Here is a 144,179-nt window from a genome sequence, read left to right as displayed (position 1 = left end):
GTCACATTGATTTTGTGGATGTTGAACTTTTCTGCATCCCTAGAATAAATTCCACTTGATATAGTGTTTGATCCTTTTAATGTGCCTTTTAATTTGGTTTGCTAATATTTAATGTGCTCTTTAATTTGGTTTGCTAATATTTTTGTTCAGGATGTTTCCATCTATGTTCATCAAGGTTATTGGCCTGTAATCTTTTCTTAAAGTGTCCTTGTCTGGTTTTGGTATCAGTGTAATGCTCTCTCATAAAGTAAATTTAGAAGTGTTCCTTCTTCAAATTTTTGGAACAATTTGAGAAGAAATGGTACTAATCCTTCATCAGTGTTTGGTAGAATTCACCTCTCTGGTCCTGGATTTTGTTTGTTAGGAGTTTTGTTTACTGATTCAATTTCCCTAGTAATCAGTCTGTACATATTTCTATTCATGATTCAGTCTTGCTAGGTTGTATGTCTCTAGGATTGTATCCATTTCTTCTAGGTTGTCCAGTTTGTTGATATATAATTTTTCATAGTAATCCAAGCAACCTATTTTACTTTTAATGACTCCCAGTACTTGAGAGTATGCTGACACCTGTCAGTGTTCCCAAGGAAGAATCATAGTCAGCACCTAGTTTCAGGCTGATGAAAGACCTAAAGCCGCAGCTTTAAAGTGTTTTACTGTATGTAGTTGTGTGAGACCATAAGCCTCAATCCTACTGGCCACCAAAGCTAGACAATCTAGAGGTGTCCAATTGGTGGGAGTTGTAAAAATCAGGGCCCAAATGATGGTATAAGTTCCTTTCTGGGAGACAATGGTAAGCGGAATAAGGCAGAAGGAGAGCATAGAGATGGTTTCCACCAACCTCTATCCCTGGAGTGTGCCTAAGAGCCATAATGGTGTGCCAGACCAGATGTCTGTCCTCAGGAGTAATTCCCAGGACAAATAAATAAGTATTCTCTATATAGAGACTGGGAATGTGTTTCAGTCTTCTATCTATGGAGTTCTTTGGGGGTGGAAGTCTGCCAGGAATGGTCTCTCTTTTGGTTATAGTCCCCTGGGACCCAGGAAAACAAGCTCCATAGGACACCAAAGCCAGCAGTCGAGGGCATCAGCTTGGTTGCTGCCATAAAAATAGGGCACCAGATACAAAAACCTGAGCATCAGATACATGTACAGGCTCTCTTTCAGGAAATACTGGCTCTGTGGAGCATAGCATAGGAAAAGCACAAAGATAGCCTCGGCTTCCGAGTTCTCTGGAAGGATTACAGTGGGTTCTTTGATGTGTATTTAATTAGAAGCCAGTCTTTCTTACCACAGCAGTGAAGATAAGCTAATATACCTCTTTCATAGAAGGACTGAACCTTGGGGGGTAGTGGCCAGTTAAGAACTCTTTTTTTTTTTTGTAGTCCTGTGGGACCCACAAGTTTAGGTCCCAATGGCAACCAGAGCCACACAACCTAGAGACATCATACCTTTGATGATAGTCATAAAAATCAGAGTCCCAGGTGACTGTATAAGTTCTTTTCTGGGAGATCCCAGCAAGCTGGACCAAGATAGAGGGAGAGTGGAAGATGGGATCCACCCACCCCTGTCTCCAGAGGGCACTTCTGAAAATTTCTAGATCTGTGCCAAATCAGAGCCCTGTCCCTCAGGCAGCTCCAGGTCAAATAAGCCTATTTCACAGAAAGACTGGGGTGTGTTTTAGTCTGCTGTCTATGCAGTTCCCTGAGGGTGACAATGGCCTAGAATCGTCTCTCTGATTGTTTTAGTACGGTGGGACCCAGAAACACAAGCTCTGCTGGCCACCAGAGCTCGCCTGTCAAGGGGTATTTCCTAGGTGGCAGCCAGAAAACTGGGCATCCATTCTTTTCCATGAAGTACCAGAAAGCTAGAACAATGCAGAGCTAGAGCACAAAGATGAGTTCTATAGGCTCCTGATGGGATCAGGCTCTAGATGTGTGCTAAATTATATGCCTGACCCATCCAGACCCTTTAAGACAAGAAAATAAGCCTCTTTCACATAAAGTTTTTAAGTCTCACAGTGCTTCTGCACCAGTACCTGGGTCAGATGAGTCTGAGCCTGTGAGCCCTTTAGACCCATTTTTTTAGCTCACTATAGCCTTCTGGGTCTCATGGATAAGATCTCTGTTGATTTCCGGGCACCTGAGGGGCTCAGTCAGTTAAATGTCTGCCTTCAGCTCAGGTCATGATCCTGGGGTCCTGGGATCGAGTCCCACATTGGGCTCTCTGCTCACCAGGGAGTCTGTTTCTCTCTCTACTCCTCTTTCTTGCTCTGCTTACTCTGTCTTTCTCTCAAATAAATAAATAAAATCTTAAAAAACAACAAAAAAAGCTCTTTTGGTTTTCAAAGCTAGATGTTTGGGGGCTCATCTCTCAGGTGCAGGTCTTAAAAGTTGGAGTGCCCAATATAGGGTTTAAACCTTTAGCTCCTCAGGGGAAAGCTCCAGATTTCGAGTCCCCTCTTGACTGTGGGTCACAATTCCATGGGTAACATTTATGGTGAAATTGTGTCTCAGCTTCACCAACCCACTTTAATGTGGATTTTTTTTCTTATTTGTCTGAGATGCAGGAGTTGCTTAGCTAACTATTTAGATTTTTTTCAGAGAAAACTTTTCCATTTGTAGTTATCTGTGGGAGGAGGTGAGTTCAGGGTCTCCCTATGTTGCAATCTTAAACCAGAACATCCAGACCTAAAGATTAAAATTTCATTTCTTTCCCCCTTCCCCTCAGCTGTATTTCCTACTTTACCAAGATAACTAAAATAAATAGAGGTTCTCATGCAAAGTAAGCCTATAGCTCTCTACACATGCTAAGATCTAGCATAGATCTTATCTAGCATAGAACAACTATTTCTTTCACATTACGCACATTTTTACATTGGATATATAAAATTAAACACTTAGTTGAAGCTAGCCCTATGGAAGAAATCACAAAATCCCCATCCTTAGAGAATTTTTCAAAAATAATATTAAGTCCCATAAAGTCTTACTGAAGACTAAGATGGGAACGAACATTGCAAAACTTCCACTGAGTGCCAGATAATGTGTTAGGAAGATTTATATTTATTTCACTCATTTAAGCATCACTTTGGAGTTTCCCAGCCAAATATTAGCTTATAAAGAAACAGATTCTGAGAGTCAGCGTAGCTAAACCAGGATTCATATCATTTTTGTCTCTCTTCAAAATTTAGGCTCTTTGTACTGCGAAACAGTGTTTGTTCTTTCCAGAATTGGTGTGAGAGCTGGAAATAGCACATGTATATCTGGCACATAGGATCCTGAAATAAATGGTAGCAATTATTATTACTGTTATTTCACACTTCTCCCTAATGGCTTAGTACAGATCCTGTGCTACTTTTTACAGAAGTAATTTTACTGAACGCCTGCCTTCCATTTTCATATCGTACTCTGGCAACTTACTTTTGGACAAAATAAAGAGATGACCGAATTTGCTAGGGCCTTCCAAGAAAGTTTCCTCTCCAGAGAACAACAGTCCTGACCCACTCCTTGCAGGTGTATACCAAGAGTCCTATAAACTGTGGGTGGGTCTCCCGGTCAGACTTGATATTGAACTTGACCCTTTCTGTTATTCAAGTTTATTCAATATTGGGGAAGTGCCAGGAAGAAGTCGGTGTAAGAAAGGCTCATTTAGCTGTTTGGGAGAATGAAATGCCAGTGATTACCATGGTGTAAACTAGAATCTGCTTACAACCCCCTGGGGGTTCCTGAATAAACAGCCAATAGAGGGCCGAAAAGTGCCCTTGGGATTCTCTTTGATTCAGGCCATTTGGAAAGGGGCTTGGTGAGGTTGAAAGGCGTGACTATTACATAGGGGACATTCCCTCTTTCTTTACCTTGTCCCTCCTATACCGGACTGGCCACTATGACAGGCTATCACTCACCACAATGTATTAGTCTGTTCTTTAACTTTGTGAGTTTTTATACAAGCTCCTTCTTTTACAGAAGACCAGAGGCCCTACTTGCATAGGAGACTCAAAGAAATAGCTACATTTTAATTAAATTTACACAGCTTTTATGACACCAGTGGGTAGCCTTCGCTACTACCCAGAGAAACCCCAGAGCCCATCAGACGGACTTCACATGTAATTAATCTCTAATGCTCGACTTTGTAAGATATGTAATAATACTGCCTGGTTAGAAATGAGAGCTTCAGAGAAGAGTCATATTAAAGATGAAGAGAGAAGCTTTAGGAAGAATTGGTTTTCAAGAGAGCAACTAAGTGTGAACTTTATTAAAAGGAAAAGAATAATGGGAATATCTTGCATTAAGTAAAAATGCTTGACATCTTCAATTTTTCAGTTTCTTTTATTTTGCCCCAGACAAATGTTTCAGGGTTTGTTTTTATAATGCATACCATATGGAAGGTTATGTTTGTAGCCTCATAGATTTAATATTTGGGAAAGGGACGATTTGCTGTATTCAGAAATTGAAAGAGAGAGAGAGAGAGAGGAAGAAAACCCCCAACTGTGACTAAATCCTTTAATGGAATTTAAATCTCTTTCCCTGAAAATATTTTGAGAAATTACTTTCAATCAAGAGTTTTTATTTTTAATTATGAAGCTAGCAACATGTTCAAGTGCATCCAAATCACTTACACTGTATTTCTTGCTTGGCCTCAAATTGCATCATGTCACTTTGATCCTCACACACAGTAAGAGGAAGGAAGAGAAAGCATCATTACTCCTAGTTCACAAGTTATGAAACAAACAACTGTAGGGATCAACTTGTTTGTTGAACCACTTGTTTTTTGCCAATCAGGTGGTTAATGGAGACTATGGCTTCTGATTTATAGTCTACTGCTATTTTCATTCTACCATTCTGATCCCAGTGTCATTTCCAGATTTTGAAAATTTTTTACACACACACACCCACACACACACATATATATATATATATATATATATATATATATATATATATACACACACACACCAGTATAAACCTCATCTAATATTAAACCCATTATAATGATTGCTGCCTATTGTTAGGGAAAATTACCTGGAAGTGATCATTGCATTTTTTCTCTAAAAAAACAAAACAAAACAAAACTCAGTTGTAGCCATGTAACATTTATGATGCAAGACCCCCTGATTGTACCCCATTTCCTGGCTTCACCTTTGTCTTGGATTCTTCATGTGGGCTATCATTATCTCTCCCTGTACCGTAGGCTCTGCTAGGAGCATCAGCATTATTTTTGACTCCTCTCATCATCCTATTCTGTTACCATGTTCTTTGGTTTTACCTTCAAAATGTCTTTGATCCCAAATAACTTTTATTCTCATTTCCATTGCTACTATTCTGATTTGAACTTTTGTCTCTTTTCTGAAGTACATCCATTAAGCCCTCATTCTAATTTCTCCTCATTTTATCCTCCTTGCTCTAATCAGAATTAGTGTTGAAAATCTCTGATTCAGTCATGATTCTTCCCCACTTACGAACCTTTATGGATCCCCTCTCCACTTACAAGGTAATATCCAGATATATTAACATGTTATACAAGGCTTTCCACACCTATACCCAACATCTTCTCATTTCCTTCCTCTCATTTACTCTGTTCTATACCCGCAGGGTTAGGGGTGCTACCCCCCGACCTCAACCCCAGGTCCTGTGCCATTACTAAATCCAATATAACTAAATATAACTTACTGTTATAGTAGGCTTACTGTGGACCAGAAGCTTTACTAATAATAGTTAATTAACACTTATTTTATATGTATTCTTAAAGTAAATTGGAGAAAGACAACGATACTAAGAAAATCATAGGGAAGAGCACCCGGGTGGCTCAGTTGGTTGAGTGTCTGCCTTTGACTCAGATCATGATCTTAGGGTCCTGGGATCAAGCCCTGCTTTGGGCTCACTGCTCAGGGGGAGTCGTCTTCTCCCTCAGCCCCCTCCCCCCTCATGCTCACATGTGCTTTCTCTCTCAAATGGATAAAATCTTTTTAAAAAAATCATAGGGAGAGAAAACACATTTAGAGTATTGTACTGTATTCATTTAAAAAAAAAATCATGTAAAGTAGACCCATGCAATTCAAATCTGTGTTGTGCAAGGGTCAGCTGTATGGGCAAACTCCTGGGCTCTGGGGGAAGTGTCAGGTCCCCCTAAATTAACTGTGAATTATTTGATTAGCTATAATTAGAAGAAAAGATCACAAAGCCTGTACTTGGAATTAGTAATATTTAGACTTCTTTCCCCATCTTTCAAAAAATATTTTCCAAGCCTCTAGGAGAGAGGTCGCCAACCATACAATAACAATCCAAAAAATCACAATTTGATAAAACCACTGAGGAAAAATGTCAGTACATTTTAAAAACATGTACACACAGACACACATACAAACACAAATGGAAGGTGTTAATAATGTGACAGTATTCTTCATTATAAACTTGAACTTTTTTGTACCACAGAAACAGCCTATTCTTGGACATAGAATAGTTTTAGATCGCTCCTCCTATGCCACCAGATAAAAATTAGGCCTTCGAGGATTCTATGAATTTAGCTTAATATACACCACCAAGCCATGATGGGAGACAGTTTAAGTTTAACCCCTTCCTTGATTTTTCCAACCTCATAGTCTTATAACGATGACACAGACAAAGCCATGTCATACTTTGGACTTCAAAAAATAATTAAAACTTCAAGGTATCTGTGTCTTATTCCTAAGTCAGAATGATTTATGCTACTTATTATTTAACAACTGGTGCTTTGACATCCTCACTGCATTGCTGTGATAGAAAATATGATCACACCGTGACATTTATAGTTGGAGGGGAACATTTTTGTTTTTATACTTTGTATTTAATTCATTCAACATCCTTTTCACTTCATTGCTCCCTCTCCTCCCTGGCAAGAATAAACTCATGCACTGAGCTTAGATCCGCTGTCAGTATCCGTGAGCTCTGAGAGGGTCCTAAATTTGGCAGAATACCCTCCCCTTCGTGGGAGATATTCCAAATGAACAAACTGAGTGCTGGGCTTTCCTCCCCTTGCTACCCAAATTTTTCAAAAGTCTGTAAACTCCTTCCTTATCCCTGAAACTCTCAAGAGGGATTGCACTGATAAGGTTTCTGTTCATCAAAAGAGTGGAATGGCAGTGGCTCTGCTATTTCCTGGACACCTCCTTCTGGAAAAGGGCGGCTTCTCCCCTGAGAAGCTATTATAAAGAATAGGAGTTCTCCAGCTCCCGTCATGAATGCATCACTCCACTTCAGTTATTGTTTCTGTGGATTCCTTCTCCTCCTGTCTCTCTCCCCCACCCTCAAGCAGTTTTTAAAATCCATTACCTAGGGAGTTTCAAATTGTGTCTGACCTATTGATTCCATGAGATGGCCGTGTCCAATGGGCATACAATACAATACACAACCCGGAGCCCCGAATTTGGTGATGCGCGGATGAGACAAGGAATACACAACAGCGAGCCACAATTTGGAGTTTCTAGGGAGATGAGATACTGCTTTGATTTGGGGTTGGAAAATGAGATGTATGTGAAGAAGCTATGGGAAGCACAAGGCATCACGCAGATAGAAGCTATTGCCTTTGTTAAAAATAATTGAAAAATCGCTCTCAATCGGTTGGGGCTGAAAATGTCATGGATGTTTTTCATGCACATCTCTATTCTAGATTTCAGGATGCTTTGTTGCTGACGTACACCTGTAAGCAGAGGGTATTTTAAGGGGGGGAGATATTAAAACCTGTCCATTTTCACCCTTTTTGCAGTCACAGGTAAAGGTTTGGTGGGAGGTTACAGAAAACACCTCTGAAGGAAACCTGACTTTTAAACCAACCTGTGATGAGGGGCATCTGTCAAAGAAGAGCCTTCTGGAAAGCTCTATCTTTTGTATTTTGCTCTGGATAGGAATGTCTGGCCTAAGATAGTAGCTATGCTGTGGATCAAGATATTGGATAATTTAATTCTGTTTAATTCAACAAAATCTTTATTTTGTGCTAACCTATGACACAATCGCTATATTAGTCTCTCTGGGGATATTAAAAATATGTAAGACATGGCCCATAACCTCAAGGAGTTAAGGATATAATTGAAGCAGCTTACAAAAATAGTTGATTTTTTAAAAAAGGTAGTGGAGGAAAGGTATTAGAAATTGTTATAAGAACTCATTCTTCATCTTACTGCCTTTAACATTTTAGCCTGGACATCTGAGAAATCGTCATACTTTGGAGGGAAAATGAATACGTACAAATAAAATGGAGACCCAGGCTTTTATATTGTGCCTCAAGCAACAAAGCCTCCTTGTTCTGTTTTTCTGCAGAGTAAGTGAAGAGACCTACAGGATTAGATATATAATGTGTGGCCACTCTTCAGTAACCACTATTGAACTTCAAAATGAGTTTAGTCATTAGCTTTGACAAATGAGGAGCCTGTTATTGATTTTTACACATGTCTATCATGGGATCTATTTAAAAAGAACAGTCAATTCCAAGAAAGATTATGTTAATCTTATTGGTTTGATTTCCTAATGGGAGGAGGCAGAACAGGGAATAAAAGGACAGGTCCAGAAACTGGCAATATCTGTATCATTTTCTTAAATCAATTCGAAAAACAATTTGGGGGGAAAAATCAAGTGCATCTGTCTTTTCTAAGAAAGCTAAGACTATATTGATAAATCATTCCAGACAATGTTAACCAACAGCTTGAGAAGTTCACGCAAAAGGACATTGACAGGAGAGATACAATTACTAATTTATTTGTCTTTTTATGGTTCAGTTAAGAGTATCTTAGGTAGTCGAGCACATGGCAGCTCGTCAGACTTCACAGGGTAGCTGTCAGAGTTTTGACTGATGTACAAGCACGACTTGCTCACGTTTGCCCTTCCTTTCAATGGAGTGCACACAGGTAAGACAGCTTGTTGGTAATATTTATTTAACACTCCCAGGATCTGTGGCTGCACTTTCATTGAAAGTTCTGACAATAAAATTCCACTCCCTGAAATTTCCAAGGTTTCTGCTGCAAGCACTTCTCCATTTAAACAAGATCTTCCTTTGGGATTACACAACTCTTTAGGGTCTTTTCTGATGCTTTCTGATCTCGGAGACAGCTGTTTAGTATGTTGGAGGCCGTTGTATTTTGTTTTTTGTTTTTTTGTGAGCTCCACTGGAAAGGCATCTGAAGGAAAAATACAATACAAGGAATTAGCACTGCAAAGTCACAGTGGGGCTCCAAGGAGACCTTCGTCAATCTGAATAGGCAAATGCCCACTTGTACCTGGTTTGACAATTTCAGCGTTCCCCTCATTCCCTCTCTCCATTCCAGCCCACTCATGTCTGTCTTTGATGTCAGTTCTAGAATTTATTTTTTGAGAAACTGAGTCTCCCGAATCTTCTTTCAAAGAGGCTTGAGTCCTAGACTGGTTGGTGTTAGATCAGAAAAATTTCACTGAGGACAAGAATCATAGACAAGTTTTCCCACCACTTCACCTACCGGGGTAATGTCTGAGCACGGTAAATTGTAGTATGGCCTTGAATGTCTCACGTGGTGAAGGGAGCTGCTTAGCACACCTCATCCAGGAACTTCATCCATCCATATGAGACTATATCAGTGGCACATTCAGAGACCAGTCATAGTATTCCAAAGGTCATGCAAAGCCATTATGACTTGGTTCCCAGCGTGAAACCCAAAACTTGATGTGTGCTGTCATATAGAAGGTCTGATGTGCTAGGACATAAGGCTTGATGAGCAAATCTTTTGAAGGCATACTCTTGCAATTTTTAGGATTATTTTTCCCCAAAGCATAGCAGTCATGTGGTACATTCTCACTGTATTCATGTAACTTCATGTTTTGGAATTCTACCTCTGAGAGCATCATAATCATTTCATAAAAGAATAATTTATCACAGCATAAGAAGCTAGGAAGAATATAAACTCAGAATGAAATCCAGTTCTTTATACGGAGCAAGTGTAGCTTTATGAAAAAACAAATCTCATTGTTTTATCGGGAAAGATAAGCTTGATGATTCTGCAGGGAAAAAAAAAATTATTCAGGGCATGTAAAACAAAAAAATGCATTCCTTGTTCAACCTACTTGTACACTGGGGCTCTTTTGAGGGGTGACTACGTCCTTGAACAATGTGAAAAGCATTGACGGAGAGCTGGGCAACTTACATGCTGAAACCAAACTTTTTTGCATAGATGATATACCTTTTATCCATATTTTTTTATTGTTTAAAACACACCTCACAGCTCAACCCGGCACAAGAGGTCAGAAGTGTATCATACACTTGCGTGAAGTGGCTCTGGGTGTTACTGGATATTATCTAGTCCACATTTTAATTGTAAGGAAGCCCTAGTGATTTATTTTTTCATATTTGCATCCTAAACACCCATCATGCCGTCTGATCCAGAGTATTATTTAGTAATTATATCAGGACTTAAACTCAGCTGTTTTGTTCTTCTCACCCCCCCCCAGCCCACCCCCACTCCCAAAGCCTGTTCCTACAGCACTCTGATACTTTAAAGCATGCACAGTATTTACAAAGAAGCCTGGGGCCACCAGCGCTCCCAGATCTTTGTCCTTTTTGTCTCAGAACAATCCCACAAGATAATTATGTCTGGTGTTTTTATCTTGATTTTTGGATTGAAGAAAACCAAGGCAGAGGGGAACGTGGCTCCCCTAAGGTGCTATAATAAGTGGTAGACCAAGAGCTCAAATTGAGGCTCCTGCCTGAATCCCCAGATCCTAACTGAGTTGGCAGGTAATGTGTGGCTCGGAAGCACCAATGAAAGCACAAGGGCCCTTTTGACACCCATTGCCCAGTGTCAGTTTCAAGTTCAGTTACCATCATCAAACGTTTGCCTTGTGAGGAGCTTTTCATCAAGTTTCGATTCACTCTGAACAGAAAATCCTGCCCTTGGTGTCTGCAAACCTGTTGAGTCAGTCCTTTGCCCTGACATGTCTCCAGTGACTTCCCTGGCAAGCAGAGAATTACCTGCCACAGTGGGGAAATGCTAAAGCCCACATCAAACCTGCAGACATGGCCCAAGCTTCCCTTATGTTGCAAGCTTGTAACTTCAGTGTAGGTCAAGGCGACGCAGAAGTGGGAAGCTGCTTCTAGAATTGCCCAACAAAATCTGACGGCAAACTTGCTCTGGGATTTACTTAATAAGATTGGGTTTTTCAATATCCGGATCATATTGATTTTTCATGTTTTAATAATTGATTTTTCTTTACTGTACAAGCTTTATTTTCTTGTCCCTGCCTTATAATAATCTATACTCTGTTTTACTGGCTGATGAACTTTCAAATTTAGCTTTACTGTGAAGCAATAAGAAGATTGAGAAAGATGCTATTTGCAAATATCAACTGGAAAGAATCCTGTTCCACTTGCTAAATTCCCATTGATATTCAGCAACCTCTACATGCTATCAAAAGGTTGTCTCTTTGGTCCGCCTATCAAATTCTCCTTGACATTTTGTCTCTGGGTAAAAGCAGGTTTTTGAGTCATCAGAGAGAATGTTGCCTGACCTTCTCCCAAAAGTATACAAAGATCAGAGAGCTACATTAGGAACAGGACTTAGATATATTTATATTAGTTGTAGCTATAGAAAAATCAAGCATTTTCTTAGAAAATCATTTTACTCTGATAGGAATGTGGTTGTTTAAGGTCTTGAGGATTATTCTTTACCCTGTGGTTTCTGTGAAGTCCAGATGTTGTCAAGATGGTGTTATGTGTGAAAACCATATATTTAGGAAGATTTGACCTCTTAGACATTCCCTGGAGGTAAATAAGTCTAACACTTTGAAGTTCAAATCTGAAAGTAGACATTTATAGAATAAGATCTTGCAATGTCCTAGAAATTAAACTAGGTATTATGTCAGGTCTATAATCTCCTTATAGTTGTTTTAACATGCTGGTAAATCTCACTTAACATATAATTAAGTAATGTGATAAAACGGTAATTTATTAAATGAAAATTGAAAAACATGCCAAAGTTTATTTTAGTTTTGAGAAGATTGAAATCTTTTCAATATTTAGGAAAATAGAAGACTTATCTTTAAAAGAGTTAAAATTTATATATACATTTTTATCTGTAAAATGGTGTAACCCTATCACTCAAAGTGATTATCTACATTAGTAGTTAAGACAATGGTAATTTTGGTGACCTTGGTTTAGAACTTTTTTTTTTTTTTCCTGGCAGTAACTTTCATCAATTAAGTGCTTAGATATTTGTGGGTCTATTTCCAGACTCCCCTGTTCTATTGGTCTATTTGTTCTTGTACCAGTAATATATTGCTAATACACTATAGATTTACAAGTCTTATAGCTATTAGTGTAACTCCTTTAGATATGTTCTTTGAGATTATTTTGGTTATTGTGTTTGTTTCCATAAAAATATTAGAATCTGCTTGTCAATATTCACAAAATTTTCTAAGACTTTGGATAGCAGTTTCCCAACATACAACCTCAATCTATAAATGCACTATATCCCATTTATTTTAGCCTTATTTTCTCTCAGTAATGCTGTACAGTTCTCAGTGCAGACAACTTGAATACTTTTTGTGAGATTTATTCCTAGTATTTGAATTTATGTTCTTATAAATGGTATTAATTTTCATTTTCTAAATGCCTGTTGCAAGTGTATAAGAACACAATTTATATTTATTGATTAACCTTGTAGCCAGGGATTTTGCTAAATTCACCTTCCATTGGATTTTGTAGATTTTTTTTTTCAGTGTTCCAAGATTCATTGTTTATGTACCATACCCAGTGCTCCATGCAATACAGGCCCTCCATAATACCCACCACGAGGCTCACCCAACCCCCACTACTCTCCCCTCCAAAACCCTCAGTTTGTTTCTCAGAGTTCACAGTCTCTCATGCTTCATCTCCCCCTCCGATTTCCCCCAATGCACTTCTCCTTTCCATCTCCTAGTGTCCTCCATGTTATTCCTTACGCTCCTCAAGTAAGTGAAACCATATGATAATTGACTCTCTGCTTGGCTTATTTCACTCAGCAAAATCTCCTCCAGTCCCATCCATGGTGATACAAAAGTTGGGTATTCATCCTTTCTGATGGAGGTGTAATACTCCATGGTATATATGGACCATATCTTCTTATCCATTCATCCGTTGAAGGGCATCTTGGTTCTTTCCACAGTTTGGCGACTGTGGCCATTGCTACTATGAACATTGGGGTACAGATGACCCTTCTTTTCACTACATTTGATTCCTTAAGAAATTAAAAGTAGAGCTACCCTATGACCCTGCAATTGCACTACTGGGTATTTACCCCAAAGATACAGATGTAGTGAAAAGAAGGGCCATCTGTACCCCAATGTTCATAGCAGCAATATAGATTCTTTTTTAGAGTTTTCAGGAGCACTAGTGTTCTGTTGAATAATTACGTTTATTTTTACTTTTCCATTCCATATGCCTTTCTTTTTTTTCCAGGTTTGAGATATAATTGATATATAACATTGTGTAAGTTCAAGGTGTATAACATAATTCAATACCCTTTTATGTTCCAGAATGACTGCCACAGTAGGGTTAACATGTCTGTCCTCTTACAGAATTAGATCTCTTTGTTTGTAGTGATAACACTCAGATCTGCTCTCTCAGCAACATTCAACTATACAATACTGTATTGTATTATGCCCCAGAACTTATAACTAGAAAGGTGCGACCTCCATATCTGTTTAATTTCTATTTCTTGGCACTGCATTAGCTATGACCTTAGTACTTCATAGAAGCAAAATGTTGCTCTAGTTTGGGATTTTTATTAAAAAAATTGTAAATGCCTTTTATCTGATTAAAGAAGTTTCTTTTGATTCTTCCATTTGCTGAGTTGGTTTGTGTATGCATGTGTGTATTTAAGTCATAAAAGGGCATTACATTTTTTCACATACTTTCTGGATCTATTGAAATTCATAAGCTTTTTTTCCTGTAATATTTTAACATAATAAGTTAATTTTTAAAAATATTTTGTTCATTTATTTGACAGACAAGTAGGCAGAGAGACAGGCAGAGAGAGAGAGGAGGAGGCAGGCTCCCTGCTGAGCAGAGAGCCCAATGTGGGACTCGATCCCAGGACCCTGGGATCATGACCTGAGCCGAAGGCAGAGGCTTTAACCCACTGAGCCACCCAGGTGCCCCTCAGTTATTTTTTTTTTTAATGTTAATCCATCCTGGAATTCCTAGAATAAGCCCAACTTGATGTGCCATCCTTTTTCATATAGGGAACTGGATTGAGTTTACTAAATAACTTAAGATATTTCTGTCTGCGTTAAAAAAAAAAAAAAAGAAAAAGAAAAGTTTGTCCCATAATACTGGGGCCAAATGTTCTTATCAGGTTTTGGTTCAATGGATTTATACTATTCTTCTAAAATTAATTAGAAAGTATTCCTATTCTTCTACCATTGGAAGCATTGGATTTGATTGGTGCTATTTTTTTTTCTTCTGATATTTGGAATACTTTACCTGTGAAGATATTTGAGTCAGAAGTTTTTCTTCTGGAAAGATTTTATCAATTTCTTTAAAAAATACAGAACTATGCAGTTTTTCCATTCCTTTTTATGTCCATTTTGATAACAAGTTTTTCATAAGATGTGTTCATTTTATCTAATTTTTCAAATGTATTAAGTTATTCACCATATTTGTATCTATTGACCTCCTTCACCCATTTGGCCCATCTCATACCCCCCGCTTCTGGCAACCACCAGGCTATTCTGACCTATGAGTATGGTGTTTGTTTTGTTTGTTATACTTAACATACTGTCTGCAAGATCTATCTATGTTGTTGTAAATGACAAGATTTCCTTCTATGGCTAAACAAGTTATTTTTGTATATACCCTACTTACTTTATCTGTTTATCCAGTGATGGACACTTAGTTTGTTTTTATATCTTGGCTGTTGTAAAGAATATTGCAATAAATACAAGGTTACTGTTTTTCATTTTCTTTGGATAAATATCCTTGAGTGGAATTTCTGGATCAAGTGGTAATTTGATTTCTAATTTATTTTCATGATATTTTCCAAAGTAGTTGCATCCGTTTACCAAAAGTGCACAAGTGTTGCCTTTTGTCCTCATTCTTGCCAACACTTATCTCTTGTCTTTTTGATAATAGCGACTCTAACAGGTGAGGGGATATCTCATTGTAGTTTTTTTTTTTTTAATTTATTTATTTGACAGATAGAGATCACAAGCAGGCAGAGAGGCAGGCAGAGAGAGGGGGGCGGGAAGCCGGCTCTCCGCTGAGCAGAGAGCCTGATGTGAGGCTCGATCCCAAGACCCTGGGATCATGACCTGAGCCAAGGCAGAGGCTTTAACCCACTGAGCCACCAAGGCGCCCCTCATTGCAGTTTTAATTGACATCTACCTGATAACTGATGCTGGGCATCTTTTCATGCATCTGTCAGCTATCTGTAGGTCTTTTTTTGAAAAATGTCTATTGAGACCCTCTATTTTTTAATCAGGTTGTGAGGATTTTTTTGTTTTGCTTTTGAGTTGTATGAGTTTATATATTTTGGATATTCACCCCTTATCAGATATATGATTTGCAAATCCCATTTCCTAAGTTGCTTTTTTGTCTCGCTGATGGTATCTTTTCTGGTATAGAAGCTTTGTAGTTTGATGTAGTCCCACATGTTTAGGTTTTTTTAATGACTTTTCTTTTGGGTGTCAAATTCAAAAAATCATCACCAAGACTGATGTCAAGATGTTAGCTTACCACCTAGTTTTATTCTAGGAATATTATGGTTTCAGCTATTATTTTCAAATCTTTGATACATTTGGGTTAATTTGGGGTATGGTGAAAGATATCGGTCCAGTTCTATACCTTTGCATGTAGCTGGCCAGTTTTCCCAGGATCATTTATTGAAGAGACTATTATTTCCTCATTGTATATCCTTAATTCTTTTGTCATAAATTGGCTATAAATGCACAGGTTTATTTTTGGACTCTGTTCTGTTCCATTGGAATGTGTCTGTTTATACACTAATACCATACTGCTTTGATTACTATAGCTTTGTATTATTGTTTGAAAAAAAGGAAACGTGATATCTCCTGCTCTGTTCTTCTCTCAAGACTGCTTTGGCTCTTCAGGGTCTTTTGTGATTCCATACAAATTTTAGGATTGTTTATTCTTTATCTGTGAGATATGCCATTGTAATTTTCATAGCAATTGCCCTGAATCTGTATATTGTTTAGTGTAGTATAGACATTTTAACATTAACTCTTCCAATATATGAGCACAAAATACCTTTCCATTTATTTGTGTTGTCTTCTTTTTTTTTTCCATTTTTTTCATCAGTTTCTTATAGTTTTCAGTGTACAGGTCTTTCACCTCATTGGCTATATTATTCCAATACATAAGCACAAAATACCTTTCCATTTATTTGTGTCTTCTTCATTTTTTGTGTCTTTTTTTTTTCATTTCTTTCATCAGTGTCTTATAGTTTTCAGTGTACAGGTCTTTCACCTCATTGGTTAAATTATCCTGAGATATTTTATTCTTTTTTAATGAATTTGTAAGTGAAATTTTTTTCTTAAATTCTTTGTTAGATTATCTGTGTATAGAAATAGAACAGATTTTGTATTTTGATTTTGTGTTCTGCAACTTTACTCAATTTGTTATTTAGTTCTAAAAGTTTGGGAGGTTGTCTATGTATAATATCATGTCATCTGCCAATAGTGAGAGTTTCACTTCCTCTATTCTTTGGATTTATTTTTCTTTTCTCATTCTCTGGCTATGACCTGCAGTACTATGTTGAATAAAAGTGGCAGATTGGGCATCCTTGTCCTGATCCTGATCTTAAAAAGTTTTCAGCTTTTACCATTGAGTATGATGTTAGCTGTGGGCTTAGCATATATAGCCTTTATTATGTTCAGGTATGTTTCCTCTATACACACACACTGTTGAGAGTTTTTATCATAGATGAATGTTGAATTTGCAAGTGTTTTTCTATATCTATTGAAATGATCATATGATTTATTAGTGCATAATGTTTGCTAAATGAATCCATAAGAATAGTTTGGTTAGCATTAGTACAGAATCTAAATATTAATAGAGGAAAGATTATAATTCCTTAAAGGCATGGTTGAGTGAAAAGAAGCAAAGCAGAATTGCTTGCATCCTTTTTCTTTTATTCAAGTACAGTTGACACAAAATGTTATACTAATTTCAGATGTATGACATAATTGTCTGACAACTGTTATACCATGCTCACCACAAGTATAGCTACTGTCTGTCACCATACAACACTATTACAATATCATTGAGTATATTCCCTGTACTGTACCTCCCATCTTTGTGACTTACTCATTTCATAAGACTATATCTCTTATTCACCTTTGTCCATTTTGCCCATCCCCACATCCCCTTTCCCTCTGAGAGTCACTAGGTTGTCCTTTGTACTTATGGGTCTGTTTCTGCTTTGTTCATTTGCTTTGTTTTAGATTCCACATATAAATGAAATCATATGGTATATATGTTTCTCTGTCTTATTTCACTTAGCATAATACTGTATAGGTCTGTCTATGGTATTGCAAATGGAAACTGATATTTTTTATGAATGCATAATATTCCAGCATGTATATATCACATCATTATTACTCATTCATCTACCAATAAGCATTTAGTTTGCTTCAGTATTTTGAGTATGGTGAGTAATGCTGCTATATACATAGGAGTGCATATATCTTTTCAAATTGATCTTTTCACTCTGGGTAAATACTCAGTAGTGGAATTACTAGATTATATAATATTTGTATTTTTTAAGTTTTTGAGGAACTTCCATACTGCTTTCCAGTGACTGTTATTTTCATTATTAACAGAGCATGGGATTCCTTTATTTCCATATCCTGGCCAACACTTGTTATTTCTTGTTTTTTTGATACTAGCTGTTCTGACAGGAGTAAGGTGATATCTCATTGTGGTTTTAATTTATATTTCCTAATAGCAATGTCAAGCAACTTTTCATGTGTCTGTTGCCATCTGTATGTCTTATTTGGAAAAACGTCTATTCAGTTCCTCTGCCCAACTTTTAATTAGTTTATTTTTTGATACTGAGTTTTGTAAGTTCTTTTATGTATTTTGGATATTATACCCCTATCAGATATATCATTTCTAAGTATCTTCTTTCATTAAACATGTTGCCTTTTCATTTTGGGGATAGATAACTTTGCTGTGCAAAAATTTTTTATTAAGGTATAGTTTCAGTAGTTTTTGTTTGGGATTCTTTTGTCTAAGAAGAACACACCTAGAAAAATGTTGTTCCAGCTGCTGTCAGATTAGTGCCTGTTTTTCTTCTAGTGCTTTTATGGTTTCAGGCTTTACATTTAGGTCTTTAATCCACTTTGAGTTTACTTTTGTATAGAGTGTAAGAAAGTGGTACAGTATCTTTGTTTTGCATGTAGCAGCGACTTTTCCCAGTATTATTTATTAAAAAACAAAAAAAACCCTGCATTTTCCCCATTCTATATTCTTTGTTATATATTATTGACCATATAAGCATGGGCTTACTTCTAGCTTCTCTATTCTGTTCCATTGAGACACCATACTGTTTTCGTTACAGTAGCTTTGTAGAGTATCTTGAAATCTGGACTTGTGATGCCTTCAGCTTTAGCTCTTCTTTCTCAGGATTGCTTTGGATATTAAAGGTTTTTTGTGGTTCCATACATATTTTAGGATTATCTGTTCTAGTTCTGTGAAAAATGTTGTTAGTATTTTTATAGAAATTGCATTAAATCTCTAGATAGCTCTGGGTGGTATGAACATCTTAACAATATTCTTCCAATCCATGAGCATGGAATATCTTACCTTTTGTGTCATCTTTGATTTCTTTCACCAATGTTTAATAGTTTTCAGAGTACAAGTCTCTCACCTCCTTGGTTAAATTTATTTCTAGGTATTGTGTTGCTTTTGGTTTAATTGCAAATGAAATTATTGTCTTAATTTCTTTTTCTGCTACTTTATTATTAGTGTATAGAAATATGACATATTTGAATATTAACTTGTATTCTAAAAATGTACTGAATTCATTCTAGCAATATTTTGGTAGAATCTCTAGGGTTTTCCATGTATAGTATGTGATCTGTAAATAATGACATTTTCACTTCTTACTTACCAGTTTGGATGTCTTTTATTTCTTATCTGCTTGCTACAGCTAGTACTTTCAGTGCTATGTTGAATAAAACTGCTGAGAGTGGATATCCTTGTCTTCTTCCTGATCTTAGCAAAAACAGAAAAACAAAAACAAAAAACCCTGATTTACTATTGAGTATGATGTTAGCTGTGGTTTTGTCATATATGGCCTTTATTACATTAAGGTATGTTCTCTCTAAACTGACTTTGCTAGTTTTTCCATCATAAATTGCATACTGAATTTTGTCAAATGCTCTTTCTGCATCTATTGATATGACTTTTATCTTTTATTTTGTTAATGTGTCATATCACATTGATTGATTTGCAAACATTGAACCATCCTTGCATCTCTGGAATAAATCCCATTTCATCCTTATAAATGATCCTTTTAATGTATCATGGAGTGTAGTTTGCTAATACTTTGTTGAGGATTTTTGTATTTATGTTTCTCAGGGATATTGGTCTATAGTTTTCTTTTTTATGGTTTCATCCTCTGGTTTTAGTATCAAAGTAATGCTGATCTCATAGAATGTATGTGGAAGCTTCCCTTTCTCTTCTTTTTTTTTTTTTTCTTTTTGCAATAATTTGAGAAGAGAAATCAACTCTTCTTTAAATGTTTCATAGAATATACCTGTAAATCCATCTAATTTTACAGTTTTGTTAGACGTTTTTAAATTACTGATACTATGTAATTAGTAATGGTCTGTTTGGATTTTCTGGGGTTTTTTTTCCTCATTCAGGTTTGGAAGATTTTGTGTTTCTAGGAACTTACCCATTTCTTGTAGTTCACCCAATTTGTTGGTACATCATTTTTCATAATGTTCTTTAAAAATCCCTTTGTATTTCTGTGGTGTTGGTTGTTATTTCTCCACTTCCATTTTTGATTTATCCATTTTTGGATTCTCTCTTTTTTCTTAATGAATCTGGTTAAAGGTTTTGTTTATCTTTTCAAAGAACCAACTCTGGGTTTGATTTTTTTTTTTTTTTCCTATTGTTTCTTCAGTCTCCATTTCACTTATTTCCACTATGATCTTTATTTTCTTTCTTTTACTAACTTTGGCCTTTGTTTGTTCTTCATTTTCCAATTCCTTTAGGTGAAAGGTTATAGTTTTTGAGATTTTTCTTATTTTTTGAGGTAGGACTCTATCACCATAAATTTCCCAGAATTACTTTTGCTGTGTCAAAGATTTTTGGACTATTGTATTTTCATTTTAATTTGTCTTCTGTTGTTGTTGTTTTTTCCTTTAATTTCCTCTTTGATTTCATTGTTGACCCATTGATTTTTTGGTAGCATGTTGTTTAGCCTCCATGTGTTTTTGTATTTTCCCGTTTGGGTGGGTTTTTTTTTTTTAATTTTGTAATTGATTTCTAGTTTCATACTATTTTGGCTGGAAAAGATACTTAAAAGGATTTCAGTCATAAATTTATTGAGACTTGATTTTTGACTAGCATGAGATCTACTCTTAAGAATGTTTAATGTGTACTTAAAAAGAATGTGTATTCTGTTGTTTTGGGATGGGTTGCTTTGTGTGTATCTATTAAATCCAGCTGGTCTGATGTGTCACTCAAAGATACTCTTTTCTTATTGATTTTCTGCCTGGATGATTTATCCATTGATGTTGGTAGGATGTTTAGTAATTACTAAATTACTGTCAATTTCTCCCTTTATGTCTGTTAATCTTTGCTTTATATATTTAGATAACCCAATGTTGGATGTCTAGATATTTATAATTGTTATATCCTCCTGTTGGATTTATCCCTTTATCTCTATGTAGTGCCTTTGTTTGTCTCTTGTTACTTTGTTTTAAATTCTATTTTCTCTGATGTAAGTATTGCTACCCCAGCTTTTTTTTTTCCTTGTTTCCACATGCATGGAATATCTTTCCATCCCTTCATTTTCAGTCTAAATATATGTCTTTAGGTTTGAACAGAGTCTCTCGTGAGCAGCATATAGATGGGCTTATCCGTCCTGTCACCCTAGGTCTTAGAATCAGAGCATTTAAACAATTTACGTTTAAAAAATTACTGAGGGTCACCTGGATGGCTCAGATGGTTAAGCATCTGACTTAATTTTGGCTCAGGTCATGATCTTGGGGTCCTGAAATAGAGCCTCATGTCAGACTCCATGCTGAGCGTGAAGCCTGCTAAAGATTCTCCCTTCCTCTCCCTTTGTTCCTCCTCCCGACACTCTCTTTCTCTCAAAATAAAAATAAAATCATTATTGATAGGTACATACTCATTGCCATTTTGTTAATTGTTTTTCAGTTGTTTTTGTAGTTCTTGTCTGTTCCTTTCTTTTCTTTCTTGTATTGATGACATTTTTAGTGTAAATTTTAGCTTTATTTTTTGAATATTACGGGCTTTTGACTTGTAGTTAACATGAGATTCACATGTAGCATCCTAAGAATATGGCATTCTACATAACTTGATGGTCACTTAAATCCAAACACATTCTAAAAATCTTCATTTTTATTCCACCTTCATATTTTATATATGTGGTCACATTTTACATCTTTTTAATTTTGTGAGTCCCCTTATTTTTTACATATAATTGAAATTACTACTTTTGTCTTTTAACCTTCATACTAGTTTTATAAGTGATTGCTTTACTATTATTATTGTATGTGTGCTTTTAGTCATGAGATATTTTCATTCCATAATTTTCCATGGCCTTTTTCCTGTAAGGCCAGTTTAGTAATGATGGACTCCTTTAACTTTTGTTTCTCTGAGAAACTCATTACTTCTCGTTTATTACTGAATGATAATTTTACTGTGTATTCTTGGTTGCAGGGTTGGGTTTTTTGGTTTTCCCTTCAGCACTTTGCATATATTATGCCCCTTTCTTCTGACCTGAAAATTGCCTTCTAAAATATCAACTGATAGACTTCTGAGGTTTTCCTTGGACATAACTAGTTGCTTCTTTTTTGTTTCTTTTAAAAATTCTTTATCTTTTCTCTTCAGTATTTTAATTATTATGTGTTGTGGTGCAGACCTCTTTGAGTTCATCTTGTGTGGAACTCTCTGCTTTCTGAACCTGAATGTCTGTTCCCTTCCCTCAGTAGGGAACTTTTCAGCTTTCAGCTATTATTCCTTCATACAAGTTTTCTTTTTTTTTTTTCTTTTTTTAAATTTATTTGACAGAGGGATCACAAGTAGGCAGAGAGGGAAGCAGAGAGAGGGGGGCAACCAAGTACCCTGCTGAGCAGAGAGCCTGATGCGGGGCTCAATCACAGGACCCTAAGATCATGACCTGCGTCAAAGGCAGAGGTTTTAACCCACTGAGCCACCCAGATGCCCCTCATACAAGTTTTCTGCCCCTTTCTCTCTCCCTTCTGAAACCCCTATAATGTGAATGTTTATTTGCTTGATGTTGTGCAAAAGATCCCTTAACCTATTTTCAGTTTTTACATTCTTTACTTTTTGCTGTGCTGCTTTGGTACTTTCCAATACCCTGTCTTTAAGATCATGGGTTTATTTTTCTGCATCCTCGAATCTGTTGATTCCATCTAGTATACATATTTTTTCATTTTTAATTGTATCATCCAACTCTTTTTAGATATTTTCTCTCTCCATTGAAGTTCTGAGTTTGTCCACTCTTCTATTCAGTCCAGTGAGCATCTTTAGGACCATTACTTTGAATCCTTTATTAGGTAGATTGCTTATCTCCATTTCATTTAGTTCTTTTTTCTGAGGTGTTGTCTTATTCTTTCCTTTGGAGCATATTTCTATCTCCTCGTTATTTTTTCTGTAAATTAGGTGGGACTGGTCCTTCACCTGAACTTGAAGTAATGGTCTTGTGTATGGTCATCCTCTGTGTAGACTGGATGTGCCTGATAACTTTGGCTAGCTGGCATGGGGAGGGGGAGAGGTCCTGGGCATCTTGTGCAGGGGCTGCTTTGGCAAGATGCCTGAAGCTGAAGTGGGCATGGGCCAGGATATTCCCAGCCCTCGCTCTTTAGAAGTGCCCTGGCATGTCATCCAAAGCCAAGGTGCACGTGGGTGATCTTTGATCACTCTCTACCAGGGATGGCCCTAGAGTATTCCAGGATGCTTTGCATCTATGTTATTTTGGTAAGATGGCTGGAGCTATAGTGGGTATTGCCAGAAGTATTCACCATCCTGGGCCTGCCTCGGTGGGTCTGCTCATATGGGTTGGGAGTCTAGGTCTCACTGAGGCCGGAGACCAGCTATGGCCCCTGGACTCCTCTTCTCTCTGGATTATCATAGGGGAAGGGGAATGTAAGCCATGACATTTGTCAGGCCCTCTGACCTAGAGAGGGTTCTAGCAGTTTGGAATATCTAAAAGGATTCTAGGATCTAGTTTCTTTATACTTTGGTTGCTCTTTGAAACAACAGTGATGCATTTTTTTTTTTTTTTTTTTTTTTTTTTTTTTTAGTGTCCCAAGGCAGAAGAATCTGTTCACAATATCTCCATACCATCCCTCCCTCCCTACTGCAATTTGTAGTACTGAGGGGGGGGGGGTACCCTTAGTTATCATGTCTCCATCTCTCTTTTTCTCTATGTGGTCTCTTAGTCTTTTGTTACATAGGAGCTGTTCAGTAAGTCCTCAATTTTTATTTAGGAGGAATTGCTCCATAAATAGGTATAGATTCAGTTTGTGGAGGAGGTGAGTACAGGGTCTTCTACACGGTCATTTTGGACCCTCCCTGATCATAATTTTTATCTTGGTTTTGTTAATGTGTCATATCACCTTGCTTGATTTGTTCATGTTGAACTTTGCTTATATGCTGGGAATAAATCTACCTGGTCATGGTGGTTGAGATTTTTCTTGTTTCTTCATGTAAGTGTTTATCACTATGAACTTTCCTCTTAGAACTGCTTTTGCTGCTGCTTATACAAGTATTGGTATGTTGTATTTGCATTTTTATTTGTCTCAAAATTTTTTTTGTTTTAATTTCTTCTTTGACCCATTCATTGGTTATTTGGTAGCTGTTTAATTTCTACATATTTGTGAATTTTCTAGTTTTCTTCTTGTAATGGCTGTCTAATTTCATACCACTGTGGTTGAAAAGATGCTTGATAGGATTTCAAACTTCCAGGACTTGTTTTGTGACCTAACATATCATTTATCCTGGAGCATGTTACACATGCACTTAAGAAGAATTTGTATTCTATTGCTTCTTGATGAAATGTTCTGTATACATCTGTTAAGCTAAAAACTTATAGCTTAATATTCAACTGTTCACTTCTTACCATCTGGCCAGCAAATATAATGACCTTTTCTCGATTGCATTTTTTTAGAACATTCAACACTATTTATCTATTTCATCTTGAATATTCCTCTTATATAAACTACTGTGAAACTGAACCTGTTTTCTCCTCAAATTTGTCTTCTTTTCATACAATAGATATAATGAATCTTTCCATTCTTTGTTTTCTTTCTATATATTTTTTAAATAATTGCTGCTAGAGGATAAATGAAAACATTCCTCTAAACTATAGTTTCAAATTTGCCATTCCCTGCTGGACATACTATTGCAAAAGATGTCTGAACTTCCAACTTAGCATTCTAAAAATAAGTTTTTATCATCTATTCCACTACCAAACTCTAAAGCAAAAGCTCTCACCCATATTTTCACATACTGTCAATGATATTGTCATTTCCCTAGTTATCCGAGCTAAAATCTTAATCTTCAATTAAATAAACTTTTCACTATGAAAGTGTCCTAACTGAAATGCTAAATTAGTATTCCAACTCTAGTCTATCGTGAATTCATCTCGATTTCATTTGCTTTATCAGAACTTTTTTTTTCCCCACCTCTTGGACTATTGACTAGACTCCTGCATGATCTCTCAAACTCTAGTTTTTCCCTTTACTGGTCTATCCAAACCATCTGATCATTCCTTCCTATTGCTTGGGGGAAAAAAATTAGAATAAAAATAAATGTTCTTTACTCTCTCAAGAACAAAGCTTGAAAATTCTAACCTGGCTTTAATTTTATTTTTTTTTAAAGATTTTATTTATTTATTTGAGAAAGAGTGCTCATGTATAAGCTGGTGGGGGGGGATGGTGGGGACAAAAGGAGAAGCAGATTTCCTGCTGAGCAGGAAACCCCAACCAGGGCTCCATCGAGGACCCTGAGAAAATTACCTGAGCTGAAGGCAGATGCTTAACTGAATAAGCCACCCAGGTACTCCTAACTTGGCTTTATTGATCCACCTTTTCTCTTATCCTGACCTATGATTTTTCTCTAATCTTTCATCCTTATGCATATACTCCCAAATTCTTGCCAGGATAAATTAATTCCTATTTTCTGAATGTATGTAAACTGTCATCTCCTACCTTAAACCTTTGTGAGACTTTTACGCAGAAATAGCACAGGATAGGGTGAGATTTAACTATTTCTTTGTCTATGTCAGCCACCCTACCCATTTGCATATGAAATCAGCAATTTTTAATATCTTTTTGTGGAAGCTAAAATTGGGACTGTTTTTCATGTCTCAGATGTGATCTCCAAACCACATATAAAACTCAAGTGAAAACAGGGAGCAGGTATTGAAAATATAACTTGAAGATAAGGGGTCTATCTTTAAAGTTCCTGAGAACAAATTATTGCTCCTAAGTGTGTCCCACATGAAAATATGAAACCAACCACTCTTTTGAAACCTTCCGTTCCTGTTGTGAGCTCAAATTCTAACTTATCCATTCCATGTTCTTTTATTTCTTAAATTGGAAGAAGTCCTCCTGATACTTCTTTAGCTTTTTCTTTGTCTAATGAGTTTTCTGTATGGTATCCTATGGCTTTATGTACCTACTCTACCCCCACTTACTCATAAACATGATGAAGAGATGGTTTATAATATTCATTTCTATATACTTCATATCACCCAGTATAGGCACACAAATATTTGAACTATTGGTGTTTGCTAAACTAACTACTTAAGTACAGCCAGTTTCTTTCCCCTTTTAATTGGGTCCCTTTTATGTGGCTTTTGCTCTGATATCCTAAGTCACCATATATTAGTTATAACAGATGTACCTATTATTTGGCTTGTTTTCTACTGACCAACTTTTATTTTGCCTTAAAGTTATTCTCCACTTCCTTCAATATATACTGTTTTTTTTTGTGGAGAAATATATGAACATACATATTCATATGCACACACTTGAATAAACATATGTGTCTCTATATAAATTAGGGTATGACTGCTAGGACTTCTTCAGATGATAAAGTTCTTTAAATCTATGACAATGACTTACATGTTTAACATTTTGTCACTACCACAATGCCAGACACACACACATAGTCAGTGCTTAATAAGTGTTCATTGCCTGAAATTTTAGTATTTTTATAAACCCAAAATATGGAACACTGATTATAGTCTTTATATTTGCATAGGGAATCAGCAATTTTAATATCTTCATGTGAGAGCTAAAATTGGGACTGCTTTTCATGTCTCAAATGTGATCTCCAAGTCACATATAAAACAAGAAAAAAAATACCATTGTGTGGGGAAGGGAGATTTTTTTTCCCTTGAAAATCAAACAGATCTGTAGAATGCCGAATTTGGAGTTATCCTGAAGCTGGCAAACATCTGCATTTTCCACATCTGGGGCAGCATCTGTTCTGTTGTTAGAAGAAGAAAACGAGAAAATTAGGGTAAACATCACAGCCCATTATCAAATTCTACAAATCTAGCAAATGTATTTATTTATTGTTGAACAAGTGGCCAAGAAGTAGTGTGATGCCCATACTAAGATGCTTGATAATTACATTTCTTAACTCCCTTTAGAAAATGCCATACTCCAAGCCTGGGAATAACAAGCTTTTGCATAAGAGCACAGGGCCTATAAATAAGAAACTCATTAAGCTACCTGTAGCAGGCCTCTACCCCAGCCCTGCACTGGCTTGGGGATCTTAATGAGGTGATAATGAGGAGAAAATGGTTTAGCTCCTTTTTTGGCCTGGTTTGCGATCGGTAGGGAAATATCGGTCTTCAGTGAAACAGCCACCATAGAGCCCAATTCATCATTCAGGGTGGGTCTATACCAGAGAAATAATTTGCTTCTAGGCCCTGTAGTTATTTGGCTCCCCTGTCTATGGAAACAAAGCAAGCTATTCATTCACATTTGAAGGGACTGTCCGAATAACACCAATAAAGGGTGTTAAACTAGCTGGTCATTAGCATTTGAAGGGAATGGCCAAATAACACCAACAAAGGGTGTTAAACCAATCCACATTGTAGGTGGAGGGGTGGGAGCCCTGTGCAATTCTAAGTGGATTAATGCCAGCATTATTTTCTCACTATGAGCCCAGCCTTCTCTCTAAGATTTCATATTCATTCATGGCTGGACCAAACCTTCTTGGCTATGCTCGTCTCTTCTTTTTCCCTATAAAGAAACTAAAGCAGTGAGCTGGGATTAAGAATATAACATTCAGCATGTTAAAGACAAGACTGAGATCAGATCACCAAACTGTTGGGCATCCAGGCCACAATGCCAAATTCAGTAAGATATTCTATGGCAGTCCCCAAGAGAGGTCCATGAAGAATAGAACAGTGATCGGTTTCATTTGATTCAAGCTTTTCTCAGGCTCAATGCTGCTGCTGCTAACCTTCAAAGTAACGGAAAAATGAAAAGAGAAAAGTGGAATTAGAATCTCAAGAGGAAAATACCAAGGATCACTCCGTCCAAAGTTCCACCCGAAACGGAAATCCTCTATAATGTTGCTTAGGGAAGGCCATTCTAGTCAAGGATTCAGACTGTGGGTGTTACTGCTAGCTACCAGGTGGAAAGGGCCACGATTACTCAGATGTGCTAAATAACCCTGGAATTTTACTTACATTATTTATCCTTAAAATATATTGTGCTGTGTGCAATACTGTACTGTGCACAGTAAGTGCTAGACCACAATCATACCCAGAGACTATGATAGTTTTCTATAACAAAACACAATTGGGATGCAGAGAACCTACAGACCTCAGCTGATTGTAGAGAGAGATAATTTGGCAATAATTTCCACGCAGAGGATTTCAAGCAAATCATGGCCTATTGGACATACAAGTTTATCTTTACCCTTCAATCAACAACAGAGGATAAGAAAATATATATATTGCAAGCTCATAAGGACAAAGATAGTGGGAGAGATAAAGACAGGCATTGGGAAGGATGTCCCTTAGATTTAAGAAGAAAAAAAAAAATTGAACACTTACTAGCCACAAGAGATGATGGAAGGAAAGGCAAGGCCACTAAGAAGCAAGTTAAGTCATGTTGCAGAAAGGGGTTGGCAGGGGTAACACTGAGCTCTGAGCTGTGATACAGGATGGGGCTGAAACAAGTAGACTGGCTGAACATCTGTTCAGTTCTTGAACACTCCATCCCACCTGCCCCAATCACCAGGCTAAGTAAATTTTCCCTCCCACACCCTTCTTATCTCTACCAATTTTGCAGGCTATTGGTTATATGATTGACAACTTCTGCCATGATTTTAAAATTCAACAGACCCAAACTACTTTATTTCTCTCTCTCTCTTTTTTTTCTGGTTATTTCCCTCTTAAAACTAATTTCTCCTTTGAGCTTTCTCATTTTGGTGAGTTTTGCCATTTTTTCTATTATGCTATTATATTTGTCATGGTTGTTTTGATATTCTGATATTCTTGTGATTACATATCTTTCCAGTTTGTGGTTTATCTTTTCATCTGCTTGTATTTTAGCAAAGATAAAATTGTATTTAACATTTATTCTTCTTTAGTTAGCATTTATATGTGCATGTGAGTGTATATGTCTTTCCTAAGAAAATCTTTTCAACTCTGAGTTTCTAATGATACTCTCCCAGAAAAGGTAGTCGAAAAGTTTAGTTTTGACTGTGACATTTAAGTAGATCTGTTTGGATGTCGTTTTCTTGTACTTTTTGATGTAAGGCTCTACACTGATACTTCTACCTGGATTCCTCATTTTCACAGCACCATTTAATACAGAGTTCCTCATTTTCCCACAATCTATAATACCACTTTTCTCCTATATTGTTTCCATAGCTGCATGTATCTGCTTTGAGATGTTCCTTTATTTGTTTGTCTATAACAGTATTAGTGCCATACTGCTCTAATTATCAGTTTTATGATGAATTTTTTATCTGGTAGAGAAAGCTTACATCTTCTTCTTCAGGGGAGTTAGGGTATAGAAAAGTTTGCTTCTTGAATAGTTGGTAGAATTTTCTGGTAAAAACTTCTGGTCCGGGTTTTTAAATATTTTAATATAGAATACATGGTTTTTCAGTCTTTACATTTTTCTAATTTTTAAATTTATATTGTCATTAAGATATTCACAATCCTTAGTTGCATTTATATCTAGCCTGTTATACAAATATTTCCAATTTTCTAATATTATTTATGTATAATCATTTTTAAATCAATTTTACTTGGGATTCTCTTCAAAGAATCACTTCTTTATAGATACTCTTTGGCATTTTCATTTTTCACTTACAACTTTTATTTCTAATCTTCTTTTGCTTTAAGTCTATACTATATTTAAGTTTATTGTTCTTTTCTTCATTTTTTATTTGATGCTTAGATTGTTATTCATCGGTAATTCCTTTTGATATAATCGTTTAGAATTATGAATATCCTTCAAATGATCATTTTTGTTGCATTTTATAAATTTTGCAGAGTATTTAAATCACATTTAGTTTTTGTCTCCAAATTCTATTATTTTCTTCTTAAACCATAAGTTATTTTGAAATATATATACATATATATATATATACACACACACATATATATGTATTTAAACTATGTTCTTAAAATATATGTTTTTGTTATATTTTATGAAATTGAACTGCCATAAATGGGCCTGAAGCATAGTGTCCTAGTTAGTATTTCTATCAGGATAGCATTTACTTTCCTATTTGCTGACATCTTGTGCTTACTCTACTTTTAGCTCCCCATGCCTTTGTATTTATTCATTCTAAGAAATGTTTGCTTTCTCTCTTATGATTTCACCAATGTGTTAAAGCATAATTGTCCTAGTGTAACCAAGACTACACTAGGTAGTTTCTAGCAGGAAAGGCTTTCATAATATCAGCTCAATGTCTAGTAAACTCTAAGAATCTTCTCCAACTACATCTTAGAAATTTCTATTCCCAAAGTCCAATGAAAATATGTGATATTCAAAAGTTTGAAATACTGTCCAGTATTTTTACTTATTCACATTATTCAACTCTTTCTGTTCTGCAACTGCATGCTAAGGAAAAACAGAATGATACTGAGCACTAGTGTAAAAAGATTTGCTTTAGCTAAGTTTGCTTAATTTCAGGCTCACACCATCTCTGGTGTAGATAATTATGTGTATTGATTGAAAAGATCTTCTTTTCTAGCTCTTAGTAAAAGACAAATAAATAGAATAGATGGGGTTGTCAAATTTTCCTGGCTATATGAAGAGGTGATTGGAATAGATGAGCTTTAAGTTGCCTTTCAGCTCTAAGAAAATATGCCTATGTCTAAAAACAATAAAATAGTATTTCCCATTAATTACCTGCCAGTGAATAATTGAGTGTTAAGTAAACATTGCATTTTTCCTCTGTTAATGGAGTAGCAACTTCTGAAGTTATCTTTTTTCACCCTTTATTCCTTACAACAATCTAATGCCCTCAAGTCACTAATAATTGTTGCTGTATTTACCTGTCATTTATGGATTGAGATTTAATGCAGTCTTTGTTAGTAAATGCAGGGGAATAATCCATCCTTAAAATCAAAGTTCAAGTATGTACCCTTGGAACAGGACTCCAGGGACGAGCAAACCACTTGTCTTGTGGCCTATAACCAGACAGTTCAGAACAAACAGGTTTATTGAATTGAAGCAAATTTGACCCAGTGGTATTTATGAAGTCAGAAACCAGGAAGAGGAAACCGAGTTTGTAAGGTTAAGAAAATATACAGAGTGGCCTTGAGAATAATGGTCATGGTCTGTGGAAGCACATACTGAAGGAGTACTTTTGAAAAATGTATATACAAACACTCACAGGAACACGAATTCATATGTACATTGACACATACTCATGCACATAAATATACAATTTTAAGAATACAGCATTATCTTTTATGAAAGTCCCCAAAATTATTTTCTTTTTGCTCAGAATAATTTAAATTTAACTGAAGTAATAAAACACAAAAGTCCTTGATGGCCTTTGCAGGGTCTTAGATACATTTAAACACCTACAAATAAGATTTTAGAAAGTAAAACTTGAAAATGTTCCTTTCTGAGATCAGATTCATAGGAAATCTGTACATGTAACCACTATTGGTTTTAATTGTTATATAATAATGTAATAAAAATAATTATTACTATGTATAATTGGGACAATTATATAGGCAATAACTTCACTTCATAAAAGTTAGTAAAATGATTCAAGATTAATGGACTTGTATGAATTACACTACAGTAAGGTCCAGCATTTAATATATATTTTTCAACTTCAAAGGCTGACAGTTAAAATATATGTGAAGAAGTGACTAAGTAGCATACAGATATTCTTATTAAATTAGATAACTCAATAAATCAAAAGCAATCTCTCCCATTAACTTTCTAGAGTAAATGAAGTTTAGTGTCTTTTTATTTTTTCAGGTTTGAAATTCCTGATCATTCTCTAGTTTTCAATTATTATTGAGAAATATCTAAAAGAGAAAAAAAAATGGGTAATTTATCTTATAGCCTTAATGGGTAAAACAGAGCCCTCCATATAGTTCTCTTAAGAAGCATTTCATTCAAAAATGGACTATAATATTCACCTATCACTGAGAACTTTCTTCTTGTGTATCAGTTTTCTTCTGGGAAGTGAGTATAGAGTAACAGCAGCATTGTTTGTCAGTGTCCTCCTGTGATTGTTAGCAATGCATCCTTGCACATATTGTTTCAGACAAAAAATTAGTATTTTGCATTAGAAGAGGATAATTAGGCAATAAGATACAAAAGCGAGTGTGGTTATCATGAGATAAACACACACATGGGGTGTTATGAGGCACAGCCAAGTGTCTGTAATCCCTCTAGGGTATGATTATCTCATGATAACCACACACCCTGGAGTTGCCTTATTGCTATTATAAAATATCTTTATTATAGGAAGAAATGTGCATTTTTGTGCAGAAAGGAGACGGAGCTGGCAATTTAGAATGCCGAACAGCAGTTTCAGCTGAGCTATGTGGTTTACATAGATTAATCTATCCCATTGGAATGTTTCCCCAGCCAAAAAAATGTTCCCTAAATCCAAGCAGTCATAATCTGCAGTGATGTGCAGCTATTTGGAGCATTTGAGAAATTCCCTGCCTGGTTCTTAGGCTGTTGGTCTGATGGTTGCATGGGGTGAATTCTGAGATGCATGATGAGAGGCTACCGTCTTCTGGAAACTTGGTGTTCTGGGAACCCAAATTGTGATTCATGCAAAAATAAAAATTCTGTACCATAATTTTATCTGTTTTCTTGATCAAAGTAAATGTTTTAAAATCCTTATGAAAATAGTATCTAACAACAGAACTGCTCATAAGGGAGAGAAATTACTAAGGTGGAAACAAGACGCTTGAGATGAAACTCAAAGTGGTGAGGGAAGGGTTGGTGAATGCCCCGGATAAGAGATAAGAAACTCAGCGCTTTAAAGCTAATGAAAGCCAAAGAAAAGTCTGATGTACAGCCATAAATATCTGAATTATAATCATAAGGGATCAATGCATTCTCAGTGGCTCTAGAGACAGATTTAGCTTAAATGAAAATCATGAAGAAAGAGGTTCATTTAGCCATAAGAATCCAATTCTAAAATTTGCACAGTTACAAAATATAATTGTCCTCACTGGGGAAAAATATTAAGCCAAAGACTTAGTGATATATTAAGAGGGATTCCTCCTTTAGAAAAATTAGATTTATAATGAAAAGGTATGGATACATATAAAATCTGAAAAGATAATTCCACATCACCTAACAGGTCAAGAATGGAAAAAAGATGGCTTGGCTATCTTCTAATAGGAACAAGTAGTTCTTGTCTGTATCATGAGTATTTACATAAACTAAATGCACAAAAATAACATGCACTAAAAACATCAAGGATGTCTCAATAAGTATGTACATATAAATCCCATTTGATGTAAAATCACAATTCTTTTTTGTTGTTGTTATTGTTGCAAATCTGATCATTTATTAACCTGAGATTTCTAAACTGTGGTGGGGAGCACCTGGGTGGCTCAGTCAGTTAAGCCTCAGACTCCTGATTTCCACTCAGGATCTCAGGGTGGTGACTGGGCGTAGAGCCTGCCTAAGATTCCCTCTCTCACACTCCTGACTCTCCCTCCCTTCCATTAACAGCAAGAACAAAAGTGATGGAGTCAGAGGATGGTCAATGGACACTTTTTCATTAAATTTCCATTGTAATTAAATAAATTGTGAGGTAAAATAAAAAATGGGCAAGTCTATAAATTGTGTTAAAATAAAAATCAATTCTTATTTATATTCAGGTTTGGATGGCCAATCTTTGTGTGGTGGGGGGAATACAGGGTATTTAGCCCAGCTTTGATACTTTAATGGTAGTGATCAAAATGTGTCAACTCTAATGTAAGACTGTTGTTTAATATGGGATATGAAATCAACATAATTTGATTGAATTTTTAAAAAACCTTTAAGGAATATATGCCATACATTTTTAAATGCAGCAAAGCCACTACTTGGTTTAAATTAAAAATAAATTTTATCTAGAGATCCCCTGCTCAGTCATGGTAGGTGCTTTATGCTTTGTGATGCTTTATTGGTTTGTGTATTTTACTAAAATCAATGCCTCACAGTCTAATACTTTTTGCATTGTTTATAGTATGGGCTCTATAAGCTAAAATACAGTTTTTGATGTGTAACTCCAAATCTTTACTTTACAATAAAACTTGCCATGGGGAAAATTTAAAGGGGCACCATTTGTTGTCTAAATATGTAACAGCATCTTCCACATAATTGACAATTGTTTCAACGGAATGCTATCATTTCTAGTCTAAATCCCCATCTTTTAATTTAGCCCTAGGCCATACCTTTTAAAGAAATTGCCATCCATGAAATATCAGATGCTCCAACAAGGCCAGACTTGTGTACCTCCCTTGTAGAGCTGTGTGAAAAATTTCACACCTACACTGAAACTGCCAAAATATGCTTCTTCACTCTTTTCAGTACCAAGGGGAAAACATATACTTTTTCCCTTTGGGCAGTTTTGACAGCTTTAATACAAGTGAAAAGCAGGTTTTGCCAGCATAAAAAAAGGGAAAAGGGAAGAAATCTTGAAATTATAATGTGAGAACCTCATAGTGTCAGGAGGAGGTGGAAAGCAGAGAAAACTGAATATCTAAGCTAATACTTAGTCTTCTCCAAAGGTGACCACGTGATCAGTAGTGTTCAATTGCTTGCTGGTAAAGATCATGACAAGTGAAGGAGGCTAAACATTTTAAGGGTAAAGTCAATACGAAATAAAAATAATAATAAAGGGCAATAAAACTTGAGCCTCCTGCAGCATTTTCCCCCAGAGTTGGGTCATAAGTAAAGCCAATTACGTCTACGCATCTGTCCCATTCCAAGCTTCCTTTCTCCCCCCATTCCACAGCCCCCACTCTGTGTATTGTCAAGATTTAGAAATCTTCCTTATCTTTAAGGGAGAGAGATAAAAATATAAAACTCAACTAATATATCCCAGAGACATCTCATTGCTCAATGGAAAATCACCCTTCTTCAACCTCTTTCTCTGGGAATTTTGGAGGAATCTTTCATTTCTATGGGAGAGAAAGAAGCTTCTTTGCTGAAAGGTTTTTAAATAGAAAATCATCATGATGGCCCCTTCCCTCAATCACTGCAATCCCAAAACCCTCAGAAGGTTTGGGGGAATAATAGGTCTAGGAAATACATATAGATGTAGCTCAGGGGATTCAGCCGAGCAGAGATTTCTTCTGGACCTATGAATTCCTATAGCATTTTTTCACTCTTTAGTCACGCTTTAAAACAATTGAACACCCAATATAAACATCAAGTCAATGAAATAATCCAATGTGCTGAGGCGTTCTGTATCCACCCAAACTCATCTGGTAGAACACTATACTTGCAGAACACGTGGAATGAATTTTAACTTGACTTATGTGGAGGTCTGCACTACAGGCAGTTCAAAGCATTTACATAAAGATCCATCTTTTGTCACTTTGAAGAGAGGGTTACTGTGTATTGAGACAAAAATTGATGGGCCTTTTACATAAAGAAGGAAAATGGCTTTTATTTTTAGTTTTTATAAAAATCTTTAGAGGGATAATTCTGAGTTCTGTATTAGTAATTTAGAGAAACACTGCTGGTGAATGTGTTTGAACCTTTGCCCCTTGGATTATTTTATACCTTGTCCATTAAATAATAAAAATGGTCATTTGAGTAAATGCTATTGTAACTTTTCTGTACCTAATGACTGTAAGCTGTTGAATTTGTAAAATTAATATCTAGGCATAAGATAAGCAGAAACTATAACCACATGTCAACATTTTAAGGGGTAGGGAGGCAGAGAGAAAAGTGTATTTTACTGCTTTCATATTAAAAATTACATGGACTTTTCCAATAACATGACACTAACTTTGTACTCCGAGCTGAGAGTCAACTTTTCTCTCCTGTGTGCTCTAATTAACCATCTTCCAAAGTCATTGTTCAGGGAATTAGGACTGAGCTTACAGTGCCTTGTCCCTACCAATAGTAACTTCCATTGAGTTATCTCCCACTGCTTACTATCCTCTGTTGTCCTCCTTCTGTCTCCATGCCTGCTAATGCAGGCTCCACTCCCACAACACATGCCCTGATGCCACCTACACGGCCCCAGCACCACTCAGGTGAGTGTTACCATTGAAACTGCCTCCCAGTACTGTCTTGTCTATACACCAGGAAGAATGAACCCAACTAGCTCTCTGTATTGCTCTTTCATCATCAAGTCTTACAGACTTTGGGTGAAAAAAAAAAAAAAATCTCTTGGTGAAAATTTTTAGCTTTCTCTCTCCTGAAGATTCAGATAGATGTGCCTAGGGTCTGAGATAGAAAATATGTGCCAGTGGCTGACTCCATGTTATCCTTAGGACTGTTCCTTTCAGTGGTGGAAGAAATGCTGTAGGATTGTATTTTTGCCCTTGGCTTTCTTTTACAACAGTTTCTTTTCCAGATAATTCTCTGCTCATCCCAACTTTTAGACAAGGAAATATACACTAAGTATACAGATATAGTTTGACTAAATTATGGCAGACACAGCTCATTTTCTCTGAGTCCATATGCTCCTTCTTCATTTTAGTAATAGAACCTCTCCTCCAGTCTACCTCCAGGTCTCAGCAGGGTATGCAGCAAGTTAGCTAGATACCATATTTCCCAGCCTCCCTTAGGGTAAGGTATGACTTAGTGGCTAAGCTCTTTCAATAGGTTTGACCTTAAAGATTATGCTTTTCCTCTTTCTCCCTCTTTTCTTCTCTGGGCTAGAAAATGGCAATCGTTGGAGCAGCTACCATGAGCTCCAGAGGGGAAAGCTACATATTAAGGCTAGCAGAGTGAATCTAGCAGTTTGGGTTACTACATATCCTGTGGAGAAAAAAAAAGTGAAGGTTCCAGCCTTGCACTGCTAATCTCTGAACTGTTATAAGATGGGGAAATGGGCTTGTAATTTGTTTGTTCCACTCCATTACTTGAGTGTCTTTATTATGGCATTTTGATCTATATTCTAATCAGTGTCCTAGGGTTGAGAAGAGAGAAGACATCTGATTTATATTTTATCATATACCCCAAAGTTTAGTAAATTAATGAACTCATTTGGCTTTTTTTAATATTTCAAGTTTTTATCTAAATTCTAGTTAGTTAACATACAGTGTAATATTAGTTTTAGGAATAGAATTTAGTGATTCATCACTTACATAAAACACCCAGTGCTCATCACAAGTGCTCTCCTTAAGACTCACCACCCATTTTAGCCCCACCAACCTCTCCTTCAGCACCCCTCTTTGTTCTCTATAGTTAAAGAGAAAGGCAAACCATGAAATACATTTTACCCCCTGTGTTCACTTGTTTTGTATCTTAAATTCCACATATGAGTGAGAATATATGGTATTTGTCCTTCACTGACTGACTTATTTTGCTTACATAATATACTCTAGCTCCATCCACATCTTTGCAAGTGGCAAAATTTCATTCTTTTTTATGGCTGAGTAATATTCCATTAATAACCTCACACCTTCTTTGTCCATTCATCCATCGATGAACATTTGGGCTCAATTAGCTTTCTTATATATTCTGGCAACAGAGGTTTTGGATGAAATTATTTCCCATTCCTATCATGGAAATTATAACAAAAGATAATTGGATGCTTTTAATATTGAGACTAACATAGCTTGCAAAAAAAATGAATCAGTATCTCAAGAAGTAAAATGAGGTTATATATAAAAATAGACAATATATGTAATTTTGCAGACCATAAATTGTTACATAACATAATTGTTATTACTGTTTTACTGACATAATGATTATTGTGTTTTAGCCTCTTTAGAGACCTAAACAAAATATACTTCTGTTAGTATTTAAAATATACTTCAGCTTACACATATATGGTCAACTAATCTATGACAAAGAAGGCAAGACTATAGATGGGGAAAAAAAAAAGTTTCTTCAATATATGGTGCTGGGAAAACCGGACAGCTTTGTGCAAAAAATAAAATTGGACCATTATCTTAAACTATATATAAAAAATTTTAAGACCGCCTGGGTGACTCAGTTGGTTAGGCAACTGCCTTCAGCTTAGGTCATGATCCTGGAGTCCCAGGGTCAAGTCTGAATCAGGCTACCTGCTCATTGGGGAGTCTGTTTCTCCCTCTGCCCCTCCCCCATCTCATTCGCTCTCTCTCTCTCTCAAATACTTTAAAAACCTTACAAAATGGATTAAAGAATGTAAGACTTGAAACCATAAAACTTTTAGAAGAAACTATAGGCACTAAGTTCTTTGACATCAATCTTAGCAACATTTTTTCAGCCCAGTCCTTTCAGGCAAGGGCAGCATAAGTTAAATAAATGGTATTACATCAAACTCAAATGCTTCTGCGCCACAAAGGAAACCATCAACAAAACAAAAAGACAACCTACTGACTGTGAGAAGATATTTGCAAATCATACAATCAATAAGGGGTTAATATCCAAAATATATAAAGAATGCATACAACTTAATATCAAAATGAATCGTTAGAAAATGGGCAGATGACTTAATTGGCATTTTTTCCAAATTAGACAGCCAGCCAGCCAATAGGCACACAAAAGTTGCTCAACATCATTCATCAGAAAAATGCAAATCAAAACCAAAATGAGATATCACCTCACACTTGTCATATTGGCTACTAAAAAAAAGTTTTGGCAAGGATGTAGAGAAAAGGGAATTCTTGTATACTGTCATTGGGATTTAAATTGGTGTAGTCATTGTACAAAATAGTATGAAAGTGCCTCAGAAAATTAAAAATAGAACTATGATACAATCCAACAATTCCACTTCTGGGTAGTCATCCGAAAAAAAAAAAAAAAAAGATAACATCAGTCTCAAGAGATATATGCACTCTTATGTTCATTGTAGCACTATTTATAATATGGAAACAACCTCAATATCCATCTATAGGTTGGTGGATAAAGGTAGATGTGTGTGTGTGCATTTGTGTAAATGAAATATTACTTAGCCATTAAAAATGAAAACCTATTTGGAACAACATGGATGGACCTAGAGGATATCATGCTAAGTGAAATAGGTCAGAAAAAGACAAATACCATATGATTACATTTATATATGAAATCTAAAATTTTTTAAAAAATGAACAAAATAAAACAACATAGAAACAGACTTGTAAATATGGGAAACAAACTTTGTTACCAGAGGGAGAAGTGGTTAGTGGTGGCAGAACACACAAAATCAGTGCAGAAGATTAAAAGAGATAAAATTCCAGTTATAAATAATCCATGGGATGTAATGTGTAGCACAGGAAATATAGGCAATAATAGTGTAATAACTTTGTATGAGGACAAATGATAACTAGATTTGTTTTGGGGATAATTTCAAAATGTATAAAGATATCAAATCACTAGGATGTGTACCTGAAACCAATAGGATATTGTATGTCACTTTTACTTCAATAAATTAATAAAATGTACTTTAATATTCAGACATGATGTATTTTAATTATTGCATTCATTCATTTCACAAATTTGTAGACTACATGCAGAGAATGCTGACAGAGTATACATCACTAAAGGTTGATGTAACAGTGATCCTTCAAAAACCAACTCATTTTATCTATCTTGAATTCAGATATTCACACAAGGCACTGAAATATGTCACTGAAAAGCAAATTTCCAAATCGCACATTTGTTCTATGTTTATGTATTATATGTGCATATAAAAATATACAGAACAAATGATGACACTGCATAAGAAGGATAATGGAAGGCTTTTTGAGAAATCATAAAGAAGCAATAACAAAATGAATGACTGGAGTTTAAAGAGCAATTGAATGAGAGGAGAAGGGTATTTTGAAGAGGTTGTATAAGATAGGAAACTTAAATTTATTTTCTTACTTGTAATCTGTGGGAAGTATTTTTAATGTTTATACCTCTTTATATGTGTGACTGCGTAATGGCCTTGTCTTCTCATGAAGATAACTGGTTAAGCCTGTGAAATGTTCATTGATCTAAGTGGATGGGTCTGAGGGGAAGGACTTGTCAGCTGGGACAGCTTATCAGAAGAGGGTTATTCTTCCCACCCACCCCCCCTTCCTATTTATTCCTAAACCAGGGAAAATTCCCCTGGGAGCATAGAGGCTTCAGAGGGAACATTGCAGAGACTCAAGAGATGAGAAACGGTTTGTAAATGAGCATTTAAAACATGAAAACACTCTTGTTTTTAAAGCCAATGAGTATAAAGTACCAGTGGGAGACGTGAGTTGACAGCTGGGACTCTTCATCCGTCTGGCCAAGGGATTCTGAGTCAATCTCTGACGGATGAAAAGTAGGACTGGGAGAACTGGGGCCTGTCAGGATCTGCTCAAAATTCCTGGGCTTGCCATTTCAAACCAAATTCAAACCTTCCAGAATTTGAGATTAAAGAGAGTGTTTACAGAAAAATAAAAGAGTCTTGAAAATGCTTATTAAGAGGCATCTTAGAAATCTTTATAAAGCGTCATCTGTGATGATTTACATGCAAATGAATCTGAATGTGCTTGGCATACATTATGTAAGGTTTTCAGATTTGATCAAATCCATGCTGATCATGGAAGAATACATGCACAGAGCCATTAGAGAGTTCGAAGCAAGATGGCTTGTCCATTCCTGGTTTGAAGCAGAGAAGTGACAAGGGAGAACATAGAAGTGCTTTTTATTCAGTCACTTAAGGACAACTTTTGCTCCCAAAGATATATTTTGAGTCTAAGACAGTTCCAGAGGTTTCTGGGAGCATGAAATGCCCTCAGCTTCAGGCTGGTCTTGGAGAGGCCTGAGCAGGAATTTACTCCATGCCTGAAAGATTCCAAAAACTATAGTCTTATTCCAGTATTTCTTGGGGGATCTGCACTGCTTCTGCCAAGGGCTTCAAAGCATCCCAAACAGTTTCTGATTTAATGTGACCTCTCTCAATGGTAGGACTTGAACTGGGACCCTGGGTCTTTGCTAATCATGGTTTGAATTACTAAAGAGATTTCCCAAGCTCATGAAGTTGCTAAAAGGTGTAGGATGTAGATAAATGCAAACAGAGACAAAAAAAATTGCCACCAGAGTCTCAAAAGGCTATGAGGAAGAAGGCCATGGCAATGTTATGTAACAAACTAAGATAGGTCTCTTTGGGAAATTTATGTAGTTACTGAGTTCTTACCTAATTCTAAGAGTCTAATGGTCAGTACCAAAAAGAAAAAAAAAAAAAAGGGGTCCTAGAAATTGTACAAGATAAATATGTAAGTGGATGTGTTTCTAGATTAACTAGAATTGGCAGCTTTGTTTATTGTCTAACATAGTATTCTCAGGGTATAAAATACTTACTAGCCCAGCACTCGGTTAAGTTTTCCTAATTTTCTCTCTCCTTCTCTGGTAAAATGAGAAACTCGTTATCAGGGCCAAAATTGGCACTGAGGAAAAATATGAAGTAGGCAAAAGTTTGCTTTAGATGTCTACTTCCTGGGACACCTGGGTGGCTCAGTTGGTTAGATGTCTACTTCCTGTTCTTTCTACCTGTCCCTTCCACAACCTTGTCTGTGTCTGTCCTTTATACCATGTCACCTCCCATCCAAGGCACAATCATTATAGTTAAAAATAAGAGTTGGCCAAGATAGCTACCAAAGATTTTTGTCTTCAAAAATATTAATGCTATGTTTAAAAATAAACAAGCACCCATTAGATGATAATTTGGTATATTTTCTATAAGTACTTAGTTTATCTATTAGTGTTGCATTGTATAAGTCTGGTTCTCAATAGAAAATGGAGTTTTTCTCAGATCCTTCAAATGAAGAGGCTCTTATGAAAAGATCCCTTGGAGAGGTGTGAGAAGGAAAAGGGAACATATAAAGAATGGTAATGAACTTAGAAACAAGCAACAGAAGAAATCATTAATACCTCTAAAGCTAAAGAAGCAAATGGGAAAACTATTACTGGAACTCAGAGCTAGAGTCATATAGAGAGGCAGCTATTTCTAGAGGGTAAAAGCCAAAGCATGGAGTGGACAGGGAAGAAATACCCCAAACACGTACTCTCTACCTAGTGCTTCCTATTGATGGAACGCCAGAGGGTGGGGCAGCCCAGTTCCTGATGCAGTCTGTAGAGGTCAGTCAACCGGGGCACTGAGCAGGTCAGAGGATACAGAATAAATTGGTAAATGGGGTAGAAGGTAGAAGAAAAATCAGTACATTAATCTAATTATCTTTTTTTTTCTCCCAATTGCTTGATGAAGACACTCCTTTCTAACACCCTACATTCAACATTTTATTTAAGTCACTCCAGGATCTGGAGGTAAGAATTCAGACAAGCTTAGTTTCAAAATCTCTTAACTCTGATTTCTTCCCATTTCGATTCTGGATTACAGAAAGGAGGTGGTGGGGTGATGGGGTGACTGGGTGATGGGTATTAAGGATGGCACGTGTTGGAATGATCACTGGGCGTTATACGCAACTAATGAATCGTTGAACACTATAACAAAAACTTATTATGTACTATATGTTGTCTAACTGAATATAATGGCAAATTTTTAAAAAATCTATCACAATAACTTTATCTTGTTCTCAATACTGTATCTTCTTAAGATACTATGTAATTCAAAGGAACTAGAAAATAAAAGAACAAATAAAGTTCAAGGTTTGTATAAGGAAGGAAGTAATAAAGATCAGAGAAAAAAATATATCAATAAAACCCAGAATAGGTTCTTTCAAAAAATAAACAGAACTGATAAACATTTAGCCAAACTCATCAGAAAAACAGAAAATCCAAATAACTAAAATTAGAAACAAAAGAGAAAAAGTAACAAGTGACAACAAAGAAATACAAAGGACTATAAGGGACTATCAGAAAAAATTACATACCAACAACTAGGAAAACCTAGAAGAAATGCATAAATTCCTAGAAACATACAATCCTTCAAACCGAAATCAGAAAAAATAAAAATCCGAGCATACTAATTATTAGTAACAAAATTGAATCAGTAATCAAAAACCCAACAAACAATAGTCTAAGATCAGATGAATTCACAGGAGTATTCTACTAAACATTTAAAGAAAAGTTAATTTAAGAAAAAAACTATTCCAAAAAATAGAAGAAAAAGTTTCTGAATACATTCTGTAAGACCAGCATTATCCTGACACCAAAACCAAGGGTGCTACAAAAAAAGAAAAAAAGAAAGAAACTTATAGGCTAATATTCCTGATGAACATAGATTCAGAAATCCTCAACAAAATATTAGCAAACCACATTCAACAATACATCAACAAAATTAGCACAATCAAGTGGGATTTATTCAGGGATGCAAAGATCATTTAATATTTACTAACCAATCAGTGTGATACACCATGTTAACAAAATGAAGGCAAATAATAACATAATCTCAAAAGCAGAAAAAAACAAAATTCAACATCTAGTCATAATTAAAAAAAAAAAAACCTCTCAGAATGCATTCAAAGGGAACATACCTTGAACATAATAAAGGCTATATATAACAAAACCACAGCTTATTTCACACTCTCTCTCTCTCTCTCTCTCTCTATATATATATATATATATATATATAAAACAAAACCACAGCTTATTTCACACTCAGTAGTGAAAAACAGAGAATTTCTGCTAAAATCAAGAATAAGAGGTTTGCCTGGGTGGCTTAGTGTGTTAAGTCTCTGCCTTTGGCTCAGGTCATGATCTCAGAATCCTGAGATGGAGCCCCACATCAGGCTTTCTGCTCAGCGGGGAATCTGCTTACCCACTCCTTCTCTCTCTGCCTGCCTCTCTGCCTACTTGTGATCTCTGTCAAATAAATAAATAAAATCTTTAGAAAGTAATAAGACAAGTATGTCTGTTCTTTCCACCTTTTTTTCTTTTATAAAGATTTTATTTATTTGAGAGAGAGTGTGTGTGCAAGGAGAGATAATCTGAAGCAGATTCCACACTCAGTGCAAAGCCTGGGGTGGCTCAGTCTCTCAACTATGAGATTACAACCTGAGCCAAAACCAAGAGTCAGCCAGTTAACTGACTAAGCCCCCCAGGAGTCTCCATTCTTGCCACCTTTATTCCACATAATACTGGAAGTCCTAGCCAGAGCAATCAGATAAGAAATTTTAAAGTACCCAAATTGGTAAAAAATAAGTAAAACTGTTGCTATTTTCAGATGATACACTATACATAAAAGGACCTAAAGATTCCAACAAAACCATTAGAAGTGATCAATGAATAAAATTGCCGGACAAAATATCAATATTCAGAAATTGGCTGCATTTCTATACACTAATAAAGTAGCAGAAAAGGAAATTAAGAAAACAATTTCATATATAATTACACCAAAAATAATTAAGTGCTAGGAATAAATCAATGAAGTAAAAGATCTATACTCTAAAAACCATAAATATTGATGAAAGAAATTAAGAAATGACACAAATAATGAGATATTCCATGCTCAAGGACTGGAAGCATATTGTTAAGGTATCCATAGCACCCAAAGCAATCTACAGGTTCTAAGTAATCCTTATCAAAGTACCAGGAGTATTTTCCACAGAATTAGAGTAAGTAATCCTAAAATTTATATGGAAGAAAAAACAAACAAACAAACAAAAAACAACCCTGAGTAGCCATAGCAATCTTGAGAAAGAACAAAGGTGGAAGTATCACAATCCTAGATTTCAAAATCTACTACAAAGCTATAGTAATCAAAACAGTAGGATACTGGTATAAAAGAAGATACAAAAAAAGAGAAGAAGAAGAAGATAGACCAATGGAACAGAATAGAGAGTCCAGAAATAAGCCCATGCATATATGGCCAATTAGTCTACAACAAAGGAGGCAAGAATATACAATATTGAAGAGATTATCTTTTCTATAAATCTGTAAACAATGCACAGCTGTAGGCAATGAAACCAGACCACTTTCTTACCACTTTCACAAAAATAAAATGAATTAAAGACCTAAATCTGAAGAAAGACATAGGTAGCAATATTTTTTTAAGGTGTATTTCCCCAGTCAAGGGAAACAAGAGCAAATATAAATTATTGAAACTACACCAAAATAAAAAGATTTTGCAAACAAATGAAACCATCAGCAAAGAGAAAAGGCAATCTACTGAATAGACAGAAGAGAGAATTCTGACAAGGATGGTGGGGGAGGATCCTAAGCTCACCTTGTCCCACTGTACAACTCCCATATCTGTGTAAATCATCCAGAAAGTGACCTGAAGACTGACATAACAGATCCTCCAAGTGAAGAGGACACATCAAAGAGGGTAGGGTAGGAAGGGCAGCCATTGGGTTGCGAGCAAAACAGACTCATGGGACTGTCTGAAAGAGGGAGGGAAACTTCAAGCATAGAGAGGGGGGAGAAACAGACTCCACCTCAGGCACAGGGGACCTGTACTGGAAGACAGGTCCCCATAACATTTGGTTTTGAAAAGAAGAGAGACCTAATATTGCTAATTTCTTACAATCAGTGGGCTTACCACCAAAAACTAAAAATCAGTGGGCTCAACTTTATGAGAGTCAGAGCAGAAAAGAAAGCTGATTCCCCCACCCTTGCACAACAAACAGCCCTGCAGAGAAGCAGCAGGTTCAAAATGCATGGGGTATACAGGTATACAGGAAGCTCTATTTCCCAATCTCAGAGCATGTGCTGGAGGGGCAGAGATCTTTGGGAAACTTCTCCAAGACCAAAAAACCAGGCAGGCACCATTTCGCTCTTCTGCTCCCCAGGCTGGTTATACAGCCCTCTAAGAACCAGTATAGCATGAACACTCTCCATCTAGCTTGCCAATAGTACACCCCAATCCCATACTGTTCTGTAAAACCACACCATTACAGCCTTGGCATGAGTTTTCCCAGGTGGCTATAGGTCCCTTCCCACAGTACACTAGTGTGGGCCTTGCTAAAACCAGGTGCCCTACCTCCATGCTCTCCTGTGACCCCACTCCCTCAACAAGACTTTAGCAGGAACCCATCCAAAGAGATGTCACAAGGGTAGCAGTGTGCAAGCAGCCCTGATGGGTCCCAGCACTGCTCCAAAGTGACTCCTTCCCTAGGGAGAGAGAAAGATAACTACACACACCAGTTCAATTGCAGACACACTGTGTGGTGGTGGAAGACATCTGGACTGACTGCAGGCCCCATCCACCAACAAAAGCTTCTCAAGAGATTAAACAGGGAGAGCACCCTGGAGTTTGGTACTATAATAGTTTTGGCAAATGCCTGATCTGACCCAACTCAAGCCCAAGACAGATTTAGACTGGGTGACTGACAACACAGGGACCAAACCCTGCCCACAACAGTCAAGGAAAGCCACCGCAGGTGACTGGATTGAAAACAAATGCGACTCAGCCATAGTAGGCCATACACAAAACATATGGGAGACACACCTGAAGAGCTAGGTTCTGGCAAACAGGGGACAATGCACTGTAGGGCAGTACAAGACCTCTTCTTCATAAGTCCACAACTTTCAACAGCAGGAGATGTAGCTAACCTTCTTAAAACATAGTAACAAATAAAGGGAGTTAGACAAAATGAGGACCCAGAAGAATATATTCCAAATGAAAGAGTAGCACAAAATTACAGCAAGAGAGCTAAACAAAGTAGAGATAAGTAATATGTGTAATAGAGAATTTAAAGTAACAATCAAAGATACTCACTAGATGAGAAAAGAGTGGAAGACCTCAGTGAGAGCCTTAACAAAAAGATAGAAAACAAAGAATAACCAATCAGATGAAGAACTTAGTAACTGAAATTAAAATTACAGTAGATGGACTAAAGACTAAAGACTCAAGGAAGCAGGACCCATCAGTAGCCTGAACACAGGAACAGAAATCAATCAAGCTGAAAGGAAGAGAGAAAAAATAATAAAAGATGAAAATAGACATGGAACTCAGTGACACCATCAAGCATAAAAAGATTTAAATTATAGGGATCCTAGAATGAGAAAAGAGAATAGGGGGAAGAAGAAAATCAATTTGAAAAAATAATAGCAGAAAACTTCCTTAATCTTGGGTAGAAAACAGATATCCAGATCCAGTAAGCACAGAGATCCCCAAACAAATTCAATCTAAGGCGGTTCACACCTAAAACACAAAGTTATTAAGATGGCAAAAACTAGTGATGAAGGGAAAATATTTAAAATGGCAAGAGAGGGCATCTGGATGGCTCAGTCAGTTGGATATCTGCCTTCGGCTCAGGTCATGACCTTGGGGTCCTGGGATTGAGCCCTGTATTGGGCTCCCTGTTCATCAGGAAGCCTGCTTCTCCCTATCCCTCTGCCCCTCCTCATCCAACTTGTGCTTCTTCTCAATTTCTCTCTCTCTCTCAAATAAATAAAATCATTTAAAAATATAAAAATAAAATAAAACAGCAAGAGAAAATAGTTAAACCCTGTAACTAAGAATACTCTATCCAACAAGGCTATTAGTCAGAAAAGAAGAAGAGATAAAGCGTTTCCAGAAAAACAAAAGTTAAAGAAATTCGTGACCACTGAATCACTCCTAATAAAAATATTAAAGAGGACTCTTTGAATGGAAAGGAAAGACCATAAGTAAGAGTAAGAAAAGAAGCACCAAAACAGTAAAATCAAGTATATCTATAAAAATCAGTCAAGAGACTCACAAAATAAAAGGAAGTAAAGAATGACACCATATACCTAAAACATGGGGGAGGAGGAGGGAAGAGTAAAGAATGGGTTCAAGGTTAAGAGACTGTCAACTTAATATAGACTGGTTAAAAACCAGTAACAGATATGTAAAAATTAAAAAAGCAAGGAATCCAAGTACCTAGAGAAAGCCAACAAACTGAGAGAAGAGAGCCACAGAAGAAAGGAACTGCAGAAGAACTCCAAAAACAACCATAAAACAAGAAGCAAAATGACACTAAGTACACACCTATCAATAATTACTTTAAATGTAAATGGACTAAATGCTTCAATCAAATATGTATGGTTACTGCATGGATAAAAAGCAAGATCTATCTATGTGTTGCCTACAAAAGAAGACTCATTTCAGACCTAATTACATAAGAATTTTACTGGGGAAAAAAGAATAGAAAACCTTGTATCATGCAAATAGAAGTGAAAAGAAAGCCATGATAGTTATACTTGTATGGGACAAAATGGACTTAAAAGCAAAGAGTCTTAACTGTAGGAAACAAACTGAGGGTTTATAGAGGGGAGCTGTGTAGGTAGATGGGGTAATTGGGTGATGGGCATCAAAGAGGGCATGTGGTGTGTTATATGCAACTGATAAATTATTAAACTCTATATCTGAAACTAATGATGTACTCTATGTTGGCTAATTGAATTTAAATTAAAAAAAAGTCTATAGTAAGAAACAAAGAATGATACTATGTAATCATAAAGGGAACACTCCAATGAGAACATATAACAACTATAAATAGTTATGCAACCAACATGAGAGCACCCAAATTAATAAAGAAGCTAATAACAAACAAAGGGAGTAATCAACAGTAATACAATAATAGTAGGGGACTTTATCACCCCACTTAAATCAATGGATAGACCAAACAGAAAATGAACGAAGGAATGGTGGCTTTGAATGACTCATTAGACCAGAAGGATCTAACAGATATATTCAGAACATTCCAGCCTAAAATAGCAAATTATGTTCTTTTCAATGGAAGAGTCTCAAGAAGACATAATAGGCAACAAAACAAGTCTCAACAAATTAAAAAAGACTGAAGTCCTATCAAGCATCTATTCTAATCACAGTGTTACAAAACTAGAAATCAATGACGAGAAAAAAATCCAGAATGAACACAAATACACGGAGGTTAAATAATACATTAATAAACAGTGAATGTGTCAACCAAGAAATCAAAGAGGAAATTGAAAAATACATGGAGAAAAATGAAAACAAATAACAATGGTTCAAAATCTTTGGGATACAGCAAATGCTGTTTTAAGAAGGATGCTTATAATAATACAGGCCTACTTTAAGAAGCAAGAGAAACTTCAAATAACCTAACCTTATACCTAAAAGAGATAGAAAAGAAAACCAAACACAACCCACAACCAACAGAAGGGAAGAAATAATAAAGTTTGGAGCAGAAATAAACCAAACGAACACCGATAAAAATAAAAGAATAATAACCATAATAATAGAGCAGATCAAGGAAACCAGGAACTGGTTCTTTAAAAAGATAAAAAAAAAAATTGATAAATCTGTAGTCAGACTCACAAAAAAGAAAAAAAAAATAAGACAACCCAAGGTCAGAAATTAAGAAGGAGAAATAACTGATCTCACAGAAACACAAAGGATTATAAACAACATTACAAAAAATTATATGCCAACAAATTGGACAATCAAAAAAAAATGGATAAATTCCTAAAAATACATAACCTCCTAAAACTGAAGCAGAAAAAAAAAATAGAAAATTCAAAGAGACTGCATACCAGCAATGAAATTGAATCAGTAATCAAAAAACTCCCAACTAACAAAATTCAGGGTCAGAAAGTCAGACACTTCATAGGCAAATTCTACCAAACATTTTAAGAAGAATTAATACCTATCCTTCTCAAACTATTCCAAAAAATAGAGGAGGAAGGAAATTTTCAACTTCATTCTTGAAGGCCAGCATTACCCTAATACCAAAACCAGAAAAAGACATTACAATAAAAGGGAACTATAGGCCAATATCTCTGATGACTATAGATGCAGAAATCCTCAACAACATATTAGCAAACCAAAACTAATAACAAATAAAAAACCTCATTCATCATGATTAAGTGGGATTTATTCCTGGGATGCAAGGGTGGTTCAATATTCACAAAATGATCAACATGATACATCACACCAATAAGAGAAAAGATAAAAACCTTTCAATAGATACAGAAGAAAACATTTGACAAAGTGTAATGTTCATTCATGATACAAATCCTCAACAAAGTAGATTTATAAGGAACATATATCAATATAATATTTATATTTTTAAAAAAGACACAAGACACAGTTAGCATCATACTAAATGGTAAAAAACAGAGCTTTTATTCTCAAATCAGTAACAAAACTAGGATGTCCACTCTTACGACTTGCATTCAACATAGTACTGGAAGTCCTAGTTGTAGTAATCAGGAAAGAAAAAGGAATAAAAGGCTTCCAGTTGGTGAGGAAGAAGTAGAATTTTCACTAAGACTCCACAAAAAACCCAGTAGAACTGATAAATGAATTCAGTAAGGTCACAGGACACTAAATCAATATACAAAATGTTACATTGCTATACACTAATAATGAAGGAGCATAAAGAGAAATTTTAAAAATCCCATTTACAATTTCACCAAAAATAACACAATTCCTAGGAATAAATTTAACCAAAGAGGTGAAAGACTGATACCCTGAAAACTATAGAGTGTTGATGAAAAAGATTTAAGATGACACAAATGGGAAGATATTCCATGCTCACAAAATGGAAGAACAAATATTGATAGAATGTCCATACCACCCAAATCAATCTACAGATTGAATGCAATCCCTATCAAAATACCAACATCATTTTCCACAGAACTAGAACAAATAATCCTATAATTTATATGGAACCACAGAAGACCCCAAATGACCAAGGCAATTTTAAAAAAGAACAAAACTAGAAGTATCACAATCCCAGATTTCAAAATATGCTACAAAACTGGAGTTATCAATACAGTATAGTATTGGCACAAAAATAAACACATAGATCAATGGAATAGAATAGAGAGGCCAAAAATAAACTCACAACTATATAGTCAATTAATCTTTAACAAAGGAAGAAAGAATGAGAAAAAAGATAGTCTTTTCAACAAATGAGGCTGGAAAAACTGGACAGCAACATGTATAAGAATAAGACTAGACCACTTTTTTATACCATACACAAAATTAAACTCAAAATGGATTTAAGACCTAAATGTAAGAGACTTGAAACCATAAAAACCCTAGAGGAACACACAGGCAGTAACCTTTCTGACACTGACCATAATAACTTTTTTCTATATAAGTCTCCTGAGGCAAGGGAAACAAAAGCAAAAATAAACTATTAGAACTTGAACAAAATAAAAAGCTTCTGTACAGTAAGGGAAACAGTCAACAAAACTAAAAGGCAGTTCACAGAATGGGAGAAGATATTTGTAAATGGCATATCATATAAAGTGTTAGTAACCAAAATATCTAAAGAACTCCTATAGCTCAACACCAAAAAACCCCCAAATAATTGGATTTAAAATTGGGCAGAGGACCTGAACAGACATTTCTTCAACGATATAGAGATGGCCAACAGACACATGTAAAGGTGCTCAACATCACTCATCATTAGTCAAATAAAAATCAAAACCACAATGAGATATCCCCTCAAACCTACCAGAATGGCTAAAATCAAAAGATAAGAAACAAATGCTGGCAAAGAGGAGAAAAAGGAACTTCATGCACCATTGGTGGGAATACAAACTTGTGCAGCCACTGTGAAGAGCAGTATGCAGGTGCCTCAACAAATTAAAAAGTAGAATTATCATATATTCCACCACTGGGTATTTACAAAATGAATATGAAAACACCAATTCCAAGAGATATATGCACTCGTATGCTTATTGCAGTACTACTTACAATAGCCAAATTATAGAAGCAGCCCAAATGTCCATCAACAGATGAATGAATAAAGAAGATATGGTACATATAAACAATGAAATATTATTCAGCCATAAAAAGAATGAAACTTTGTCATTTGCAACAATGTGGATGGATCTGGAGTATAATGCTAAGTGAAATAAGCCAAAGAAACACAAATACCATATGATTTCACCTATAGGTGGAATTTAAGAAACAAAACAATGAATGATGAAAAAAAAAAGATAAAACAAAAAACAAACTCTTAATTATAAAGAACTGATGGTTACCAGAGGAGAGGTGGAAGGGGGAATGAAATAGGTAAAGGAGATTAAGAATATATTTAACATGATGAGCACTGAGTAATGCATAGAATTGTTGAATCACTATATTGTAATCTGAAACTAATATAACACTGTATGTTAACTATATTGGAATTCACATTTTTAAAAATTAAAATGACAAAATAATTCAAGTGGCTCAACTATCTTCTCATTCTCTCTAATCCTACTGGGGCTCCAATTTATAATGTGTATTTTACAATGTGTCTTATGTGTCTCTTGTGCTTTTATTTTTATTTTTTTCATATTAGTGTTTCCCTTTGTGCTTTAGCTTAGATATTTTCTATTCACCCATTAGTGACCCAAAGTCACTAATCTTGACTTATGTCTTTAACCATTGAGTACTTTCAGTTGTATTTTTCAATTCCAGAATTTCCATTTGATTCTATTTCGTAGTTCTAATTTTCTAGTGAATTATCAAATTTCCATCTCTTTTATGATCTTTTCAACTTTATTTTTATTTATTTATTTATTTATTTATTTAAGAAACATCATTAAGAGGTTATTTCAGTCTCTGCTAAAACAAATATATGACTCACCTTCTTATCTTGCCCTTTTTGGAATTTCTTTGGTGTTTGGAGATGTGATATGGTCCTTTATCTTGGCGTGATTATTTTTGGCTGAATGGTAAATGCTATATATTAAAAAAAAAATCATAGAACTCTGTCGGACTCCGGTAGGTTTTGCGGCCGACAGGCACGAGGAGAGCGTCCGGGCCAGCCGGTAGCTCCCCTTGGGGCTGAGCGGGATGGCGAGTGTCGCGAGTCCAGGCGCATTAATGAACCACACCAGACTCGGGGGATCTGTCGAAGCAGGATCTCACTTTATTGAGCGGGGTTGCAGCTTATATTGGGTAGGGGATGGGAAATGAGGTCAGCGGGGAGAGAGCCTATGGGGTTTGGTTACGTAGTCAGAGATATGCGGAACCGAAACCGCCACGTTGGCGCCAATACTGCCACGGTGGCGCCTTTTCTAGCCGGAAGAGAAGGCAGGCCAGCGCCATCTTTGCTGTGCCCAACAGAACTCCACCTGACATCATGGGTTTTTTTAGAGAGGGTCATCCTTTTCTTTACTAGACAGAGGTTTTATCACTTCAGTTCAATCAAGTATGGAACTGAGTTAAGACAAGAGTACAGCTTTAGTAAAGCTCCTAGGTTATCCTTGTTCTTAGGGTGTATCTCTCTTTTCATTTTAACACCAGGTGTGTTCACCAGAAATACCCTCTTCCCCCCACCTTTTTTTTTTTTTTTGGCCAATAGTATAGGTGGGGGGTTGTTCTGTACTCAAAATCCTTTTTGTGGTAAGGTGGAAAAAAAAATCCCTGTTTTTTATAGGTATTAGATTTAGTTTCACATGCTCTTGTCCTTTGAAGCTTCAGAGTTCAGCCAATACCTTGAGAGGGAAACAAGCTTCATATTAGGCCCAGTTGTCTATGCCCTCTCACTCTGATCTTAAGCGCTCAAGCTTCCAATTTTGTCTCTCTGGTCTTGTAAGTCTGCATGTTTCTCTGTGACCCACCAGTGGTCTTCTATCCACAGAATCTGTATTCTCAAGTTTTCAACTAGTGCATAGACTCAAATGCCTTCATGAAAAATGGCTACAGAATGTAAACTCCTATTTGTGGTTTCTTCTCTCTACCTATTTTCCCTTCTTGTCCTGGTTGCTTCAGCAGCTCTCTGATGTCTTTAACAGATTTTTATTTTTTTCTTTTCTTTTCCTTTCCTTCCCTTCCCTTCCCTTCCCTTCCCTTCCCTTCCCTTCCCTTCCCTTTCCTTTCCTTTTCTTTTCTTTTCTTTTCTTTTCTTTTCTTTCTTTCTTTCTTTCTTTCTCTTTCTTTCTTTCTTTCTCTTTTTAAGTTTGTATGACCTTTCCAGAGGTTTTTAATGAGATTGTTGGTCTCCTTCAAGTGATCTTATTGTTTTGTGAAAGATGTTATTTATTTATTTATTCGAGAGAGAGAATGAGCAGGGGGCAGGGGCAGAGTGAGAGGGAGAAGCAGACACCGATGCCGACTCTATCCCAGGAACCCTGGATCATGACCAGAGCTGAAGGCAGACACTTAACCAAATTAGCCATCCAGGCATCCCTCCAGTTATTTTATTCTGCTCTATATATCAGAATATATATATTCTGCTCTAAATATCATTTTATTTATTTACCTATTTATTTAAGTATTTATTTAAATTTCAGGTAACATATAGTGTAATAGTTGTTTCAGGAGCAAAAAAAAAAAAATGTAGATAGAAATTAATTGAAGTAATGTGCTTAAAAATCCAGTAAGTGTTAATTGGCAACTGAAATACCTGAGATATATTTCTGTCTCTGCAATTTATTTACTCTACAGCACTGGACAGTTTACTTTGCCTTCCTACGCTCTAATTATCTTATCTGAAAAATAAAAATGTTAGAATAGATAAACTAAGATATTTTCTTTCATTCTGTGAATTTGTATTCTCATAATTTGAACAATTTTATTAATGTATAAGTAAAGTTTGGTAGGATGTCAGAGCATCCTACAGAATCATCATCATAATAACAATAAATAAGTAACTAAATAAGAAATACACTTAGAAAATGATGAGCCTTTAGGGTTCTGTTTTCACTGAAGATTAATCACCATAACAAAAACTTTTTAAATCACTGAATTAACAAGTTTCTGAAGGATATTCCTATTGACTGTTATAACTAAAAGGGCTGTATGTCCTTGTTTGCAAGGGCATTCCCCATTTATATTTTTGTCTCTACATAAATGTAAATAGTTTCCCCTTCTACTCTAAAATAATATTTTTTTGGCTGGAAAATTTTATGGCTATTCTAGTTATAATCCTGAGAGAAGGAAAAGTTCTTGGTTGGTCAGTTGCATAACCATTCTTGTGAGACTAATTTCAGATTTTAATACTGAGTATAACAAAAAGCAAAAGTGAGCATGGATAGAAACTATATTAAGTTTCTATTCAGATAATATTGAGAGAGTCCAGAACACTTCAGGTATTGTTTGAATCCCGAGACTAGCTACATGACAGTTTTCCAAAAGTGTTCATATTTTTAAAAGAGTGAGAATCAGCTGGACAAAATGTTATTCACAACAGGCCAATACATGTTTCATCCAGTGAGTATCAGTACTTTTAACAAATATAGACAACTGAGGGCAATATGTAATGAAGAGTGCAAAACTCAGTGATGGAGAAGTGTTTATAAGGGGACAAAAACCTCTTAGACTAATGTCTGTACAGATCTACCTGCCCTAGTGTTCAGAAACCTCATAGTTCAGTTGTGAGCTTATAATGACTTTGATAGAAATATTTCAATTTATCATTGGGTTTTTTTAAAGATTTTATTTATTTATTAGAGAAAGAAACAGAGCTCGAGCACTAGCAGGGGGGAAGGGCAGATGGAGAGGGAGAAGCAGTCTCCCCATTGAGCAGGAAAATAGATGTGGGGCTCAATCCCAGGACTCTGGGATCCATGACCTAAGCTAAAGGCAGATGCTTTAACTAACTCAGCTACCCAGGTACCCCATCTCTAGATTTGAAAAATAGTATTTTTTACTAGTATCCTTTCTTACAGGAAATCTATATATATAAAAGACATTTTAAAAATATTCTGGAAATTTAAAAAATATATATTTACTAATAAAGTTCTGGTTCAAGATAGCAATGCATTAAGATCCTAAACTCAACTCCTTGGACACACTGAAATATAGCTACATATGGAAAAATTTCCTCTGGGAAAAAACCTAAAACCTAACTGAATGACTCCTATGCACAGGCAAATGGGGAAACAAAACAAAACAAAACAAAACAAAAAACAAAAAACAAAAAAACAAAGTGGGTAGAGGACTCAGACACATGAACTCGACCCCTAGCACAGAAATCGACAACTGGGAGGAAACTAAAACCTTGAAATATTTCCCTGAGGAGTGAAGGCTTTGAGCCCTACATTGGGCATCCAAACTTTTAAGACTTGCACATGAGAAGTGAGCCCCAAGACATATATCTTTGAAAACCAGTTAGGCCCATGTCCACAAGACCCACAAGGCCATAGTGAACAGAGAAATGGCTTTTTAAAGTACTTGCAATCTCAGACTCACACACTGAGACCTAGTATAAAAGCAGCCAATTGAGGAGTGCCCAGACTTTATGTGGAAAAGGCATATTTGCTAGCCTGAGGGGCAGGCATCTAATTTAGCACACATGTAGAAGGCTGCTGGAGTATTATTCTCTGGGGATGGGGGCTGACAGGTGCTATCTTTGCACTCCCCCTTTGCCTTGATCCACATCACTGAGATCTCCCAGAAACAAGCTTCTTCCCTCCTCTGGTGTCCAAAGTTTTATAGCTACCACCCACAGGACACATCTAAATTTCCCAAATCTGGGGGCCAGTTAAGTTTGAATTCAAGGGTCCCACAGGACTATAAACAATGGAGGAGTTATTAAATGACTACCACCCTCAAGGCATACCAAGAGGCAACAGTCTGAGAAGCCTTGTCTTTCTGTGAAAGAGGACTTCTAGCTTATCTTCAAGGCTGTAGCTTGAGAGAATGCTCCTAAGACCCTGGAGGACAGTTGTAATCTTTGTACTCTCCCTCTGCCATGCTCCAGAGGGACCTTGTCCCCTTGGTGAAATTTTACATCTTGTGGCCCAGTTTTTATATCTATTGTCCAGATTATGTGGGCACCACCCAAAGGATATCCCTTGATATCATGGCTCAGGTGCCCAGCTGGGCTTGTGTTCCTGGGTTCTATGGGACTGTAAAAATCAGAGAGACTGTTCTTGATTAGGTAACAACACCAGAGCATTGCACACAAAGCAGAATGGAGAAATACTCCAGTTTTTCAGTAATGAGGCCTATTTACTTGTCCAGGAGTTTCAACCAGAAGGGCAATCTTCTAGTTTGACACACAACTAGGGACTTACATACATATACCTAGGGAACAGGAGACCAGTGGACACACACTGTGCTCTCCCTCTGCCATACTCCAGCTCAGCAGGATCTCCCAGGAGAGTTTATACCCTTGCCTGTGTCCTTGATTTCTGCAGCTGCTGCCAGTAGATATTTCTAAGATGCCAACGTTGGTGGCCAGTGGTGCGTACACTCGTGGCGCCACAGAACTGTGTATATTTGCATACTTCAAAAGCTACTGCCTAAGGGTCCATCTTCCAATCGGTCTCCCTCTAGATGCTGACTGAATCCTCCCTTTTGGGACACAATGGGTCTTGGAAGATTCTCAAATACTGTGAGTTATTAAAAATACAATAGAATGCTTGGACAATCAAAAGGGTTTGAGAGACAACCGATACTAAGGCAGGGTTAAACAACAAGCTTGATCTCCTACATGTGGCCTCCCCTTGAAGAGTAGGAGGGATGTCTATTTTATCTGATGCCTAGAAACTAACACAGAAAATTAAGAAAAATAAAGAAATAGAGGACTATGTTCTAAGGAAAAAATATAGAACCTCAGGGGGAAAAAAAATCCTTCAATAAAATGGAAATAAGTGAATTATATAATAGAGTTAAAAGTAATGTTCATAAAGATTGCTCATGAACTTGGAAAAATAGATGACTAAATGAGAAATTCAACAAAGAGTCAGAAAATATAAGAACAGGCCAAATAGAAGTCATAGAACTGAAGAATATAGTAACTGAAAAACAAACTGGACTAGAGGGGTTCAATGGCAGACTAATGAAACAGAAGAAAGGATCAATTAACTAAAAAATAGGGGAGTGGAACTCATTAAGTCAGAAAAAAATAAACGAAGTGAAGAGAGCTTAAGAGACCTGTGATATAATATCAAGCAGACCAACATTTACACTATAGAGGTTCCAGAAAGAGGAGAAAAAAGGAAGTAAATTTATTTGAAGAATTAATGGCTAAAAGCTTGCCTAAACTGTGAAAGAAAAAAGATATCCAGACACAGGAAGCTCAGAGATTCAAAATAAGATGAACCCAAAGGGACCTACACCAAGACACATGATAATTAAAATGTCAAAAGTTAAAGACAAAGAATCTTAAAAGTATCAAGAGAAACACAACTTGTTATGTACAAGAGAACCCCCAAAAGATGATCAGCATATTTGTCAGCAGAAATTTTGCAGGCCAGAAGACATTGGCACAATATACTCAAAGTACTGAAAAGAGAAAATTCTAGAAATCAAGAATTTCTAGACAAGAAAGAGATCAAAAAGTTTATTACTGCTAAACTAGGCTTGCAAGACATGTTTAAGGGACTTAAAGCTAAAAAGAAAGGGTACTAATTAGAAACAGGAAAGTATATAAAAGTATAAATCTCACTGGAAAAGGTAAATATATAGTTAAGTGATAGATTAATCACTTATAAAGTTAGCATGAAGTTTAAAAGAGAAAAGTTATAAAAAGAGCCATAATTATAATAATTTAAAAACACAAAAATTAAAAATATGTAAAATAAGACATCAAAAACGTAAAACATGAAAGGGGAGAATAAAATGTAGAGCTTTAGAATGTGTTCACACTTACATTGTTATCAACTTAAAACAGACAATTACAAATACAATTTGTTATATATAAAAGTCCTGGTTACCACATAGCAAATATGTGTAACTAATACACAGAAGATAAAGAGAAAAGAATATAAGTATAAAATTAAAGAAAGTCATCAAACCACAAGGAAGGGAGAAGAAAGGAACATAGAAACAAAAAACAGCTGAAAAACAATTAACAAATGAGAATAAGCACATACCTATCATACTTACTCTAAATGTAAACAGACTAAATTTTCCAGTCAAAAGACAGAGTGACTGAACAGATTAAAAATACAAAACTAACTATATGCTGCTTATAGGAAACTTGCTTCAGATTTAAAGACACACACAAAGTGAAGGTTATATATATATTTTTTTCATTCCACATAAATGTAAACCAAATGAAAGCTGGGGTTGCTCTACCTATGTCAGACAAAATAGACTTTAAAACAAACTGCAGTAAGACACAAAGAAGAGCATTACATAATGATATAGTGGTCAATTCAACAAGAAGATGTAACATTTGTAAATATTTATGTACCCATCATAGGAGCACATGCATATATAAAGCAAATATTAAGAGACCCAAGTAAACAGCAATACAGCAATAATAAGAAACTATAATATCCCACTTTCATCAATAGCTAGATAATCCAGACAGAAAAACAACAAGGAAACATTGGCCTTATACAAAACATTAGGTCAGAAGGACTTAACAGATATATACAGAACATTCTATACAAAGGCAATAGAAAATAAGCATACATGAACATTCTCCAGGTAGATCTTATGTTAGGTCACAAAAGAAATATTAATAAATTGTAGAAGATTAAAATCATATCAAGCATCTTTTTTGACCACAATTATATGAAATTAGAAATTATTCTATGAAGAAAGTTGAAAAATTCATAAATTATGGATATTAAATGTCATGCTACTGAACTACTAAACAACCAACAGGTCAAAGAGGAAATATAAGGAGAAATTTAAAAATACTTTGAGATAAGTAAATTTGGAAATACAACACATCAAAATATACAAAATGTAGCAAATGCAGTTCTAAGAAGTTCACAGCAATAAACGCTTACTTCAAGTAAAAGAATAATCTCAAATAAACACCTCAAGAAACGAGAAAAAGAACAAACAAAACTCAAAGTTGGTAGAAGAAAGGAAATAATAAAATTAGAGCAAAAATAAATGAAATAGGAACTAAAAAGACAATAATAAAGATCAATGAAACTAAGAGCCAGTCTTTTGTGATATTCCACCTACATGATATCCCATAATAACAAAATGAAGTATAAGAATTATGTGAACACCTCAACAGATACAGAAAAAGCATTTGATAAATTCAGTTCCATCTACAATAAAAACTCTCAGTTGAGTTTATAGGGAATATACCTCTACATAATAATGGCCATATGTGGCAAAACCACAACTAGCATTATACTCAATGTAAGATTTTCTTTTAAAATCAGGAACAAGGCAAGAATGCCCACTCTTATCACTTTTATTCAACATACTATTCAATGTTCTACTAAGAACAATCAGTCAAGAAAAGAAATAAAAGTCTTCTAAGTCAGAAAGAAAATACAACTGCTACTATTTGCAGATGACTTCATATTGTATATAGAAAACCCGGGGCGCCTGGGTGGCCCAGTGGATTAAAGCCTCTGCCTTCAGCCCAGGCCATGATCCCAGTGTGCTGGGATCAAGCCCCACATTGGGCTCTCTGCTCAGCTGCGAGCCTGCTTCTCCCCTCCCACTCTGCCTGCCTCTCTGCCTACTTGTGATCTCTCTCTGTCAAATAAATAAATAAAATTTAAAAAAAAAAAAGGAAATCCTAAAGACTCTACCAAAAAACTATTTGAATTAGTGAATTTTGTAAAGGTGCATGTAACAAAATCAATATACAAAAATCCCTTGCACTAATAGTGAACTTTAAGAGAAATTTTTTAAAATCCCATTTACATCAAAATTAATAAAATACTTAGGAATAAATGTAACCAAGGAAGTAAAATTTGAATATACAAATAAACCAAAAGATATTAATTGGTCATTGATGGAAATAATATTGTTAAAAGGTCCTAAAGCAATCTACAAATACTGTATAATTCCAATCAAAATTCAAATCACATTTTTCACAAAAAATAAAATAAACAATTCTAAAATTTGTATGGACCCACAAAAGACTCTAAATGGCCAGGCAATCTTGAGAAAGAACAAAGCTGGAGATCTCACAATCCCTGATTCAAACTATGCTATAAAATTATAGTAATCAAAATTGTATGATATTGTCATGAAAACAGACACATAGGTCAATAGAACAAAATAAAGTCCAGGAAAAAAATTCATGTACATATGGATTATAATATTGATTTATGACAAAGGAGCCTAGAATATATAATGGGGGAAAGAACAGTCTCTTCAACAAATGCTATTGGGAAAACTGGACAACCACATCCAAAAGAATGAAACTCAACCATTACCTTACACCATACACAAAAATTAACTCAAATGGATTGAAGACTTAAATATAGGATCTGAAGCCATAAAACTCCTAGAAGAAAACATAAGCAGTAAGCTGCTTGTTGTATAGTTTATTTATTTTTTTATTTTGATACTAAAAGCCAAGGCAAAAATACTCCCGCGCCCCCCCCCCCAAAAAGTAGGACTACACCAAACTAGAAAGTTTCTGAATAGCAAAGGAAACCATGAATAAAACGAAAAGGCAACTTCCTGAATGAGAAAAAAAATGCAAACCATGTATCTGATAAGGGGCTAATATCCAACATGTTTAAACAACTCAGACAACTCAATAACCAACAAAAGCAAGTACTATAAAATATAGACAAAAGATCTGAACAGATATTTCTCCAAAAAATACATTCAGATGACCAAGAGATACATGAAAAGGTGATAAGTCAGTTATCATCAGGAAAATGAAAATCAAAACCCAGTGAGATTATCACCACACTTAGAACAGGAATTATCAAAAGACAAGAAATAACAAGTATTGGAGAGGGTATGGAGTACCCTCATACCCAACAGTATGCACTGTTGGTATGAATATGAATTGGTACAGCCACTATGGAAAATAGTATGGAGGTTCCTCAAAAATTTAAAAATAAACTATCATATCGTCCAGCCATTCTACTTCCGATATTTATCCTAACTTAAAAAAATTATGCACCCTTTGGTCATTATGGCAATAGTAGCCAAGATATGGAAATAACATAAGTGTTTATCAAAAGCTGAATAAAGAAAATGTGTGTGTGCATGCATACATATGTGTATATGAATAAATATACATACACATAAAGAAGGAAATGTTGCCCTTTGCTACAACATAAATGGACTTTAAAGCATTATGGTAAGAGAAAGAAGACAGGGAAAGACAAATACAGGATGATCTTATTTACTGGATCTAAAACAAAAAATATAATACTCTAAATAGCGAAAGCAAACTTGAAAAGCTGTAGTCATCCAGACAGTATGGTACTGGCACAAAAACAAACACGTAGATCAGTGGAATAGAAGGGAAAACCCAGAAATGGACCCACAACTATATGATCAACTAATCTTTGACAAAAATAGGAAAGAAACTGGACAGCAATGTGTAGAAGAATGAAACTGGACCACTTTCTTATACCACACACAAAAATAAATTCAAAATGGCTGAAAGACCCAAATGTGAGACAGGCAATCATCAAAATCATAGAGGAGAACAAAGGCAGCAACTTCTTTGACCTCTCCCATAGCAACTGCTTGCTAGACACGTTTCCGGAGACAAAGGTAACAAAAGCAAAAATGAACTACTGGGATTTCGTCAAGATAAAGATCTTCTGTACAGTGAAGGAAACAATCAACAAAACTAAAAGGCAGTCAATGGAATGGGAGCAGATATTTGCAAGTGACATATTGGATAAAAGGTTGGTATCTAAAATCTACAAAGAATTTATTAAACTCAACTCCCAAAAAGCAAATAATCCAGTTAAAAAATGGCCATAAATAAACAGTTTTCCAAAGAAGATATCCAGATGGCTAACAGACACATGAAAAGATGCTCAATATCAACTCACCATCAGGGAAATACAAATCAAAACCATGATTAGATGCCACCTCACACCTGTCAAAAGGGCTAAAATTAACAAGACAGGAACCAACATATGTTGGCGAGAATGTGATGAAAGGGGAACCCTCATACACTGGTGGGAATGCAAACTGGTGGAGCCACTCTGGAAAACAGTATGAGGGTTCATCAAAAAAAAAAGTTAAAAAAAAAAAAGAGAGAGAGAGAATTATTCCAGACCCGGAAACTGCAATACTGGGTATTTACCAGGAGGATACAAAAATACTGATTCGAAGGGATCCATGCACCCTGATGTGGATAGCAGCATAACCAACAATAGCCAAACTAAGGAAAAAGCTCAAATACCCATCAGTGGATGAGTGGATAGAGAAGAGGTGGTACATACATATACAATGGACTATTACTCAGCCATCTTACCATGGGCAATGATGTGGATGGAGCTACACTGTATTATGCGAAGTGAAATAAACCAAAGAAAAACAAATATCATGTGATTTCACTCACATGTAAAATTTAAGAAACACAACATGAACATAGGGGAAGGCGGAAAAGAAAAAGAGAGAGGGAAACTATAAGAGACTCTTAATTAGTGAGAACAAAGAGGGTTGATGGAGGGGAGGTGGCTAGGAGATGGGCTAAATGGGTGATGAGTATTAAAGATGGCACTTGCTCTGATGGGCACTGGGTGTTGTATGTAAGTGATGAATCACTAAATTCTACTCCTTAAACCAATATTACACTATGTGTTAATTAACTAGAATTTAAATAAAAACTTGAAACAAAGAAGAAGGAAAAGAACCCACTTCTTTAGTGAAATAATACCAGTAGATGACAGCCATTCAGACAATAAAACTTGTTTATTTCACTAGAAGAAAATTTAAAGTGAGATTTTACCTAGGAATCAGATTCTTTGACATGTTAAAAGTAGAAGTGCCTTCCCAATACATCATAGTGCAAGAATTTAAATTCCTATAAAGGAATTCAGTGCATCTGGAATCATTGAATGAGAGCTAAGAATTTTTTCTTGCTACAAAACCCACTTTTTATTGGTTTCTGGTATAAAATTTGGTGATTCATTGCTTACATACAACACCCAGTGATGAGCACTGTGTGTTGTTTATGGGTGATGGGTTGTTGAACTCTACAACAGAAACCAATACTACACTGCATGTTAAATACCTAGAATTTAAATTAAAATTTGAAAGAAAAAAATAAAACACAAAATATAAAAACAAACCCCAAACGCCCCAAACCAAACTCATATAAAAAAGATGGTGGCTGCCAGGGACAGGATGTAAAGGGTGGGTTAAATTGGTCAAAGGATCAAAGTGTGCAACCTAGTTATGGAATAAATAAGTTATGGGGAAAAATGTATAGCATGGTGACTATAGTTAATACTTTATTGCATATTGAACAATAGCTAAGAGAGTACATCTTCGAAATTCTTATCACAAGAAAAAAGTCATTTTTGTAACTAGGTATTGTGATAGACATTAACTAAATTTACTGTGGTGATTATTTTTCAATATATACAAATACTGAATCATTAGCTGGTACACCAGCAACTAATACAATGTTATATGTCAATTATGCCTCAATAAAGAGGAAGAAGACACATGGAAAAAAATTCATTTTATTGTTAGTGCTATCAATGACTTCTTTTTGTTGATTATGGAGTGTGTATAAAACTCTTAATTGTTTTAAAATTCTATGTCAGGAATGAAAAATAGTGCCAAAACTTCATTAGAGACTGAAAAAATATGTGTTTGACTAATCTTTTCTCTTTTTATGCAAATCTCATTTGGTGGTTATCCCCAAATGGCATGCATGAAATCAGTGCTTAATTATTCTAAGTCTACTGATACAAGAAATGGCTGGAAGAAATAATAATGTGTCAGATATATCTACAATCCCTTCATTCAGTAACTCAGTCAGTCAGTCAGTCATCAGTGAAACACTATTTTTGATGCTGGGTTATATTGAGTTTATCATTTACAATTCCTAAATAATAAGATTTTTGAAGCTACTGCCTGGTAGTTTAATTGATAGTGATTCATAAGTAATACAATTCTATCAAGTCTATATGGGAATTTTCTTAACCTTCTATAGTTGGCCATTTTTGTTATTTTTGGAGCTTTTCACAACTGTGAATACACATCCACACATAAAGGCTTTTGCTTTTTTAGAATTACTTCCTCAGAACTCTTTATCAGAATTAGAATTAGTGGGTCCAGGCATATTAACTTTCTTAAGGCCCTTGATATACTGCCAAATTGCTATATATTAGCCATATCAATGTACATTACCAGCAGCAAGATATCAATTTAACTTCATAAATAATAATTACCTATGTATTTCTGTGGTTATCTGTTGTATTGCTTTCTATTTTTTATTTTTTTCTTATTTAATATAGTTAAAGCATTGCTAATTTTGTTTACAGTTTTGGAAAAACTGGTCATTATTTTCAGTGTTATTGTTTATTCTAGTCTTTATGTTATTTCTGGTTTTTCTTTGTTTTTCCTTTCTCTACTAAAGTTCAGCCAAGTTACTTCTTATTCTAGTTTGTGATATAATGTTATTTGTTTGAAATTTTTTTCTTAATGCAAGCATTTATGGCATAAATTTCACTCTAACATCTGTTTTTGCTGCATCCCATAGGTTTTAGAATATTGTTTTTTCTCTTGTTTTAAGATATGTTTTGATTTTTTTTCTTTTTTTTTAAAGATTATTTATTTATTTATTTGACAGACAGAGATCACAAGTAGGTAGAGAGGCAGGCAGAGAGAGAGGAAGGGAAGCAGGCTCCCTGCTGAGCAGAGAGCCCGATGCGGGGCCTCGATCCCAGGACCCTGGGATCATGACCTGAGCCGAAGGCAGAGGCTTTAACCCACTGAGCCACCCAGGCACCCAAAGATATGTTTTGATTTGCCGTTTGATTTCTTATTTGGTCCATTGCTTGAGTAGTATGTTTAATATTTACATATTAAATATTTAATATTTATATTGTAGATTTTCCAGCTTTATTATTTTTAATTTCATACCACTGTGATTGGAAAATAGACTTGGTAGGATTTTAGTCTTCTTAAATTTCCAATACTTGTTATGGCTCTTTTCATATGATTTAACCAGGAGATTCTTCCATGTGTACTTGAAGAAAACGTGTATTCTATTTTTCTTGGAGACATATATCCAAGAAAAAAACATATATATAATATATGTAACATATATACAGATATATTATACGTATAATATATCTATATAGAAAACTATAGGAATCATGTATTCTGAAGTATGCTTCAAGTAAAGAAATAACTTCAACCGAGGGTACTTGCTTAAAATAAAGTGTATCAGGGGGAGGTTGGTGGAAGGATGGATGAAAGGGGTGAAAAGGACTATCCTGATGAACACTGAATAATGATGTGTAGCATTGTTGAATCACTATATTGTACACCTGAAACTAATATAACACCATATGGTAATGATATTGAAAATATAATTAACTTGATAAAAATAGGAAATAAAAATTGTCACTTTCATTATGAAAATAAAATGAAAAATGGATATAAATTATGAATAAAACTTATTTTTGAAGATGACACCCACCCTTTTCAAAATGAAAAAAAAAAAATTTCCTTAGTTTTCCAGATGTGAAATGTCTTCTTTTAAATGTGTTTTATCTTTAAATTTTCAAAAGAAAAATAATTCAGGTTTAATGTGTAATGAAGAATGTCAAGATCTGTGAAACAGATCTGATTTTAGGTAACTGATTTTAGGTAAAGAATTGGAACTGTGTTTCTAAAAGCATAGTCTTTTATTTGTAAAAAGTAAGGGGACAATAATATTGCATGTGAAGCACAGCACCCCTTTCTTAGTAGTTTGTGGTCTAACCCAGATTTATTTTCTAAAGACTAGTAGGAGATTGGCATTAACCAGGTAATGAATTCAGGAGCATGTAAACTACCCCCACAATTGTACAACTTACATTTGGGTATGTATATCTATCATTAGCTCAATCTGGCTAGAAACAAGTTTTATGCTAGCCTTGTGTTTAGACTATTTTCCATACAGCACACAGTGATATTCATTCATTTTCCCACACTGCCTTCAGGGAAGGAGCAATTCCAGTCCATGTAGTGTACTTTACAATGGATATTTATTTAGAATGCTGAATAATAATCTGACATCACTTGGCTTCCTGATATGGTCTTTGATGTTCTCAAATGAAGTTTGATCTCACATCTGTATTACCATTTAAGGCAACATAGTTCTGGGAAACCTTATCAGGAACCCCCTCCCCCTCAAAACACACATATAATAACATACATCAAAAAGTTGAGTCCAAAACAAACATTCTTTGACTAAAGACTAGGAAAGGAATCTCAACTGTTTAATCTTCAGGATCTTTCTACCAATAAGAGAAATCCTAATATGTTTCATTTTATGATCTAACACACACACACACACACACACACACACACACATATTTTTTGTACATTCACAAATTATAGTCAACATTAGCTTAAAAGAAGTTAAACTACATGAAGCATTCCATGTAATCACCACAGAACCAGTTATAGCTTTCATTTCTTGATCATAATTACATTAAAAGTTCTCAAATTAGAACATCACATTTCTTAAATCAGAAAAAATATATATATTATCATGATCCATGATCCAAGATAATTTGATTGCTTATATGTAGTACTTCATAGATTTTGTGATAAAAAATGCAAATTGAATGTTGTGATTGATTCATCATCTGAGTAATGATTGGGTAGACTTAATTATTTCATGTGTATGCAACATATTTAATAAACCTTATTGTTGTATTTAGTTCAGGAAACAAAGAAGGAGCAGAATCTTCAAAAATGAAAGCTTAAATTATATTTATGGTCTGTTGTTTGGAAACCAATGATTTTTTCTTCTGGGCATGTGACATTGCAGTTCTACTCCTGACTTCCATGATCTATTACTCTCCAGACCTTGATTCTCTGACTGCTATTCTCTGATTATTCTTTGCCATGAGAGATGGTAACTCCTAAGCATATTTACAGAATCTGTATCCTTCTTGCTTTAGGGAATTCATATACTCAGAAGAAACACTTTACCAACTTTATTTTGTCTGCTCTCAGTTTTGATAACATATCCTCTTAAATTTATGAAGCTTCAGTTGACTTCTGAAAAGTATTATTCATACTATCAAAACCTGAAGGTGGACTTGTCAGGAATTAAACTTCTCATTTTTCTTACACTCCACAGTTAGCCATTCGTTCTTAATTTCCCATTATGTTTTTAACATCTTTTTGTTATCCTTTGAAATCCTACAGGCATTTCTGCCACCTCATTCTTATCACTGTTGGGGTCGATTCCACGTTAAAACATGTTAACCTCCTAGGGCCTGCCTGGGCCTACTTAGCCATAGTGACTCCATGTTGCCTAGGTAGACATTTTGTTGTTTAATAAAAGCCTCAGCAGTTACTATTCTCGGCTCCAGGTATCTGTTACTAAAACACCACACCTAAAACAAGGTAACTGTTACAAAAACACACACCGAAAAAACAAGGCCAGTTCCAGGTAACTATTACTAAAACACATACCTAAAACAAGGCCATTTTGTTGTTTAATAAATGCCTCAACAGTAACTAGTATCGGTTCCAGGTAACCGTTACTAAAACACACAGGTAGGAGACATCCAATCAGCCAAAGCCACATATGTAGATGTCTGTGATTGTGCCCTATAAAAACTAGCCTGTAAGACCAAGGGGCGTCGTTCTCTTCAGAGGTGGCCCTGGCCGGTCAGTCTGACTTCTAATGCTTGGCATAGAATAAAGCTTTACATAACTTTTACTTCGTCTCAGCCTTGTTTCCCTGGCCGGTCAGTCTAACTTCTAATGCTTGACATAGAATAAGGCTTTGCGTAACTTTGTCTCAGTCTCGTTCCTTTGATAACGGACCCAACAATCACCACCTGGGCTCTGTGCATAACCAAGAGACCCACATCTTCTTTCGTCTCCGTATTACCCACCATAAGTTAGAACCTAACCATTATCCAAACATGGATAATCACACGGCTCTCAACTTTAGAAAAGATCTCTTGAGCTGCCTTGTGCTCCATGGTCTTATTTGTGCTTGTAACATTCAATTTACTCTGTCTGGCCTTGCCTAATTGTCTTCATGTTCTTTCAGGTGAATTTTGTTGTTCAATATATACAATTTTGTGTATTTGCATATCCAATTTTCTTCTTTCTTCCCCAATATGCACCTCTGCTTCCCAAATCTAAATCTATACTCTAATTAGTCCCTTCCATCCTTGGTTTCCATTATTCAAGTTGCATCCAGCTTTATGTGATACTGTGAATTTCAAACTTCCCAGTTAGACTGCTAATTCTTCCATTTCTCTCACACAACGATAGAACAATGCTTGTTAGTTCAGCACCTACTCTTTATTCAGTCAATACTTTTGTTGACTAACCTATGCTATGATAGATGGGTGTGTATTTATTTATTTTTAATGGGGAGAAGGAAAATTTTTAAAGTCTGAAAGACTTCATCAGAAGAATATTACAGTGCAGAAGGAGACCCATTCCCCCATGTAGGAACATAGGAATCTGAGAGTGAAATAAATAGATTCAAATGTTAATAATAACAATCTCCAGAAAATCACCCATGAGGCTGTGATACATGGCTGAGAAGCCTCCAGAATGCAGTTCAATCTAGGTAATGAGAGCACCTAATCTAGGTAATGTGAGTACAGTCTCAACTTTAACCCAGAAATGTTACGAACTTAGAAACTAGAGAAGAATCAGTTTGTGTTAAATCAGCTCTGTCTAGGGACACCTGGGTGGCTCAGTTGGATAAACATCTGCCTTTGGCTTAGGTCACAATCCTAGGGTCCTGGGATCGAATCCCACATCAGGCTGTTGCTCAGTGGAGAGCCTGCTTCTCTCCTTACCTACTGCACCCCCTGCTTATGCTCTCTCTCTCTCTGATAAATAAAATCTTAAAAAAGAAAGAAACCTGTCTAAAGAATGGTCTGAGCACAGAGGAGGCAGTCTGAAAGAAGTCTAAAAATAGATAAGTTGGAGAGTATGAACATTTGTGAACACTGTCAAAGTGAGAGAGATACAGGGAGGATAAGAGCTTTCTGAGGAAAGAACCATCCTCTATGCTTTTTCATATCATTGTTAAATTTCACTTAGGATTTCCATGGGCTCTGACTCCATGGACTAGATCAGTCTCCAGCCTTCTCTGCCCTGCTCCATGTTCCAGGAGGATGCTCTCTTTGGCTTGTACATCAAGGGTCCTTTAACCCAAACTTCCACCTGGTCTCAGCTAAAGGGATAGGGTAAGTAAGAGTGCACCAAGGGAAGTTTGGAGGTCAGGAGAAGGGGTCAGGGTTCAGTCCTAAACTGTGGTCTAAAGCCACGGTTTCTGTCAGGTGGCCTCTCTTCAAAGACTAATACTCTCACCAGGCTCTGATCACAGCTACTCTTTCTGGCTTTTTAGGCCAAGCATTGGGTGTACAAACCAATGTGTTGAGACTTCTTGGGTGGTTTCCTAGCCCATCATCAACCCTAAATCCTGATCATATCTCTCTAAACAAACCTTTAACTATATTCTCTTCAATTACCTACTTTGGTGTGTGCCATCTGCATCTTTCTGGAACCCTGACTGATACACATCATGATCACTTATTGTCTGTTTATCTACTTCATTACATAGATAGATAGATAATAGAGGAAGGAAGGAAGGCAGACAGGCAGGCAGGCAGGCAGGAAGGGGGTGTGGTGTGTGTGATCTCACTGTCAAAGAATGGACCTTCATTCTAACCTAAAAGTCCATTTTTAAAGGGTTTGACTTCCTGCACCTGGGTGGCTGAGTCCATTAAGCGTCTGCCTTTGGCTCAGGTCATGATCCCAGGGTCCTGTGATCGAGTTCCACATTGGACACCCCGTTCAGCGGGGAGCTTACTTCTCCCTCTGCCTATGCCTCTCTCTGTCTCTCATGAATAAACAAATAAAATCTTTTAAAAATAAAAATAAATAAGGAATTTGACTTGACTCAGTCAATCTTTGAGAACATGTCTTATTCCAGGTGCACACTAACAAACCATGTGAGGCCACTGGACTTCATGAAATCTTAGGCTGAGTGAGGAACAGTCATGGGGATCTTATGTAATTTGAGAATTTTTTACAAAAATGTCAAAGTTGAAGTCTTTGAAATCTTTAAAGCCTTTGAAGCCAGAAGCCAGTTTAGATTTTAATCAAATAGGGGAAATTTTATGATGAAGTTGAGCCAAATATAGTTTTTTCTATGGAGTATAATTAATGGAGTCCTATATTGGAATAAGTTCTTTATTTGATGATCTTTATATAATCTTAAATTACTGAATCACTTTAAGATCTGTTATGGGAATATTATCTTTCCGTTTGGGCCCAAAAGTTGCATTTTGGTGAACTGCCTAGACATGACAAGTACAATTTTCTGATTTTCTAAAAAGAATAAGCGAGAGATCAATACTATATAGAAAAAAGAAAAGTTTTCAATATGAATAGGCAATTCGCAGAAAGGATATACAATGACACTTTAACCAGATGAAAAGATGCTCAAATTTTCTCATAGAAGTTCTTAGGACTGAGTGAGAAAATAAGACTGAAATATTTGATTACTCTAAAAAACAAGAAAATTCCCAATGACTACTAGGTTCGTGTCAAAACAAAACAGAACAAAAATCTCAGAAAGCAACTTAAAGAGTCTCCAGTGGCCTACATAGGACAATTTAAGCATCAGTAAGTGATACTATGTGAGGACAACTAAGGCATAAAAATACATTTAAACCTTTGAGATAATATTAAAATAACTAATTTGTCATATTTGAAAGATGCCAGGGAAACAACTCTTAGTTTGAAAACCAATTTAAAAATGGAAATAAACAAACATTTTTCCTGCATTCTCTGTACAAAATTATTTGAGTTGACAAGAAAAATTCCACCTGATAGGACTATTTCAGCCAATAAATGAAGAGGAAGTGATAGATTAGAATATCGGAAATTTTAATCCCTCATGCAAACATCAGGAAAAAAAAATCAGATATAATGTAGCTCCTGAGAGAAGTATACAGATTGACACTTAGGAAGTATTTTTTAAAAGATCTTATTTATTTGGGAGACAGCAAAAGAGAAAGCAGGAGCACAGAGGAGGGGCAGGAGAGGGAGAAGCAGACTCCCCTTTGAGCAGGGAGCCCGCCATAGGACTTGATCCCGGGGCCTGGGATCATGATCTGAGCGGAAGGTAGATGCTTAACCCACTGAGCTACCCAGGCACCTGACCGCTTATGAGTATTTTTATAGAAAAAAAAAAATCAAAACCCTATTCAGTCAAGTCTCTAGTTCTAACTACCACTAGTATGCTAACTGACACCATTGGAAGCAATCAACAAATTACAGAGTGTAAGAAAAATCTATGGGTTTGCAGAGTATTTAAATATTTTTAAAAAGTTATTTGCCAACTCTTAAAGATTTAGGATATTTTAACCAACAATCTACAGGTCCAACTTTTACTGAAAATTCAAAATATCTGTACCACTGTCTTCAGTATAGAAAGCAACATTTATCTTGGGCCAGGTAGCAACTGCATCTTCAAGATGAGCCATATTTTCTCCAATTTACAACAGAAATCACCAGGCTTACTTCCATCATGTTACTATATCTCTAGGTTTTTAATCTCTGTTTTAAGAGGATTTTGTCATCTGTAATGGTTGGTATGGTGCGCTCTTACCAGACAGTGACCCATTCATTCAAGTCAGTCAGAGAACAATTTATACATGTTTATCCTCTATCAGACACTGCACAAATGACTGGGAATATAGCACAAGACAAATTTTTATTTTTAAATTTTTTTCCTGGTCCTCTAACATTTTTAAAAAGTGTGCATGTGTGTGTGTGTGTGTGTATGTGTGTGTGCTGAGCAGTTTAGGTTCATAGCATAATTGAGAGGAAATTACAGAGATTTCCCTCATCCTCCCTGCTCTGATACATGCACGTAGCCTTCCCCATTATCAGCATCTCACCGGAGTGGTACATTTGTTACAATTGGTGAACTTACGTTGACACATCATTATCCATCAAAGTCTACAGTTTACCCCAGGATTTACTCTCAGTGTTGTACATTTGATGGATCTGGACAAATGTATAATGATACATATTTATCAGTATAATATCATACCGAGTATATTCACTGCACTACAAATCCTCTGGGCTCCACTTATTCATCTCTTCCCTATCCCCCAATTCCAGGCAACAACTGATCGTTTTACTGTCTCTATAGTTTTGCCTTTGTCAGAATGTCATATAGTTGGAATCATAGAGTAAGTAGTCCTTTCCGATTGGCTTCTTTTGCTTAGTATTATGCAATTCAGGTTCCTGCATGTCATTTCATGGCTTGGCAGCTCATTTCCTTTTACTGCTGAACAAGATTCAGTTGTCTGGATATACCACAGTTAATTTATCCACTCACTTACAGAAGGAATCTTGGTTGCTTCCAAGTTTGGGCAATCATATATAATGTTGTTATTTATATCCACGGGCAGGTTTTTTTTGTAAATGTTAGTTTCCAGCTCTTTGAGGTAAATACCAAGGAGCACTGATAACTAGATCATAATAATATGTTTAGTTACCTAAGAAACCACCAAACTTCAAAGTGTACCACTTTGAAATGCAATTCCATTGCATTTCCCCCAGTAATATATGAGAATTCATGTTGCTCCTTGTCAGCATTTGATTTTGTCAATGTTTTGGATTTGGTCCATTCTAAAAGGTATCTAATGGTATCTGGTTGTTTTAATTTGCATTTCCCTAATGATATGTAATGGGAAGCATCTTTTCATATGGTTATCTGCCATCTGTATCTTGTCTTTTTGTAAGGACTTTGGCCCATTTTTTTAATTGGGTTGGTTTTTTTTTTAATTTTTATCTATATTTAAAAATATTTTATTTATTTATTTGACAGACAAAGAGATCACAAGTAGGCAGAGAGGCAGGCAAAGAGAGAGAAGAGGAAGCAGGCTTCCCACAGAGCAAAGAGCCCGATGTGGGGCTTGATCCCAGGGGCCTGGGATCATGACCTGAGCCAAAGGCAAAGGCTTTAGCCCACTGAGCCACCCAGTTGCCCCAATTGGGTTGTTTACTTGTCACTGAGTTTTAAGCATTCTTTTTGCCTTTTGGACAGCAGACCTTTATCACACACATCTTTTGCAAATATTTTCTCTCAGCCTGTGGCTTGTTTTATCATCTTTATATTGTCTTTCACAGAGAAGTTTTTAATTTTAATTAAATCTAACTTATTATTTCTTTATGTTAAGTGTCTTTATTATATCTAAAGTATCATCACCACACTCAAGGTCATCTAGGTTTTTTCCTATGTTATTATCTAGGAATTTTACAGGTTTATGTTTTATATTGAGGTTTATGACTCATGGTGAGTTAATTTTTGTGGAAAGTGTAAGGTCCTTGCCTAGATTTTTTTTTTTTAATGTGTGTGTCCAGTTGTTCCAGAATCATTTGTTGAAGAGACCTTTTGCTTCACTGTATTGCTTTTGCTCTTCTGTCAAAGATCACTTGATTACATATATGGGATTTATTTCTGGGCTCTTTTTTCTGTTCCATTGCTCTATTTATCTATTCACCAATACCACATTGTACTGTTGTTTTATCTTGAGTTGGGTAGTATCAGTCTTCCAAGTTTGTTCCCCAGTATTGCTTTGGATATTCTGGGTCTTTTGCCTCATATAAATTTTAGAGTCAATTTTGCATATTTATAAAATAACTTGCTCTGATTTTGACTGGGATTATACTGACTCTATAGGTCAAGCTGGAAAGAATAGACATCTGGACAATATTGACACTTCCTATTAATGAACATGGCATATCTCTCCATTTAGTTTTTGTTTTATCTGGTTCATTCAAGTTTTGCAGTTTTCCTCATACAGATCTAATTCAAATTTTGTTAGATTTATACCTAAGTACTTCATTTTGGAGGGTAGTGGTGCTAATGAAAATGGTATTACGTTTTTAATTTCAAACTCTACATGTCCATTACTGGTAAATAGAAAAGTAACTTATGTATATTAACCATGTATCTGCAACCTTGAGATAATCATATATTAGTTCCAAGAGTTTTTTGGTGATTCTTGCAGGTTTTCTACACAGATGATCATCTGCAAACAAAGATATTATTATATCCTCCTTCCCAATCTGTGTTACTTTTATTTCTTTTTCTTGTCTTACTGCTTCAGTGAAGACTTCAAGTATGATTTTGAAATAAAGTTGTGAGAGGGGGCATTCTTGCATTGTGCTAATTCTTAGTGAAAAAAATTTCTAGTTTCCCACCATAAGTATGAAGTTAGCTGTAGGAGTTGGTTTTTTTTGTTTTGTTTTGTTTTGTTGTACATTTTTATCAAGTTGAGAAAGTTCCCTCTATTCCTAACTTATGAGAGTTTCTATCTTAACTTATGAGGATATTGTCAAGTACTCTTTCTGTATCTGTTGATATGATCAAGTGATTTTTCTTCTTTAGTCTACTGATGTGATGGATTACATTAATTTTCAAATGTTGAATTGTATCAAATCCCAGACTTGCATATCTGAGATTAATCCCATTTGGTGGTGGTTTAGTATTCTTTTTATACATTGTTAAATTCAATTTGCTATTTTGTTGAAGGTTTTTGTATCTGTGTCTGTGAAAGATTCTAGTTTACAGTTTTCTTTAATGAATATACATGTGTTTGGTTTTGGAATTAGGGTAATCCTGGCCTCATAGAATGAGTTAGGAAGGACTTTTTCTGCTTCTATTCTCTGAAAGAGCCTGTAGGAATTGTTATAATTTCTTCCTTAAATGTTTGCTAGAATTTACCAGTGTACATATCTGGGCCTGGTACTTCCTGTTTTGAAAGGCTATTAATCATTGACTCAATTTATTTGATACAGACCTATTCAGATTACCTTTTTTTTTTTTCTTGCAGTTTTGACAGACTGTGTCTTTCAAAGAATTGGTCCATTTCAACTACGTAATTAAATTCATGAGCCTGGGGTGCCTGGGTGGCTCAGTTGGTTAAGCAATTGCCTTTGGCTCAGGCAATGATCCCAGAGTCCTGGGATCAAGTCCTACATTGGGCTCCCAGCTCCACTGGGAGTCTGCCTCTCCCTCTGACCTTCTCCCCTCTCATGCTCTCTCTCAAATAAATCAAATCTTTTTAAAACTAATTCATGAGTCTAGAACTATTCATAGTATTCTTCTATTACTTTTCAAATTTTCATGGGATCTCTAGTGATGTCCCCCTTTTCTTTCTTTCTTTCTTTCTTTCTTTCTTTCTTTCTTTTTTTTTTTTTTAGGAAGCATCAACAACACATGACTATTGAGTCACATAAAAAGACAGTGAGGTGGGCTGCATAATTTTGCAGGTAAAAAAAAAAAACTGAGGCTCAGAAAAGTCAAATGGTTTCTTTTCTCAGAATCCTTTTCATTTCTAACATTAATGATTCGTATGCTCACTCTCTTGCTTTCTCTCTCTTTTTTTAAGTTAGCCTGGCTATAAAGTTATAGATTTCATTAGACCTTTAAAAGAACAAATTTTTGGCTTCATTGATTTTCTCCATTGATTTTCTATCTTCAATTTAATCAATTTCTGTACTACTTCTTAATAAGAAGCACTTCTTAACAAGAAATATTTCCTTCTTAGTTTGGATTTAATTTACTCTTCTTTTTCTAGTTTTCAAAGGAGAAAGCATAGATGATTGATTTTAGATCCTCCTTCTGTTCTACTACAAGCATTCAACTTTATAGTTTTCCCCATAAGAATTGATTTTACTCCATATCACAAAGTTTAAGTTATGTTTTCACCTTCACTTAGTTCAAAATATTAAAAATTTTTCTTGAGATTTCTTCTTTGATCCATGTGTTAATTCAGAAGTTTTTTTTTTTTTAATCTACACATACTTTTTTTTCAGTTAGCCTTCTTTTATTAATTTCTAGTTTAATTTCATTATGGTCTGAGGGCAGAAATTTTATGATTTCTATTCTTTAAAAATTTGTTAAGGTGTGTTTTATGGCCCAAACTGTGGTCTATCTTGGTAAGTGTTCACATTAATTTGAGAAAAAGAATGTGTATTTGCTGTTATTGAGTAAAGTAGTCTACAGACATCCATTATATCCAGTTCAGTGATGGTGCTGTTGGGTTCAACTATGTACTTGTTTTCTGCTTGCTCTATGTGTTTATGTCTAATAGAGTGGTGTTGATGTCTCCAATATGATAGTGAATTCATGTATTGCTCTTTGCAGTTTTATCAGTTTTTGCTCCACAGTTTGATGCTTTCTTGTTAGGTGCATATGCATTAAAGATTATTATGTCTTTTCAGAAAACTGACATGATATAAGGCCCTTCTTTATCCCTTATAAATTTCTGGACTTCAAAATTTTCTCTGTCTGAAATTAATAGAGCTATTGCTGCCTTTTTTTTTTTTTTTTAACCACTGTTAACATGGGGAGCTTTTTCTTCATTTACCTTTAATCTAAATGTGTCTTTGTGGTTAAAAATTTTTAGAAACAAAATATACCTAGGTTATGTTTTTTGTCCACTCTGACAATCTCTCTTTTAAGATTTTTTTAAGATTTTTTTTTTAAATTTATTTAGTCAGAGAGAGAGAGCGCAAGAGCGAGCACAGGCAGACAGAGTGGCAGGCAGAGTCAGAGGGAGAAGCAGGCTCCCCATGGAGCAAGGAGCCCGATGTGGGACTCGATCCCAGGACGCCAGGATCATGACCTGAGCCGAAGGCAGCTGCTTAACCAACTGAGCCACCCAGGCGTCCCGACAATCTCTCTTTTAATGGGTGCATATAGACCACTGACATTGGAAGTGATTATTGATATAGTTGAAGTAATATCTACCGTATTTGTTACTATTTTCTATTGTACTTGTTTTTTTCTATTTTTTAATTCCACTCTTTTTCTGCCTTTTGTGGTTTTAATTGAGCATTTATAGAATTCCATTTTCTCTCTGTTATTAGGATATTATACTTTCTTTTTTACTTTTCTACATGGTTGTCCTAGAACTTGCAATCTACATCACAACTAACTTCAGTTCACTTTCTTTTTTTACAGCACCTAAAATATTGAATTTATTACAACTAGTAATAGCCTTGATATTATAATCATTAATATTTGTTCCAAATATGAAACTTTGTTCTCTACACCTGTTATCAAATTAGCAATTTTTAACATGTTAAACATGATTTCTTATGTATAAGACAGAGAATAATCATAGCATACTTACTAATTTCAGTTTTCAGTACCATAACCTTAATTCCATTTCTAATTAGCTAACACTTTTAAAGGCCACAGTTTTGAAGTGGACTTTCTTCAACTTTTTTTCTCTTTCGCATGTCCCTCAACAATATTGTTTCATAGTTATTTTTTGATCATGCATTAATACTTTCAGATGGGCTTGACAGAAATGCCTCTTTGATTTTTTTCAAAAACATACCTATATAAATTTATCTTTGTGCTCCCCAATTGCAAACCTACTTTAACCAGACATTTTACACAACCTCTTAAAACCAACTCTGCTTATTCAAATCCCTGAAGATTTACCATTCTCTCCACTGAGTTACTGTCTATTAATCTGTACTACCAATCTTTTAAGATCTATAAGTATCTTATTTTCTTCAAAGACTTCACCAGCCATTCTGTCTAATTAATGTTGATTTCATGGGTGAATTCTATCAAACAGTTAAAGGAGAGTTAATACTTATTCTTCTCAAACTATTCCAAAAAAATAGAAAAGGAAAGAAAACTTCCAAATTCATTCTAGGATGCTAAGACTACCGCAGTCTATTTTATTCATTAAAAACGTTAGCATATTAATCATAACTGTTTTAAGTTCCCAGTCTTATCTCTCCAACATCCTTGTGATATCTGGTTCTGATGTTTATTTTTTCCCTTCAAATTTGCTCTTTTTTAAATCTGCCTTTTATTTTGCCTTGTAATTTTTTCCCCCTAATAATGGCATGGGGTACTAAGTAAAAAGAACTTTTGTAAATAGGCCTTTGGTAATGTCATGGTAATGTATGAAGACAGAATGTTCTATAGTCATAGTTCTATAGTCTTTAGTGAGTTTCTACTTCTAGACTGTGAACTCCACAAGTGTTTCTCGGGACTTTTTCTGCCCCCTTTAAGTGGAAAAGGATGGCCAGAGTGAACTAGAGTTAGGTATTCCCTTAGCCCAAATCAGTTAGGATCTGATAATAACCTAACAGACCAGGTTCTCATTAACTAGTGTCTCCTGAGGGCAGGACTTGTTAAGGAGAACAGAGTACTCTGGTGAATTTCAAAATGGTTCCCTTTTCCCTTCCCTTGATAGAAGCATAGGAGGATTTTTCCCCAGTATTTACTTCAAGAACCTGGTCTAGCTCCTGATGGTCAATCTCATAAAATTTTGGGACTTCCCTGGAGTTTTTAATTCACAGAGTTGTCCACACTGAACCTCCAGCAATTCACCATTCACAGTTCAGGTTTTCCAACCTAGCACTCTTCCTACAATGATTTATACTTTCTCTCTGCCTCAACAAATTGTGACTCTCCATATTTGTGGGCAGCTATTTGGCCTTCGTCCCCTCCTCTCTTACAGATCTTAAAAGGGTTGTTGATTTTTCAACATTTTTAGCTTCTTACTTAGGATGGGGCTCTTTACATGTGGAATTGATCCTTATTTATATTTCATAGTGTGACATTTGCTGGCTCTGGATTCAAGTTTAGTTGTGAAAAGGAATGCCCTCAGCACAGACTGTTGAAAAGGGAAAATAACAAAGTGATCTGAAGTTTGAATAACTGGGGAAATTGAGATTGTCAGTTGTTTCTAGGGGTACAATGCGCTGCTCAGTTTAGAACAAGGTGATTGTGTTTTTTTTTTTTTTTTTTTAAGATTTTATTTATTTGGCAGAAAGAGACCAAGAGAGAGGGCAGGTATGTGCACAAGCAGAGGGAGAAGCAGACTCCCTGCTGAGCATCGAGTCAGATGTGGGATCTGATCCTAAGATCTTGGAATTATGACCTGAGCTGAAGGCAGATCCCCAACTGTCTGAGCCACCCAGGTGTCCCGAACAAGGTGATTTTGAAGTGATAAGGTAATGTTCATGTGAAGGTATCTCATAAGCATTCAGGAAGATGCATATCAATACTGCTTCTCAGTCCTCCCCTATGAGTGATGGTTCAGAACTAGAAGTTTATTATATTCTATTTAGAGAGAAGGAAACCAAATGTATTTTAACTACTTAGTTGGGAAAAAAAATAGTAATTCAAAGGAATTAACTTTTTTTTTTCCCCTGGCACATCAATTTCTGACCAATCCTTAAATATAATTTATCTACTTAACAGTTTATTCATAGCAGATTATTAATCCATGGCTAGTCCACCTTGCCTCACAGCAGAGTTAATAATCTGCTTGTTCCACTGTCCTACAATCCAGCTAATGGTTTTCAGGCTATGCTAATTAATGTTTATATACTTAGCAAAATAAAGTAGTAACTCTACTTTTAACAAAATAATGTAGCACTCTGAAACTAAATAAAATGACTCTTGGTTTATTTGCACTTCTACCTTTTCCCCCACTGGCATGGAAACAGGAGAACCAGCTTATACAATGTGTATAAAAGAGAGGGAGGATTACAGAAGCTGGAATTAGTAATGATAAAGACAGCAAGCACCAATGGGGAAGGATGTACAGCCAGAAAATAAACAGAAAAGAGGTCCAAGCAGAAAAAATTGAATTCTAAACCTCACTCCATTAGGTATTTTCCTTCAGCCTCCTGGAGCAATGCGCTCGCCCTGTGGACACACTTTAAGCAGGGACAGCAGTGAGGAGAGGTTAACTACAGATTTTTACTAAGTACATGTTTCACTTCAGCTGCATCATTAAGAGTGACAGAGACATTGCCAGAATTTCAGATGGGTGTCAATTGTGGCTCATGAATAAAAATAAGGTAAGATCAATTAGGAATATTTCTTCTATAGGGGGGGAAAAAAAAAAAACTCAGGTAGGGAGAAGACTCTGTCCATGTCCAGACAGTTTGGTGCTGTCTAACTCAGCACCCAATTTATATGTTGAATCCTAACCTGAGTATATATTTAGTCAAGCATTGCATGTTTAAAAAAATATATTCTTGTGACCCATGGAGATTGGATTCATGGCATTCTAATTGAGTAGGGCCAGAAGTACAGAATCTGGAGTTTACGAATGGGTGTTCTCTGTATACAAGTCTTTGTCCGTTTCACCATTATTTCTCTCAGCCCCTTACAACTTGAGGCTCAAATTCTCAGCTCTGCTTTTTGGGTAAAGTCTGAACACTTGCCTAGTAGGCAAGACTCTCCAGAATTTTGCCCTGAAATGAATTTCCATTTTGCATTTTTATCTTTCATTTACAAATTTTCAGCTCTATCCAAACTCTACTACTGAAGCCACTTGCTCTTCAATCTCTTATTATTTGCTCAAACAGCTGCTCCAGATAAAATACTCACTACCTTGGTCTTATATATATTCTCTACCTCCTCCAGAAAGCCCTTCCTGATTCTCCATTTGGGTATATAACATTTTCCTCCTTTGAACATATTTATTGGGTGTATGAGTGTTTTGTTGTACATCTCCCACTTCTCTTAATACTAGTTATTTTATGTATGTTTATAAAGTGTCCCTCAAACTAAGTTATTTTTTCCATGTCAATGAGTATTCATTACAGGGAATCCTACTTAGGTTTCATGCTCTGAGAAAGGATCTAATTTGGGCATAAGTTAGTGATGCTTTCTACAAGTCTGATTTTTGCAATGTGCAGTCCTAGAGACAGTATCTTCTTTATGCCAGACTGTGTTCACATTTGTGAGCCCATTATTTCTAATCTTTACATTCCTAAGAGGTTGGTTTCTCCCATGTTTATAAGCCAGGAAATTTACAAGTTAATAAATTAACTCAAGGTCACGCAGCTCGTAAATGGCTGAGCCTGGTCTCTATCCCAGCCCCATCAGCCTCTATATCCCACTTGCTTTATACTGGTGTCCTTTTATTTTCTGTTAACTGATTATGTTTAAAGAAACAATTTCTTTATACGGAATGTGTATCATTGTTTTTTTTTTTCTTCTTTTAAATACAGAAGCCCAGCTTCTGTCTGCCTATCCCATGTCCCAACTCTTTCTTTTACTCTCTCTAAAGTGCATGTCTATTTGTATGTAGTGGGGGTTTCTGTGCACTTAATACAAATTATGAAATTCCTGTCCGGTGATTCCAAAAACTTCACAGGTAAAACAATAAGACCTTTAGCAGCAGATGGCTGTAATCTTTCCTACCATGGTCGACTGGACTAAGACCACTGAGATCCCTAAGCTCTTGGTCAGAAGCCGGCCACTGCAAGGATGCATACCACAGCAGGAAGATTACCCTAAGAGGTGACAGACTCCATACACAAACATACTCCCAAGATGTTTTGGTGTCAAAAAGGAGAGATAACTTCCACCAAATCTCTGTATTTATCCCTCCGATTATTCTCTCACTGAAACCTTAGGAATTTGTGGTGTGAAAAAATATTAAAACACACACATGTAGTTTCACCACTATCCCTTTTGCCTAGGAAGAGAGTATTTTTAAAAGTGCAGTTTTTCCTTCATTTAAATCCAAATTCTGCAGCTTATCTGCTGTCAGAACTTGCCTCCTAAGACAAGGGAAATAAAAGCAAAAACAAACAATTGGGACTACATCAAAATAAAAGCACAGCAAAGGAAGCCATCAACAAAACAAAAAACAACTTACTGAATGGGAGAAGGTATTTGCAAATGATATAGCTGATAAGGCATTAATATCCAAAATATATAAAGGATTTACATATGCCAAAACCAAAGAAACAAACTATCCAATTAAAAAATAGGCAGAGAACATGAATAGAGATTTTCCTAAAAGAGACATACAAATAGCCAACTGACATGAAAAGATGCTCAATATCTCTCACAAGGGAAATGCTACCCAAAACCACAATGAGATATCACATTATACCAGTTAGAGTGGCTACAATCAAAATGACAAGAAATAGCAAGTGTTGGCAAGGATGTGGAGAAAAAGGAACACTTGTACACTATTTATGAAAATGTCAACTGGTGTAGCCAGTGTGGAAACAGAATGGGGTTTTTCTTAAAAAATTGAAAGTAGATATACCATATGATCGATAATTGCACTATTGTGTATTTAGCCAAAGAAAATGAACACATCAATTTGAAAAGATATATGAACCCCTGTATTTATTGCAGCATTATTTACAATAGCTAAGATATGGAAGTAATCTAAGTGTCCATCAACAGAAGACTGTTCAAGGAAAATGTGATACAGCCACACATACACCCCTGACACATACACAAATGGATATTGTGTGTAGCCATATAAAAGGATGAGATTGTGCCATTTGAGAAAACTTGGATGGATCCAGTGGATAACAAGTGAAATAAGTCAGACTGGGAAGGATACGTACCATGTGAGTCCACTCATAAGTGGAATCTTGGGAAAAAAAAGAACAAATAAAAAGAATCAGATACTGTATGGTTACATATAGAAACTACATGGTTGTCAGAGGGGTGAGGATGGGGGTTGGAAAAAGAGGGTAGAACAGAAAGAGATATAGGATTTTAGTTACAGAATGAAGAAGTAGAAAAAAAAAAAGAAAGAAGAAGAATGAATAAGTCATAGGACTATAACCCACAGTGTAAGAAATACAGTCAATGATACTATAATAGTGATGTATGATGACAGATGGTAGTTATACTATCTATATCTATACACCACCTGCTGGTGGTGAACACAAGCATAGTTATACTATCATATCTATACACCACTATGCTTGTGGTGAACACAGCATAAGGTATAAACTTGCCAAAACACTAAGTTTCTATACCTAAGACTAGTGTAGCATAGTGTGTCAACTACACTCCAAAAAATAGTATCTTTCCCCGTTCAAAAAATAAAAAATAAATTTTAAAAAGGATGTATGGCTCAAAATAAGTACCTAAAATGTTAGCTATTATTATTGCTTTTATTATTGTTGTTGCTTTTCAAAACTTTATGGTGATGACTAGAGGATGAAGAGGATGAAGAGAATTGAAAAAAGCTGAGAGAGGCTAAATTATAGTATATATATTGGAGTAAAATTCATATAACCTAAAAGTCACCATTTGAATTACATACAATTCAGTGGCTTTTAGTATACCTACTGTGTTGTATAACCATAATTATCTAATTCCAGAACTTTTCATTACCCCAGAATGAAACTATAGACATCAAGTAGTCAGTCAGTCCCCATTCTTCCCTCAACTCTCAACTCCTGGCAACCATTGATCTTTTCTCCATCTCCACAGATATGACTAATTCTGTATATTTTATTAAAATGGAATGATACTGTATGTGGCTTTTTTAATTTGGTTCCTCTCATTTCCCATAATGTCTTCAAGGTTTGTTCATGCTGTGCATTCTTCAGTACTTTATTACCTTTTATGGCTCAGTAATATTCCATTGCACGGACGTATGATATTTTGTTTATCCATTAATAAGTTGATGGACTGGGGCACCCGGGTGGTTCAGTGGGTTAAGCCTCTGCCTTCAGCTCAGGTCATGATCTCAGGGTCCTGGGATCGAGCCCCACATCGGGATCTCTGCTCAGCGGGGAGCCTGCTTCCCTTCCTCTCTCTCTGCCTGCCTCTCTGCCTGCTTGTGATCTGTCAAACAAATAAATAAAATCTTTAAAAAAAATTAAAACAAATAAGTTGATGGACTTTGTTTCCACACAAATTCAGCATTACCTAAAAACATCACTAAACAGTGGGACAGTGGAATAAGTGAATTATGTTTTGACTATCACGGTTTCTCATCCTTTCACTTTCAACTTATTTGTGTCTTTGTATCTAATGTGAGTCTGTTATAGACACCATATAGTTGGATATCATTGTTATACATTCTGCTAGAGAGTAGGTAATGGTAGCAGTTAAGTTAAACAGCACAGAGCTCTCTGACTGAAATGTATTCCTTCTTCACTGAACATTCCCTTGGTTATGGTTAAGGTTTTGATTAGATTCCAGAGAGTAAATCACTGCTTTTGTTGCAAGGAAAGTTTGAGGCTTCCTATCCCAGTTTTTCTAATGACATTTTGTCAATTAATTTGTATGATGAAGTTGAAGAGCACAGCTAGAATTTCAGTAGGGAAATGAGAAAAAGGCTATTAGAGTGTATCAGCGTCCCCAAGACCATTCCCAGTTTTGATGATTGTCTAGCAGAACACAGTATGTGAGTTGTACCCATGAAATGATTTTTTTTTTTAATGGTGAAGATAGACAAAGCAAACTTAGGGCAGGGGAAGGTGGGGGACATTGGGCAAATCCAGGGGAAATAAGGCACAAGATTTACTGAGTCCTCTGTGACTAGAATTGAACAGGGTGCCCTTAATTACTCCAGCAACAAATTGTGAGAAGCTCATTAGAGACTCAGTTTTACTATTTTACTGATGGTTAGTGTTTTAGGGATTTAGTAGTTAGGGTTTTACTGGTGGCATCCTCATGTAGGCATCCTTGGCCTGGCACAATTTTCAAGATTCCCAAAAGAAAGCAGTTATTTAGTATGAACCTTATTGTTTGTATGAACAGTTTAAACATAGTGAGCTATTTTTATCAGGATGGTGGGAGCCTTCCTGATACCCAAGGTAACATGTATCAGCCAATCTTTCAAGCAGGTTTTTCTAATAGCAGTATAGCAGGAAAAAAGCGGGTGGGATTCTAAAAGACTGATATGAACGACTATATATCAATAAATTAGACAACCTCAAAGTCACGGAAAACTCCTAGAAATATACAACCTAGCAAAACTGAATCATGAAGAAATAGAAAGTTGGCACAAACTGATTACTAGTAAGGAAACTGAATCAGCCATTAAACAAAACAAAACAAAAACTTCCCAATAAACAAAAGCAAGAACCAGATGGTTTCACTGGTGAATTCTACCAAACCTTTAAGAATACCATTAAGAATACCAGTATTTTTTTTTAACTTTTCCAAAAAGTAGAAGAGGAAACACTTTCAAACTCATTTTATAAGGGCAGCATTACCCTGATTCCAAAATCAGATGAGGACACCACAAGAAAAATTAGAGGCCAACATCCCTGATGAACATAGATGCAAGAATTCTCAACAAAATATTAGCAACCTGAATTTAACAAGATATTAAAAGGATCGCACACCATGATCAAGTACAATTTATTTTAGCAAGCAAGGATGGTTCAACATCTGCAAATCAGTGTAGAATACAACTTTTTAACAAAATGAATGATAAAAATCAAGTGATTATCTAGATAGCTGTAGAAAATGTATCTGACAAAATTCAACAACATTCATTTATGATAAACACTCTCAACAAAGTTGGGAATAGAAGGAAGATTCCTCAACATAATAAAGGCCACATATGACAAACTTGCTGCTAACACCATACTCAAAGGTGAAGAGATCAAAGCGTTTACTCTAAAATCAGAAACAACCAAGGATTTTCACTCCCCACTTTGATTCAACATAGTATTAGAAGTCCTAGCCAGAACACATGGGCAAGAAAAAGGTGGGGGGGGGGGCATCCAAATAGGAAAGGAAAAAATAAATCTCTCACTATTTGCAAATGACATAATATCATTTATGGAAAACCTTTAATAAAGAGTCAACTTAAAAACTGTTAGAATAAACAAGTTCAGTGAAATTTCAGAATAAAATAGCAGTACACAAAAATGTATTGCATTTCTACATACTAATAATGAATTACCAGTAAGAGAAAAGAAATCCATCCCATTTACAATTGCATCAAAAAGAATAAAATACCCAAGAATATATATAATCAATGAGATGAAAAACCTGGACACTGGAAACTATAAAACACTGGTGAAATACATTGAAGAAGATATAAATAAATGAAAAAAATTTTTGTGCTTATGGATTGGAAGAATATTGTTAAAATATTCATTCTACAGATGCAATGCAATCCTAATCAAATCCCTATTTCACAGAAATAAATAACTCTAAGATTTGCATGGATCCACAAAAGACCTTAAATAGCCAAAGCAATCTTGAGAAAGGACAAAGCTAGAGGCATCACAGTCCTCTAATTTCAAACTATATTATAAAGCTATAGTAATCAAAGCAGTATGGTATTACCATAAAAATAAACATACAAATCAATGGAATAGAAAACCTAAAATAAATCCATTTATATATATAAATACACACACACACACACACATGCATATATATGTGTGTATTTTTTTTTTCAAATAATTTATAAGAAAGCCAAAAATATACAATGGTTAAAGGACAATCTCTTTAATAAACAGTGTTGGGCAAAGAAATGGAAAAATGTTCCATGCTCCTGGATTGGAAGAATAAATATTGTGAAAATGTCTATGCTACCTAAAGCAATCTACACATTTAATGCAATTCCTATCAAAGTACCATCCATCTTTTTCAAAGAAATGGAACAAATAATTCTAAAATTTATATGGAACCAGAAAAGACCTCGAATAGCCAAAGGGATATTAAAAAAGAAAGCCAACGTTGGTGGCATCACAATTCCGGACTTCAAGCTCTATTACAAAGCTGTCATCATCAAGACAGCATGGTACTGGCACAAAAACAGACACATAGATCAATGGAACAGAATAGAGAGCCCAGAAATAGACCCTCAACTCTATGGTCAACTAATCTTCGACAAAGCAGGAAAGAATGTCCAATGGAAAAAAGACAGCCTCTTCAATAACTGGTGCTGGGAAAATTGGACAGCAATGCACAAAAATGAAATTGGACCATTTCCTTACACCACACACAAAAATAGACTCAAAATGGATGAAGGACCTCAATGTGCGAAAGGAATCCATCAAAATCCTTGAGGAGAACACAGGCAGCAACCTCTTCGACCTCTGCCGCAGCAACATCTTCCTAGGAACAACGCAAAAGGCAAGGGAAGCAAGGGCAAAAATGAACTATTGGGATTTCATCAAGATCAAAAGCTTTTTCACAGCAAAGGTAACAGTTAACAAAATCAAAAGACAACTGACAGAATGGGAGAAGATATTTGCAAATGACATATCAGATAAAGGACTAGTGTCCAGAATCTATAAAGAACTTAGCAAACTCAACACCCAAAGAACAAATAATCCAATCAAGAAATGGGCAGAGGACATGAACAGACATTTCTGCAAAGAAGACATCCAGATGGCCAACAGACACGTGAAAAAGTGCTCCATATCACTCGGCATGAGGGAAATACAAATCAAAACCACAATGAGATATCACCTCACACCAGTCAGAATGGCTAAAATCAACAAGTCAGGAAATGACAGATGCTGGCGAGGATATGGAGAAAGGGGAACCCTCCTACACTGTTGGTGGGAATGCAAGCTGGTGCAGCCACTCTGGAAAACAGCATGGAGGTTCCTCAAAATGTTGAAAATAGAACTGCCCTATGACCCAGCAATTGCACTATTGGGTATTTACCCTAAAGATACAAATGTAGTGATCCAAAGGGACACATGCACCCGAATGTTTATAGCAGCAATGTCCACAATAGCCAAACTATGGAAAGAACCTAGATGTCCATCAACAGATGAATGGATCAAGAAGATGTGGTATATATACACAATGGAATACTATGCAGCCATCAAAAGAAATGAAATCTTGCCATTTGCGACAACATGGATGGAACTAGAGCGTATCATGCTTAGCGAAATAAGTCAAGCAGAGAAAGACAACTATCATATGATCTCCCTGATATGAGGAAGTGGTGATACAACATGGGGGCTTAAGTGGGTAGGAGAAGAATCAATGAAACAAGATGGGATTGGGAGGGAGACAAACCATAAGTGACTCTTAATCTCACAAAACAAACTGAGGGTTGCTGGGGGGAGGGGGTTTGGGAGAAGGGGGTGGGATTATGGACATTGGGGAGGGTATGTGCTTTGGTGAGTGCTGTGAAGTGTGTAAACCTGGTGATTCACAGACCTGTACCCCTGGGGATAAAAATATATGTTTATAAAAAATAAAAAATTAAAAAAAAAATAAGCAGTGTTGGGAAAATTGGACAGCCACATGAAAAAGAATGAAACTTGACCACTATCTTACATCATACACAAAAATTAAATTAAAAACGCATGAAAAACTTGAATGTATGACCTGAAATCATAAGTTTTCTAGAAGACACATTGGTGTCTCTTTAACATCAGTCTTTAACATCAATCTTAATAATTTTTTGGATTTGACACCAAAAACAAAGGAAACAAGGGCAAAAATAAATAAATGAGACTAAAATCAAAGTAGACAGGCTCTGCACAGCAAAGGAAACTAACAAAATGAAAAGATAACCCAATGAATGGGAGAAAATATTTGCAAATGATATCTGATATTAAGATTCATAACATATAAAAAACTCACACAGAACAGTAGCAAAAAAATCCAATTAAAATATGGGTAGAGAATCTGAATAATCATTTTTCCAAAGAAAACATACAGATGGCCAATAAGTACATTAAAAGATGGTGAACATCATTAATCATGGTAATGTAAACTGAAACCCAATGAGACATCAACTTATATCTCTTGGAATGGCTATAATCAAAAAGACAAGAAATAACACAAGTTGGTCAGGATGTGGATGAAGAGTACGGTTCGTGGGAATATAAATTGGCTCAGCCACTATAGAAAACTCTGGAAATTTCTCAAAAAAATAAAAAAGAACTACCATATGATCCAGCAATTCCACTTCTGGGTATTTATCTGAAAGAAACAAAAGCATTAACTCAAAAGATATGAGCACCCCCATGTTCATTACTTCATTGTTTACTAAAGCCAGGTATGGGAATAATTTCAGTGTCTTTCAATGAATGAAAGGATAAAGATTTATATATATTTATATATATATAAAATATATGTATATATATATCATATATGTATATATATATATACACACACATAATATATACATATACATCACACACACACTCACAATGGAATACTATTCAACCATAAAAGAATATGAAGCCTTGCCACTTGTGACAATATGGATGGATCCTGTGCACATTATGCTAAGTGAAATAAGTCAGAGAAAGACATTTTGTATGATCTCACTTACATGTTGAATAAAAAATCATAAAAAATCCAGGGGATGGGTAAAATGGATGAAGGGGATCCATGGGGACAAACTTCCACTTGTAAAATAAATAACTTACAGGAATTTAATGTACAGTATGGGATTATAGTTAGTAATACTGTATTGTATATTTGAAAGTTGCTAAGAGAGCAGACCCTAAAAGTTCTCAACACAAGAAAAAAGTTGTAATTCTGTGTGGTGATGTATATTAACCAGCACTGATCACAAATATCGAATCATTTTGTTGTACACCTGAGACTAATATTTTACATACCAAGTATATCTCAAAAACACTTGCAATATTTTTAAGGCTTTGGAGTTAAATTTCTTTTGGTTATAACATTGTGCTGAGATGGCTCTTAAGTTGGAAGAATAAAATTCCAGTTTTATTCAAATGTAAGGGGAATATTTCTGGGGCAAGTTGGGTTATTATAAAAATAAGGCAAACAACAAAGTGTCTGGTATGCCAGTTTGTTTAGAGTGTCTCAAATAACAGAGAGTTATTTGAAAGCCCCACTGGGCTCTGGTGTCAAAATAGAGCTCATAAGTTAGAGGCATTTTTCCATTCTCCGCAGACTACTGAAGAATCGCCCAGGCCATCATGGCAGCTACATAGATGTTTGAAATGCAAACAGTGTGAGCAATAGGAGACAAGACAGGAGTATCAGCTGTTATCAGATGTCCACAAAAAGGAACATCAAATGCACCTTGGGAACATGACAATGAGGTAGCAGGTGCAGGATAAAGGTAGAATACACAGGGTCATCCATGGACTTTAGTTTAGTAGGCTTGGGCTGCCAGTACAAAATGCCACTGACAGGGTGGCTTACATAGAAGAAATCTGTATGTGTGTGTGTGTGTGTGTGTGTGTGTGTGATTCTAGAGGCTGAAGTCTAAGAGCAAGATATGGTGAGTTTTTATTTCTCCTGATGCCTATCTTCTTGGCTTATAAGTGGTCTTCTCTGTGTCCTCATATGGTCTTTTTTTTCTGTGTATATGCATCCGTCATGTCTCTCTTCTCATAAGGTCACCACTCCTACAGGATTAGGGTCCCATCCTTTTGATATCACTTAACTTTAATTACCTCCATAAAGATCTTATCTCCAGATCCAGTAACTTTGTGGGTTAGGACATCGACAAAGGAATTTTTAGGGGACATGGTTCAGGCCATAACACCATCTCACACCTATCTTATGGAATCCATTTCATTCACACTCCCTGAGTCTGTAGGAGGTTGGAATTCTAGTGGGTAAGCCAGGTTAACTATCTTGTTATTCTTCATTTTATTATATTTTCTCTTTTTTTCCATCCTATATTTTCTAATAGCTGATCCTGAAGCTGCTCTCATGGTTAATTTGGATATTTGAAAATTATTACGTGAGCCACTGTCCCTTCTCAATGTTCTCAGGAAAGAAGCAACACTGTACAGAATCCTACTACATATTTTTGTTAGATAGCACTGCCATTTTGCACACAGGCTACATTCAAAGAACTAGGTTGAATAAATTCACTGTTTTTAGAATCAAAATTATGTAAATGATCATCTCATTTTAACAGTATTTATAACATTCTCCAAGTTTTATAAATGGTTTTGTATACGAATGAATGAATAAATAGTATTTCTCTCTCTTACAGCAACCTAAATGCAATTATGCTCACGGAGGGAAATAGAAAGAAAAGAATTATAGTTTCAATAAAATGCTGATCTCCAAACTAGCAGTTGACATTTTCAGGTATTTTTGACAAAAGCCACAGTGTGAGTTCTTAAGAGTCTGTCATGCCTTCCATATAAGAGAAGAAGTTGCAAGGCCAGGTTGTCTCTCTCCACCCTCTCCCCAAACGCGCCCAAGCAGGGGCTGGTTTTGTTATGGTTAATTTAGCAGCTTAAAGGATTTTAACTTTCTGTTTACCTCATTTAATTTTGTCTAGGGGTCAGCTTTTTAAATGTTGCAGGCGTGAAATTAACTGTGTCACTGTGGTTGCTTTAGCTTAACAGGACATACGGATCGCAGCTCCTGCAGTTGAGCAGTACTCAAGGTTTTGAGGTGTGTGTGAAAGTATGTGTGTGTGTTACTTTAAAGAGTTTTCTTACAAAATGTTAATATTCAAGAGACTTGAGAGCACCCTTGTCCTGTATCAAATCTGATTTGAGGGAACTGGTTTTACAGAGTTCCTTGAGTAGTTCTCTCCTACTAACTTTCAGGTAGAAGAAGTACTACTGATTAAGAGATGTTAATTTGACTAAAGAATTTATTCTGAGACACCAATCCATGTGTAGCTTTTATGATACTTTTACAGCAGTTCAAGAAGCCTTAACAAGTTTGTCTTCTGGTTTTTTTGCCATGTGTTTCTAAACCCAAGGTAAAATTTTCTCATCCCAGTAGGGCTCCGACTGCTTAATCTTTTCAAACAAATCCAAGGCCTGACTGGTGGCAAAGTCTACATCAGTAAGCAAGCTGGAGGAACTCAGCATATTCACCCAATATTTATTCCACAGAAGATCAAGCAACTGATGATCCCAAGAAGATTTGAAATGTAAGACTTCTAAGGTATAATATTGTTTTCAGCGCACACCAAAATCTTCTATTTTACTACGTGGAATAGCCCGATACTCGAGAGTGACCTTCATCAAGAGGTTTGTAACCTTTGGGTAGGTATGTCCTAAAGGCTTCAAGATTTAATTTCCCTGCAGATACTATTCCTGTCAGGTTTAAACAAGCCCTGGTATAAGCCTGCTGAGAATCTCTGAAACCTGTGCAAACCGGACATGTCCAGACTTCATCCCCAGAAAGTTCTCCAAACCTAGTGAACACTGTAGACAGAACCGAAGATCACTTTCTAAATCTCATATAGTTTCTGTAGCTCCCCAAGCTGAGTAACACTTTGGTGACAGTATCTGGAGCAATGAGTTTGGGTATCATTCTGTTTAATCCACTAAGATTTGGAATTTTTTATTAGCATTCCTACAGAGCACAGACTAACTTACTCCCACAATTATCTAAAGCCTCAGCCAAGGGGTCATAAATAACATAATACAGTATTTAAGATAAGTGGCACTGGACAGCTTCTCCATTGATTGTGGAATGTGCTAAGGTTTTGTCTTTCATGTCCACATAAGAGAGGAAAAAAAAGAAAGCTTAAGGGAAAGGACTCACTACAAGTCCTTTGTCTAAAAACCTTGGGAAGTTTGACATCCCATTCTTTCTGACCTCTGAGTGATCACAGCTATAGCCAGAGATAATGTTTTTTAATGTCTCAGTTTGAACATGGCCCAATATTTAAAGTAAAATCCACAGATTAAGCCTTCTTATAAATTTCCTGGTTCCGTTGCCTTGCATTATTAGATATATTTCTGTTTCCTCTGCTTTCATAGACCTAAATAATGAAAACTCTTTATAGTTCTTCCAAAGCTCACCGATTCTGACATGTGGTATTCACATTTTGTGAGTAATTTCCAAGGAACTTCCTATTTTTCTGTTGAGCTGTACGCCAAGATAACTTTTGGAAGGTACAGCAGCATAGGTAATTGGCAATTATCCAGATTTGTGTTGGCTATGTTATGGAGATGTTTCTATAAATTAGGGATCCGGGCAAACAGGTAAATTTTATTACCCAGTCATAATTCTCATTGGGGGTGTTCCCTTACTTTATATTCTCTCTTCATATATTTATATGAAATTGCCTCAAATGATGCTTTTTCTTCAGGAAGAGCTCATCGATAGATATCCCAAAACAGCCATAATTAGGCAAGCTGGCCAATTAAATAAGGAAACACAATATCTTGTTAGCAATTGGCATCAACTGTTGGGTGACATTTTGATAAACTGCTTCAATATACTGTATAGCATTTTGGTGCTTTTTCACTTCTTAAAAGGTCACAGTCTCTGAAAAGTAACATCGAAAAAGCTGATATTTAAAGGGTATAGAAAAATTCAAATAAATAGTCTGGTCTACTGTTAGATAGCTCTTCTCTTTTCACAATGAAATCTCTGATCATCTACTTGGCCTGTTTATTCTGCTGGTTAAGGTTTCCATTGTTCTAAGGGGGAGATGACATGTCTTTTTCTATCTGAAGATCTGCTATCTCTCAAAGCCTTATTCTGTACTTTTCAGTATGAATTTTTTTTCCTTTTTTCTCTCCCAATATGAAATTTAACAGTTGAATTACTTGGGAAGATCTAAGTGGTTACTAGTGGGTCCTTTCCTAAAAGACCTAGAGATATTTCTATACCAAAGCCCATTAGTGAGATTTTCAGAAACTTCTTCAAAATACTCTGAGGAGTGTGGACTGCATTGTTTATGGGTGGAAATCAGGGTCAACTCCTCCAAGACCCTCGATTAGTATTTCTTGTAATGTGATCCATAAACCATCTACCTTTAAACAACACATGAAGTATTTTATCAAAACTGCAGATACTTGCATCAACATCCAGATCAACTGAATCAGGATCACCGCAGGTGGAGCTGAGGATGCCTCATTTTTAGAAAATCTCCAGGTAGCACACCTTTGGAAACTGTAGCTCTGTGCCGAAGAGAGGCAGTCTGACCACTAGGGAACTTACAGCTAGATCCTGCCTCTCTTTCTCCATACCCAGTAACCTTTCTACATTCTCATCCAGCAGGAAAATCACTTCTATCCCTCACATCATTTTAAGACAAAACAAAAATAAAACAAGTTGCTTTCTTCCGAAATGACCCATCCTCAACTTTTTTGTTCAGCTGGATGCAAGGGTCTGTCCTTGCACACTGTGTGCAGCTTGTGAACATTTATTTGGAAGATGGGGAGAACAACATCGTCTTGCTATGAGTGGATAATTCTTCTTTTCAATTGTCCTAGGTAACGTATGAAGTGCCACAAACTTCTTTTACAGTCTAGTTAGAAAGGTCTGAGCGCTGGCGCAAATCCACGGCCCTGTGTGAGCATCGACTGGTTGAACAGGCCAGCGGTCCCCTTGTTCAGTCCGTTGGCCACAATCACGGAAGTGAGGTGGCATAACTCCCTTTTCAAAGAAGGTTGTACTTATTTCACCCTTTCCCCAGTACATAATCAGTTTTATTGATTCCAAATAAATATCTGACATTTGGTTCAACAACTTTTGTAGCTTAAAGCTTCCAAAAAAGCAATTTCCTCACAACAAAAGTGCTGGAAATACATTGTAACGTGTGCAAATGGCAGGAGGTTAACGAGGCAGGGACATGTTTATATCAAGTCTCCTCATTTCTGTGTGCCTGCCCTGGAGGTCAATGAAGAGGTCAAGGCTCAAACAGCCAGTAAGGCCCAGCTGGTGGTCACCTCACAGACCCTAAGGAAGAACCCTCATTCAGGTTTGAGAAAGGCAAGGTGTAGACTTCTATCCTCAGATCATAGTCATCAGCTGTATACTTTCTTTAAAAGGAAAAAATGTTCTGTGGGCTTCAGCTATAATGAGTGTCCTGCTGCTTAGAATCTGCTATTGGGAGGGGGGGGGCCCACTCCCTGCTGTCTCTCCCTCCCCAAGTTCTATCAACTCTGAGACATTGGATGTCTTATCAACATGCCTTGAGAGAATTTATCTTTTCTCTGACTCTTCAGGTTCATGGTCTTCTATTAAGTGGCTTGTTTGTGCCCATTTATATTTTGTGCCTTTCCTCATTTGCTTTGGATTTCCTGATAGTTATTGAGCTTCTTGTGTACCCCTACCTGATGCCACGAAAAACTAGACTCAGCACTTAGCTACAGCCCCTGGCCTTTCCCATTCTCAAATGTCTGTCTGTAGCCCTCCTTTTCTTGAGAACCTGACCACTAGAAAGATACCATTTACCAAGTTGTCCCAATCAACTGATGCCTGGATCTGGTCATTCCAGATCTGGCCAGTGGCTATCAGTGACTTAGTAGTGACAGCAAAAGTAAAGGACTATTGATTGTATATGAATATAACTCCAGTTCCCAACTCCCTTTTAAAGCTCTTCATGAAATTCTGTAAAGCACAAGAGGAATTAAGAAGCCAGTAGTTTATACTGAGGGTGGGGTGGAAACATTAGTATGTATAGAATACCAGCTAAGGGCTGGGTGTACTGCCTTCCTTATGGTCAGAAAATGCCTCTTGGGGATGGGCGGGGGGGAATCGAGCATACCCTACAGTAAAAAAGTAGATAAAGTGATAAAAAGTAAGAACAAAAGTAGGGGAGCAGGTCATGTTTTAAGAAACACTGGGCACAAGAAATATATACATATGTATATATATGAAATATAAAAATAGTCAAGGGACTCAAAGAATAATTCAATATTAAAAATTATGCTTCAGTGGAAAGTTTACAAATCAGGTTCAACAACAGACAGGATCACCTTCAACACAATCAAATAAAGACCATACCTGCTGCATTGATTTCTCTATTCCCCGTCGAACTTGCTTTTGTGGCACATGATAGGAATGCCAAAGATATTCCTTAAATTAATCCATATATGAAAGAATAAAATAACTGCTTGGTCAGTCAAGTAAACTGCATTATAGAGCCAAAATTTGGGCAGTGACATTGGGGCATTTACTAATAATCATAAAGCTGTGAGCCTGTGTCCAACATAAACATGGGTCTCGAAAATAATGCATTTCTCTTGCTCATAGGTATTATTCCACCAAAGGTTAAAGATCGCAGTCCTCTCTCCGCCTGTTTTCTTTCTAAATGGTATTCAGAGCTTCACCAAAATGCGCTTCCTATCTCTTAGCATGGTTATTTTTCACATTATTTAGAGAAAATTTGTCTTCCTGCTAGAAATTTTTGCATTGTATATACAACATTACTTATTGCTTGGATAATGCCCTATTAATTTCAATGGATTCCTTTTGACATAAAAATGGATTTGCACTGAAGGGCAAACACTACCTCCATATGTATCCAGGCTGCATTACAATCGAATCCATCACATTATACATTTATAGGTGTCTACCCCTGTTACACTGCTGAAATGGTCTGCCATAAAAAATGGCCATGTGAAAAGCTGGTTTAAATTTCATGCATTTTTACTTGCAAAGTATCTGGTTAGATGAACAGAAGCCTCCAAGATGAAATCCTTTCCAACATGAATATGCGAACGTGACTCCCCGGGAGCAGTGACAGCTCAGCATTTCGTCCAGTGCCTTTTCTTTAGATTCCAATGACAGATTTGTTTTAGGGTCAGCATGTTGGAAAGCATGGAGAATTTATTTTTTTGGAAGCTCGCAGTGGTAAATGGCACACTGGAAGAGGAAAATGCGAGCACTGTTTTCTTTGGCACTCCCAGTGCTAGTCAAGGAGAGCCCTTACATGGTCTCCAAAAGCCCAGTTTAGCATTTGGGACCTTTCAGGTTTTATCTTTAGAAATAATTGTTTCACGTGTCTATTAGCTGACGTGTTTTCGGCAACTAAAAGGTCTTCCTTTTTCTTAGGAAGCATGGGAAATCGTGTCTATGAAGGTGACTTCTGGTTTAGAGGCAAATATATGTTCCTCGGGGACAAGCATGGAAGTGAGACTTAATAGGTCTTACTGTTCAGGGTGCTTCTAAAAAAGTGAGGGTCAAGAGCTTAGGAGAACACCAGTTTTGTGGAATTTCATCAAATTTCCCATTTTTCCCTAAGTTAAAAATTCCAAATGGATGGACATGTATTATAGCAAATAGCTTACCAGTAGGAGGAAAAAAAAAATCACTAGATTTCTATCTATGAATTAAACAAGGAAAAGTGTTGGCTCATGTTTTGGGATTTTTACTTCTAGCGTAATAAAAACAAAACAGAACTGGAACTGACAATAACACCACCAGATTTGAATCAGAACGTTTGGGTTATCTCTGTCCTTTGTAGATGTCAGACTTCAAGAAGCCATCAGGTTCTATCACATGCTTTCTGTATAAAATGGGGACTTTCCATAAGGGGAAGTTGCTCCATGTATTTAAGAAAAGTAAAGCCAGTATTTATAATCACAGGTTTTGCATAAAAATGTAGGCTCCTGGTCTCAGGCACTTTATATTTAAAATCAGGATAAAAATCTACTTTTTGCCCATCTGTAGATTAAATAAGATAGTATGCCTTGAAATTTTAAATGTTATTTACCATTCACTGAACTCATATTATTCTTGCTTTTAATGGTTTCTTTTCTCTCTTCTAATTTTCTTTCTTTCTTTCTTAGATCCCAGGTATTAACCACAATACTTCATTCTTGATGGTTTGAAGACTACAGGTTCTTTAGTTTGGCTTGGCCCATGAATTCTGGCTCATAATTTTTCCATTCAAATTATTACAAGATGGTTTTATTTATCATAATGTCTGAATGGAATATAAATGAAGCACAGTGTACATCAGCTTCCTTATGTGAATACATATGGGTCTTGTACATGTAGAAAGGGACGGAGTGAATGAATTTTGAGACGGTGAAGATGTGGGTGGAGTACGTTTCTTTTCTCATTTCTTCCCTTCCATCAATAAAAGCTTTTCAATACATAAGATAGAGAAGTAATACATACGGATGCAAATCGCACTGGCTTACTGTGAGTTTTTAAATAGAGGACCCACACTGTTCTTGTCTTAGAGTATGTTAAAATATATTTTCATAAAATTGTATTATAACCCTCAAATTAGTCTGATTCTGTTTTTAAAGCCTTTCTGCAGAATTTAGTGGTTCAAAGTTAAGGTTGAAAATGAGCTGTCCCTGGCATTACAAAGGATCTGTAGAATTCCTTTCTGTAACTAGAAGTTTGAAAACCAACTATCAATCACGTTCTAACTTTAAAAGATATAAATGTGTACCAAGCAGAAAGAATTTGGTTCAGGTCTGCTGGCCCAAATACAATGGTCTGAATAGCAAAGTCCTGAGATTTCTTAGCTGCATAATGTTCTTACAAATGGTCCATGCTGTGCTAATAAAACTATTGTGACGAGGAGCTTTTGCAGTGGAAACTGACAGATGAGGCAGAGTTAAGTACTTTTTCAGACAAGCTACTGCAGTAAATCATTAAGGCACACAAACAATCATCCTTCATCAATGCGCAATTTGTTTCATAGCAATTGCAAATCAAAAACAATGTAAACAAACAAATCGACAACTAATGAACATCCCCCACCGCTCACTGTAAATAGATCTACAACTTTAGAAGAACACTTTATCCAACACATTGTCAACTCATTGTAAACACATCTACAACTCATAAACAACTCATTACCCAGTATGTTGTCACCTCGTTGCAATTAAAGTTGAATGTTAACTGTACTGTATGTTCCTGCTCTGAATCAGATTATACCCTGGGAGGAAAATGCAAAGGAAGGAGAGCCAGTTCAGAAACCAGAAGGCTTTTTACTTCACTTCCGCCACCCCTCTCCCCACCGTGTTTGACTCTTAAAATTATTTGACCAGGCTCATGTAGAAATTAACCTGCATTTTTTACCCTTTCTTCAGGTATTCCCCTTTTTTCATTTGCATAGAGAAGGCAGTGGTTTCTTAGCACAAGTTCCTTTCATAGAGGAAAAGTAAATGTGTAAAGTATTCCCCAAGCAGTAGTAAAACTCACAGCTTTTACCGTAATTACTTTGTGTGAACTGCGTTTGGCATCCCTACCTGGTGTATAATCTCCTGGTTGGGGCCAGCGTTTTTTACAGTCTGCAGGCTGATGGTTTGAGAAAAGCAAATATGAACATACGAATGTCACCGCAATTCTCTGGTAACGTTACTGTTGCCTGAGGATTTAAGTGGGTTTCTTCACCATTTGGGCTTCTGTAATCCTTACATCACAGAAGGAGTTTTGCCAGGTTATAGGTGTGAGCTTATGTGTAATATACACACTTAAGCAGATGCCTCCACAGCATCTGACCCTTTATACAAATTGTAGGGTGGATGTGTGAGATGGGGGTACGATTTTAAAATAATTTGTTTTTGTTTATCTTTTTTTCTGATTCAGACCAAGCTTTAACTTTCTTGTTTACTTGTGTGGAAGACGGAAGAATTTGAATTGGAATGCTATTAAATAGCGATAATTTGCACATTTGAGATACAATCCTATATATATAATTATGTAGATAATTTAGCAGCTTAATTAGAAGCACCATATTCATAATAACCAACCCAAAAGGGCTGTGGTATAGTGAAAAAACCACTGGCAACAAGGGCCTCGGTTCTCTATCCACATTTGCTTCTAAAGAAATAAGAGATTTCTTAAAGTGTTATTCCAAAAGGTTAGTCATAGATTCCTTCCTGGGTAAACTGATCTTGAAAGTTCCTTCCAACTTGAAGTTTTATTCTGGATATTTTGAACATCTATAACGTAGCTAGCACTGAGGTACTCTGAATGACATATTAGAAATGATTTCTGTCTTGGGAAATAGTGGGATGCCATCAAGGCTTTGCAGTTAGCGAATTTCATGTGAATATAGTTCTGTCACCTCCTAGTTGTGACATGTCCTCTCTGAGCCTCAGATTCTGTACCCATAAAATGAGACTGCAAGATTCTGAGGATTAAAGATTAAAATGTTTGTCAAGCATCTAGGGCAATGCTCAGTGCTGAACAAGTGTTCGATATATACGATGATGGTGGTGGTGGTGGCCAAACGAGTTTCCAGCCTCTAGAGAAAACTCAGACCAAGAAAATAATAAGGTCTTTTGATTCGTTCATCCCTCTATCATCTCCCATATTCACTTTTCATTATATACTCCATCTACATTAATGTTTTCTTAGGAAAACACTTTTGGGGAAAAGCCACAGATTTTCCATTCTGCTCTTCTAAGTAGTTGTGCAATATTGAAGTATGAGCCCTCAGATTTAAATGCTAAAAATAAGAGTAACATTTTTACTCAAAAAGAGACTTTTGGAACTCTTTTTTGTACACGGTTCTCAAGATAGACTAAATTATTCTAAAGAGAGGCCACTTGTTACAATATGAAGATCGGTGCACCATGAGCTGAAGTGTGGATTTCAGTCCTCATTCTGACATCAAGCAAACATTTGATTTGAGCAGCTCCCTTAACCTAAGTGAACATCAGCACTTGCTGCCTCAACTGTCTGTCTCACTTCCTTTTAACCCATTTGTTTATTCAACCAATAGTTATTAATCACTTTGATGCGCTAGGGACTCTTCTAGGCGGTAGGGATCCATTAGGAGTAAGACTAACTGTTCCCTGGTCTCATGGAGCTGTTGATGAGACAAAGTGAGTAAGTAAAAAAGTGAATGCAACTTCGAGAAAAAAGGACTGTGAGAAATGAAGCGGGCAAGGTATCTGAAAGTGATGGAAGTGGGCCCTTCCCCTACTTTTTCTCCTCTTTTAAAAAAAAAAAAAAAGTGATGGCGGGCTACTCTGTTTTTGATACAATGGTGAGAGAATTCCTCTCTGAAGATGCCATTTGATCACAGACCTGAATTAAGTGATAAAAAAGTCATGCATTATTGCACCAGACTCATGGATTATAGACTATAAGAATTTAAAACTTGCTTTTTTCTGTTTTTCTCTATTTTGAGGCTAACAGAATCCATTCTCACCATCTTTATTGCTCCTATCCTTTAAGGTGTAAGAATGTGGTTGCTCTCTCCTCCTCTGCCCCACGTAGGCTTGCATGTATCTTTCCCATTCCCTGTCTTCTTCTAGTATCAAAAACTGAGCCTTCATAACACCCTTCAGTAGGTTTTATCTTTATTCCCATAACTACACATTTACGTTATTTATAAAAAATATTCATGCCGGAGTGAATACAAAAAGAACAAACACTTAGAAAGAGAGAGTTGTAGGAGATGAGGTCAGGGACTCAGCAGATCTCTTAGGCCAGCATAAAGGCTTTGGCTCTGGCTCTGATCAAGGTGGAATTCTTCTGACGTGCTATCTGAATAGACTGTAGGTTGTCAATGGTAGAGCAGAGACACCAATCCAGACCCTCTTGTAATAAATTATCCAAGCAAGAGATGATGGAGGCTTGGACTAGTAGAGTAGTAGTGGGGGTGGTGAGAAATAGCTGGATCTGTGACTTCTAAATATCTGGGACTCAGGAGTTGATCATTGTTGGATGGTGGTGGGCTAGGTGAGATGAAAGCATCATTTGGTACTCTGCACTCCTGAACTTCTTTGACTAGTTATGAGCAGGAAGACCTGAGGCAAGTCAGTCAATTTCTCTGATCCTGAGACTTCCCTGAGTTCTATGAAGACTAAGGAGGACAGATGGCACACGGTCACCCCTCAGTAAACAAACTTTAGCTTCTATCTCTTCATCCTTTCTTTATTGTAGCAAACATGCTAGAAATAGTATGCTGTTCTAAGGTGGGCCATTTTATTTTGTGACTACTCTCACAAAGATAGGTAGAGAACATACTAAAAATAAATTCTAAGACAAATAAAGAACACAGTAATAGGTCATAAAAACAAAAAGGTATTAGATATTCACAGATTAGATCGCACAGATAAATTTTAGAAACCTCTTTCCCAGACCAAAATCTGTAGACTGCCAGTAATATGGGCTACGGGCTCACAGGTGTGAGTCAACAAAGAGGCGTCTCAGTGGAGGTGGCGGTGTGCTGGTGGCACCATCTTTCTGGCGACCTAATGCCTTCTTAAAAAATTGGGCCTGGCTTCAAAACGGGCCAGCTTCCTCTGAAGCTGAATACACAATAAATATTTTATTTCCTTAAGACACTTCGACCTTATCAAATGCTCAATTTTTTTTTTCCCTAAAGATTTGTATCCAATTGTTCTGAGCAAAGAATGTTAATGATGTACCCATTCTCAGGTTACCTGGTGCTCTGAACATGTGAAGAGAAAAGGCTTATTAAAAGATGCTTTCTAGAAGGGGAAAACTTATGGCCATAGACTGCATCCACTAACCCTCAAGAATAATATGTTTATTGGGCGCCTGGGTGGCTCGGTGAGTTAAGCCTCTGCCTTCGGCTCAGGTCATGATCCCAGGGTCCTGGGATCAGGTCCCACAGCAGGGAGTCTGCTTCCCCCTCTCTCTCTGCCTGCCTCTCTGCCTACTTGTGATCTCTGTCTGTCAAATAAATAAATAAAATCTTAAAAAAAAAAAACAAGATGATATTCATAAAACTGAATAGGACAGAACAGAAAACATAGAAACAGGATGGTAACAGCATTCACTGAGCACACTTTATGTATCACCCACTGATCCAATCACTCTGCATTTAATAGCTCATTTGCACAAAACCCCTAGAATTTGCACAAAATTCCCAGTTCCATAAGTAAACAGAGGCCTGGAGAGTTCATTTTTGTCCAAGCACAGCTAAAAATGCCCAGGCCAGCATTTGAACCCAGGCCTTCTGGCCTGAGGTTGCATTTTGAAGCATTATTCAATACTACCTCTATCATGCGCAGAAAAAGAAATCAAGGAATATATTAACTTATACCCAGCCCTGAAAAACAACTCTCTCTGTAGGAACAGTCTCTCATTAATAACAATATAAAGCGAGAAGGTGAGCTGAAAGGCAAATGAAGGTCTGAAAGCTTATTCACACTCAAGCCTGGTGTGTGGCAATCTTTACCCCTTAAAAGGACCTAAATCCCTCACGCGGCCATGTAAGGCATGTTGTTAGAACATTCTCGGAGCCAGTCCCTAAATCAGCCCTCTCTCCGCTGCCAGCCAGGTCAGGGCATCTAGGTAGCCCCCAAAGAATCACTCAATGAGAATATACTCAAGAGTTTACCAAATGAAAAGGAAGGATGAGGAGATCTCAGTAGGGAAATAATATTACGCCTTCCGTGTGAAAATTCCCATACATAACGCACACATACACACAAAACCATGTTACCTCTCAACTTTTTCTCCTTTTCTCCCTTCCTTCACCCATTCCATCTCTGTCCTTTGCTCTCAGATTCCCCTTGAAGTCTAACACGTTTCCAGACGAAAACGGTGCTCAAAGTGTGCTAACATTTTACAGGTGTGTAAAACAGATGCGTGCACATTATGTCGCAGGTCCAAGGCATTTGAGACATACAGTTGCTAAGATTTGAGTCCTCTCATCTTTATTAGATCAGGATGCTATATAGAATGTTGTTTGGTGTCCTATCTGCTTCAAAGTAAAGGGGATTTTTGAAGATTTGGAACCCCTATAAAAATAAACTTAAATGATTTTAACCAATATTCTGCTTGATTTATTTATCAATAAGTTGTATTTAAAGATTTAGGTTTCCCAATGATACACATTTTTTTAAGATTTATTTATTTTAGAGAAAGCATGTGAGTAAGCATGGGGGGAGGGGCAGAGGGAGAGAGAATCCCAAGTAGACTCCCCGCTGAGCACTGAGCCTGTGGCAGGGCTCCATCACACCACCCCGAGATCACGAACTGAGCCAAAACTAAGAGTCAGACACTTAACCCTCTGCACCACTCAGCTGCCCCATTATATGCATTCTTTCACTGAATTACGTTCTTTATAAAATTCAGGGTTTACCTATAGTTTGATGCTTAAATTGGATTGGTATTTAACATCATGCTACTCATCCCCAGAAGCAATAGGAAAGTAACCTTGTGAAAACTGAAAGTAAACCTCGCACTGCCGAATGGAGTCCACCAAAGGCAATGAAAGTTCAAGCTATATATTGTCCTTAAAACGAGTGAATTCTGCCCACTTCCACACCATCTGGTTATTTTTTCTTCACTTTTCCATAACTCATCCTGTTTTCTCCTTCTGTACTTTTCTTGTTCTTCTGCTGCTTTTAAGTCTCATCTGAATTCGCCTATTTTATCACTCAACAGAGACTATCTTGGACTTTTCCTCTAAGTCCTGGCTGACTACAGGCTAAATTCCAGATAACTAGCTCGGGTTGAAATATATATGTAGAAAAATTTTATATGGAACATCTGTTGTACAAATGGAGATGCTTTTAACAAACATCTAGTCTTTGATCTAAATAGATCTTGTTTTCCTTTGACTTCCTACAGAAGATCACAGCTACAGGACTTCTTCTACCCCTTACCCTCAAAACTGAACTCCCTCCCTCCACATGTCAGGCATTTAGACCATTTTCTGTTTTAAGATTACAAGCTAAAGAGTGATGAATATTCTTGAACGTCTCTTGTTCCTAATAGGGACTTTAAAAAAACAACTTATCTTCTCTGTCATCGAGTTTCTGTAACCTACAAGGATTTCTCAGAGGGCAGCTTAACTATACATTCATAATTCTTAAAATTCAGTTTCTCCTTCTCATAGTCTTGTCATCTAAAATGTCTTAAGTAGCCAGGTTTTAACCTAGATTGCAGTTAAGTGCTACATTATAAACTATGTTTTAAAAATATGTTTTAATTAACTTTTCAAATCTACTCATTAAAATTCCCACAAAGTGGACTACCAGTGGAGCACTTTGTAAATAAGCACTCTTAGGTACCTAACAAAGAAATTGACTACAAGAGTTTTGTAGGAAATTGCAAGCAGTTATTATTCTACTTTAGTTATCATAAATGTTGAAAGTAAATACCAAACATGTGTAACTCACCTTATAAAAATAAGAGCTAACTTAATTGGTCTTTTTTAATACACAGGTTTTTGAGTCACCATACATAAGATTTTAATTTTCAAAATTTGTCAAAATATCAAATGAATTACACCTTAGCAAAAGTGTATCAACTATGAAAGCATTGGGACTCTGACAAACTATTTCAACTCTCAGATTTGTGACCTACATGGTCAACGAGTGATGGATTAGGAATGAAAGGGTTAAGCTGTGTGTGTGTGGGTGCGTGACAGCCAGGAAGTGAGTTCAGGGCACCACCATTCAGCTAGGTCAAGGCCTCGTGGAGTCAACGGTCAGGGAAACCAAGGGTTCAGAGAGCTGGGGACCTGGAGAAACATGCCCTGGAGAATTTCAAGGAAGCAAGGTCTAGGAACACCACTTGCAGCTAGGGGCAGGGCTATTTTGCAAGCCTTCGCCCAGAACAGTGACTAGTGTTACAATCCTGAACCACTCTCTCCAAGATGGTGATTTCTGTCATTCAGCCATAGGGAAAAAAGAGTCAGGGGAAATTCAGTAATTTCTTCAGTAATCAGTTACTGGTTCCTTATTTGGTACCTGCATTTATCAAGGGATCACTAACTTGTGGTGCCTATAGGCCCTTTTTATGGTATTGTCGAATAGGAGGACTTTGATAGCAATATTGGTTTGGAGGTCAAAAAAGAGGTCAGGACTAGGGATGCTGCTCTGGTGTTCCTCTGCCTACCTTGTGTCATAAATATATTTGTGGAATCAATTAGTTCATGAACCCATGAAAGTGGAGGTAGATAGGTCACTCACTAAAGAGAGATTTATAAGATGAGAAGACAAGAAGAAAAACTGAGATTGAGGAATAGATAACAGAGCGGAGGAGGACATAAGATACTGTAAAGGAAAGCAAGAGAAATCGGAAACAAAAGTGGGAAGGAGGAGAACACCGTTCATGGAGGCCAAAGCAAGCATGATTTTCAAGAACTGAGTGCCTAATTTTCTCTAATTCAAGTATGGTCAGGAAAATAATTGAAAAGCATCCATTGTACCTACCAAGGTGGTAAAGCCATTCTTTTTTGTTTGTTTGTTTTTGGACTAATGGCCTCAGAAACCATACTGCATTGTGTCTTAGGAAGAAAAAGAAGGTAAGGTAGGTCAAGTGACAGGCAGTATGGTTTCCAACACTTTAACTGTGAAGGTAAGTAGAGTGGTGGTGCAGTAGCTAGAGGACTTTTTAAAGTTAGAAAGACGTAAACACATCAATATGCTGGTGGGAAGGTTGAGGCTGAAGATAAAAGTCTGATCTGCACTATGACAGAAAGAAGTCCCCGAAGGAGTTAGAGATGGGGGTGGGGCAGGCATGGGATCCACAGTATAGTCAGCTGTCTCTACCTTGACTATGAGGATGCGATCTTCTTACAGTAGGATAAGAGGTGATGGGAATGAGATGCCCATAAGCCTGGCAGAACAGAAGCTGTGCATATTTTTAAAGAAGAGAGGCTTTGGAGAATGGGCTCAAGGAAAACAGTAGAAGCCTGAAATAATTATATAGTAAATAAGAAGACAGGGTAACACTGGTTCTGATTCCTACATTTTTGTTATTTTTTTTTCTATTTGGAAAGAAAATCAGTTGTAGATTCCATTATATCCTTAAGGTCATCAATCATAGTTTAAGGTCAAATGACCCATATGAGGATATCCTGTAGAGAAGAAGACTTAGGATCTAATTTTTCAACTAGCTATTATGTAACTTCGGGTGAAACATAATTCTTTGATAAATAGGAATGAAACATTTGTTCTGATCAGTGGCAATTGCAATAGTAATGAAAGTCCATGATACTGCAAGTAAAACGCTTAGCTTTTTCATTTTCAATTGGCAGCAAATATAGAAGTGAGCTGCAGGGGAATATTTTATAAATAAACAGTGTATCCCAAATAAAGGTACACTTTTAACTACATGGATATTGCAAATATTCTAAAAAATAGTTCAGTTACTTAAAGGTCAAAAACAAAATCAACTCAAGGGATGCCTGTGTGGCTCAGTCGGTTAAGCATCAGTCTAGATTTCAGCTCAGATCATGATCTTAGGGTCATGAGATCATGTCCCGAGTCAAGCTCTGTGGCTGAACTCAGAATCTACTTGAGTTTCTCTCTCCCTCTCCACCTTTCATCCTGCTCGGGGGTGCTTTCTCTCTCATACATCAGGTAAATAAATTTTAAAAATCAGGTCAAAATCAGGTTCTTTTATGCCAGAGTATTTTACGTACCACTTCAAAAGTTATCCCCCAAGATTAGCAAATAAATAAATAAATAAATAAATAAATATTTTAAAAATTTCAGGTTTGGGTGGAAATCAGAAGATTTTTAGCTATAATGGATATCATAAACAATTAGTATGGAATAGGGAAAACACAGTGACACAGTCCGAGTATCATTCATATAGTTTGACACTCATGGCACCCGTGCAAAATGTCTCAGATCCATCATCAGACCAGCAGGTCATAAAGTGCTCTTTCTTGGCCAGGAACATTCCCTGGTGGGCCCTCATCTCATTGAAGGAATTTATTTTGAAAAGGAGAACAAAATCCTTTTAAATGACTCCATCATGCTTTATGTAGTCCTATTTTAAAAAAGAAGGTTATTTAGAGTGGTGCCTGGGTGGCTCAGTTCGTTAAGGTTATTTAGAAAGGCCATTCCGAAATTTTACTCCTAACCTGACTTAAAGGGAAAATGGAACTTTCTAAGGAAGTGCTATGAAGGGAAAGGCGATTGAGGGAAGCCATAGTGAAAAAGCTGATATGACATGTCTCAGCAGTCTTTTCACTCTTAGGGTCAAGCTTTCAGCTTGATATCGTTACTATTCGTCACCGATCCATTGATCCACCAATCCATAAAACACCTATTTTCAAGTAAGACATCGTACTAGGATTCCCAGTTGCTACCCAGGTGTTCACAGTCGAGCCCAGGAAAACAACATGTAAATAATAAAAGGACAACAGAGGGTGAGAAGTGGAGCAGTGGATCTATGCAGAGAGCACAGAAATAGCACTGAGGAGGAAAAGAGGTCTTCTGCTGGAGGGTCCAAAGTGTCTTTCAGGGGAGAAAACACATGGCCTGGCATCGGAGGTGTGAATTTTAGTTCACTGTATACGATTAGAGACTTTCCATTATACCGACTGTTGCCACAGTGAAGGAGGTATGTCGCTAGGATACAAAGTCCCATCATCTCCTCCACGTCTCCCTCACTCTTTAGGGAATTCTTAGGTTTTGTGTTTCTGCTGTACTCACAGACGGGTATTTATTTCTATGTTCATTTCTCATTGCTCAACTTCTCAAACTGGTTCATGATTTCTCCCCAACATAGGACACCAGTTCTGTCCCCAACGGAGGACCTACGCTGTGCACCGTGACCTCAAATGCTATTTGAATTCAAGTCCATTCATCCTGTGTGTTTTCATTTTGTCACTGAAGTAAAAAACAGGGCACGTGGATGACATGAGATTCAAACACTGTGCCGCAGGAAAGCCAAAATTCTGTCGTCAATTATTTCTAGAGGAAAACCTCCAAAATGACTCATCATCAGATGATAGCCTCAAATAGAAAGAGCTGCTAAATTTAAATAAGATAATTAAGAGGAGAGGCTACGTGTTGAGCTGCACAGTTTGGGGGACGCATAGTATATTCAGAGTTGTTTGAGTGACTTATTTGGGGATTTAAAGTATTTACAATATACATTGACACATATAAATAATCATTTTATCAAGATAGATAAATTTTGGATGTTTTTCATTTTTCTGGCCCTAACCTTTTGCTTCCCACTGTGTTTTCATTTAAAGTATACATTGCTGCCTTTGTGCACAGTTATCCCAGACACTTTTTGAATAAAAATTCTTCAAGAGGAAATCCTGGCTTCATTACAATTCTCTTTTTAATCTGTTAAAATTCATCCAAATTTGCGTTCTCTAATTGCATAGGAGATTTAGAGAAACGTCCAAGAATCTCCAGGACTTGTAACCTTTTTTTTCCTTCACTTGTTTCCAAACTGCATCTGTGTTGTCAGACAAAATATTGATATAGCTTGCTTAGCTCCACTTAGTAGAATCTAGGACAGTGATTTATGGAGTAGAGGCAAATCCACGTTAAACCTCAAGGTCTGGGAGTTTAGGGTTTATGTTGCTATCTATTGAGATTGGTATTTCCTTTCCCTGCTTATAAAAATAAAAGGACATGTGAATGGGTTGCCCAGAAACACAAAGTTGTTGTTTAACCTCACGCTTGCCGCTTGCCTGTCAGAAGGTGTGTTAGTGCTTGAAAGATCCCCAAAGTGAAAACATGTCGACGCAGTAGAGAAGGGTTGAGTGACACTCTGAGAGTACCTTGAAGAGGGGGTGATGTCCTTTCAGACCGAGAGGGACAAAAAGCAAAGTTGGAGGCTATCCATTTCATATAGACTAGAAATGGGAAGTTTACAGCACATCTGGAATCTGAGTACTTGTGTGTGTGTGTATACACAACCCAGACAGCTGAGAGCATATACAGCACGGATGCTATAGATGTGTGTGTGTTTGTATACACGTGCACACAGATAAGCACACACAGAGTATGTCTACACACACACACACACACACACACACACACACACAGCTGTCATCATCCTAGGGGATTGGCTTGTCAATCCAGCTGCTGAGAAACAGGCCAGGTTGGCCTTTTGCCTCCAGCAGGATGTCCCGAGGTAGCATTTTGCGTGTGGCAGGCAGCCAGGACAATACATCACTACAGCTGGATTAGGCGGATAACACCAACAAGGCCAGATCAGGAACAGGAATAAATCCTTTTTTGTAGAATTGTGTAGGGGGATTTAGAGATGACTTATCTTTTTTTTTTAATCTAAAATTACTATTTCCACAGCTAAAACAGGAAGGAAACAGTTGTCATGCAGAAAAGGTGAAGAAAAGGACATCAGGGGCTCTTAAATGGGGCATGAACTTGCAGGAGACAGAGACTCCAGCCCACGGTGGAAAGAGTTGGGGGAGGGGTTGCAAGACCCAAAGGCTCAGAGGTGACCAAGAAAGGCCTCAAGAGTTGGGATCCTGGATTCAAGTTTCCTGACCCTATTCACGGTGCTTTTCCCCAGGAAGTTTACAGGGATTTAAAATTAGCTTCAGTGGAGAGCCCGGGTATACAAGAACCTTGGTATTTTCAGATATGAGCTCATAACACACGCCCTAGATGAAGGCAGTTTTCTCCATCCTATCGGTGACCTTTAGTCTTTCGTTTGAGTGTTTAATGGAGTCTCGGGGATCCGCTTCAATCAGACGATCTTCCTCAGGAAGACTTGGGGATTTATTTTGCCAGAATCCACTCTGGTTACTATTTTAACAACTTTACAGATCTCACAAATGATTTTAAATAATAAGCTCATAACAATACAAGAACATTTTGCTTATTAGCATAACCTTTTACCAACTACAACTATTCCCCATACAAAAATATAAGAATTTAGAATCTGTACTTGGTGGCCATCTGTTTTCTCTCTAAACATTACTTGTGAGTCCCTTTCTTTGGGTTGTTATTAAGATATTTTAAATCGTGATGTTCTTGCACCGCATGCCAGATAGAAATAATGATAATAAAATAAGTGTGTATAGCAATTTACTTAGAAACAAGAGCGAGCAAAAGAAAATTAGCGAATGTTTAATTCTAGGCAGAGGGCCAAACTATCCTAAGCCCCCGCCTCCATCTGCCCTTGCCATATTTTTAAAAACCCACCTTCAAGAAGTACAGATTTCTTTGTCTATGGCAGCAGACTTTCCATAATGTGATGTGTCGTAGAAAGGTTGACTGCTAAGCTCTAGAATCAGGCAGTCTGAGTTCAAACCCCAGCTCTGTCAACTAACTTGCTGGGTGACCTTTAGAAGCTTACTTAACTTCTCTGTGCCTTTGATTCTCCATCAGTAAGATGAAAGTGGTATTAGTCTAACTCATAGAAAATGTGTGTGTGTGTGTGTGTGTGTCTGTGAGTGTGTGTTACCTGAATATGACTACCACATTCAGAGTAGCATCTGGTAAGCACTCAACGACAAGCACCATGTAAGACCAGATAACTGTTGGCTATTATTATTGTTAAGAATACTAATAATTACAGCCCTTTGGTTCATTACTCTGTCCTTATTCAAGGCTGCACCTTGATGTGGTCTTTAAAATCTTTATAGGTTACCACTCTAGTTGCATCTGTATTCATGAAAATGCTATTTCTTAGTACATCTGGATAAAATTTAGCTGCTCATCTTTTACTCCTGAATCAAGTATTCTTAATAGGAGCAAAGGGATTTTTCTGCAGAGTCAGCACATTATTAAATCCCTGGTTCCCCCCGGTTAGTATATATTTGGACAATGGCCAAATCCCCATTAAACTTTATATTAATCATGTTCATTGTATTCTATTTAGAAAAAAAAAAAAAAAGATAAGGGAACCAGGGAGGGAAGTATCTTCCGGAGAACTCAATGTGTGATTTCTAAACAGTGAACATTAGGGGACTAAGATTCTTAGCAATATTTGCATCTTAATGCAAAATAATTGCACCAGAAACCATTTTGGTTCTGGCCCAACTTCAGTACCTCTAAAAATGTGCTGGTACATGGCTACGCAGGTGCATTTTTATTGCACGTTGTTATAGCAGGAAGCGGGTTGCATGTGCCTTTATGTGTACAGTTAGGTGTGGACCTGCCTGCAGTTGAAAACTTCGCTTAATGGGAAAAAGGAGAGGACAACTCAGTTTCACAACTATCTCTTTCCCTTTACAGTATTTTTTTCTTGCTCTCCTGATCCCCAAAATAGTGAAAATCTATTTTTAAATTGCTATCTAAAACTTCTCATAGCAAGTTAAACAGTCAAAGAGTATAAAATTTCTGGTTTGCTGTGAATATTGACACTTCCAAAAATCGCTAAATACTTTGGGATTTTAAACTACCATAATCTCCTTAAAAATACATAAGTGAGATTGTCTTCAACAGTTGAAAATATTATAGCTTTTCTTGTTTCTCCTCTGATTTTATACTTATTCTAATCCCCCCCCCCCTACATTCTATCCTAATACTTGTATTTCTATCCTTTAAGGTGTTTTTTTTTTTAATTTCTCTATGTTATTTCTCTGTAATAAAAATGTGTGTAAATCAAAATCAAGTTTTTTTTTTTTCCTTTGGTGTATGACTCTAAGTAAAAAAAAAAGAAATCCAACTGGGTTTTTATTACAAATATTCATATTAGTAAACCAATGAAAACAGCAGAAATAAGTGATAAATCTGGATAAGTAATTATATTATTATAAACTTCATTGGAAATGCATTTATTAATGAGAAGGACAGGTCTGGTTTCATTTTCAATTGATTCATGTATTTTTGGATGAATATCATTGCCAGAATGGAACAGAGTTGAACATCGATTCTATTCCTTTCTTCACTTATGAACACTGAAAAACCTTGTGCACCTGACCAGGGAGATGGAAATAGAAGGAATTTTATTATAACACTGCAACCCAATTCACAGTATTCCTCTGAGTTATATGCCAAAATATCATGTAGTCACTTATCAAAAGTTATTTCTAGTGCTCTATCAGCTAACAACTTGACTCCTTTAATTTTACTGAAAGCAAAGAATTATAAACAACCTGCCTTGTGAAAGACTTTGTCACCCAGTCATTAGACACATTCATTGCCTCAGTTTCTGGGAAGTAGACCAAGAAGGCTTTACCAGTATCGATCAAATAACTGTTAATTATTCCTGCAATTCCTTTACTTTGAAGCACTTTGTTTCATCCTGGATATACTAAAAAAAGGATGGGAAAATAAAAACGTTTATTTTAATTCATCTTTGCCAATTTGTTTTTAAATAAAATGTTTTCATCTTATCACATGCTTTGAAGATTTTTTTTTCCAACTTGGAGCTGAAGATTTACTTCATTCCATTCTTGGAAGATGTTTACCCTTTAACCTACTTGGCAAAGCTAGTTTTCATTGTCTAACCAATCAAATAAAAATCACTTTTTGATAGTTATTATGCATCACTGTGACAACATCTCATTTCTGAATCCTAGCTCTAAGTCACATTAGCTAGGTAGGTAGGTAGGTATAAGGATAAATGAGGCATGGAGATTTGGCATAAAATCTTACATCCTTACCTCCGTATTTCTCACAGTCTCTCCCTTTGCTTTCCTCCCAAAGGGCTCTCTAATGAGAATAATTCATTCTTTGACAATAGTTGGTGAAGGAAAATGAAAAGATTCATGGAAGAAAACAGAACCTCTGCCACCCACTTTACAAATACACTTGAATTAGAATATATCATCCTGACCAAAGGGCCTCTTCTTAATATCATTCTTCATTCTTAATAAAGATATGTTTAAAGAAGAGAAAGACCTTAGGTTTTTAGTGCATTGGTTACAAGAGGCTTACCAGACAACAGTATTAAAAACTAAAAATTGTTGCTTCATTTGGTATGGTGGAGGTTTTTACCTCCAGGCCGGTGAGTGGTAGGACTTTATTAAGGGAGAAGAATAGTTTTTAATTTTTTTTTTAATTTTTCTTTTTGAGAGAAACTGTGAGGAGGGGCACAGAGGGAATCTCAAGGAGGCTCCATACACACTGAGGAGCTCTACACAGGGCTTGACATGGGGCTCAACCTCACAACCCTGAGACCATGACCTGAGTGGAAATCAAGAGTCAGATGCTCACTCAACTGAGCCACCCAGATGCCCCGGTAGGAGGAAGTTTTTAAAGAGGAGATATTAAAGAAGAACCAGGATCAGGTTTCAGCCACAGACCCACTGCAAGACAAAAGTACATATAGATGTTGAAGACCAGGAAATTGTCTTGGTCTTTTTGATAGGAAACTGATAGGTCTTAAATTGTTAAGTCTTAAAACTGTTGTTGCCACATAGACCTTGGAACGGCACACATCCCAATGCAGGGATTCTGTGGGGAGACTGACGAAGGGACTGTAAGATCCAATAGAATGCTTGCAATGGAACCCCGTCCAACTCATGCACAAGGAGATTAAGGGTCAACCTTCTTGGTATGATTTTAAGGGCTTGAGATGTTTCCTTCACTCTCATTGACTCAGCTTTTGATGCCTGACATTATTTCCCTATCAGAGATTCATTTTACATTCATCACCCAACAGTGTTCTTTCAACCTCTGGGAAGATATCATTGAAAACTTGTTAAGCTGGTTGTATCTTAAAACCTTAGTGTATGTGAGACTTTAGTCGTCTACAAATAGAAGAGCAGAACACACACAAAGATTGAAGGCAGGGGAAGGAGAGGAAGACACACAAAGGGTGCACTGAACCCAGTCTGCTCATTTTGGATGCCTGCTCTGGCTGCCCACTCCAGGGCTCTCTTGACCTCAGTCTGTAAGTTTCTACGACCAGTTGGTGCAGATAGATTGGCGGCATCAATAGTCATAGTCCTGTTTAGTAACATGCTATCGGGTTCCATTTTCAGTCTGACTTCCGTATGCAATTTATCACTACTGAGACCTTGAAATGATCCCATGCACTAAGTGTCATTATCCCATTTTTAGCCAACAAAGGTCTTCTTGGTCACACATAGTATATTGATCTGTGTTATGGCACCCCAGTGTCAGGTACCCTTTCATTCTCATTTTTACTTTCCACATGGAATTTTTAGGAAACAATGTATACAAGCAAAGATAACTTAGGGAGGATTACATGCTCAAGCTACCAATCTCAGGCATGCATAGCTCCTATTCTCAGCTCTTTTTGTCATGAGATGGGACGCTTTTTACTTCTCAAGTGATCTAGTCTTGTTGGGTCTTGTTTCTTCCTTCCTAGCATGACCATCTCTTTCCCCAGCTGCCTTTCCTCTCTATTATGTAGAGAAATCCTCATCTAGATCAAAATTTTATCCTGAAACTGCATAGCATTGTTCATTAAACAAAAGATATTAGACATTTCTCACTAGACACTACTCATCTTAGAAAACAATTTAGAAGCTGTTTTTTTGTGTTTTTAGCATACTCTTAAAGAGTCTCAGGTTCGTCTCAAAAGGCTCATCATGAAAGTGTCCCCCAAAATGTGGGTTTTCCCTCTCAAGGAATTCTCAGACCAACTTCTAACAAAATAAAATGTTCTCTGTGTTATTGGCATTATAATTCCACGTTAAATAGATAATTAGAGTGGGTAACAAGGCAGAAATGGTTAATAGTACCCTTGCTTACAAGATAGAATCAGGTTATTTAACTTCTCTTTTTATTTGTAATTATAACACCTTCCCTATCTATTTCACAAAGATGTTGAGGATCGAAATACATTATTTGTTTTCTTCTTTATAAACTATTTGTTCTGAAAGGTCTAAATGACTACGTAAACCTAAATGATATTTATCATCATTATTCCAAAAGGGTTGTCTTTAAATAAGTTAGGATATTAGGGGGATGAGTCATATGAAAATAAGCTCTCAGTCTAGAAAAAGATCAGTGTTTAATCATTTACTGAAAAAACTCACACAGTTAAGTGTGCATCCAGGGTTGAAACTAATGGCTTATAGGAAAAATTTTGAGTAAAATAATATCTAAACTCTTTTTTATGGTATAAAATGTTCTCAGAGTTTGGGCCCTAAAACCTTTTTCCCTTTTTTTTTTTTTTTTTTTTTTGAGATCTAATTTACCTATAGCGTTGTATAATTTTAACATGCATTATGCATAGATTTGATACATTTATTAATAACCATATTACACTATTGCATTACCTAACTTCCCATCACCATCACATAATTAAACTTTCCTTTTTGTGCTGAGAACACTTAATATCTACTCTCTCAGTAAGTTTCAAATATACAGTATGGTATTGCTAACCATAATCACTAGGCTATACATTAGAGCCCCAAAACTTATTTATCTTACAGATGGAAGTTTGTATCCTTTGGGTAGCTCCCCGTTTCCCTTAGCCACCAGCCCCTGGTAACCACTCTTCGGTTTCTAGTTTGGCTTCATTAGATTAGACATATAACATAAAAATCATATAGTATTTGTCCGACTTACTTTACAAGCATAATGTCCTCAACGTCCGTCCATGGTGTGGCAGTTCCATGTTGCGGGTGTGTGTGTGTGTTTCCATGGGCATACACACATACTTATCCAGTCATACCTCATATCATTACCCAGTCATTTGTTAACCGATGCTTACATTATTTTTATATCTTGTCTGTTGTGATGAACATGCAATGAATATGGGAGTGCAGATCTTTGAGATCTTGTTTTCACTTTATTTGGACATATACAGAGAGGTGGGATTCCTGGGACATATGGTAGCTCTAATTTAAATATGAGGACTCTCCATGCTGATTTCTGCAGTGGCTACACCAATTCATGCTCCTAGCAAAGAGTGCACAAGGGCTCCCTTTTCTCCACATTCTCACTCTCATGGTCTTTTCAGGACAGCCATTCTAAAAGGTTTGTGGTGGGATCTTAGTGTGGTTTTGATTCGCATTTCCCTGATGAAGAGTGGTTTTGAGCACCTTTTCATAGGTCTGTTGGCCATTTAGGTATTTTTGCCTCATCCCTGCTTAATTTTCAAGTCTAGCCTCCTCTATCCCTTCACGCTCCACACCTACCCTCCTAAAACCATATCCTTTCTAATCATCATGACGTCACAGACGTGATCTCCCAAACCTAAGATTGTCTTTCCAGGCTGTTTGGTGAACTGCCAGTCATTCTTTAAGACCCAAATCTGACTTCTGTAGGCAAAGTAAGTGTAGAGTCCTCAATATTCTTTCGATTTCCAGGGGCATCTATACTGCTCTGATTACCACTAATTGCATGCATTTTTGTTTGTTTGTTTGTTTCATTGGTGGTTTTGGCTAATAAATTTATTAGGTACTATACATTGACTATCTCAAGTTACCTCATGATTAAAAGGTAACCATTTTGGATTTGTTATTTCAAGTTCCTAACAACTAACTTTGTTAGTTGTAGTTTATATTCCAATAAATATCCTATGTCAAATTCTGAACAAATGAACATCCTAAAAACCCAGTTTATGGTAAGCATGATACTTGCCACTAGAATAAATCACAGAAATTAGGGAGATAACCCTCTAGTGAGGAGGCAGGCGTTTAACTAACAAATAAAATTAGGAAGGCTTAACATCAAGCAAAAGAAGGCTGACACTACTTAAGAGTACCTATAGGGAAGTGGCCATATAGACACTACCAGAGGGAAAAGAGAAACCTAGAATAGGGCAAGAGCTCAGTGAAGCAGGATGTGTTTCCCCTGCAACAAACCAAAACTTTGGGTTACATTGCAAACCTTGGTTTGCTTTGTAAATTGGTGAGAAATGTTACAAGGTCAAATGGCAGTTGATAAAGCATTTATTAAAAATCACTAATTTGGGGGGCACCTGGGTGGCTCAGTCAGGTAAGCAACCAACTCTTGGTTTCAACTGAAGTCTAGATCTCATGGGTCATGAGATCAGTTGCTTCACTGGGCTCTGTGCTCAGTGGGAGTCTGCCTGAATATTCTCTTTCTTTGACCCTTCTCACTCTAAAAAAATATCATAAAAAAAATCAATAATTTTGTCAGTAGCTTCTCCAAATCCCAGATCTCAACTAAGATCTTATTCCCCTCCCCACCTTGCCTTCTAAATGGAACAGACAAACACGAATAACATATTTGGGGTAACTGTGACCACCTGACTTTCCTCCTCTTTTAATTGTTTTTTTCCTGCATTACTCAACTGGAAATCTACTTTAGGTTTTCCAGGACTATGAAACAGCAGAGGTTTCTACCTTTCTCCCTCTGTTTCCAATTCCAAAAGAGGTTATTTGGCAAAATGAATGTTGAATGTAAGAAGTAACCACAACACAACCTCTGTCCAAGTCCTAATCTATTACTATGGATGGAATCCAAAATGATGAAATTTTGCTATGAGACATGTTTAACAGTGTTAGATATAAGGAAAATGTATCAAAATATATAATATCAAATGTGATAACATTTTAAGCTTTACATAAATATATGACACATCTATAATGTTACTGAGGGAAACTATAGTGCCCCCAGGAAGTTGCAGCTGGGGAGATTAGAAATATCAACATGTTTTTAAATGCTGAATCCATGGAGACAAATGTTTATCTAAGCTATTTTGTTTTGTTCAGTTGGCTGGTGGGTAGGAGGGAGAGAAAAGCATCTTGGTAAAAAATGTGCAATTCTAGTAGATGCTGTATTTAATGTATACAACTTTAGTTTATACTAAGAGCGTAATACTTGTTAATCTGCTTAAAATTGATGTTTGGCATTTGCTGAAAAGGTTCTATTTTCATATAACAAAGTCAGTTGTTATTAACTTGAATTCACAAATCAGCAAATGATTATACTTTAATTGTGAGAGCTTGAGATATTCAATGTACAATGACTAAATATGGTGCTTAGTAAAAAGAGGGTAGACATTTGCATACAGTTGTTAATAGCAGGGATAGAACCACAGACACACATGAAAAACTCTGCTGGTATAGAGCAGACCATACAGTTACCTTCACCTAAGGAGGTTGGATTTGGGTCTTTAAGAATGACTGGGCATTCCAATAGCCCAGAAAAGGAAATTCCAGGCTTGGGAGGCAGAATGTGCACAGACATGGAATACGTGGCATTTAGGATGGGTGTGGGTGGAGAGAAAGAGGAGTTAAGATTGTAAAGGAGATTTACGCCATGAGTTGGCATTTAGATATTATCTCATCCATAATTATTTTCTATAAGGCAGTGGTTTCCACCCTGGCAGTACGTATGACTGAACTGAGGAAATTTTTAAAATACTTATGGTTCCTCTCCCTCACAATGCACACAAATGTAGAGCCAGACTTTGCCAATAAAAATATGGGATACTCAGTTAAATCAGAATTTTAAATACTTTTTGTTTTTTTTTTTTGTTTTTTTTTTTTTCAGTATAGGTATGTCCAGTGCAAAATCTGGAACACATTTATAATAAAAGTTCTTATTGTTGACTTGAAACTCAAGTGTGACTAGGTGTCATTCATACATATATATTCCTTCCCCCCCACCCCCACCCCAGGAACCTACCCTTACAGAACAATCGAATCCGAATCTCTTGAGGTGGTGTCTGGCCACCAGGCTCTCTTAAAGCTCTACAAGTGCTTTTCACATGCAAACAGGGTTAAGAATCCCTGGTCTAAATGATGGGCAGTCAATAGTTTCAAACAAGGGAGAGATACAAGAGGAACAAGAAACGGTCTCATCATTTTGTGACGTACAAGTTAAAGGAAGGAGAGGCTGGCAGCAGGGAATCTGTTGAGAGGGATTTCACAGGCATCTGGTCAAAAGATGGGAGTTGGGTAGAACTAAAGTTCTGGTAGCAGACATAGAGGAAAAATGAGATTCTTGACCAGTGACTCGGGTTGTGTTGACTACGAACTTATGGGAACAAAGGTCACCATCGGAGCAGAAGATGACCGCTGGATCCCTGCCAGTGTTGCCATTCCTTAGCTCTCTCCTCCCCCTCCTTCCTCCTCCAGTTTGGGCTTGAGCACAGCTGCATTTTATTATAGAGGTGACCTTGGACAAGATACTTAACCTTTGTAAGACTTAGTAATGCTTCCATAAAATGGTGACCGAGAAACAGTAACGTATTTTGGAACATTATTTGTAAAGATTAAGTGAAATACCTTTAAGAAGCTCATGATTCCTCCAGGCATGTGAAATACTCAATATATTTTGGCCATTATTACCAGGTTGCTATGATTTTTAAGTCTAATCAACACGATTCTTGTTGCTTTTCTCTTTCACATTCTCTCCTTAGTCCTCTCTCATTTCTGGATTCTCACTTCTCCCTTCCCCCTTCCATCCCCTTTCTTCTCCCTCAGTGGTGACTTTCTGAATCCTGGAGTGTTTGGTGTTATCTGTTTAGGAAGAGATTGGCTGAGGCAAGTTTCAATTCATGGAAGCAAGAAGATAGAATAAGGCTGCGTATGGTAGCCAGAACTAATTCTGAGAAGAAATGACTACAGAATGGCTTAGGGAATCCCAGGACTACTCCATTATCCCATTCTAGACAGCCAGCATCAAAGAATCATCAGATCCAAGAATGTCAGAACAGCAAGGGTCCTAAGCACGTATTAGCATGATATTCTATAAATTGAAATAATAGCTACACTTAGGCATAGCTTTGTAATTCTTATTATCTGGGGGGATCTCATTCTACATTCAGTAGTTTGCAGAGGCTGTGTATAGAGGAGTCCACAGGGAAAGCTCTTCCTTAATTGGCCCTGGTCAAGAAATAAGTGATAAAAGTCACTGTGGGGGCAATTTGGGAAAATTCGCATATGGACCGGAGTAGATGACATTATTCAATGAATGTTTATTTTTATGATGTGGCAAATGGCACTGTGGTTAAAGGAGAAAATGTTCTTATTTTTAGGGCAGAAGTATCATAATGGCAACAACTTACTTATAGATGGCTTAGCGGAAACCATTTGAAATAAATACATATAGATGTTCAACTTGCAGGGTGGGGGAGAAAGAAAATATGGCAGAATCGGTGAGTCTAGCAGAAAGCTATGGGTGCTTTATTTTAAAAAGAAAATAAATCTAAGTTTTAAGATAAAGCAGCAGCAAGGAAAGTACATTTCTTTGAAAAACAAAACCAACAACAACAACAACAAAACACACAGAATACATGATTACTATTATCCAAAGGAGGAAGAAAAGCAGGCTCTGGAATCAGACCCGAGCCACAACCTTGGAGGATCACCTTTTTATTAACTAGGCAACATCGGACAAATTCGAAAACCCAATCCTTGGTTTCCTTATCTGCAGAAAGAGCTTCATGATAGTAACAAGAATCCCTAGTTGCTATTCGACTGTCCCCATTGTCATAATGGAGTAGGATGGTGAAGGTGAAGCTCTTAGCCCCAAGGGCCTGGCACAGGCCAAGAGCCCACGCAGCATCCTCTCTTACCGTTGTGACCCCAGAGCGCAGGGGAGTAAAGGCAGGAAAATGCCCTCTCTTCCATCTGTGATCTGCCAGTTCCTTTTTCTTATACTCTCATGTAGGAAACTGGGACATCAGTAAAAAACTGGGCCACTCTTTCGTAGGGTCCTGAAGTCCAAACAAAAATCCCTTTTCTGTGGAGTAGGTAGCGTGAGGGTAGCATTCACCCTCACTGTCATCTCTAGAGCCAGCAATAAACAAATCATAAAAAATGTGCTTGGAAATTTCAGCTCCACAGTAATAGCTGAAACAAAGGCAGAAAATTGCAGCTCTCTGTGTAATAACTAAGCCTCTCGTTACGTGCTGCTGTATTAAATATAAAACATTTTCATTTCCTTTGTATAGGAAATTCAATAGGACCTGAAAAGGGGGTCAACCAAGTACTGTGACTCCCACAATAAAATGTGAGTGGTGCTAATATTCCTTTTCCAACTCTCGAGTGACGGCAAATAACCAAACAGATAAAATGTAGCTTTCATAAAACTCGAGGTTTGGTGGAGAATTAGCATGAGACTTGTACTCGCTACTTGCTAACGGAAGGTTGGCCAAGAGCTCAGATTTATGCCATGAAATTTAAATGGTTCTCTCCTGAGGTTTTCTTGACAATATCATTGTATGCGGCTGAGTTAGTTTATTGGCACTTTCGTATGGGGATTGTTTTTGGAGGAGTGGGGAGTGGGAGGGTAGGGGTGACAATAACCTATTTCTTTAAGAAACCCAGCACTTATGGGGCTCTAGGGAATTTTAAAGCAGGGAATTTGGAAGAGTAACACATGCAAGAGTCTCCAAATGCTGAGGCAGAATCAACAACATTTACAAAATTACATTGGGGGAAAAAATAACATGGTAAGATCACAGTTCTTTTGTTGGGGTGTTTATAACATAACACATGGCTTCATCTCACCAGGCTTCTGAAATTAGAAGGATATTGCTACAAGATTTGTATGGATCGGGCTTTGAATTTGCATGCAAGTTTGCAGGGAATCTTGTACAAAGATGAAACCTCAAATTAAATTCAGACCCAGGTATTTTAGTGGCCAGGAAAGGTTATTCACAGAGCGCCCAAGACAACAACATTGCTAACTAACTTAGAAACAGGAGGTCACAGATTAAAGTTAAGGAGGGAGGTTAGGCCTATAAGCAATTCAAGCAGAATTTAATTACAAAAAGGGTAGCTGAATAATGGCACACATAGCTAAAGGCAGCAATAGATGCAGGAATTGTAAATCAGTTCAAGGAAGCTGAGAGAGAAGGAAACAAAAAAAAAGAAGAAGAGGAGGAAAACACATCAACTCTCTTAAAAATATCCTAGGGTTAACTGAGCAAGCCACAGTGGGTCAGAGTCAAGGCTTGATCCTTTCCACGTCCCTGTGCTTTGAAAAAGACACCTCAACAGCAGTTCATTGATTTCCACAAAGGCCGCAGACCTGTGTCATCCACCCAATTGAATTCCTTTGTGCCGTACATGTGCTTGCCCTATATTGTCTGTCCTCTTACAATTTTATCTCCCCGTGTATACATTTCTCCCACCACGGGTAGGACACAATTATTCCATTCTTGCCAACATGAGCTATATAATCAGCTTGGGAACTGACATTTCATTCATGCCCTTGCAATACACAAGAGGAATTAAAGGTCCGTGTCCTCTGTGTCTTTACTGTTTTATCCCTGCCATGCATTTCGAGGATAGTGGCTAAATATCATGGCAAAAAAGAATCCGTCTCAAGCTGCAACTTTAAAAAAAAAAAAAAAAAATCACCCCTAATAATAATTATGCTTTTATTTTATTTTATTTTTTTTTTAAGTGACTGTGTTTCTGGACAAGGAAATAAAAAGAAGGCCAACGTTCAAATGCCAAAACAGCAGAGGATGTGTGCGAAATGGAGCTTACAATGGGACTGCCAGAAAGCCTGAGCTAACATTAGAAGCATGTGAAAGTTGGCAACCCAGGCTCACGTGGAGCGAAAGAAACAGTGTTTTTGTACATTCCAGTTCCTGTTGGTTCTGATCCCTTGAATGTTGCTTGGGGTATTACGCTCCCAATTCCAAACAAATTTCAGCTAAACCTCAAAATATTTTCAACGATGAGAAACCAAACATAATTCCTCCTAAGCATAATAAATCAGCTAAAATTTCAGTAAAGCTCTAAGAATCTACTTAGAACCCTGAGGTGTTAAAGTTCCCAGGAAAGAACTAACCATTCTCATGTCTAATTTGTAATGTTTTGGTTTCAGCTTTCGGTAGCTTTTCTATTTCTAAGCAATTTCACTCCGACTCCCCTGCCCCTCTCGATCCAGCGTCCACCCATGCTTTTGGATCAGGCTACTTATTTTTTAAGAAATAACCCAATTGACATTTATTGGGCAGGTGGTAGCCAGGCGTCTTCTCTGGAGGGAGAGAAAATTATTTTAGGTGTTTTCCCCCACTCTCCCGCCTTTTGGACTAAGTGAATTTCAGCACCTGATCCAAAGCACAAAGGTCATCCATTAGCAGAGAGCAGAAACTAATTTGGCTTTCCCTGGCACCTCTCATACTCGGTGATTGTCTAATAGTTTGCATGGTGATAAGGTGGAGCCTTGGAGAAGAATGGTTTGTATGCAGGTTGCGTATTAGAATGTCACTATGTTCTCCGGATCAACTTACAACATGGCTTTGGACGTAAGGATCTATTGTGAGAGGGTGGCTGTTAGTTTATTCACTGGTGTGCTTTACACTGACTGCTTTTGTTTTGTTGCTTTTTGTTTTTTTGTTTGTTTGTTTTTTACTGGATCTCCTCAATAATTCAACAATTTTGCTCTTCTTTAATAATCTTAAAACTGCCACTACACAAGTAGATTTATGGTGGATTTCCCCCCTTTTGTCCTACTGTCTGCTCTCCTCTGTCATTAGTTCAACAACTTATCACTTGGCAACGGTAGGCTCAAAAAAGACATGTGACAGTTTTAAACCAATATTTGATTGGCATCATGGTTACGGTGACATCCTCGATATAGATGGGATATGCGGGGGTGGATTCACCCTCTGCCTTCCAGGGGCTTCTTTTAGAGAAGATGAGAGAACAGATTGATTAAGAAAACCCAGAAGAGTAAATAAAGGTGAGGATTCTGCTGATGCAGCCCCTCTATGAAGAATTGCATTACTTATTTTTAGATTTATGCTTAGAAGACAAAGCAATCTATGTGAGCTGCTGCCTGCCTGTATCTTTCCTCCAAGCTCTTTTAAAAAAAATTGTGTGTGTGTGTGTGTGTGTGTGTGTATAGCAATAACTTTGACATTATTCCAGAGAAAAACTTTCTTATTCTTTCCTATGGATTTATAACTTCTTACTTTTCTTACCCTTGTCAAACCTTTTCACTTACGACCCAAGAGCTAGGGAACCAAAATCAGTCCTGTCCTGTTCTGAGTGTCATTGTGTGGTGATCCTAAGTGGCCCCTAAACACCTTTGTCGATTTTTATTGATGGGATCCACAGGCACTCTGAGTGATCCCACTCCGGAGGGGCATAAACCAATGGCAAGGTGAACGGGGAAAGGAGGTGGTCCCGCTGTAGGCCAGAGTCCAGCTGCTCAGGGGTCATTGACAAAACGTCAAACATTTCAAATTTCTGACTAGCTCTCTGACTAATGCCATGCTAAGCAGAAACATAACTATTTCCTCCAAGGAACCCGCAGACACACAGACACACAAACACACAGAAATAAACACAGTTTCTGTGGGGTTTTTGTTTTCCTCTTCCAGTAGCTTACTCACTTGCTTTCTGTCTTACATGTGCACGTACGCACACATGCACACATGCACGCGTGCGCGCGCACACACACACACACAAATAGTCTACAGGGAAATTAAGCGGTGCCAACGAAACAGTGTACTGAGAAAGTTCTTGGATAAATTAACAACGCAATTACATTACATGACATGCCACAAGATGGATGAGGAAAACTTGGCTGGTATTATGTTCTGTTTTCAAATTGCAATTTATTTGAGGGTTTTAATGGATGCCTTATTAAAACATCTCGGCCCTGGTCAGGTTTCAGCATATGTCACAGTGGCCTGTGATTGATGACACCCTCTGCTGCTTCTCTTGCACATTTGCAGGGAATTTAAGCAAAGAGGGAATGAGCTGAGGCCCAGTTTTGTATTGATCGTGTGGAGGTGCGCTGCCTGGGAGCACACTCTAATAACATTCTCTGAGCTGAGCTGCTTCACATGAAGGCATTTATTACAAGAACTAAAATGTTATATTGCTCAGAATAAAAGAATATTGTACAAACAAAAGAGTTAGCAGTGAGTGGGGGAAGCGGGGAGGCTATGGCAGGCTATGGAACCATGCCTTGTTAGTTTTCAGAAGCCACATTTATAAGTGTTGGTGGAAACAAACAGAAGAAAGTGAAGGTTAAAAAAAAAAAAAAGGTAAAAGAAAGGAAGAAAAATGCTGTGGGCTTGATTTTTGCTTATTACAGCCAGTTAAGCGTGTAGAATTGCAGAGTTCCATGAGAAAGAGGATGCTAGGTAAGGACTGGGAGGTGAGCAGTCCTATTCAAGTCCTTTGGAAAATAACCAAATATCAAAATAGGTCGTAAGACATTACTTTAAGGCCATCTGAAATCTTTCTCCCTTTATATATGCTGTCATTAATTTTTAGGAGAAGCCCCCACCAAAACAGCGAGAGGTAGTCATACCTGAAATGCAATTTTACTCCCATCCACATTGTAGAAATTTGATTTTCATGTTTTAATTATAAAAAGAGCTCCATTTGCGATTTTAATATTTGAAGTTTTAGAAACCCTTATGTGAATTATCAAGAAATTTATTAATCTTTAATCAAAAAAACATATTCAATTAGATATATTATATACACAGATCCATCTAGTCACAGAAAAAAGACTAGAAGGATATAAAAGCAGTTATTATTAGAGAAATGATAGTAATTTTCTTCTTTGTGCTTTTCTGTAGTATCTTAATTGTCCACAATAAGCACATATTACCTTTAAAATCAAAGAATAAAAAATCATTTTAGAGATATTTGTACTGTCTTGATTTATAAGAATAGTTAGAGAAATCGGTATCCTTTGAGAGTCTACAATAAATATAATCTCAAGGAAAAAGATTCATTTTGCATTAACATGTCTCTATTTCTTAGTAAGCAGACTCTATGCATTGAAAATGTAAATGAAAAAAATAGTAATAACAGGCAGAATGAAAATATCCCTATGCAACACAAAAAACAAAAAAACAGTAAGAAGGAAACAAGAAACTATGTTGCATTTCCAAACTCTGATAGCATTAGGGTTTGCCAATCTCAGTCCAAAGGATTTTTTTTTTTTTTTTTTTGCTTGACCTGCTGATTGCTATTATTTGAACTGCCACATTTATTATTTTGTTAGCCTTTGAGGGCCTATAAAAATCTCACCTAATTATATTGGAATCACCTAGTATCACAGCCGAAGCCAAAGAAGGTGAGAAAATGCCCAACAGCTTTTCCTTGAAATGGAAGGAAAAAAATAGTTAAAGAATGAACAAACAGCAGAAACCAAGAACACTCAGGAAAGCCAGCTTTATGAGTCTCCCAAGAAATGGATACAGAAAACATTTTTTAAATGTTGACAGAAACTGTTAAGTTGTAAAAATGGATTTTTCAGCATTGTCAGTTAAATGCACCTTCTAATGTGCGAAATACCGAATTTACAATCTTTGACTAGATTGTGATAGCTTTGGTGGAGTGGTGCTGGGGAAAAAAGGGAAATGTTACTTAACCTCCCAGGCCTCTTTTTCTCTTGGATCGTAGATTTCATATCCCTTCTCTAGGTCTTCTTATGGCCCCTCATCTTCTGTGCCTGAATGTCTATCTGTTTATCAAAACGGAATAACTTTCTTTCCTTTTTACTGTGGAAGTGGTTACATAATGTCAGAAACTCTAGGCTCCTTTGTTCGAAAATGAGGGCCAATTCTCCAATCCTGGAGAACGACTTCATTTAATTTCAAGTCAATTAATATTCACTGAGCATTATCTATAAAGCAGTGAGCTGGGCTAGATGATGATAGCAGCTTTTAGAGTCTGTCTCTTCTCACTACAAATGCATCCCTCCACACAGGCCACGATTTAGTCCCCCATTTACCCCAGCTGAGAACTGAAGAAGTAAAGCAATAAAATGAGAAGAAGGTATGGCTTTTATCAAAGCAGTGAAAACAAACATTTATCAATAATTATGTAGTTCAGCTTGTGCGAACAGCCATGGATGAAAAAAACCCACTAATGTGCTCTATTTTTCAGGATAATTCACGGATTGTATAGGGCCTTTATATTAAGTTTCCAGTAACATAACACAGATGAGCTCAGGGCAGACACAGAAGAACAGCACACAGGAATTGTTAAAGCAACACTGGGAGGCACTTGGGACCATGCACTTTGCAGGAGCAGAACCCACCATAATGTGGAATACAAAAGGCAAAACCATGCAACCGAGGGGGGAAACAGGCAAGAAAGTAGAAGAGAATACAGAAATAAAAAGAAAGCGTGAACACCCTAAACTAATACAATGTAACATGTCAATTTGATCTATGCAGTGGAGAGGGAAGGGTAGAGAATACTTCTGGGGCTGAAGTCTTGAAATTTTGTATCTGTTCTTTGACTAATTTCCACAGGAAGTCAACAAAATGCGCACAATCAGTAAATGGAAACTCAGATTCCTACCCAGAGGTGGCAAAGTTAGTATCACTGACTTACCACAGGTTCTATCAATTGCTCCCTGGTAAGGAATATTTGATAACCAAATTAATTAATATATACTCCATTCATAATTTAACTCCTAGGTGAATCTGTCTAAGTACGTTCATGTGGTTTTCTGCTATTCTTAAGTTCTTTGTGCTTCAAAATCCCAATTTAAGAATCTATGTTATTTAAGACTCTTGGTTGCATCGGTGACCAATTTTGGCTGAATTAGCAAGAGGCAATTTCTTGGAAAACCATCAAGAAGCTCAGAGAGTCAACAAGAATTTAAGTAGCTGGGAGTGGAAACAGATCAGCTGAGGACTGACTGGTCCTGGATGGCCTCCCTCCCAAGTCTGATGATGAATTTTGCAAGAAGCTACTAGTTCAGGGTGCCTCTTCATCCATCATAGGCCACAAAAACAGCAAGCCTAGTGCACAAGCACTTTTCCAGTCTTTGCATTAAGTTTGCTCACGCCCTGTTGACCAAAACCAACTGCACAGAAAGCCGAGTCTACCTGGAGTAGAGATACAACTGCATCAATACAAGAAGGTATAATTCATTGAGGGACATTAGTGTAACTGTTTACACACTCAACTTTTGGCTTCCATAATAGAAGGGAAGTGCCTGAACTCTTCCTCCGACAAAGCCAAGTCACAGTGAATTAATGGAATAAAAAGGAATCAGGGTGACATTAAGAAGAATAATGGATAATGGGTGGCAAAAATACACAATAAATGGTCACTATGGAACCCTAATTAGATTTTTTGAATGAAACCGAATCCACATAGACACTGTTTTATTTCTCTAAAAATTGGGAGCTGTGGACAGGTATCATCTATTGGGAATTCATGACTTCCCTAAACAACCAGTTCCCCATTACAATGCATGTGAACTTTCCAAACTAGCCAAGAAAACTATGAATTATAATCTCCTTCTATTTTTTTGAACAGTCATAATAAATATTCCTCAACTGATTTAGGTTACATCTGTTCACATTTCAATTCTTGTGTCTAAATGAAAAATAATAGAAGCCAAATATGAAATGTATATTTTAAAAGAATCTCACTGCTCTAGAAACTTGTTATCTTATATGTCACACACTGTTTCTTTTAGTTTGATTGGTAAATAACAGTTACTGTACATAACCATGCTACTAAGAGTACATTGAGAAATGAAAATAAGTAGATATTTTCTGGCATTTTAGTGCACAAATATAACCTCTTAACCTGCAGCATCCAAAGGTTAAGTCTCAAAACTGAGTCCATTAACCTTTCTAAATGGTTGTGATATTAAAAACTGACTCTTAATAGCTATGGGTCATCATCTAATGCAATAACCATCAGCAATAAAGAATTATGGATTAAGAACATTATCTATCTATAAAATGGTCATTTATGACACTTGTACGCAGACCATCTCTAAAATGTACTGATATCCATGGCCAAAAGTTCAGACCTAATAATATACATTATGCTTTTATTAGTATAGTTATGATATTAGTGAATTTTTAGAGAAAATCATCACATTTACAAAAGGTTCAGGGTGTTTACTTCAAACATGAAGCCAACAAAGAAAATCTTCTGAATTCTCTTTCATTGAGCTATAACTCAGCTAGGTGGGGGCTAATTGACTCAAAATGTCAAATGAAAAAGATAAAAAACGTGTTTTTAAATTGTCTAGTGTCAATACCACAGAATAAATTTGGCCTTATCTACATCATTGAGAAACAGCCACTACACAAAGGCTCCTGTGTCTTATCAAATAGAAAATGGTTTCTTTGGATTGGGTTTTGGTTGTTTTTATTATAACTTAGAAAATTAAATGTATACTTACAGAGTAGTTACTACGTACCATCAAGCAAGGATATGAATTCCATAGATATGAATAAAAGAAACTTTGATTTTCTAATAGAGACTTAGTCCCAATCAATATTCCTAAGGACTTTAATTTTCCTTTTTTTCTTTAGAAAGAAAACGTTTTTTTTCCATTTTGTTTTATTTTATTTCTTTTCAGTGTTCCAGAATTCATTGTTTATGCACCACACCCAGTGCTCCATGCGATATGTGCCCTCCACAAAGGAACTGCCACAAAATGCAATCTTCTGAAGAAATGGAACCATAAAAATAACCAAAGTTAGTTATAGGTTCTAAATATATTTACTGTATTAACCTGTGTTTTGCCTTTGGCCCTGCAAAAGGGCGGGGGGGGGGGGAGGAATTCGGGGGGGAAAAACCATTAAAACTTGTTTAAGGGAAATGGGAAAAGTTGGTTTGGGGGGGGAAGAAATCTGGGGTGCTTTGCCACTTCTAATTTTTTTAAAAAAATTATTTTATTGAAACATTTGTATTGTCCTGTATTTCTGAAATTTGTTTATTTACATTTTCTCCTCTATGTTTATTCAATGTAGGACATAACTACCTGACTTTTTGGGTACAGGATGGCCCACATAACTCCAAGTAACAGTGGAAAAAAAATGCCAGTGTTCAGAAACATGAAATACAGATTAATTAATAGAAAAATCTAGCATAAATAGTAGCTCCCGAAAATTTGTTTAAAAATACATCTACAAGCAACTTGTAAATACACATTCTCCATCTCAAGGAGTTGTTTAGGCCATCTTTAAAGATTTTATTTATGTATCTATTTGAGAGAGAAAGAGAGAGGGAGGGAGGGAGCACATGTGCACTGCCCAGGGTGGGGGGCAGTGGAGGGGGAGGGAGAGGGAGGTGGAGGCAGGGAGGGAAGGGGCAAAGGGAGAGGAAGAGAATCCCAGTCAGGCTTCATGCTCAGCACAGAGCCCAATGGGGGGCTAGATTTCAGGATCCTGATACCATGACCTGAGCTGAAATCAAGTCTGATTTTCAACCAACTGTGCCACCCAGTTGCTCCTAGACTAACTTTAATAACTTAAAAGTTGTTTGCTTTTCTCCTCCTGCTTCTGGGAATCCAAACTCTGATGCATTTAGAACTTTAGCCCGCAGCAGAGGCAATCACTCCAGTCTTTGTTACTGAAAATTCTTATCTCTGTGATCTAACTTGATGGCCTGGGCTACACTCCTTCCTCCCAGGGCCCCTCAAGTTACCTCTCAACAACTCTCTGGGATTCCCTGGGCTAGGAGGAGTAACCTCTGATCCACTACTAATACATAATGTGAAAGCCTCAAAAAATTTGTCAAATAGAGTTGCTAAGAAGAATTTATTTTGTATGCCCCTGCCCCATATTCACTCTCAACTTAACGCTGCCCAGTCTCAGGTCAGACTATTTCAAACCAATGCCAAAGAACTTGAGAAATTCTACAGGGTCAAACTCGTCAGTCCTATTAGTAAGTCACATGCCATACTAAATTATTAGGCTAAGAGGAAAATAATTTCCAAGACCCAGTGACTCTTTAATAGCCATAGAAGCACAGCTTTTGGGTCTTATTTCCTCTTACAGAAGCCTAAAGTTTATTTGACATGCTGAATTCTTAGCTCCTTGGAAGAAGAATTCATACCTTATTAACCTTTGCATCCAGCATGTCTAAAATGTCAATCAGAATTCTATCCATGATATTGATAAATTGATAATAACAAGTACTGAGGATCCTACAAGTTAGATGTTCAGGGCATTTTGACAGATTATCACAGCATAAGCTCTTGAAGTGTTTCCAATCATGTTCTCAATTGGGCCACCAAGTACAAACAGAGTTGAGAACAGTTTGCTTGCTTTTGGTAAATTTCCTCAGGAGGCGTCCTGTAATGTGGCTAGTTTGCCAGATTGCTTTCACCACAGAATGTTAAAACAACATAATCATCAACTAAACTATGTTAACCAGACTCCCCAAAGGCATATACTCCATGAAATAAGTAGAAGCAATGCAATTTCACAATAAGTATAACATCGTTTAAAATTCTGTTGCCAACAATCCTCAAAGGTGTTATCCCTCCATGTGCTAGCTCTTCATCCAAATATCCAGAATTCTTTTTCAGTCGTTACTCTTTGTTCATCATAACCCACTGGAATTTCAGGAAGTATTTTTCTTCTTTTTTCTACTTCTGCTCATCTTCTTCATCTCCTCCACGCCTCCTCTTATTCTTGTCCCACTCCCCCTCCACACTCGCCTTTTGATTTCTGAACACTGCACATGGTAACACAGTCGAGTTCCCATTTCTCCATATTTCATTTCCTTAAGCGCTGAGCATCCAATGGGTTTTATTCTAACCACCATCACCTGGATCATTAGCCAGGTACTGATATAGAGGGAAAGGTTTTATAGGAGGTGTCCCCCTGAAGTGTAAAGTCAATCACTTTTTGAGTAATTGTTTAGGAGAGTATTCAAAATAGTCACTTTAGGAGGCTTTCCTTATTCCAACAATACAGATACTGTTAAAACCCTGGAACTTCTGTGAAGTTGTCTTCTGGGTCTATGGCACATTTTATTGGAGAGCCACTTGGATATATAAATTTGAGTACTTTTTATTTTAAAATGGTTCAGAGAATGGATAGGGCAAACAATAGCTTTATTAGATCTCACTGTAAGTCAGAAGCTTTTGTATATATAAATATATATTTTTTAAGATTTTATTTATTTATTTGACAGAGAGAGATCACAAGCAGGCAGAGAGGCAGGCAGAGAGAGAGGAGGAAGCAGGCCCCCTGCCGAGCAGAGAGCCCGATGCAGGGCTCCATCCCAGGATCCTGGGATCATGACCTGAGCCGAAGGCAGCGGCTCAACCCACTGAGCCACCCAGGCACCCCTATATATAAATATTCTTAAAGCTAATCCTTTCAACTAGGAGTATGGCTGTGCTTAGATGATCTTGCCCAATTTGCCTTCTTGTGGTAGAAGGTAGGCTTTCCACCTGCCTTAAGGAACTGGAGGGCTGATGACAATCTGATTTACCTAAAAAGGGAGCTATCTCTGCTGTCCTTTTATGGCTAGATATATTAAAAACGGGCAGGAAATAAAGATCAGGGGTCTTTTCCATGGGGAAGCCACTCCCTATGAGCACTCAGTTATGGGAATTGCAACAGACAACATAGGACAATAACAGAGGACATGAACCCCTCCCATCTACTAGTTCTAGCTGCATGTCCTGAAAAAAATTATATATTACTGCATTACAGTTCACAGATCTTGACAGAGCCTGTCTGTCTTGTCCAAGACTAAGGCCCCAAAGTTCATCTTGAGTTTTATTCACCTTCCTGTGTGAGGAAACTATTGTTTTCTCACACTCCCTATTCCTCACTCTGGCACTAAACACAGTACCTAGCACATGGAGGAATTTGATAAATATTTGATGCAATGATGAAGGAAGGAATAGATAGAGACTCAACCTTAGCTTAATGCCCACTTGTCCTCTCTCCACAGATGCACTACAAGGGGGACAGGAGTTAGGACACACTTTAGGATATCAGGCTGTCAAATCAAATACCCAGAACCCATTGATACTTCTGTCTTTTCTTCTCTCTAACCTGTTTTTCAATCATGAGGATTTGGGGAACTATTATTTGGATTCCGATATAAAGTAACTCACTTTCCTGCAGAAAACAATTTCTCGGTGTTCTTTCTCATCTTCTTTTAAAAAATTACCGACATAGTAAATTACCGACATTTTAGTATATATATTTACAAATAAAAGACAAATAAAAGACTTAGGATGTCCAATCTATTTCTAGGAGTTAAAAAAAAAAATAGCTATCACTCTCAGAACCCACAATAGAACTTCTGAAAGAAGCTCTCTGGCTAAATATTTTGTGTGTTAAATTTTCTTTTCATAAAGCTTCCTTGGATGTTCATGTTGTCAGCATCTCAGAAGGCCCTTATTAAAGAGCTAGCATTTGACAGCCAAACCAACTGTGCCAGTTACCAATTTATTGCCTCTCAGCCCTGAGCCACCCTTCATTGCCTGCTTGTGATACTGGAACATTTCTCCCTTGCCAGCTGGCACAAAGTTCATCTTTGTTAGTAGAGGGTGCTGGAGGGACACTAGAAGTGAAAGGAGCTTCTCCTGACTCCTGTGTGCTTCATTTCTTCCCTCTTTGCAGTACTGGGGGTGTCTGGGACACCCGGTGGAGCTGATTTCCCCTACAGATACTCTGATGGCAGAAATCTGATTTGTTCTGGGGCCCCTCAGACAAGAGGACTCTAGGAAATCCTTATAACTGTATCTAAGTCAATCCGAGGGAAGCATTCCATTCTCTTTACCAACAACTGGTCTTGGGGGGGGGGGTAGATAGGCAACCACATTATAAATAGCAATATATGGTATAGCAGGAGAAATATTCTAGCGGCACTTCCAGGAAAGATTTCTTTAACAAAAACACACAAGACACAGGCAGTTGCATTTTCTGCCTCTGGTGTTGGTGTATAAAGATGTGATGCTTGGAGAGGAGCAGCCACCTTGAGACCCAGAGGAGTAATAATTTTCATGTTGAAGACAGCAGAATAAGAACAGAATCTGGATCTAGTGATGTGGTTGGGCTGCTGGATTCCCCAACCCAGAGATCTCCCACCTTCAGACATAACCACACACATGACAATTCTTAAAACCCCATAATGCCTTGGATATTTGTTTTCTGATGAATTAACAACACAAAACACCCTAACATTCCTCAAAATGAATTTTACAAAACTCCCGGTCTGCACCCACAAACCCAGCAATCCATTTTCATGTACTAGAGAAAGCTAATCCTTATCTGAGGCCCTTCTACTTCTAGGGTTTCTTGTCAAGGGGCCTGAGGAATCCCCTGAAAATCTCTACTCATGGACAACAGAAATGGGATCTAGCAATTTTAAGACATGGAAAGGAATTCCTCTACTGACTTGAGTTACCTCTCTGCTTTCCATTTTGGTCACTTTATGAAAACACTGAAAACTTTTTTTTTTTTTTTTTTTCTGTAGCTCATAAGAAGGCAAGATAGCCAAGTAGTTTAAAGAATGGGAACTAGAGTCAAAAGGTCGTTTTTTAAATCTTATCTGCTCTACTCTGAGCAAAATATGGGACACATAACTAATAGAGCTGTTTTCCACCTGTAAATAGGTCTACTAGAACCTGCTCTGTAAGGTTGTACGTGGAACTTCATTAACCCTGAATGCAGTTAACTTATTTTATATTCGTTAAAACCTCAATTTTGCCTCAACAAACAGACTACCAATAGACAGATTTTGGGAATGTTCAGAAGAATCCAGATAGAGATTTAGAAGTTTGGAAAGAATAATTCTGCATAGAAATATACCTACTTTTTTGGGAGGGCACCTGGGTGGCTCAGTGGGTTAAAGCTTCTGCCTTCAGCTGGGGTCATGATCCCAGGGACCTGGGATCGAGCCCCGCATTGGGCTCTCTGCTCAGCAGGGAACCTGCTTCCTCCTCTCTCTGCCTGCTTCTCTGCCTACTTGTGATCTCTGTCTGTCAAATAAATAAAATCTTTAATATATATATATATATATATATATATATATATATATATCTACTTTTTTGGGATCTCATTAAGAATTCTGAGCAAAATTCACATCTTTGGAAAAAGACAGGAGAAATAAGCCCTCCATCCAAAAGGAAATGCTGCTGGAGGACTTCTTCACCTTCATGGTGGAAAGGACACTACTGATGAGCCCCATCAAGCAGAAGTGAAGGGGCAAGTTGAAGATCATCCAGAAGCTCCCTTAAAGTGTATAGGTTTAAGTTCATGTCTGCAAGGAATGGAACAAGAATGTTTTCATATACTTTGAGGAGGAAAAAGAAATAGTGAAAGGGATGCCTCTTTATTTTGTCTCCTCCACCATCTTTTTTTTTTTTTTTAAGGTCAAATAGTTGCAACACTGAAAATCTCACCACAAAGTCATCAGAAGAAATGCAAAAGACCACCTCTTCTTTCAAAATAAGCTTAAGCACCTTGTATAGTAGTAGAGCTTACAAAAAATTAAGTAAATAAATAATGGATGAACACTAACACCGCTGGGCATTCAATGCTGTCATTTAAGTCTTGGAACATTTGCAAGTGTTTATTTGCAAACATGTGCTTCTGGGCATTCACATATCCGTATTCCAAATCTGCGTAATTTAAATTCTAAACATTATATAGATAATGCAAAGTTTACACAGGGGATTCCAAAAATCCATCTTTATGGCCCCAACACTACATAAAGCAGTAGTTTCTGCTAATAATGTAAAAACCTTGAATTTTTAAATTGTTTCCTTTAAGAATAATTGCCAGTTTCAGCACCGTGAATAGTTTGACAAGGCAATAAAGCTTGACCAGTTACACTGTGCTTGACCAGTTACACCGTGACATTTGGTGACCATTAGGCTCACTTAATCTGATAGATTCCCTGTCCTCAGTCCACTCCCACTCCAGACCCACCCACGGCAGAACAAACAAAAAACCTTTTGGAGCATTAGGACTAGTTTTGAAAAAAAAAGTTCCATTGTTTTCTGAGTCCTTAACTCATCTATAAGTATTCTGAATTTCTGGAAGAGGCAATGGAAGGAATCATGAAAATTAATTCCAGGGGTATAAGACCATGATGAGTGGAGAGAAAGACACACACACACACACACACACACACACACACACACACAGCTAATAGTACCTTTTTAATTCCCGTAGAGCAAACCCTTAAGATTTATGCTATGCTAATTATTATTCGTTACATAGGATCATTTGTACTTTATTAAATCCCCTCTTCCACTGGGGAGGAGACAGTTACATGTTTTTATATCTGCCTGTACTACAAGCTAGCCTTTGAGCAGTGCTATGTTAAATAGAAGTACAAACCAGAGTCCATGTGTTTTCTGACCTTATGGCAATTTGATATCTAACTAAATGTGGGCATGTGTTAAATCCTATTCTGGTCCAAATTAAGAAATTTGAATTAAGAACCTGTTTCAGGAAGTTTAAAAAAATACACACACACACACACACACACACACACACACTGTCTACATGTGAACCAAACAAACCTCAGACCAAACACTGAGGTCTTACACAGGGTAAAATTGCTAAAATATAGTGCAGAAGCACTAGAAACCCCCAGTATTTGCCAAACAGGTTTTACATGAGCATCTCCCCTATAGCTCAGGCAATCCTGCTACTTTGTACCTTCCGACTCACACCTCCATAGGGGTTGATTTGGATGGATGTAGACTTTCTCAGATTTTTATGTGTCCCTTTATTTTTCTGATCATCTCTAAACCGTGCCCTTAAAAATAATAGCCTTTGAGAATCTCTAGAAAACTAGAATTTATCTTTCTCACCTCAGTTCATTTTCCTCCCAAAACATACCTATCTTGTGGGATTTCTTGGTTTTGTTTTACAGAACATAAAATGTAATCGGCCATTTTCAAATACACAATCAACCCAGTTTACCCTAAAAGAGTTATTAGTACAAAAGGAAGCTTATCCATAGCATGTAGATGGCTAATGAAGGAATGTACCTACAAGATATTTTGCCTGCTCAAGAATGCCAAGACCTCCAATATTTTTTTTCTCTAAATTCTCTGTTAAACTAATTCTGTGTGATAGGCAGATATGTCCTCCACATGCTGGTGAATTAAAATTCAGCTTTCAGTGAATAAGATTAATTGCCTCTTCAGACAAAGCTGGATTTGCGCTCCTATTAGAGAAAGGGGAGGGGGAAAGCGAGGGGCAGAGTGCCAACTAGACTGCAGGATTCAGTTACACGTGAAATGATTTGTAATTCTGAGTAATCACTTAGGACAAGCCCTTGCACCATTTTATCTATACATGACTCTAGGCCAAAGTCAATACTCATAGTAAAATAATGAGATGAAGCTAACTGAGCCCTTTTATTAATGCTCCAAGGAGCAAATCTGATGCTTGAGTTTCTCCCATTGAAAGTATCCACTTCTTCCTAAAAAATGAACAAGTGGGTCAGGATACCCAGTAGCAGGCAGGGTACCTGCTTCAGCAAAATCATAAATAACCAACCCTTCCTGCCTTCTTCCTTTCTGTTTGTGCACCAGGCTTTACCCAGCTGCAGGTGAAAACACATGAATTTTGCATTACCTCTAGGCTCATTAAAGAGATCTGTCTCTCTCCTAATGGCTTCCCCTCACTTAGGGGGAGACACACACACCCCCACACCCTCACCCACCCCCACCATGATGAACCTTAAGAGAAACAATAAGACTTTTACTTGCTCTTCCTCATCAGTCTTATAAAGAAAATCAACTGTTCTAGCAAATGCACAGCTTGGTGACAGAGTCAGCACGCAACTGTGAGGAAAATGAGATGGATAACCAGCTGTCCCAGTTTCCTGGAGATGAGGTTTGGGGAGGGAGAGGGTGCTGAGAAGGGAGGGGAAGGCATGGTATAGGGAAGTCCTCGAATTAGCCCTTAATGTCGTTTTTTGCCATGTTACCCCTGATCTGGTGACCAATCTGGCAAATCCATTAATAGCATTACAGGACACCCTCAGTAATTTGTGGGCAATGGAGGACTCTTCCCCATGCCGGTTGAAGGCCTAAAGATCTACTAGAAAAGCTTCAAAAACAAAATATATTAGCCTTAATATCATTTTCTAGAACTTGGAGAAACAAACTAATTTATGTGAAGCAAATTGTCTTTTATCGGAGAAACTCCACAGAACATTTCCACTTGTCACCAAAAAAAAAAAAAAAAAAGTCCAAACTTTTACTCATTAATGCGAAATCTCCATATACAGTATAACACAGGTATAACAGAAGGACAAACACACCTACATTCAAATTCCAGATTTGTCTCTTTGCTAGGTGACTCTCCCACGTCTCTGGGCATCTCTGACCACAATCTTCTCATCTGTAAAGAGAGGATGACACATTCACAGGCAAATTGTGACTAGTGAAGCTTAGTTCAACATCAAGTGCATAAACATGATTACTGACATCCCTCCATCCCCTGGATTATTTGTATTCCCAGGGGTGGGAGACATCTACATAAACAGACCTTACAGAGATTTCCATAAAATTATTACTAATATTTCTCTAATTAGAGCTTTTGGTTGGTGATCAAATAGCTTTTTTGAATTCCACTTCCACCGGTGCTCTCATTTGGAGATACGCTGACAAACATGAAATTTCCCTTAAAACAGCTTAATCACAAACCAAACAATCAGTTATGGGCCAAACAGAAATTGCGAAAAGATCCAAGCACCTACGTACTGAGTACATACTAAGTGCGCATTAAATTCATTGTTCTCACCCATACCTTTTTCATGCAAGCTGAACTTGGAATGGTATTTTTTACATAGAGATTTCAAGACCCACAGTTCCTGTAACTATACAGCAGCAGGGTCCTGGGAGAAACTTTTTTTTTTTTTTTAAATTTATTCGACAGACAGAGATCACAAGTAGGCAGAGAGGCAAGCAGAGAGAGAGAGAGGAGGAAGCAGGCTCCCTGCTGAGCAGAGAACCGGGTGTGGGGCTCAATCCCAGCATTCTGAGATCATGACCTGAGCCGAAAGCAGAGGCTTTAACCCACTGAGCCACCCAGGCGCCCCTGGGAGAAACTTTTAGTCCCAGGAGGACTCAAGGTAGACAACACACATATTCACATGAATTGCTGGACATATAGAGACAAGGACCTTCAGGTAGAAGACAAAACACATATGAAGTCACCAGAACTTACAAAAGCTTGGTCCGAGAGGGAGCACACAACAAGTCCAGGGTACTGCGGAGAGTAGGTGGAAGAACGGAAAGAACCAGGAGAAAAAAAAAAGAAAGAAAAGAAAAGCTAGTGTCCCATGGTATTTATTGGCAACTCTGAAGTGTTTGCACCTGATCTGAAGGCCAGCCACTCTGAAATTTTAGCATGACAAAGAATCACATGTGGAACTTGTTAAAAATTCAGAGTCTAGGGGCACTTGAATGCCTCAGTAGGGTCAGTGACTGCCTTCTGCTCAGGTCATGATCCCTGGATCTGAGGATTGAGCCCCTCATGGGGTGGGTGTGTGTGGGGTGGGGTGGGGTGGTCCCTGGCCAGCGGGGACCCTGCTTCTCCCTCTGCCCCTCCACCTGCTTGTGCTTTCTCTCTCTCAAATAAATAAATAAAATCTTAAAAAAAAAAAATACAGAGTCTAGGAGCACCTGGGTGGCTTAGACACTTGAGGATCCAACTCTTCTTTTTGGCTCAGGTCATGATCTCATGATCTCATGATCTCAGGGTCATGGGATCGGTCCCGCCCCCATCCCCCACCATGGGGCTCCATTCTTGTTGGGGAGTCTGCTTAAGATTCTCTCTCCTTCTCCCCCTGCCCCTACCCCCTGCCTGCTTCTCTAAAAGAAATAAATGAATCTTTAAAAATATAGGGTCTAGGTCCCTCCACCATCAGTTCTAATTCAGAAATCCTGGTGTGGTTCATATATATTATATATATATATATATATATATATATTTTTTTTTTTTTTTTTTTTTTCTGTGTGTGTGTGTGTGTGTGTGTGTGTGTGTGTGTGTGTGTTTTGGTTTTGTTTTTTTCTGAGCATCTGCCTTCTAACAAGCTCTCCAGGTGATTCTGATGGAAGGTGATACATAAAACTCACTTTAAGAAACATGGCTGCAGGATATAGGCAGTCATTAGGGATTTATCAGAGCAGTGATATAGTCAGATATATGACATAAGAAGATAAATAGTTCCTAGAGAATAAATTGGAAGACCAAGCCTAGAAGGAGGTGCATAATCCAATTGGAAAGCTTTTTGAGTGGGGCAGGAGAGAAATAATGAGACATTGAACTGACTACCATTAGATGAGAATATAACGAAAAAGTATAAAAGTTTAATGGGACATAGTGGCTTATTGCTTGGAAAAGGAAGGAATATAACATGACTTCCAGTTTTCTGTTTTGGATTCTGTTGACAACAATAATGTTTGTTGAAATAGCTTAAACAGGAAGATTAATAATTTGGGGAATAAAAGTTAATTTTGCATATCTGAGGTTTAGTAAAGTGGTTAAACGTATGGGCTTTTTAAAATCCAGATAAGCTGGATTTAAAACCTACCTCTGCCTCTTAATTTCTGTGTAACATGGCGAATTGTTTTACCTCTCAGTTGTAGAAGTGGGGAGAGAGTTCAGTTAATATAAGAAAATACTTTAGTACAGTGCCTGGAAGTGATTAATAAATGCCAGTAATATTAATAACTCTTGTTATTTTTAATACTATCATCATTAGATATCTGGAGATATTCCACAGACAGATGAAAATATCATCCAGATGATTCTTAAAACTTTGTCATAGATAAGATCATCCAGAAACATTGGAAGAAGCCAGGACTACTAGAATCCAGGGGAATATAAATGCTTTCATTGATAGATGAACTGGATGAAACTGAGGAGTGGTCACACAGAAAGAAAGTAAAACAGAAGATATTGTAGGTCAAGGGCATCAGGCAGAGGAAGTTATCAACAGTGTCCCATGCTTCAGGCAGTCAGGTAAAATAAAAGTAAAAAAAAAAAAGTGTCCACTGTATTTGACAAATGGGAAAACAATGGTGATCTTAATTAGAATGGCTTCAATGACTTACGAGGTTGCAGAGTGAATGGGAGCTGGGTGACTAACCAAAATGATCCTGCAGAAGGACAAACTACGTGGTAGCAAGCAGAGTCATGAGGTGGAGAAGGGTTGGGCTTTCTTTTTTCAAATGGGATATGCATGAACACACTTTCAGGCTTAGAGAAACGACCCAGTGCAGCGAAAGAATGCATCATTGTTGGAGGACAGACGGAGAGATAATGGGAAGGGTGAAATAGGCAGACAGACAGACAAACAAACAAACAAAAACATAGGCAGTTTCCAGCTTTGGACCAAGGAGGGAAGCTTCATCCCTCAGCTCCGAAAGGACGGAAATAAAGAGGTGGTCAAAAATCCAGAAACTGGAGATGAGTGCATTCCTGTCAGAGAACGCGGAGTTATTTCCCCGAAAAGGGAAAGATCTCTGGTAAAAGTGAAGTGGCTACACTCAAGGCAGGTTAGGCATGAGAGGAGCAAGGTCAGAATTTGGAGTATAAGGGACAAGGGAGTTCACCCCCGACTGTAACCTGCCTTTCCCCGCCCGCCACGCTGAGGCAAGATGCTCTGTACACACTTACTTGGTTTTCTCTTCTTCCAAAGCTTGGGTGGTTCCAGAGAAGATGGATTGCGGGTTTAATTTAAATTTTACAGAGCAGACGTGGTAGAGGCACAAGGCAATAAAAAAAGGACAATGCTGGAGAAAATGGAGTTAAAGTAATAGAGATTGAATAGAGAAGAAACTGAAGGCAGAGGAAAGCTGATGTCTGGAGCCAACGGTGGACTTTTGAGAGTGGAGGACTCAGAACAGCCGAAGAAGAGCAAAGGAGTAAGAAAAGTAGAAAGACAGAATCGGGGGATTAGAGTAGAAATAGGGGTATGTAATTTCAGAGGCAAAGGAGTCTCGGACATTGATAAGATTGTGTGAATGGCCGTGGACAGGACTGACATGCAAACATTTCGTGACTGCTATGGAGAGGTCAGGCACAGTCACCCCTTGGGCTGGAGCAGAGGATTGGTGCTCCTCCACACAGGAACAGGGATCTGGACCATGGAGAATTCTGGAAAGGTCTCATGGGCGTGGAGAGACTGGCAGAGGGGTGGGAGCATGTGGGCAGAAAGTGTTTCCCGTCCAGCACCTCACCCTGTACTGGTTGAACAGCAGGTCTGCGTGAGGAACTGGTGATGGAATAGGAGGAAAGATGAAGATCATCGGGATGGAAGAGTTGTTAAAGGAAGGTGTTGATGTGTCCTCCACATGAATGTGGAAAACCTCTAGGATGGTGAGAGGAATTTCTGTGGAAAAGCATTCGGCGGTGTTTCATTCTTCAGTGAAGCGGACAAGCGCCCTGGGGACTGGTAGAAAATGCCCATGAGGAAACACTGAACACAGTGTAATGTAATGGGTGGCAATTCCGAAAAGATAGGAATTGTCCTGTTTACGAACCTGTTTATAGACTGTCCTCAGGAGACATTTTATTTGCCTTTTGTTAAAAACGGGCCCATTGGAGCAGGAACTTGGCTGGGGTTTGGAAGTGAACATTGGAACCCTAAAATCCCAACCTTGAATGTAGATCTCTCCCTCACACTGTCCTTTCTTTGCTTCCTCCCTATCACCCTAACTTCCTGTTTCTTTTTGTTGTTCTCTTTTCTTACTTCCTTTCTTATTCCATGTGTAAATCTGACATCATTCCTAGATATTCTGAAGCCACCCAGATGCCCCTGCCCCTACTCCCTCATCTCCGAACCTAGACTCTGAACAAAGAAGCAAAGACACATCCATATAAAACTCATTTGTCTGGGCACCAGGGCATCCAAATCTATTTGTATCATTAATTTGCTAATGTGTCTTATAAACCCAAATTTAGCTATAAACTTTGCAAGTTTGGATCATGGTCTCTGATAACTCAAATTGTCTCCCTCAGTTTCCCCATGTAGAAAAATAACTATCATTTACCCCATCATTCTTCTGGAACTGGTAACAGATGTAATAGTTTAAGGGACTCAGTTCAAAAGGAACTATCTTTTTAAAGTCAAAGTAAAGCTGGTGTGACTGGAAGATTGGCATCATTAAAAGCATGTTACTTAAGTATCTAAGATGTATGCGAAACAAGTGCTTAAAATAATTTAAAATGGGTTTTTATTGTAAATGACAACAAATAAACATTTAAACCCCACTCTTGAGTGAAAAAAATTGACCTATTTGAAGGATTTTCTCCTTTAGCTCATGTCTTACTGTCTATAACATAAAGTTAAAGGAAGTATTTGTATTTCGGCTTGCATAAAATTGAAAATACATAGATTTGATGCATAGAAATGGACTTAGTAAAAAAATGAATCTTTTTATGTTGAACAAAATAAAACAATGAATAATTCTGGACACACACCTAAAAATATATTATTAGAAAAAGAGTATCTCAAAAACCTATTGTCTTTTTTTTTTCCCCCTTTCTTCTTCCTCTTTGAGTAACTCAGGCAGGAAACCTCAACATTTTATTTGATTATTTAAGAGTTCCCTTTGGAGTGGAAGTAGATAGAGCTTGATATCACTATGTATAAATAAATAATTTGAAGGTTTCTATGTCCAGATCAAATTCTAAAATCAGATAAGGGGGTTTCATTTTATCTCTTGTTATTTTAGTGGTGGGAAGCCTAGTATTTCCCTCCCCTCCACGGCCTGTAGTCCTCCCAAGATTGCTCCCTCGGGCACCTCTGTGGCCTGAGGGATATATTTAGGGTCTCATCAACCCTTTTAATCTGATTGCTGCTCTGCATTTTAATCTCTGCTCCCCAGCCCTCTCATAAATTGGGAAGAACGGCATCAGCGTTGTCTCCCCTCTCGCTCCACCTCCTAAACCACACTCAGGCCACAGCAGCACAGGAGGTATAAATGCCAGATTATAGATTTGCTTCATTATGAAAATGTGTTTGGTGACACTTTTCTCCTGACAGTCAACAATGTAAGAGTCAGCAAACAAGCTTATGACT

General features: G+C 36.9%; 1 long non-coding RNA gene and 1 pseudogene across 1 annotated transcript; both read right to left on the bottom strand.

Moving 5' to 3' along the window:
* Nucleotides 1-26,595: 26,595 nt before the first annotated feature.
* Nucleotides 26,596-138,719, bottom strand: LOC131998687 (uncharacterized). The gene is made up of 3 exons (XR_009398822.1): nucleotides 138,635-138,719; nucleotides 138,412-138,487; nucleotides 26,596-26,703 (listed from the first exon to the last, which is right to left on the bottom strand). It is a non-coding gene; the product is annotated as an uncharacterized LOC131998687 (long non-coding RNA).
* Nucleotides 91,793-94,615, bottom strand: LOC132029171 (COP9 signalosome complex subunit 5-like; annotated as a pseudogene).
* Nucleotides 138,720-144,179: the final 5,460 nt, after the last annotated feature.

The sequence above is a fragment of the Mustela nigripes genome, chromosome 13 (genome assembly GCF_022355385.1).
Source record: "Mustela nigripes isolate SB6536 chromosome 13, MUSNIG.SB6536, whole genome shotgun sequence".
NCBI lineage: Eukaryota > Metazoa > Chordata > Mammalia > Carnivora > Mustelidae > Mustela > Mustela nigripes.
This window is presented reverse-complemented; position numbering and strand designations above follow the sequence as displayed.